Source organism: Peromyscus eremicus, chromosome 6, assembly GCF_949786415.1.
Source record: "Peromyscus eremicus chromosome 6, PerEre_H2_v1, whole genome shotgun sequence".
Classification (NCBI taxonomy): Eukaryota; Metazoa; Chordata; class Mammalia; order Rodentia; family Cricetidae; genus Peromyscus; species Peromyscus eremicus.
This window is the reverse complement of record NC_081421.1, coordinates 49,238,515-49,382,693: the sequence shown is the minus strand read 5'-3', so window position 1 is coordinate 49,382,693 and position 144,179 is coordinate 49,238,515. Positions and strand designations below refer to the sequence as shown.

At 35.5% G+C, this 144,179-nt stretch overlaps 1 protein-coding gene across 1 annotated transcript; it reads left to right on the top strand.

The window, feature by feature from the left end:
- The first annotated feature begins 913 nt into the window (after positions 1-913).
- LOC131912447 (guanine nucleotide-binding protein G(I)/G(S)/G(O) subunit gamma-10-like) lies at positions 914-1,239 on the top strand. The gene has a single exon (XM_059264733.1). It carries the CDS (start codon positions 914-916, stop codon positions 1,121-1,123), a length of 210 nt encoding a protein of 69 aa, XP_059120716.1. The 3' UTR covers positions 1,124-1,239.
- The last annotated feature ends 142,940 nt before the right edge of the window (positions 1,240-144,179 follow it).

Below are 144,179 nucleotides of genomic sequence, written 5' to 3'. Positions count from 1 at the left end.
TGAACATGCAATTCAATGGAATGGGTGCTTGTCTAGAAAGTTGTCTGTGGCAATGTTTTTAATCCCCAGCACTGCCAATTGGAAAAATTCAAAGACAGAAGACAGAAGGAAAGAAAGAAAGAAAGAAAGAAAGAAAGAAAGAAAGAAAGAAAGAAAGAAAGAAAGAAAGAGGTTAAACTGGAACATAATAAAATAAAGTAGATGGAAGTATGATAAATGTGCAAAAGTAATAATTTTGAAAATATCCACTTGGTTTTATGTTCATTTAATTTTACTTTATTTCTATTATTCCTCATCAGTAACCCAAATAGCTTTTTAACACAGAGGAAAAAGAACAGACATTTCCCACATTTTAAGAAATTCTGTAAAATAACCAACAAATATTTCTCAAAATCATTTTATGTTTTCCTTCAGCATGAAAGGTGAAAACTCTTCCGTATTTTAAGTTACTGGTGGTATAAAATTAAAGAAAAGTCACATGAAGGGGGAAGACGTCCAGAGCAGTAATCAGGGAGTTTTGTCTGGACATGACAAAGCAATGCTACCGTTGCAGGTTGCCCGTCAGTGACCGTTAATGTAAACTAAAGATGAGAGAAGAGCCATGCCTTTCAGTGTTCTGCTAAACTTCAAAACTTAGGTTCAGGTTAAAAATGAGTTTTGAGGCCGGGCGGTGGTGGCGCACGCCTTTAATCCCAGCACTCGGGAGGCAGAGCCAGGTGGATCTCTGTGAGTCGAGGCCAGCCTGGGCTACCAAGTGAGTTCCAGGACAGGCACCAAAACTACACAGAGAAACCCTGCCTCGAAAAACCAACAAAACAAAACAAAAAATGAGTTTTGAAATATTCCAGGGAAAGCTCGTAAGCTATTTAAAATAATATGAATGTAAATACAGAAGAAAATTCTCTCAGCCGCCATGTCTTCCGGGGCCAGCTTGAATGCCATGCAGCGCCTGATGGAGCAGCTCAAGCTGGAGGCCGGTGGCATGGAGAGGATCAAGGTCTCTCAGGCAGCCCCAGAGCTTCAGCAGTACTGCATGCAGAATGCCTGCAAGGACGCCCTGCTGCTTGGTGTCCCAGCTGGAAGCAACTCCTTCTGGGAGCCCCGATCCTGTGCTTCACTGTGAAGACTGGGCAGAAGGTCGCTGGGAAAGCACATGGTGATGGATGACCGAGGCCATGGCCCAAGAAAACAGTTTCAACAGCCAAATCACCTTCTCTGTTGCCTGCTCCTAGAGCCAAATTCTACAGAAATCAGTTTTTTTTAACCTCACCACCAAATTTACTAAGATGCCCCTCTTCCCTCATAGAACCTGTGTTGCTCTGCCTGGGATATAGGATGTTTTACTTACTGGGTGTTTGCCTTTTAAGAGGGAAACGTTTTATTTTCAAAAACAGTATTTGTAATTTTCCTAACATTTTTATACTCTAATAAAATTTGTTCATAAGAATTCACAATTACTAAATGAAGAGAAAATATAAAATTGGGGGACTCATTGATATCCTGAATTTTTAAAGGAGAGCGTTTTCATTTTTTAATGAGATATGGTCTTACTTGGACAGTAGACTTGGGAGATGCTCCTTAGCCAACTGAAAGGTTGATGTAGCGTTAGGTTGTCCACCCTGTGTGAGGTTGGTTAGCTCTTTCTTTAGTTCCTTTAGTTTATAATTTATAATTGTATTTGTAGCTCTTAAAAATGTGCTTATGCCTTTAAAAAATGTTTAAAATGTGACCTACATTCAGAACATTGGAATTGGTTAAAAACAAAATGTGGAAATATTACAACCTAAAAGAATTAATGTCACAAGTATTTTATTGGGGTGATGTGCCTTTGATTTAATTGGGGACACTTTTAGAAGGAGAGTTTGTGTTTATAATAACCTTTGAAGAACTTGGAAATAAAATTTTTGCCTAACGCATCAAAAAAAAAAAAAGAAAAGAAAAGAAAATTCATAGACTGATACTCCTGTGAGAGAAGAGTAAAAACGATAGAGAATGACAATCCTCTAGTTGCCTGTGACTGAACTAAACTACAGTATAGGTATGTAAAGAGCCTCAAGGGTTTACCATGAGAAAGTACCCCATTAAATTTCTGGAACACTCTGCTACTTTATTCATCCATTTTTTTTTAACCAGTCTTCTTTGGCTTCTGTCTTATTTGTCACATTTTAAATCATTCCTGTTCCTGGTCTTTACTTGTACTTCTCATGCCTGTGGTAGCTTATGTTCAGAGAGTTCTAAAACTTCCATTCTTAACTCCTTTTTGTTTTCCTTTGAACAGTTTGTTAAATAATTCTAAGTTCTCTGCTGTTTGTTTGACATTCTTTCTAGAATGTACCTACTTATAATAAGTGTGAGTTACATATCTTTCTTGCTTCTTTCTTTTTTTTTTAATTTCCATATTTTATTTGTGGCATCATCATTAGATTAGGAGAGTCACATGTATTTGAGGACAGATATGTCTGGGCTTTGTTTCCTGCTATACAGCAACCCTCAAAAAGTGCTTGCACACACTGTGTATACCACCTCTTAAAATCCAAATTGTTCTCTAGTATTTCATCCAGGCAACTTTATTCCAGTACTGTATGTAAAACTACTAAATATTTTCAAATTATTTTGAATTTTGACAGTATAAATTATGTATATATGTATAAGATTATATGTTGATGTGCCTGTGTGTGTGTGTGTGTGTGTGTGTGTGTGTGTATCTGTAAAATAATACTTAACCATTTATTTATGGAAAAATATTTCCCAGCCTATTTATGTTGTTTTGCCTAGCTTTCTCTTCATATAAAAAATTATTAAAAAAGCCTCCCAATTAAATTCTACTTGGTTGAGATACTCTTAGTTATAAATTTACAGATGTTGCTGAATAGAAAACTTTCATTTTGATTACAGAGGTTTTTTTTTTGTTAATATGTATTGTGTGATGTTTGACTTCAGTTCTTCCTTTTATTTTCCTTTGGTTGCTGCCTGTATAAGGAAAATGTGCTTTCTTTGGGGTACTGTGTCCTCACTAGACTCCAGCATTAGTCCTTGTGTTTGTGTTTATTCCTCTATATTATAATCTTTGTCTAGTGGAGGAGTGAAGATACTCATTTTCATATCATATTTCATTACTTTCTATCTGTCTGGCTCCCCATCAAAGGCAGCACAATTGCTTTTTCTGTTATAGATTTATCTGAGTGCCACTATTCTAGAATTGAGGGGTTTGATGAATGACAGATGAGACAAATATTCAGAACTGAATGAAGCCTTTCTGACATATTTAATTTGCAATGCTTTTAGACTTATGGAAGATGCAAAGATAGAACACATTTTCTTAGTAGCTACTATTCAGTTTCCATGAATATTTATATCTAACAGAACTATATCACAATCATCATATCTAAGAATTAGTACTGATACTCTTATACCTGATAACCTGGCAATCATCTAAATGACAGAGTCAGTCTTATACAGTGAAAATTTGGTAGTTATCTAGATGACAGTCTGATTTCAGTACCTAGGCCTGTTTTCTCTTTCATGATTCAGACTAGGGCTCCATTGTGCATTTAGATTTAATATCTTCATTTTCTCTTTTGCTGTGTGGTAACATTTTAGCATTTCTCTCTACATAATTTGATGATGATGGAAAAAAAAACTGTCAGCCACCTTTAAGGATCCCTTTCTATGTTCTAGAAACAAATCAACTTTTGTTGTTGTTGTTGGTTTTTGTATTTGTTTTATTTTTTTGTTTGTTTGATTGCTTTTGTTTTTGTTTTTCTTCCCCAGGATTGTGTTTTTTCTAAATATAAGCAAGATCATTTCATCTGTAACATTTTTCACTTAACAGGATTCCTCTAACAGAAAAAAAAATATTTTTTTAAAAAAATGCATGAGCATAGGCAAAAGGGTATATCAGTAATGAAAGAGTATGTGAAACATTTCTCCTTAATTTTCTTAGTAGATAATTAGATATATGGATAAAGAATGATTTTTATCTGATCAAAATTAAGCCATAAATAGTTTCATCTCAAATAACACCGATTTTAAAAGTATTTTATGGTTATATATTTATTTTCTTTGTGTATATGGGAGAGGTTAAGCTTATTTTATGGCACCCAAGTGGACATTTTATGAGATTGAAGCTCTCATTCCACTATTTGGGTTCTGAGCTTTGAACAGGCTTGTGTTGTCAAGCTGGAGACATATTTTATATAATGATCTAAATGACAGACCTGATAATAACCCTAATATGATGTTCTTTCAATGCCATTTTACCTTAAAACACTGCCAAAGGCACATCACAGACTGTATTTGTTTTCTCCTTGTCTATAGGAGTAAAAAAATAAAATGTCGTAAAATGGAAAGTCAGAAACTTCTATATAATCTCTTTAAATGAGTTCTGTAATATCATCTCTACCTACTCTTTCCACTTCTGGCACACTCTATGTAGCCTGTGTGTTAATGGAACAAAGCTATGTGTTTCTATCAGGGTACATCAAGTTCTACTGACCATCATTACTTTTAGTCACTGTCTTCGATACCACTGAGGTGTGCTGATATTTTATTTGTACTGAAATGTGATATTTTATTTGTTTGTTAATAAAGGTTTCCTGGAGATCAGAGGTCATAGCAAAGCCCTAAACAGAAGTCAGGCAGTGGTAGCCCATGTCCTTAATCTTATCACATGACAGGCAGAGTCTCTGTGGTCAAGGACACAGCCAAGCATGGTGACACATGCCTTTAATCCTAGTACCAACCATAGAGGCCTGGAGGTCTGTATAGACAGGCAGTGATGAGGAAGTGATATGCCTGGGCTTAGAGCCAATGAGGAGGCAGAACAGGAAGGCAATAAAAGCGCAGGTTAGACAGGAAGAAGCTCTCTCTGGGAAGCTACAGTGGTGAGGTAAGCTAAGGTTACTCGTGGGTATTTGCTATTTCTCTGATCTCTTTGGCTATTACCCCTGTATTTGGCTCTGTGCTTCTTTTTTTTTTTTTTTTTTTTTTTTTTTTTTTTTTTTTTTTTCCAACTGCACTTAGAATTATTTTCATTTCTTTTTTTTTTTTTAATTTTTATTTTGCAATACAATTAAGTTCTACATACAGGCACAGATTCCCTTGTTCTCCCCCCTCCCGCCCCCCTCACCTTCCCCCCAGCCCGCCCCCCATTCCAATCTCCTCCAGGGCAAAGCCTTCCCCACAGACTGAGATCAACCTGGTGGACTCAGTCCAGGTAGGTCCAGTCCCCTCCTCCCAGTCCGAGCCAAGGGACCCTGCATAGGCCCCAGGTTTCAAACAGCCGACTCATGCAATGAGCACAGGACCCGGTGCCACTGCCTGGATGCCTCCCAAACAGATCAGGCCAATCAACTGTCTCACCCACTCAGAGGGCCTGATCCAGTTGGTGACCCCTCAGCCATTGGTTCATATTTCATGTGTTTCCGTTTGTTTGGCTATTTGTCTCTGTGCTTTATCCGACCTTGGTCTCAACAATTCTCTCTCATATAAACCCTCCTCATTCTCGCTAATTGGACTCCCAGAGATCCACCTGGGGCCTAGTCATGGATCTCTGCATCCAGATCCCTCAGTAGTTGGATGAGGTTTCTAGCACGACAATTAGGGTGTTTGGCCATCCCATCACCAGAGTAGGTCAATTCGGACTGTCTCTCGACCATTGCCAGCAGTCTGTTGTGGGGGTATCTTTGTGGATTTCTGTGGGCCGCTCTAGCACTTTGTTTCTTCCTATTCTCAAGTGGTCTTCATTTACCATGGTCTCCTATTCCTTGTTCTCCCTCTCTGTTGTTGATCCAGCTGGGATCCCCCACTCACCCAAGCTCTCTTTCCCTCGACCCTCCCCCTTCACTACCCCCACTCATGTCCAGGCTGTTCATGTAGATCTCATTCCATTTCTCTGTCATTGGGCGATCCCTGTGTCTTTCTTGGGGTCCTGTTTTCCAGGTAGCCTGCCTGGTGATGTGAGTAGCAGTCCAGTCATCCTTGTTCCACATCTAGTATCCTGTTATGAGTGAGTACATACCATGTTTGTCTTTCTGAGTCTGGGTTACCTCACTCAGGATGATTTTTTCTAGGTCCATCCATTTGTCTGCAAACCTCATGATGTCTTTGTTTTTCTCTGCTGAGTAGTATTCCATTGTGTATATGTACCACATTTTGTTTATCCATTCTTCAGTTGAAGGGCATCTAGGTTGTTTCCATGTTCTGGCTATTACAAACAATGCTGATATGAACATAGCTGAATAAGTGCTCTTGTGGTGTGGTTGAGCATTCCTTGGGTATATGCCCAAGAGTGGTATAGCTGGATCTTGGGGGAGATGGATTCCCAATTTTCTAAGAAATCGCCATATTGATTTCCAAAGTGGTTGTACAAGCTTGCATTCCCACCAGCAGTGGAGGAGAGTTCCCCTAGCTCCACATCCTCTCCAGCATAAGGTGTCTTCAGTGTTTTTGATCTTAGCCATTCTGACAGGCGTAAGGTGGTATCTCAGAGTTGTTTTGATTTGCATTTCCCTGATGATTAGGAATGTTGAGCAATTCCTTAAATGTCTTTCAGCCATTTGAGTTTCCTCTGTTGAGAATTCTCTGTTTAGTTCTATAGCCCATTTCTTAATTGGACTGTTGGGCATTTTGATGTCTAATTTCTTGAGTTCCTTATATATTCTGGATATCAGTCCTCTGTCAGATGTGGGATTGGTGAAGATCTTTTCCCATTCTGTAGGCTGTCGCTTTGCTTTGTTGACCATATCCTTTGCCCTACAAAAGCTTCTCAGTTTCAAGAGGTCCCATTGATTGATTGTTTCTCTCAGTGTCTGTGCTACTGGTGTTCTATTTAGGAAGTGGTCTCCTATGCCAATGCGTTCAAGACTACTTCCTACTTTCTCTTCTGGCAGGTTCAGAGTAGCTGGATTTATGTTGAGGTCCTTGATCCACTTGGACTTAAGTTTTGTGCACGGTGATAGATATGGATCTATTTGCAGCCTTCTACATGTTGATATCCAGTTTTGCCAGCACCATTTGTTGAAGATGCTTTCTTTTTTCCATTGTGCACTTTTGGCTTCTTTGTCAAAAATTATTTGTTCATAGGTGTGCGGATTAATGTCAGGGTCTTCAATTCGATTCCATTGGTCCACATGTCAGTTTTTATGCCAGTACCAAGCTGTTTTTATTACTGTAGCTCTATAGTACAGCTTGAAGTCAGGGATCGTGATGCCTCCAGAGGTTGTTTTATTGTACAGGATTCTTTTGGCTATCCTGGGTTTTTTGTTTTTCCATATGAAGTTGAGTATTATTCTTTCCAGGGGGATCTGTCCAGTGGTGAAAGTGGGGTGTTGAGGTCTCCCACTATTAATATGTGGGGTTTTATATGTGATATAAGCTTTAGTAATGTTTCTTTTACATATGTGGGTGCCCTTGTGTTTGGGGCATAAATGTTCAGAATTGAAACTTCATCTTGGTGGATCTTTCCTGTGATGAGTATGTAATGCCCTTCTTGATCTCTTTTGATTGATTTTAGTTTGAAGTCTATTTTGCTGGATATCAGGATGGCTACACCCGCTTGTTTCTTAAGACCGTTTGATTGGAAAGTCTTTTCCCAGCCTTTTATTTTTAGGTAGTGTCTATCTTTGAATTTGAGATGTGTTTCTTGTATGCAGCAGAAAGATGGGTCCTGCTTTCTTATCCATTCTGTAAGCCTATGTCTTTTTATAGGTGAATTAAGTCCATTGATATTGAGGGATATTAATGTCCAGTGATTGTTCATTCCTATTATTTTTTGGTGGTGATGTGTGTGTACTTTTCTTCGTTGGGGTTTACTGCTGTGGCTTTATCTATTGCCTGCGTTTTCGAGGGTGTATCTGACTTCCTTAGGTTGGAATTTTCCTTCTAGTGCTTTCTGTAGGGCTGGGTTTGTGATAAATATTGTTTAAATCTGGCTTTGTCATGGAATGTCTTGTTCACTCCATCTATGGTGATTGAAAGTTTTGCTGGGTATATTAGTCTAGGCTGACATCCATGGTCTCTTAGTGTCTGCATTACATCTGTCCAGGACCTTCTGGCTTTCAAAGTCTCCATTGAGAAATCTGGTGTTATTCTGATAGGTTTGCCTTTATATGTCACTTGGCCTTTTTCCTTTGCTGCTCTTAATATTCTTTCTTTATTCTGTACATTTAATTGTTTAATTATTATTTGGCGAGGGGACTTTTTTGGGGGGTCTAGTCTGTTTGGTGTTCTATAGGCTTCCTGTATCTTCATAGGCATTTCCTTCTTTAAGTTGTGAAAGTTTTCTTCTATGATCTTGTTGAATATATTTTCTGTGCCCTTGAGTTGGTATTCTTCTCCTTCTTCTACCCCTATTATTCGTAGGTTTGGTCTTTTCATGGTGTCCCAAGTTTCTTGGACATTTTGGTTCATGACTTTGTTGGCTTTAGTGTTTTCTTTGACTGATGAATCTATTTCTTCTATTGTATCTTCAACACTAGAGATTCTCTCTTCCATCTCTTGCATTCTGTTGATTATACTTGCATCTGAAGTTCCCAATCATTTTCTCAGATTTTCTATTTCCAGCATTCCCTCTGTTTGTGTCTTCTTCATTTTTTCTATTTCCCTTTTCAGGTCTTGGACTGTTTCCTTCATTTGTTTCATTGATTTTTCTTGATTTTCTTTCAGTATTTTATTGTTCTCTTCCAGGACTTTCTTGATTTCTTCTAATTTGTTTGCCCTTTCCTCTAGTTGTTTACAGCGTTCTTCACATTTTTTTGTCTTTTCCTCTCCACGAGCCTATAGCTTCTTCATGATGACATTCATAAGGCTATTTTCTTCTGCTTCTTCCAATTTCTGATGTTCAGGTCTAGGTGTTGGAGGAGGGCTAGGGCCTGGTGATGGTGTATTGCTATTCATTTTGTTGTATGTGTTTCTGCCTTGACGTCTGCCCATCTCCTTGTGGTTCGTTCTTCGCCTAATCTGCACACTTGGTTCAGACAGAGCTGACAGATTCAGGAAGTCTCTCTCTCTTGTCCAGATGGGAGCTCTCTTGTCCAAATTGGAAGTCCGGGGCAGGATGGGAGCTCTTGTTCAGAAGGGAAGTCCGGGGGAGGATGGGTGCTCTCCTCTCTCTCTCTCTCTCTCTCTCTCTCTCTCTCTCTCTCTCTCTGTCTCTCCTCCAGATGGGAAATCCGGGGCAAGATGGGAGCTGGGGGCCAGCCTCTAAGTCTCAAGAAGAGGCTTCGGGCTCGGGCGGATGGGCGTGGGGTCAGGGCGTGGAGACTGCAGGGTCTGCCAAGGGTCTTGGAAAAGGGGATCCTTCCCGGTGGGGCTAGAAGGGAACTTGCCCAGTGACCAGAACCTGGGGTCAAGTTGGACAGGTCTTCCCGAGTGGCTGGTGCCCAGGTATGGGGTTGGGGGCAAGTTAGGGGACTCACCTGTGCTTCAGAAGGGAAGTCCGGGGCAAGATGGGAGCTGGGAGCTGGGGGCCAGCCTCTAAGTCTCAGGAAGAGGCTTGGGGCTCAGGCAGATGGGGGTGGGGGCAGGGCATGGAGACTGCAGGGTCTGCCAGGGGTCTTGGAGAAGAGGATCCTTCCCGGTGGGGCTAGAAGGGAACCTGCCCAGTGACCAGAACCTGGGGCCAAGTTGGACAGGTCTTCCCGAGTGGCTGGTGCCCAGGTATGGGGTTGGGGGCAAGTTAGGGGACTCACCTGTGCTTCAGAAGGGAAGTCCAGGGCAAGATGGGAGCTGGGAGCTGGGGGCCGGCCTCTAAGTCTCAGGAAGAGGCTTGGGGCTCAGGCAGATGGGGGTGGGGGCAGGGCATGGAGACTGCAGAGTCTGCCAGGGGTCTTGGAGAAGGGGATCCTTCCCGGTGGGGCTAGAAGGGAACCTGCCCAGTGACCAGAACCTGGGGCCAAGTTGGACAGGTCTTCCCGAGTGGCTGGTGCCCAGGTATGGGGTTGGGGGCAAGCTAGGGCACTCATCTGTGCTTCAGAAGGGAAGTCTGGGGCAAGATGGGAGCTGGGGGCCAGCCTCTAAGTCTCAGTAAGAGGCTTGGGGCTCAGGCGGATGGGCGTGGGGGCAGGGCGTGGAGACTGCAGGGTCTGCCAGAGGTCTTGGAGAAGGGGATCCTTCCCGGTGGGGCTGTGCTTCGGAAGGGAAGTCCGGGGCAAGATGGGAGCTGGGGCCGGCCTCTAAGTCTCAGGAAGAGGCTTGGGGCTCAGGCAGATGGGCGTGGGGGCAGGGCGTGGAGACTGCAGGGTCCGCCAGGGGTCTTGGAGAAGGGGATCCTTCCCAGTGGGGCTGTGCTTCAGAAGGGAAGTCCGGGGCAAGATCGGCTCTGTGCTTCTTATTTAATAACACTGTTTAGAAATTCATCTACACTGAGGTATCTAACATTTGTTCATCAAAATTAACATGCAAATTAAAAATAAAATACCACTGAATTTTAAAATGGTTTATTTTCTTGTCATATTTAAGTGGGACTTTTATAAGATTTTCATTACTTTTTTAAATCTTCATATTTTAATTAATGTCTGCCTAGTGTGGCTGATAAGTGTGTTAAATGCAATATGTTACTAGACAATTATCAACGTAATTTTTAAAGCAAAAATATCTCAAATTTTACATAAAGAATAACTTACCAATAAACTTGATTTCAAACCAGAGTTAAATAATCTTGATCCAGTGATTTAAATTATCTCTTTTCAATTTTTGGCAAAATTTGGATTATAGTGCAGAAAGGAACAGCCTGTTAAAAAACTAAGTTGCATAATTTATTATTTTATACATATCATTTGTTTTAATCTGCACAGCTCCTTATAACATTACTGTCCATCAGTATGCTAAATCCAGCATTCTAATCAGGTATATATATTGTGAAAAAGTATTAGAAATTTGACAATTCACTTTGTTATATTTATTTTATAGTGCCATATTTGAAAGGTGTGTGCTCTCATGTCTAGAACACTAAGAAAGGTTTCCACTTCACAGATGAGTAAAATAAGCTGCTAAACTTACATTTTAGTTGGAAATTGAGTTGCCAATAAAGTATTTAAAGGAAGATAGCTTCAATATTAAATTTCACTTCAGGTAGTAACCAAGTTAAATACCGCATCTAAGTAGAAGCAAGACTCTAATTACTGTCAAATCGCTACGGTCACTGGATGACACTTTTGCAATTGTATTCTCATAAGGCATGACCTCCCATTCTGTAAAGTCTTCAAAATATGAAATAAACTGGCCATATATTGATTAGTCTTTCATCGTAATGCAGTGTAACATTTCATTTGTAATTGAGATACTTATTACTCTCAAGAATAAAGTGGCAGGACAAATCCCACTGGACTGTTAAACACAAGTAACACTTCAGAAGTATTGGTTTATTGAACATTAAAATGTTCTTGTTTTATTGGTAGCACATACTTGTCTCTTTAAAAATATATGCTATTCTGGCACTGTGAAGAGCTGTAATAGGAAGTCATTAATTAAATAAAAAACTTCTGAAGAATCTACTTGTATTAAAAGTTAGCCTGTTTTTAAACCCTTTTTTTGGTGGCACTTAGATGGTCTTTGATTCAAGCCAAAGACCTTTTGAGTCTTGGTATATCAATAAATAAAAGGAAGAAAACTAATTTTCATTAGAAAGCCTGATGCTACATGCCCTCATTTTAAGCTACTCTGGGGGATGAATAAAGATAAACAGTAGAGTCCTGGAGGCTGAAGGCCACTCAGAAAATCATCTATTATCTCACATTTAAGATTTAACATTATTTCATTTACTTATGTATTTGATTTCTGGTGTGTGTGTGTATGTGTGTGTGTGTGTGTGTGTGTGTGTGTGTGTGTGTGTTTGTGCACATGCACTCTCTGGCTTGTGTGGAGATAAGAGGATAACCTGAAGTTTATTCTTCTCCAAACTTATGAATTCCAGCATCAGGCTTGGGGCAACATATTTACTTCTATCTCTACAGTCCTTATTCCCTTATTACACAGTAATTTTATTACTTTATCATATATATGTATATATATATGTGTGTTTATGTATGTACTATGTATTAAATATGTATGCATATATAGATATTGATTGATTACATGTGGATATGGTTGGGTAGGTATGGAATTAGGAAGGATTTAAGAAGATTTGGGAAACCATAATCAGAATATATTGCACTAAAAATCTATTATAAATTAAAAAGAATAAAAAAGATTATTTGAAAACAAGGAATAACAATTTGTTCCAAAATTATTATTTTGGATGTACAGAAACAAGGAATAATAATAATTTTATTTGGGAACATAATCCACATCTTATTCTTCAATTAAAATAATTCACAACAGTAATTAATAAAGATATTTTTATTTCCTAACACGGTTAAAAACTGGACAATAACTATTTGAAAAAAATTGTGCTTAAATGTTGCTAAACAAAGATTTTCTTGTATTTAAGAACAACACACAAACCATCTGGCCTAATTGAACTCTAGAGACACAAGAATCTCCCAACTGATGTACCATATCATTAGCCAGAAAAAGACTGTATTATATCATATAATTGATAACTCTTTTGTTGTTTAAAATGTGATTGAGGTTTATTTTGTAAGACAAATTATAAAAAGATGATGGATTACAAATATGTACTATCTTGTTCATCTCATCAAAATATTTCTTAATCATGAGGAGTATTTGAATATAGTAGGATAAAGCAGTGGTATTAATGTTGACAGTGTCTTAACTCTTGGAGTAGCTGAGTGAATACTCCCAGACCTCAATGAAAAACCTGATCATGTCTTCTCAGAGGGGTCCTTACCTACTACCAGGTACTCAGTCGGTCTTCTTGAGGATATTTTCCCAAGCTAGTATTTTAACAGAATTTTTTTCAATTATAGAGTAATATATAATTTTATGTCATAATTTCTAAAATAGTGTCAAATTTCACATTTCTAATTAAGCTCCTCAGTATTATTTTCAACAAAACAATTGTGATTTAATAAATAAATTGATTCATACATCACAGTAACATTTAATTTATATTACACTTTGCAATTTATATCAGCAAATGTGGATATATATTTCCCAATAAACACCCAACACTTTGACACTGATTCAACATTGTGACCACCCTAATAAATACATGATAAGATTCAGCTTCACAATATGCAGTATGTTCTTAGAAAAATGTGAATATGTCTTGACAAATGAAACAGAGAAGAATTATTTCCAAGATGATTCCCCTAAGAAGGAGTAAATGAAGGGACAGCGGAAGGGGCAAAGCACGGGAATGGAGGAGGAGAATACTCTTGTCATGGAAAACGAAGGGAAAACCACAGGCTCCTCAGGTGTTTCCTGTCTTCTAGTCTTAGGATAGCTACTACATCACTTTGGATTTTAGAGAAAGTTTGTAGCTATAATGAGAAAGCACATGAAAATATTCTTTTTTATAGTTAAATTATTTAGAACAATGTTAAAGATATGTTTAAAAGTATTCACAATTCTTTCTAATAAATGCAATACTGTATTAAGGGGTTTGTGTATTTATTCTTTTTGCCATATTATATAAATGTTTCATTGTTGAAATTAATTAGTTAATCTCACAATATTCATATTTTTTCAAATGTTTCTGTGGACGGAATTTTAAAAAAAATAAATATATTAGAACATGTTCCCCAAATCATTCATTTAGATATATGTGGGCCATTCATATGATGCACACTCATGAATTTGAACCAAAGGTTTTCTATATACCAGGCAAGTGTTCTCATCAAAAACTACGTTCCTAGTCTTCAGCTATAGCTTCAGAACTTATTGAGAAAATTTCAAAACCTGTATACAAGATGTGAGAATATTTTTCCTCAGGTTGAAGTCAAAAGTGTGGTGATAGAGAGATGACAAACACAGTGAGGAGTGGTTATTATAAGTGATAATTTAGTATTTGAGAGATAAAGTTAAACACGAACTAAAATTTGTAATTTTTACAAACTAATACCTAACAATAATGAGAACAAATTTTACCTCATTAACCCATTGAAATAACCAACAAATACCAGAACTCATGCAAATTATTTACAAGGTCAATTACAAAGGTGACTTCAGGTCATGTCTGTTACACATTTTTCTTTGCCTGTGTGACCAGTGCTGCGGAGTTATGACATAAAGAGCCAGAATTTTACAGAAGAAATAGTCAAAATTTAGAGACAATTAATTTTATTTAAAATTTTTCTTTTTCTTACATTCAAGCTAGTTGAAAGCACAACATTTATGTAAAATTATTCATAGCACACAGTAAGAAATGTATACAACTTTGATAAACTTCAAAATAAAGTTATCTTTGTGTAGGTACCTCTAGTAAATTATTCAGAAAACTTACATTAAAATATGTAAGCTCATGTTCGTTTAAATCAATGAAAGATGTAAGTGCAAGAAGTCCCACAAAAGACCACCCGTCACATATGCAATCACTAGAGTGTTTAATAAAAAATTCCAGCATGCTGGGGTCAAATCATCTGACAAAATGACAAAGGGCAACTCTAAAAGAAGCCTGAAGGCTCCTTTTAAGCAGGATTAGGAGAATTCCAGCTGGGTTTAAGCATATGTTGAAGACTTTTTTTTTTTTTTTTTTTTTTTTTTTTTTTTTTTTTTTTTTTTAGCCTATCATGACCAGACACCAGACAGCCTGAGAATTGAACTCAGGTCCTATGGAACATCAGTCAGTCCTCTTAACCACTGAGCCACATCTCTCCTCTGGTATAGACTCTTTCTGATATGGGAATCGATTATGATTCGCTAATCTGGTTACCAACTGTGGTTGCAGTGTCTGGGTCTGTTTGACTGAAAACAGCAAGAACACTTCTTGCTTGTGGCTAGGTAGGACCCTGACTGGCTTCCAGACTGGATGTACTTCTTGTGGGTCTGATTTAAGTCAGACATGAGTCAAGATAGGATGGTGGGATAAATGGGGAAGAAGTCTTAGCAAACTGGCCCCTGGTGGGGGGGGAAAAAACCAAATCAAACCAAAACAAACAAACAAAATTACTGGCTCTGTTATGATCAGTCCTAACAAAAGGGGATGCCCTCTTCAGTAAGAATATGTAATTTTTTCCATTCTGTTGCAAAAATGCATTGAAGAGCCTATTTTAGATCCATACTCATTACTCTACACAAAACTCAACTCAAAATTGGAAATAAATCCTCAACACAAAATCCAATACACTGAATTTGGTAGAAGTGAAAATGGGGAATAGCCTTGAACTCATTGGCACCCAAAAAGTTTTCTGGAACAGAACATCATTAGTGCAGGCACTAAAATCAACAATTAACAAGTGGGACCTTATTAAACTAAAGCTTCTGTATGGGAAAAGACAGCATCATTCAGAGAGGCAGCCTACAAAATGGGACTTTTAAAAAAAATACATCTGAGAGTGCTAATATCTGAAATATATAATGAACATCAAGGAAACAAATAATGCAATTAAAAATCTGGGTATAGATCTAAACAGAGAATTCTCAAAAGAGTAATCTTAAATGCCTGAGAAATACTTAAAGAAATGTTTGCCACTATTAGTCATCAGGAAAATGTAAATCAAAACTATTTTGAGATTTCATTTACACCCACCAGAATTGCTAAGATCAATAAAACAAATGACAGCTCATGCTGGTGCAGAAGCAGAGTAAGGGTAACACTCCTTTTGATTTGTCATTTTTTTTTTGTTTTTGCTGCTGATAAAGAGTAAAGACAACATGTCAAATATCATTGGCTTTAATTAGAATTGATAATGCTATAAAAATATTTAGCTTCTTAGATCAAACTCATTCCCCATCCTGAAATAGCACTCTTCAAATAAAGATGAAAGGCATTGATCAAATATACCCAAAATTACAGATCTGTGAGAGCTAGGAGTTGTCAGTTCTTCAGGAAATGTAGATGTTCACAATTAGTACCTGGCATTTCCTTTTGTTTTATTGTACATGCAGATGTTCTAGCAAAGATCTGAGCATTTAAAAAATTGTATATATATTTTTAAGAATATATAACTGTTCACATTTTATTTATACGTTTTCATGTATATCACATGCCTTAATACTTCCTTAAATATCTCACATTTTCTTACCAGGGAAACATTTTGTGATAACAGTAGAATGCTTATTAATATATTTTAAGACCCTTTGGGCTATGTGACATATATTCAGTACATGCCTCAATATTCATTGTGGAGAACAGTGCTCTTTCTTGCATCCATTTACAATTATATTAATTCATTCATGGCATTGTTTTAATTCATCACATGCATTGTTATTTAAGCCCTGAAAAAATACATATGACTAACATTATTCATACTAATCATGTTGTATTTAAGAATATATACGTATATACATACTTGCATATAAAAACATTTTTTAAAAAGAGGCCATGAATTAGAAAAAGGAAAACAAGGAGGCACTGATTATTTTATTTAGGAAGGTTTTGAATGGAGAAAGGGAAGGGAGAAATGAAGTAATTATAATCTAAAAAATAAAAGAAAAATATAAAAATGTATTTCGAAAACATTTGTCTGTGTGTACATGTTGTGTGTGTGTGTGTGTGTGAGTATGTACTAGATTTATAGTCAATTATGAGCCACCTGATGTGTGTGCTGAGCACCAAACCTGGGTCCTCTACAACATCACTCATTCTTTTTAACATTATGTAGCATATTAGTCGGATGTAAATTCATCATTTCAACTATCATTTTAATTTCATAATGCCAAATTGTAGTCTAGAAAAAACAAATTTTTCAAACATCTAGACAAAAGACTCTTCATACTAAATCTTAGCTTACTCAATTTAACATAACATTATTTTAAAGGACTTTGCATAAATGAAAATCAAACCCTAACAGAAATAGAAAAAAAAATTTGATCACCAATATACATGTGAAAACAAAACAAAATCTAACACTAGCTTGCAATCTCAGATTCAGGCAAGAGGCAGATTCCTGGGACTCACTGCAAGGCCAGGTAACTTAGCTCCAGGCCAATAAGAAATTCTGTCCCCAAAACTAGGTGAATAGCAGCTCAGCGATGAGACCTGGAAATGTCCTCTCCTCCACACTCACATAACTGCATAAACACCTTCACAGATGTGTACTTATACATGTGACCATACACACATGTAAACACAAAAAGAAATAAAACCTTATTTTAGTAATGAATAATATATGTTGCTCACCTTTGTACAAGATGCTCATTTGTAAATACACGCACTCTATGTTAAAATTTAAGTCAAATAAAATTACTTAGAATATTTTGCTTTCAAATGGGATGATTATAAAAGAGGTTCTTAAATATAAAATTTTCTGTAGTAACCCATAAAAGATAACTAACTCTAAAGAATATTCTATATTCTATAAAATTTGATGATAAAATTAGACTTATATTGAGCTTTTTTTGTTTATGAAGAAAAGTTTATTCATTTTACATACCAGTCACAGATCCCCCTTTTCCTCCTCTTCCCCCTCCAGTCTCCCCTCCCCCAAGGTACCCTCCATTCCCTCCTCCAAGAAGGTAAGTCTCCTTGGGGAGTCAGCATAGCCTGGTACATAGGCAGGTCCAAGCCCCTTCCCCTGCTGAGCTTTTAAATTTTATTGTGAACATTTTATTTACTCTTCCTCTTAGAGATATAATTTATCTATGTGTTCTTAAGTCTTAACTTACATCTTTTATCCAATATGACTTTCAAACTCAACACACAAAAAAAGACTTTCATAAGGAATATCCTGGGAATTTTTTTTCTTAAACTCCCCTTCCTGTATTTCACTTCATTGGCCTTTGTAAAAAGCAAATGTAGAGGCAACTGTTTACCATTTATCAAAATAAAATACATGTTTTTTTCTTCAGGATTCCCACATTTAGTAAAGTCTCAAAGTCTTAGTAAAGCTAATTTGGTCAGAGAAGAGCTTCATCACTTTGATTTTCCTGTAAAAGTTCCAGAAAGGTCTTGTATTTCTACTGTACCTGATGTAGGAACCTTGCTCGAGGAATGAAACTGTCAAATTCCTGAATATTCATGATAATCTCTAGAAATTTTCATTAACAGCCTCTAAAATGAGAATTGGTTTAGATTATATTAGTTTGTATCCTCACATTTACCATGTGAGCATATTATACTTTGGATAGCTTCTAGTATTTTAAATACCTTGAGAGTAAAGAATAAGTAAGTGGTGTTTTAATGTTTTTAAAAAATAGCCTAAATCAAATTGACCTTTTATTGTGTGTCTATGTTATATAGACAGAGAGAGAGAGAGAGAGAGAGAGAGAGAGAGAGAGAGAGAGAGAGAGAGAGAGAGAGAGAGAGAGAGAAAGAGAAAGAGAAAGCATAAAAATTTCCTCCAAGAGAAACTCATTTTGTTAGGAAAACCCATTATTAATATGCAGCATATTCTAAAGGCAGGTAAAATGGTCCACTCTTCAAAGAAGCTCCTTAAGACACAGGATGCTGTAAGAGGAGGTGAAACTTTCCATCATTAAGGAAGCTCGTGTAACACAGGAAGCAAGCAACATGAAGGTTTCATGCAAATCCCTGTAACCAGCCAGACACTCGAGGCCTTTTACTCTCCAAGCATAAATGATAAGTAAGGATGGCTGAAAGATACACACAGTATGAGCTACCTAGAAAATTCTCTGGAAAGTGAGGACTGTTTGGAAGAGGCTTAGAACAACTATCTACCAGAAAGGACACACTAACCAGTTGAGCATTCTTTGGCTATGCAATGCGTTTCTGTTTCCTGTCTTTCCTGCACTGTCACTCATGCTTTGGTGAGCTATTGTCAATGCAGCTGTCTTTGAGTCTTTTGTGCTCCTCAAGGTAAACCTTCAACAATTCCTCTCAATAACACCCAAAACTCATGTTTCACTTATTTGGACTTTGATTGGAATCCTTACTTGGTGTGTTATGAGTTCCATATTCATAGTGAATAGACATTCCTTCAACCCTTCAAAGGAATAGTTTTATAACAAGAGGAATGAAAGGAAGAGAAGGGAGGTAAAATAGAGAAAAGAGGTCAAAATTAAGGATTTGGTTGCATTGCAATTTTCCTTGAGGAAAATGCCATGTGAAGTTTGCCTTTAAACATTGAAAATAACTGCATTTTTGTATTATTTTATCAAGAACCGTGTTGTGCAGATTTACTTTGTTTTTTTATCTGCTCTCTCTCCTAATTATGAGGTGAAAAGATTTATGGAGGAGAAAAACTCAGAAACACTGCTAATGGATCACTTCACACTAATTACCATTGTTGAATTTCTACACTTTTTAAGAGACTCATTTAATGGGAGGCAATTAGGCAGAGTGCCAACTACATAATTTTTAATAGAAAAAAAAAACAGAAGAAACAGAAATGTATTATTTTAAGTGTACATTTTAGGAAGCCAATGTTAAAACCATATGTATCATAAGAAGTGTTTCTAAAAAGAGAAATTATTTGATTACCAAATGCTGATTATCAGTCATATTGGGCATCATTTAAAAGATCAAATAAACATGCTTAATTTAGTAACTTGAAAACAGGTGGCAGGTTATGTGTACCTAAAATTAAATAAGAAAAATGACAATGGGTTAATAATAAAATGAATATATTCAAGTAACATTTTTGGAAGTTCTTTTTAGAAGTACACTAATTAACATAATATTAAAATATCTTATTGAATATCTGTAGCATGAATCCTAAAAGGACTTATTAATAAAACAAACCTGGGGCCAGGTATTGGGGTGAATGATGGAAGATCAGAGAAGCAGAACAAGCCACAGCCACCTCACCTTGCCAGTTCCTCAGCTGATCCTCTTTCCTCAGACTGAAAGCCTTTGTGTCCTCATCCGAATGGATCTCAGCTGAACTGCTGCTCAAAAGCCTAAAAGCTTAACCAGCTCTAGTTCCTGGTTTTCATGCCTTATATACCTTTCTGCTTCCTGCCATCACTTCCTGGGATTAAAGGCTCTTGTTACCACGCCTGGCTGTTTCCAGTGTGGTCTTGAACTCACAAAGATCCAGACGGATCTCTGCCTCTGGAATGCTAGAATTAAAAGTGTGTGTGCCACCATTTTATGGACTCTACATCTAGTGGCTGTTCTGTTCTCTGACCCCAGATAAGTTTATTAGGGTGCACAATATTTTGGGGAACATAACTTCACCACAAATATCTGTTAGTAGAATAAAATGAAGCTCAAGAATTATTAAAATACACAATATTTAATAGTGAAATACAGTCAAGCCTGGGCAACAGTGTGACAGCTTGTCACCAAAACAAAACACAACAAAAAGGCTGTTTAAAGTAAAACAAAATATTAAAAGCTAACTTTAAGAATGTACACACTGTGACTTAAAACTTCATATTTTGGTAATATTCAAGGGTAAATATGTTTAAAGAAAAAATTGTCTCATTAAAAAATACATCTAAGTGTTCCACAACTCAGTTTGAAGTAGTAAACGTTCTTTAGAGAAAGTTCTTTTTTAAAATAATATTTTAATATATTCTTTGAATACATGGTGTATATGTATGTATACATACATAATAGATAATGATCAATACATGTTATATAACCTATCTATGCCATATAATATGTATAATATAATATTATATAGTGTATGTCATGTTATATACCCTATGTTTTATATCTATATGTACATATATATATAGTTAAATTTTTTTTATTCATTTTACATACCAAGCACAGATCCCCCTCTCACCCCCTCCCCACCTTCCCCTCCCTGGCCCACCCCTCATCCCCTACTCCTAAAGGGTAAATTCTTCCATGTGCGGGCCGCTAAGCCTGGTACTTTCAGTTGAGGCAGGACCAAACCCTTCCCTGCTGCATCAAGAGTGAGCAAAGTGTCCGAATATAGGTAATGGGATTCAGAAAGCCAGCTCATGCACTGAGAGAAATCCTGATCACACTGCCAGGTGCCCCTCCCCTCAAACAGACTCAGCTACACATCTCTCTCCCATATGCATATGTTATATATTATATATGTGTGTGTACACACACACACACACACACACACACACACACACACACACACACAGACCTGATTGTTCCTTTTCCAGTCCTTCCAGGATTCTTCTAACACATTTATCTCCTAACTTCACATCCTCCAATGTTTTATATTTATTTTTAATTTTAATTTAAGTTTTTAGTAGCATATGGAGTCCAATTTGTACTGTCAATATGAGCAATAGCCATGACATATCCAGAGTGCATCATTTCCCAACAGTTCCTCCATTCATTCCTCCTATCATTTTTTACATGCTTCCTCTTCCATGATGTTTCCTGTCACATAGTATGGGGAAGATGGTGAGAAAGATGTAGATATTCTGAAACAAAGAAGCATTTTGAACAGTTCTCAGATTATATTCTATTGAGTTCTAAAGAAATTATGGTTGCATTATTTTTTGCTCAGTTTGTTGCAGTAGATACATCTATTCAAGATGAAATTCTGAGTTACATTCTATTATTGTGAAAGTTTTCCCTTTATTTGAGCTACATTGTCATCTAGAATACCAATGTTTGCCATCATAAGAATTTGATTTGTCCCCATGTTCTGGTGACTTTGAGACAGAAAAGTACTCTGCAGGCTTCCAGAAAAGAAATATAAACACCAAACCAACCACAAAACCACCAATCTACAGTCTGTCCCACTTGTGAAATATCCCAGGACAATGGTGGCACAAATCTTGTGAGAGTAAATAACTGATGTCTGGTTTGAATTAAGGCCCACTCCACATGATGGACTCTGTACCCAACATTGCTCGGGTGACCAAGACCAGAGACTAGGAAACCCAGATTAATAAGGTAAAGCCAGATATTACTGGTCTAAACAAAGCAGCAATAAAGAGACTCCTAATGACATTTTATTATGCTCTTAGATAGTTTCCTTATTCAGCCATCATCAGAGAGAATTCTTCCTGCAGCAGTGAGAACAAATAAGGGACCCACAGCAATATATTACACAGAGAGAAAGAGACTTTGGAACACACAGTTCTAAGTGAGATATTTCAGCTCCCTCCCCCCAGACCTCAGAGAACCGGACAGAAGAGGAGACAGACTGATTAGGGGAATAAGAGAGGATGTAGGACTCCAGAAGAACAAGGCCTGCTAAAAGAACAGAGCAAATCTCATATGAACTTATTGAGACTAAAGCAGCATCACAGAGCCTACCCAAGTCTGCACACTATCCTCTGCATATACATATTAGATGTCATTTTAGTACTTCTATGCTTTTATGGGACTCCTGAAAATGTGAATAAGTGGGTCTCTGATTCTTGTGCTTTCTCATGAGGGTCTTTTATTTTTCTGTTGGCTTGTATTGTCCAACTTTAATGTGTTGGTTTTTGTTTTGTCTTATGATATTTCATTTTGTTATACTATGTTGTTATCTTTTAGAAGCCTCTTCTTTTTTAATGAGAGAAAGAAAGTGAGTAGACCCAGATAGGATGGGAGGTGGAGAGGAACTGGGTGGAGTAAAAGGAGGGGAAATTATATTAAGGTCATACTGTTTAAGAAAAAGAATCTATGTTTAATAAAGGGGGAAAAGTATTTGTTTTGTTCATTATAGGATATGAAGCCCACCAGAGTATGGATACTCATTTAACCATGGTTGCCTGCCCTTGATCCAGGCTTAAACTATTCTAACACACCTCAATAGGCAGTAGCAATTTCACAATGCCCATGGGCAGTATCAGCTCTTGATTTGAACTACTGCTCTATTAATATCTGTGTTAAATATCTTTTCTTTATCCAGAATATACTTAGACATATCCCTACCATAACTATTTTCCTGAAAATTCTATTTGCTAAAACATAATGAACAGCCAACAAATAAAAAATAAAGAGATATATTTTAAATAATTCTTGATAGTTATATCTATAATCTTCAGCAAGAATATTGTTTCTTTCCAAATTACTCATTATTATCACATGATGTCAATGACTCACATGATGCTAAAGTCAAGACAAAGTTTTTCTGAATTGCCTAGATATTCAGAGATGAAATAAAGACCATTTTCCACATGATTACTATCTTTCTTATTAGTGATTGATTCAGCTTTCAAAGTAAATGAACAATAATGTAACTAGTCTTAGTATTTGTTGTATTAATTTAGTGACTGATATGATCTTAATTCATAGCAATGTTTAAAATGAAGAAACTGTTCATAAATTATGTCCTAAATAGGATTTTTTTTCACAAACAGAAGATAGTTAACAAGTGTTGTCATGCTAACTAACCCTAATCTAGGATTATTATAGTAAGTAAAAGTACCAACATAGGGAAACCATGAGAGAACCAACTATCCTAGACACAGTGATGATGACCGAAGTTATACTCCATATCTTCTTGTAATTATTCTAAGTATAGTAGCTACAGACCAAAATTAGGGATAGGTAAATCACCTAATCTAGCTAACCATCAAACTTACTCTAAACTTTGAAATTCAGATGAAAGCATCCTGGTCATCTTTTATCTATCAAGAATCAAGAACTTTTGGAAGGAAAATGTGGGTGTTCATGAAAGAGATTAGATAGGTGTTGTGATTTTTTTAACCATTCAGAGAAGAAGTAAAGAATAACCTATATGAAATTATTTTTACAATAACATGTCATAAGACCTAAGTGCTAGTATTAGCTGCCATGGCATCTCACTTGGCTCTATAATGACTTACTTAAAATCTTTAATATCTAAATATATGTAAGATCTGCCAAGATGTTCTTGAAAATTCCTTGGTCTCATAGCTATTTCCATTATACTTTACAAAGAGTAGTATTTATTGTCCTCAGAATTCATATCAACTTTAAAATTTCAAGTAGAAATTTCTTTCTGGTAGTTGTAAAATTTAAGATTTTATTTTATATTCTAGTATAAATTGATTAAGACAAAACAAAACATGTCAAGTGATTGAGTTTAGGTAGTAATCATAATTAGACTTGAAGTTAGAAACACTATTGAATACTTCAAGTATGATTAGAGATCTGGATTAATATGTTTCATTATTTTATCAGTTCTTTAAAGTAATAATGGATATATATTTTTATTTTCTGGTGCAGTGTCCTGTGCAGTATACACATGCATTAAACATATGAAATTCATTATCATTTTACATGCTTGCATTTTATGTCTTGATATAGATATGTACAATATAGATATGATAGGATAAAATTGTGGATTATTAAACCTACTTTTAAAGAGCAACAACTTGTTTAAAATGTTTTACATTGCTATGGATTTTGGTTTATTGATACAAATTAAAGTTAATTTTGTTATAATGCATGTATATTTCTATTCTTGATTAAGATATTGTGTTTATGCAGCTCATTTGAAATTATAATGTATAATTAAGAAATGCACATTATTAGTCATCTATGATAATCAAACTTATGATCATGTTAGTAAAGTTTTCTAGGTATGCACAGATATATTTCCATTACATAGGTAATCTTCAAACACTTCAAAGACCTACAGAATATGGCATTTAAAATGTTTTAAGAACTTTGACTTTCTGGACATTGAGACATGTCTGCTCCTGGCAGCACCAATCTCCCTCAAAGGAGATAATGGACATTGAAGAAACTCATTATGAGTTTGCTTTCTTTGTGGCAAAAGTTAGCCACTGGACAAAAAAGTGCCCTTGCGTCGACAACTTGACAGTATGCTATATTGACTGGACATGCAGGACTCATAGTAAGTTGACCACTGACCTTTGTAAGACAATATGGTTCTTCAGGTTCCTGATTCACAGAAGACGACTGCCAGACATTCTACAGGACACATTAAAAAGTGACTGAGAGACTAGACCTATAGGCTGAAGATGGATGCTCCAACATTACAGAGGAACTTTGGGTAACTGTCTAGGTAGCCAGCTGTGTCTGTCATTCTAGATTTTTGAAAGTTGCTTACAATGCTCTTCCTGTTTACTTAAGTAACATTATATCCTTCTGAGGATGTAGTTGAAGACTAGATAGTTATAATTTTCTTGGTTATGATAAAAGATAAATTAGATATGAAACTTTAGACTCACAAATATGATAGATAGAATATTTTTTTTAATTTTGCCAAATACAAATAGGCCAGATACTATAACTATAATTCTTGCTTGATAACTGTTCTGTTATATGTATTAAAGTTAAAACCTTCCTTACTGATTAGATAGAAAAGGGGAAGTGCTGTGGAACATCATTCTGTATGCTATGAATGTGTGTTACTCTGATTGGTTGATAAATAAAATGCTGATTGGCCAGTAGCCAGGCAAGAAGTATAGGAAGATAAGCAGACAAGGAGAATTCTGGGCAGAGGAAGGCTGAATCAGGATTCACCAGCCAGACACAGAAGAAGTAAGATGACATGGCAGAACTGAGAAAAGGTACCAAGCTACATGGCTAAACATAGATAAGAATTATGGGTTAATTTAAGTGTAAGAGCTAGTCAGTAATAAGCCTGAGCTAATGGCTAAGCAGCTATAATTAATATAAGCCCCTGTGTGCTTCCTTGGGGGATGCAAGTGGGAGAGATTTGCCAGCCACAACACAGGAAAACTTCTGACTACAATGTCTGTTTTTACTTATTTTTTTATTTTCTTGGTTTTTCGAGAGAGGATTTCTCCATGTACTTTGGGTTCCTGTCCTGGATCTTGCTCTGTAGACCAGGCTGGCCTCAAACTCTGAGAGATATGCCTGGTTCTGCCTCTTGAGTGCTGGGATTAAAGGCGTGCACTACCACCTCCTGGCTTATGTCTGTTTTTAAATGCTGAATCACCTACAGCAGTATATTTCAGATTCCCCTTGATCTTCTTTAGTGTTTCAAACAAACAAGGATATGGAAGAGAAAGGAGGAAAGGGTGAAACCAACTTGAATACAAAATTGAAAATATATTTCTCCCATATGTCTTGCAAGACCTATCTCAGTTGGAGAGTGAGGCAGAAGTGAGATGAAAGTCCAAAATATTTGAGAATTTGTGTGGCAAATCCTGTGATCATTTAAGGCTGAACTCATGTATTTCTTTATGTTAATGGATAAAACAATTATTCTTTTAAATCGCCTACATTTTATGAGACACAAATTTACTTAGTGATTTTAATGTTTCAAATTTGTGTATTCCTGAATTGTTACTTAATAATTTGTTTAATTGGGCATTTCCTTACGTTATAGAAATTCTGTCTTTACTTATGAGGATTGAAAACTAAGTGTTTATTCCACTGATTAGAAGGAAAATTTGATCTGTGTATTATATATCATGTCAAAACACGAGCAATATTTACAACTGCTCAACACTAGAGAAAATTATCAGCCTATTGGAGGAAAGAAGATTTCTAAAGCTTCCTCATTAAGGTTTGTTTGCTGCATTAAAAAAATCACCTTACTTATGTAAACTCTGATACATATCTATAAAGCAATAAAATATTCTATTAAATTGGGCAATGTTTAGATAATGAGCTGGTTAAAGAGCATAAGAAGATACTTATAAATATTTCATGAATATGCACAGCTTTGACGAAGATGCCTGAAAACATGTAATATTTTTATGCAGAAGAAAATAGAGGTGGCTTCTTTTTTTTTATTTTTTGGTTTTTCGAGACAGGGTTTCTCTGTGTAGCTTTGCGCCTGTCCTGGAACTCACTTGGTAGCCCAGGCTGGCCTCGAACTCATAGAGATCTGCCTGGCTCTGCCTCCCGAGTGCTGAGATTAAAGGCGTGTGCCACCACCACCCGGCTAGAGGTGGCTTCTTAAAGTTTGGTTGTGAAAATAGATTCTGGGAATACTCTAGGAAACATGGAAAATATTGATACTCCAAGTGGAAAAATTATTACAAACTCTTTAAAAATTATCAAGATATGAGAAGAAAGATCTCATGAGATTATTATTCAAAAAGTAAGATAATGTAAGTGAACGTCTTGTCCTAATTTAGTCATCAGTATATTGGCTATACTAGTTGTTTGATTATTTATTGTGTTTTCCAATGTAAATTCAGATCAATGGTAGATGATTTCAGTAAAAAAGAGAAAATCTCAGGCCAGGTGGTGGTAGCACATGCCTTTAATCCCAGCACTCAGGAGGCAGAGGCAGGTGGATCTCTGTGAGTTTGAGGTCAGCCTGGTCTACAGAGCAAGAACCAGAAGGCACCAAAGCTACACAGAGAAACCCTGTCTCAAAGAGAGAGAGGGAGAGAGAGAGAGAGACAGAGACAGAGACAGAGACACACAGAGAGAGAGAGAGAGAGAGAGAGAGAGAGAGAGAGAGAGAGAGAGAGGGAGAGAGAGAGAATGAATCTCAACAATTTGGTATCTTGATGTAATCAGAAAATATTGTTGACCATTGCTGGAATTATCAATTAGAGATCTGTTTTAAAATTTTTAAGTTAATAAACAAGTAATGGATTTCACATGACACCTTCATCCATACAGATCACTGTAGCTGTTTTCTTATTTGTACCATCCTTCACTGCTACTACATGCACTAATCTTCTCCTGCTTATTCCTTCCTTTCCCGAAAAGTCTCCCTTTCTGATTTCATGTTACATGTAATCAATGCCCTTTCTTTCTCCATAAAATATCTTTCTCTCAAAAATATCTCATTTTTACTATCATGTTCTAAATATACATGTTTAGGATTCAATATTTTTCTATTTAAATCTATATTCCACCTATGAGATAAATGGGATACCTCTTTTCCTATATTTTCCTTTAACTTTATTATTTTCCAATTGTATCCATTTTGTGGCACATATCATTCACTTATTTTACTGTGTGAGTGAATTGAAATTTATTTTTATATGTACCACAATTTATTACCTTTTTAATTTTTTCATTTGATGACTATCAAGTCTGGTACCATCTCTTTTTAATTGTGAAAAATCACATCAATAGACACAGGTGTGCAAATACCTCTGAATGTATTGACTTGCTGGTCATGATATTAAAATTATAGCATTATTGGGGCTGGGGAGATGTCTCAGCAATTTGAAATGCTTGCTGCTCTTCCAGAATGTCTTCTGGAACTTTCTTTCCAATATTTTGTCTGTCTAGTGGTTCATAATCACCTCTAACTTTAGATCCAGGGTATGTGACAATTTCCTATGTTTTCTCCAAGCACATGTACAAACATACACATGCACACACAGACACAGATGCATACATGCATACATGCATACATACATACATACATATATACACACACACAAGCATAAATATAGCTAAACCTTAAAAGTGAAATTATAGAATTATAATGAGAATGTATTACTCTTGCTTCTCTAAGCCAATATAATTTCTAATTGAATTCTAAATACATATCCTTGTACACACAGATACCTGTAGCTATTACTCCTCTTCAAAGAAGCTTCTTTTTGCAGCAGAGACAAGTCCAGAAAGCTAAAACTGATCAAATATAAACAACAGTGACCCTGACCAGAGGATGCCCATCCCGAACTGATGCATCTACACAACAACCTCTACATCTGATGCTCAGGGATCATTGTCTAAAGGGTGATGGAAATATTTGAATAGCTAGAAGACCTGTACTTCTGCTGCAATTTAGTGACTTCTGCATAGGACAGTAAAGTCACACACATAAAATCTCAACAATGCAGTTGGTTAAACATGACCCAAAAAATGACAGAACCAAATGACATGCCAACATATATAGGATAAATCTCATAGGACACTGCCCGTAGGTGAAGAGGTATAGGGGATTGATGGTTGCTGAGAGTAGAGTAGCTCCTTCTGTCTTTTCCAAATACATACATACACACACACACACACACACACACACACACACACACACACGAACACTAAATGGAATTATCAGTTTGTATTCATTGTGTGTGTGTGTGTGTGTGTGGTATGTGTGTGAGAGAGGGGGGAAGAGGGAGAGAGAGAGAGAGAGAGAGAGAGAGAGACAGAGACAGAGACAGACAGAGACAGACAGAGACAGAGAGACAGAGAAACAGAGACACAGATAGTGAGTTAGAGAATGGAGCAAAAATATTTACAGGACTGTCAAAGTTTATATTATCCTGAAACAGATTTAAAAGAAACTGGAAAATTAATATCAAATTTATGAGAATGTTGCACTGATTGTCTTTATTACAGTATTCAATTTTAATGGTCAGTGCATAAATTACTCAGTTTCCTTCATATATCAGATTAACCTACGTTTTATTTTATTATCTTATAGAACAGTATTTTTCTCATGTACTCTCTAGATGTTAAATGAGAAAAGTTTGATGAAAGTGATTTTTCTTACTATTCATGGCAAATCTTCTCTTCATCTGGCATCTTTGGATGGGCAGAAAGTTGCTGTGTAGATTGTTCAATGATTGGCTGTGCTAGCGCTGCTTCAAGTATTTATAATATCATCATAAATAATCTGCGAAGTCTCCAACAAATAAAATAAGAGTTCTTCTAGCCAAAGACCTAAAAACTCACATTATACGTCAGTTGTATTGTTCTTTTCTGCGTTTCCTTTTGAAACCAGAATCATTTTTTTTCTTCATTTGCCTGAGATTTACCTTTCATACCTGTCAATCTTGTGTCTTCATTGTAAAACTTGTATTTACCTACCTATGTGTACTTCAATCTAATACCTTATTATAAGGAGAAATTTAACAGTGAAAAGGCCATTCGGATTTACATTGTTCACTTCATGGCTCTCTGAGTAAATATTTGTCATATACAGCCACAAACCCTGACATTGTCTGCAATTGAACTTCCTTCTATTATTTTTATAACATTCTAAATTATTCAAAAATTCACTTAATAATTATTCATTCATAGATCAACTACTTTACAACACGCTTGACCATACCACAAAACTGAAAATAATGCATTCCAAGAAAAACTGGAGAATATATCTTTTATAGAACTACCAAATAAAAAATAATTCTTTTTTTAACATTTTTTATTTAAGGTAATTTTCTATTCATTCTACATACCAACTGCAGATTCCTCCCCCATCCCTTCTCCTGCTCCTCCCAATTTTCATAATAGATTCAGTAGTCTACCTTTTGTCATTTTTATATCTTCTCCTTTTTCTTTTTACAGTAGATTCAGTCATCTACTCATTTTCTTATTATTTCTTTATCTTTTTTTCCCTCAGAGTAGAGTCAGTGGTCTACCTCATATCTATATTCTCTTCTTTCTTTTTCTTTAAAAAAAAAAAACCTCTGAATCTAATTTCCATGTTCAGCTTATTTCCTGACCATTAACAATTAACAACTTGTAACCAACCATTGTAAATAATGACAATATCCATAACTTATTAAACGACCAAAAAACACCCACCCCACATCTTGGGAATGTGGGCATTGTTTTCTTAAAATTACTTCCTCTTCCTAGGGTGAAGGCATCTTTAGGGGATTTTGAAAAAAAAATTTTGGGTTAATTGTCAAGTCCTGTATCATTTGTCCAGTCTCTGCATAATGGGAAAGTTCCGGGCTTGTCATAAGTCCTTGTTCGAGTAGTCTGTCAGGCTGGATCATCTCAGCTAGTCATCTCAAAATTGTCCTGAATAGTTTGTAGCCCAAAGTCAATCTTTCCATGGTGTTAATCTGCTTAATGGCTTTATCATGGTCCATGTGAAACCATCTTTGTGGGGTCCATCATCCTTTTGAAGATTTCTCCCATGGGGAATCAGCAAAGCCTGATATATTCATTTGAGGCAGGACCAAGCCCCTCCCTGCTGAATCAAGGCTGAGAAAGATGTCCCATCATAGGTAATGGGCCTCAGAAAGTTAGCTCCTGTACCAGGGATAGATACTGGTCTCACCCCCAGGGATCCCTCAAACAGACCAAGTCACACAACTATCGCCCTTACACAAAGGGCCTAGTCCCATCCCAAGTACTTCCACAGCTATCAATCTAAAGTTCATGAGTTCCTAGCAGCTTGGTTCAGTTGTCTTTGTAGATTTCTCTATCATGTTCTTGACTCCTCTTTCTAATATAATCCCTTTTCCCTCTCTTCGACTAGACACCCAGAGCTCGGCCTGGTGCTTGGCTGTGAATCTCTGCATATGCTTTCATCAGTTACTGGATGAAGGCTCTATAATGACAATTAGGGTGTTCACCAATCTGAATATCAGGGTAGGCCAGTTCATGTGCCCTCTGCTTTATATACACACAATGGAGTATTACTCAGCTGTATAAAACCATGACATCATGAAATTTGCAGGCAAATGGATAGAACTAGAAAATATCCCAAGTGAGATAACCCAGATTGAGAAGGACAAACATGGTATGTACTCACTCACAAGTGGATCCTTGATATAAAGCAAAGGATAACCAGAGTACAACCCACAGCTCCAGTAAAGCTAGCTAACAAGGAGGACCCAAATAGGGAAGCATGAATTGCTTTGGGAAGGGAAAATAGATGAGATCTCCATGAGTAAACTGGGGATGAGGGAAGTAATAGAGTGGAGCAGATGGGGGATAAGAACATGAGGGAATGGGATGTTCGAGCTGGGGAGGGATGGAGTGGTAGAGCAGTGGAAGAGATACCTTAATAGAAGGAGACATTATGGGGTTAGAGAGAAACCAGGTCCTAGGGAAATTCCCAGGAATCCACAAGGATGACCCAGACTAAAAAATCATTCTAAAGCTTTTGATTTTTCTGATTCTTTTCCCACCTCTTTGGGTTTATGTTTTTTTTTTTTTTTTGCAAGAATTCATGTGTTTTTTTTACTACAATCTCCCTCCATTCTTATTTAGAAATAGCTTATTCAAAGTTCACTAACATGCCAAGTGAACTGCAGACATTCAGCTGCTAAATAAACAACGCTTCTTTCTGGTTGATCCCTCTTTATCCTTATCTCCACCCGCACTGTCTTCCCTGTCCTCTCATTTGACACATCTGTTTTGTAAGTTTTACTGAGACTTTTCCTAATTTATTCTTCCCCACACAATTTATAAAGTACACACCAGTATCAATTAGTCTAGAACTGCTTGTTAACTTTTGACCTTTAAAAAGGACACATCTTCCAAATATTTTATTCAACCATGTAATTAATAAAATTTTCTTCTCAATTTCATAGCTCAATGAAATTTTGTGCATTCCAATTTAATAAATATCTTTAAATGTTCCTTGATTTGAAGACCTATTGCAAAATTTATTTTTAATTTTACACTAAAGTGTATATTTTGAAAATTATTATATCTTCCCAATTGTACTCAAAGCACATGTGCTATATTTTTCCCTTCTCTTCAGTACTGCTCCAGTTTTAGTCCAGTGTTCTCTACAGTGAAAGCTGCATATTGTTTTCCTAGAACTAAATGTTTCAATAAACAATCAAAATCATGAATAAGGAAGAATATATTATTTTTCCATCAGGGTTATATATTTGTTTGTATGAGTCCATTGTACAAGCTGAGGCTCCAAAGTTGTATACACACATGATGTATGTCATGCTTTTTGGTATAAAAGGTTGGACAAGCAAGTGCACTCTTAGAATATTTAGATTAATTATGTATAATTCATACTTACATTGGTCAGAAAACATTTTAACATCAATCATTTCATATGTGACTTAATCTACACTACTACATTTCCATGATATCTTCATCTCTGTCTCTATTAACACCAAGCAAGACATTAAAAACTTACTGTCATCTCTCTCTCTCTCTCTCCATCTGGAAGTTCTGAAGTCACTATATTAGATTTTCATTAATGCATAATAAATTATCACAAGTTCAGTTCCTGAAGGCAATCCCCATTTATTATCTCAGAGTTCTGTGGGCTAGCAGTCCTGGCTCATTCTGTCATAGTTGGCCTGTTTCACAAATCAGAAGTATCTAGGCTGAGACTAATGTGCTAGATTTGGAAAGGATTTTTATTAACTGTCTTACTTCAGTTGCTAGTAGTTGATTGCCTGATGTTCATAATTTTGGGTTCCAATTTTAATAAATTCTTGTTATCCAGGTCCACCATTCCTTAAGTCTGCCACATTTTTTATGAGCTATTGTTCTTCTACAAACTAGTACTGAGTCCTTATGCTAAACTCAGGTTCTCAGATTTTTTTTTTTTTTTCAAAAAGAACTTTACTGACTGGATAATTCCTCAGCACTTCAGAATTTGTTTGATCTGCCTTCATTTCCTAGATTTCCTGCAATTTTGGTTGAATCTCATTTGAGAATAACTGTTTAATGTCAATAATTTTTAACTGATATTCAAACCTTGAAGACCTGTAAAAGGACCTCCATCCTATGATCCTTGATTCCAGTTTCATTTGCTATCTACTTCCTATCTGATAACTTGTCCTTTCAAGAAAAAAAAACAATTATAGGCAAATGTTTCTTTATTACTTGTAATGCCTTCTTTCTTACATCACTTTTTGGATTTTATCTTCTTTTATGAAAATGCTGGCAGTTTATCTGGAAGATTTACCTCACTGAAAAGTTAGTACCCTAGCTTTATCCTCATGGCTTTTCTCTCCATAGATACCTTTTGTATATGATTTTCATTTTAGACTTGTGTTTCTCTTTGATTTTATATGGTTGCATTGTATATCAATCTCAGTCATGGAGATAATTTCAGTTGCCTGCTGTTATCCCTTCTGTCAACTGTTCATGTCCTTCTTTAGTAATTCACCTTGAGTTTGGAGAAGAATCGTAACTTACATCTAATAAAATATCTAGAAAAAGGCAAATGTATATCACTTTTTAATCTATCAGACCCTATGTAAGACTTGCCTCTTCATAATCTTCTGTGTCATGGTGTGGGATGTTCTGTATGGCAAATGTGTTGCTCTGATTGGTTAGTAAATAAAACACTGATTGGCCAGTAGTCAGGCTGGAGGAACTATAGGCGGGACAAGGAGGAGAAGAATTCTGGGAAGTGGAAGGCTGAGTCAGAGACACTGCCAGCCGCCGCCATGACAAACAGCATGTGAAGATGCCGGTAAGCCACGAGCCATGTGGCAAGGTATAGAATTATAGAAATGGATTAATTTAAGATATAAGGACAGTTAGCAAGACCTGGTATGGCCATACAGTTTGTAAATAATATAGTCTCTGTGTTTACTTGGTTGGTTCTGAGTGGCTGTGGGACTGGTGAATGAGAGAGATTTGTCCTGACTATGGGCCAGGCAGGAAAACTCTAGCTACAGTGTCACTTAACACAACCAATTGCGTTGATAAAGGCCACACAGAAATAAAACAGAAGCAACACACTGGATTTCTTGTTGGGGAATCTTTAGTAGAGGACCCTTAAAACAGTGTCCAGTCTTACAAAGCTAGGAGATGATAAATGGATGACATTAAGCTATTAATACCTACTAATAGGTCTACATCAATAACAATCTTTTCCACCCTCCAAGGGTATTTGATGACACTTCCAGGCACCAACTATGCGGTTATCTTATGTCTACTGCTTACAATAGATCCTTAGTATTTAGAATTAGCCCACTCAAATTCTCTGGTAATAATGCAAATAGCTTTTAACATAATTGATCTCAGTACCAATATTAATGTGCTTGTTTTTAATCTCTGTTTTTGGCTCTTGTTCTTAACCTATACCTAAATGTTCCTTTTGTAGCATATGATTTGATGACAGAGTGATCCTTTCCTTTAAACTTCTTGAGGTTGTGATTTCCAGAATAACTTCTTCTTTCTTTCTTTCTTTCTTTCTTTCTTTCTTTCTTTCTTTCTTTCTTTCTTTCTTTCTTTCTTTCTTTTTTTTTTTTTTTGAAGCAAGCAGATTACATAATACCACTGAAGACAACTCATGACTTCAAATTTTATTCTTTCTAGGCCACATGGGATCTTAGTTGTAACATGTGAAAATATCAGGTATCTGTGTCCTAAGGTTCATTATTATAAATTTCATCACTCTGAGTGTGAGTGTGTCATTCTTCAGCACATTGTCATTAAAAATCCTTTGCAAAGCACACAAGGAGCACAGTCCTGAGATGGATTACGTGCACTCAAATGATGTCTGTCCAAGCAAACGTAATTGTGTTGCTTTAAGGAACATTTGCCTAAGGGGTCTATGTATATATTACTTCCTGGCTATAAAGGGAAGAATTGCTCAGAGACTTTTGGAAGTTTTTATCCAGTATTTACTGTGAACTAAAAAATACCAAATAACAAAAGCTTGAAATTTAATTGAAGCTGATGGGCTTTCTTTAATTCCACCTAGTCCATGATGGAATCTGTTTAGTCAGTCACTCAGCAGCTAGTGTGAACAGGATGTTCAATTGATTGGAGCCTGTGCACAAATCGCAGGCTGAAACATTGATGGAGTTTGAGTAATAACAGGTTGCTACAACTGTTTATTTTTCCAGGATAGAAAATAAAAACCATAATGAATTGTGTAACTGTTTATTACTCTCTAATGACAAACTCTGAGCGTGTATTATAAGTACCTGAATTAAGCATAATGGCTTAAGATAGGCTATATTTTTATCTTTATTTATTTATTTTACATTTTATGTGCATAGATGTTTTGCCTTCATATATGTCAGCATATCACTTGTATGCAGTGCATGAGATCAGTCTGTCAGGTTGTTTGAACATCAGTGATACAGCAGTTGAGAAAATTAAGTTTTCCTTTGCCAGTGCTTCTCAAATAGAGATCGTTTTTAGGCTAGGTAGGGAGCTTGTGTCTGCTTTATCTCTCAGGATTGGTACCACATCCAGCTTAGAATTGTGAAGGGCTAATGTGCAGCAAGGTAATGCTGTCATGATCTCTGTGAATTCATGTGTGTCAATTCTGTTTGTTTTTCCTACAAAGCTTTGTTTCCCTGGTATCATTCATCCTCACAGATTCTTAGAGTATTTCTACCTTCTCTTCTGAAGAGTTCCCTGAGACCAAAGGGTAGGAATTCGATGGAGAAATCACACTTCAGACTATGTGTCCCAAGTTCTCTCATTCACTATAGTTTGCTTGTTGTTTTCTGCATTTGATGCCATCTAGTGTGGGAGAAAGCTTCCCTGATGATGGCTGAGTGAAACACTAATCTATGGGTGATAACATCATGTCATCAGGAGTTATTTTATTGACACATGCCTTTAGCAGAACAGTAATATTTGGTTTTTCTTTAGGTCTGCTGTGGGATGTCTTTCTGTATACTGCGAATATGTGTTACTCCCATTGGCTAATAAATAAAGCTGCATTGGCTTATGGCAGGGCAGGATGGAACCAGGTGGGAAAAATCAAAGAGAGAGAGAGAGAGAGAGAGAGAGAGAGAGAGAGTGAAAAGAGAAAGGAGAGTAAGGGGAGACGCCAAACCACTGTCCAAGGAGCAACATGTAATGGAATGCAAGTAAAGCTGTGGAATACATGGTGATACATAGATTAATAGTTATAGGTTGAGTTAAGTTATAAGAGTTAGCTAATAAGTGCCTGAGCCATAGGCTATACAGTCTGTAAATAATATAAGCCTCTGTGTGTTTACTTGGGACCAAGCAGCTGCAGGACTTTGGTGGGAGAAATTCTCTCTGACAACTGGGCCAAGCAGGACCAGAGAAACTACCAGCTACAAATGTCCTAACTAGTTTCAAGTTCTTGTCCTCCCAAAAGTGATAATGACAGGTACCATCATAGGGAGTGGGCCTTAAATTCAATCAGAGAGTGGTTGATTAATCCACAACTTTTGTGCCGTTATTGCACCAGTGTTTCTTGCCTACAGATTACCACTGTACAACAAATGTTTTGTAGATAGGTTGGCATTTACCTTTATCATCTGGTAGTGTACATAGTACTGTTCAGTACCATAAACACTCAGTAGGGGTGAAGTCCCTAAGTAGATACCAGCTTGACTTCTGTATGGTCAATAAGTTATGTAGGTTTTATCTTCAGCAATAAGGCCATACCATTAATTTGTGGAGAGCAACCGGTAATCATGGAAACAGACTGAGTTGCTTGAAAATTTCAATTAGATTTAACTCGTTCCTGGCATTAGAGGTTTCATCTGGTGGTGAGAAGGGACTAGTTAGGGTTTAGTCTTCCCCAGAGTGATTCCATTTAGATTTTTTTCATATAGATGTGTGCTTTCAGAAGTGTAGTAGGTTTCTATACTATCCCTCGAATGTCCCTTCATTTTAGTTGTCCCTTCCTATGTTTTTCCCCTCATACTCATCTTCCCTGACTCTCCCTGTTTGAATTTTGCATCCTTTTCTTAAGATGAAACAAAATGAATTTTCTAGTAAATTACAAGAAGCAGTGGAAACCTTATTCATCCATGAAATAGCTATTTGCCAGTTGATTCAATGTCTTGTTTTATACAGATCACTGTGTCTACAAGATTTTTTCCAAATTTAATATGTATGCCATACTTTTTAAATTTACTTTTATTTTTTCTTATAAGGAACAGTAATCTGTTTTAATATAACATTCTGAATTTATTACATTTATACTATTATAAATTGCTTGCTGAAACAAACTCCCAGAAGTGCCATGTATCAAAGTTAAAATGAACTTTTGTTAATGTAATATAGGAATGTAGTCAGTATAAAATTTTGCTCAGACAACTAGCTTTCAGAATATATATGACAAACAAAATGTAATTGACTTATTATCATTTATTTTTCATATTATCATTATTATTCTGCATTTTAGCCTGAGTTTATTCTGTAGTAAAAACAAAACAAAACAAAACAAAACCTTCACTTTCAGAAATAGAATTCCCTTAATAGTGGCCCTTAAAGAAAGATAAAGCTGATAACATTTCAAATTTTTCATTAGTAAATAACAAGTAATATAGGTCATATATAACCAAAACTTCACTGTAATTTCACATTGTTGAATGAGAATATATATCTATGTACATATATATATATATATATACATATACATACATACATATATATCTACATATATATCTATATATCTTTGTTAGATACCAAAAATGTTACTTAAATTATCACTATTTATATACTTGAAATTTAATTAGTTTTTCAGTATCAAGTGAATATATCAATTTTATACTTCATTAAAATATTTAGATGCATACACACTATATAGAAGTTATAATTTTTTTATTTCCTTACATGTATGATGTTCCAATAAGTAACTTACTGAATAATTTCAAGGATGACTAGAACATAAAATATTTTGAGTAAATATAGCCATAGCCTTGGTCATAAGAAACAGCCATTCTTTAAGTGGGTAGAAATGCACCATTTTACTGTAAAAGTCTTTCATTCTGGGAAGTATTTGGTTTGAGTTATTTCATCTCCACTTATATTGCTCTTTCTCTTCAGCTGGCCAGATGCTCTTGAGAGATGATTTTTAATTTTAGATAATTATGTATGATATGTTAACCTGCATCATTTTTAATATGCACATGTTAAAAATAACATGGAAGTGCAGCTGTGTAATACAGAGGAGAAATCATAGGTTGACCAAAGTTTGAGAAAACTGCAACCTATTTTAGCCGTCTCTTATGGCAAAAAAGAATACTGAGCCGACAGAGAAAGTCAACAGTTTTGAAGGATGGTTTGCACTTTAAAGATTGGGATCTTTGCTGGAGGTCTTTGTTTCTATTGGCATGTTTAATTCCTTACCTCGAGTGTGTGCTGGTACTGCTTCCCACATTTGCTCCACTGTATAATTAACTATTTACACACATATAACATGTTTTTCATCTCAACAGCTTTATACGTAAAGATATCTGAACTGCCACAACCAGGCAAAATTCCTTTTGTAGCTTTGCTTGCCCATTTCACTCAGCATGGGTCTGATCATTTTTAGGCTGCCAGTTAAGAGGGAAGATTGTGTGCCTGCTGTAAGCTTTATATCTGAGCCAATATGGATGGATGGTGTTGTAGCATACCAGTACCAAAAAGGTGTATTTTACAACCTCAGCAACTAAAACATCCTGATGCTATCCACTTTAGCTTTGAGTTACATTATTAATTCTTGAACCACAGAGTTACTTTTCTTTTTGGTTGGCTGGAAGTTAGCTTCTCACATCTGTTTCTGAAGAAGTGAACAGTCAATTGATGGAGCTTACTTTCTGTGATCTCAAGGGAGTCAGTTGAAAATGATCGTTATTCAGACTTAGTTTTTATTCTATTATGCAGAGTGGTATGGGTTTTAATTTTGTATTTTAATATATTGTGGCTACTTTATAAGGTATTTTAATAGCTGAAGCCACTAAAATTATCGAATCACATTTCCCCTTGGTTTCACTTTGGCAAAGAAGAAAAACATTTATTTCTATAAACAAAGTATTCTATTAGACACAAATGCTGAAAGAAAGGGCAAATAATGGGTCCATTTTTAATTACAAGTCAAGAATTTACCATTTCTCTCTGTGTGGGTATAAACCTTAATGGCTTAAAGAATGATATAAATATTTGCCTCATTTTTGAAAATAAGATGAAATTAAAGGACATTTTAAAAACATATAGATTACATACACACACACACACACACACACACACACACACACACACACACATACACATGCACACACACATTTTCCCAGTAGGAAATGCAAAAGTACTTTGATTTAAGCAAACATCCTAACAGAAGTTGAATTTTACAACAGAAGCAGTCTGGATGCTGCTGCTTACTGTACACGGAAATTAGAATAAGATTGTTTTACAAACTATTTTTTTTTTAGTGATTCATTTTACATGACTGGCAGAACGCAGTCCTATGAATGGACTTGTCTGGGTGTAATACTGCTGCATATGATTGACGTCCCTATTCTTCCCAAGAAGCTCTGCAGACACTCATCAGTGTCTCCTTAAAACTGAAGCTGCAGTGGCTGACGACTCAGGCAAGGAAGTGACGGTTGCAGGCAGCTGGGAAAGTTGACAGTCTCACTGACAACGCTGTGTTCTTTCCATCAGCTTCAGTCTGTGTCTCCTTAGTGTTGATACAATATGAGGTTTTGCAGTGAATTCCGAATAGAAAAAAGAATCAAGTCTAAAACTTGAGAGGTGACCAGCCCATCTATGTGCATGAAGTATGTCCAGATGAGCATATAAGAGAGGAAGCAGGGACTGGGTGGGGAGGACGTCGGGGGAGGGCAGCATGGTGGGAGAGGGCAGCACTGTGTCCCTTGTGAGTTGAGTCCCCACTGGATTGACTCTTAATAATCCTACTGCTTGTCCATTGTTCAAAAGGCAGAATGTAGTAATTTTCACCAAGTTGTAGATAGGAACAAATTTACCACTGCTTTTTGTGTCTTGGTGTGATTATTAAAAAGCAAAGAAAAAATTAATATCGATAGAAAAAAATCAACTGCAGATACAAAAGGAAGAAATTCCACCATAATCAGAGGTATTCAGATAAATGAGTTGCAAGCCCAAGGACAGAAAAGGCTCTTGGGAAAACAGAGTGCATGGATCACGATAGATGAGCACATTCTGTGCCTGGAATTACTCTGGCAAGTGTAGTCACCACCCAAAGCCTGTGTCATTTTGAGGCTTTTAAATTTGATGTCAACCCACTTCTCACATATTTCTGAGTGAAGGACCCTTCTTGAGTTTTAATGATGCTATTAAAGTAGGTGCCTAGAAAAACCGTGTCTTAAAACTTGCCAGGTGTGCTTTTCATTCAGCTGTAGTATGTGTAAGTCTGAGGGCAATTTACCTACCTCATCTGCTGTTTTGTGTTGTCTTATCCTATGAAAATCTTCACTAGCATTTCTAGTGCTAGTGGTAATAAGGAGGAGAGTATGTAAGAGAAGCAAGAGTGCTTCAAGGAGAGAGAGGATGTTGAGAGGTGGGAACTATGAGATATCCTCCTTTGTTTAGATGAGAAGTCTGCACCGGATCTTTGAGTGAAAACAAACTGTGTATCTACCTTAAGAATAACATTGCTTTTAATTTATTTTAGTGATTTTTTTATTCATGTAATGGTCAATTGTCTTTGAAAATTGCTTTTAATTTAAATTGTGGAATGTTTACTTCTCTTGAAATGTACTATGTAATGTATTTTAGAAATCTTATTTTTTTGACTGATATAATTATATTTAAATTATTTACATGGTGGCAGAGAGACTGGGAGATGACATTTGAGCAAAGCCTTTAAGGATTTAGAAGAGACACCTTGGGCTTTGAAGATGGCTCATTTAGGAAGGTGCTTATATTGTAATTATGAATATTTATTTGGAATTCCAGCACACACTTAAATTTCTGCCTCTAGGACCTAGTATGTGATCCCAGGACCTGGAAGGCAGAAACTGGGGATGTAAATGACTTAATGGTTTTCTAAATTGTCTACTACATGTCATTAAGATGCCTTGTCTATAAAACTGAAGTGGCAGGATGGTAGAGTGTGATTTCTGATGTTGAAATGTGGCTATCAAATGCACATTCAACACTGACCCTCCCATAAGAAATGCCTTGATGAATAATCATGATGCAATGCAAATTTTCAAAACTGAAAGTCTGAGTAAGTAGCTCAATGGTAGAGCTCTTGTCCAGCATCTATAGGTGCTAGGTTCAAATCCCATTACTACCAAAAAGAAAAAAAAATCACAAAATGTACAATTAGAAATCTTATTTTTAAATAAATATTTTAAAAAAAAATGAGTAGAAATGACCATAGAAGAAAGAGGGAAACTGATGTTAAACAGTGTAACATAAGAATATTTTAAATACAGGATATATGGAATAATGTAGAAATATTTAAGACATAATGACCAACTTTTGTGACAAAGCAATTAAACAGAGAACACTTAAAATGATAAAGTCCATTGCTTATCAGGCACTATGTAGGGAGGGACTGAAGACTGAGAAGTCATCTCAAAAGTTTTCTGTGGCTGATTTTGTATTACATGATTGTGTCTAATAACTAAATATCAGAATGCAGAAGACAAAAGACAGTAGTCTTAAAAGATTAGATAGTCATATGCTAAGAATGACTTCATCATTTATTTTTCTATAATCATATAGCAAGTAGGGTAAAATTGTTTAAGGAAATAACTGAATTCAACAGAATCTATAAGACAACCTGAACAGTCTGACATTTATTTATAAAGTGTTCCATGCATATTTAACAAGAATGTGCATTCTTCTAAAATATGTATGGGATATTAGCCATTCTAGGAAATATTCTGTTATCAAGCAAAACACCAAAAAGAGAAAAGAAGAGATACTACCATATGGTCCAGAAACCCAACAATTGACATTTATTTTAGAGGAAGAAAATACTGTGTTGACTTCATACATGTATATGATTTTTCCTTATGTCTGTATTTGTAAACTACCCTGGAGTGGGAACAACTGAATATGCCTCATGGAATGAATGGATAAAGCCATAAATGGATAAAGTCTCATAAAGACAGTGAAGTTCTACTCAGTAATGATTTCATTTTTATTTCTTTTATTTTTGAGATTATAATCACATCATTTCTTCCTTTCCTTTCTTTCCTTCAAACCCTCCTATATACATCTTTTAGATCTTTTCATTCAAGACCTTTTTTTTTTTAATGTGGCTTGTACGTATTTTCTCATGGCTGACCATTATATTTTGTCATAATTTCTACAGTTAAACAAATGTTAAAGGAAAAATTTAATTAACAGAAGATTATTGCAGTGACCAAGTTATAGAGGTGAATAGCAGAGTGGCTACCCTGCACAGCTTTGGGGTTTGTGAGACTTGGCAAGTATTAGTAAGGTTTATTTGAAGTATAGTAACACTTAAAATTGAGATGTGGTATTGCATAAATCAACACATCAGAAAAGATTTCATGGTTATTTGACATGCACATATTCATATACACATGATAAAGTGTTGTTGATGTGTTACCTTGTTTAATACTGACTTGTACCATTCATTTTATGTATGTAGCAATCTGTCACACACTATAACTTGAGCTATAAAATAAGTTGCTATATCCCCAGCATGATTCAAGCAGCAAATTAGGCATCTAGCAACGCACATTAATTTTAACCACTTTGTACCTGTGACATAATAATCACAAAACAATTGAGAGATTGAGAAAGAATTTAATTTTTTTAATAGTTCAGATTTCTAGTACTTTGAAGGACATGATCTCTGAAATATCGAGGGGAAACCCTGCCTTCTTTCTTCCAGCCCCAGTCAGCTGCAAGTGACCATGGCCTGTGTTTGGACAATGCTGTGGCATTCTAGGACAGCCCCTTGATGCTCTCAAATTCTATTTATTATAAATAAATGCCATGATATCTACTGGAATAAGAAATATTCAAAATATTCTAATGCTACATTTCTTAATGTGTACATTGGTAAAATATGTAAGCAATGTCAACTATGAAAATATTGTATAATAAGTAAGGCCAGTTTTTCCTTCTTCCTACTTCATAGCATGGATAGTAAAGTATTGTGAACACTAATTAGCACATATTATCATAAACTTGAAGGAAGCTTATAGTGTAGTTCATAGTGTCAACTTGAACTTTCTTTATTAGCATTAACCTTAAATTAACATTAGAATGTTAATTTGAGTGTGAAGAAATCGGCAATCTATTCAAAGTTTGGTAAAGCTGATGATATTTAATCTAAAGTTTATTTTCAATAAATTTAAAGTATGAAAGAGACAAATATAAATAAGGAGGCAGATAGACAGACAGAGAGACTTTTGTATGTGTCTCATTGCTATGGTGGATAAATGTTCCATAAGGGCTCATATGTTGCAAACTTGGATACAAGTCCCTTGTAAAAAAAAAAAAAAAGATAGTAGATGCCACAGCTTTTCTTAAGTCAGTCCTTTTGAGGGGAAGTTGAATATCTACAATGTATTTTGCGGGGCATAGCAGGACCTCATGTCTGTCTTTTTTCTCTTTGTTTCATATTTTCCTGTGATGAGCAGAGTCCTTCATCATATGGGGGAATCATGGCTGATATGTAAAATTAAATTAATTATAAAATAAAAATATTTATAAAAATGTGGAACATATACACAATGGAATACAACTCAGCGGAGAAAAACAATGACATCATGAGGTTTGCAGGCAAATGGATGGAACTAGATAATATTCTGAGTGAGGTAACCCAGACTAAGAAAGACAAACATGGTATGTACTCACTCATAAGTGGATACCAGATGTAAAACAAAGGATAATCAGACTGCAACTCGCAACTCCAGGGAGGCTACCTATTAAAGAGAACCCTAAGAAAGACACAGGGATCACTCAGTGACAGAGAAATGAATGAGATCTACATGAGCAAACTGGGGTTGAGGGGGATAATGTAGGGCAAGGGTCGGGGTAAAGAGAGCTTAGGGGAGCAGGAGGTCCCAGATGGATCAGGAAAAGAGTGGGAGAACAAGGAAAGAGATACCATGATAAATGAAGACCCCATGGGAATAGGAAGAACCAAAGTGAATTCTTATTTTAACCTTCCCTGAGGAAGAAACACCTGTAGAATCCCAAGGGAGTTATTCTCATAATCAACATAAGCATGTAGACATAAACATTGCACATATCTAAACTAATGTGCAGTCTGAAGTACCTGAGGGCTGTGGAAAGGCAGCTTTCAGGTTCGAGCCTTCATCTTTCATGGCCACCTCCAAGAAAATTACATAATGGGCTGATCAACTGGAGACATAGCCCTAAAGTCCATCCCAGAAGATTATTGGACTGCACATTTCTGTGCTCTTCATGAGGTTGTGGGAGTCTCTGCTGGGCCCCAACATAGCTGAACGTTTCCCTCTGTCTAGTTCATCAGACTTGTCATCTTTTCAAAATACACTTACCCATGATACTCTGCAGGAGTGAGTCCATTTTTTTTTTTCTGACAAGAAAGATAACTGCTCGATGATAACAGCTCCTGCTGCCATAACAGCACAACACCACCCCAAATTCCTACAGCGTTATTTTATAATTGATTAGGGAAGAGCCGCTAAGATACAGGCAGTCTCTGTAACTGTAGCGACAAGTATTTTTATCAACTTGACTCCAGCTGGGAATGGGGAACTCCAAATAAGAAATGCCTACATTAGTTTGGCCTGTAGGCAATTCTTTTGGGCTTTTTTTTTTTTTTTTAATTGTTAATGTGGAAGGGCCCAGGTCAATATGGGTGTTGCTGTTCCTGGGCACATGACCCTGGGTTGTATAAAAAATCAGGCCCTAGTGGGTTATGAGGAGCAAGCAAGTAAGCTGAGTTACTGCAGGGTATCTGGTTTGCTTTAGCTTCTAGGTATCTGCTTTGAATACCTAACTTTACTCCCCTCAAAGAGATGGATTGTAAATTGTAAGCCAAACTAATCTTCTCTCCCCAAGTTGCTAGTATCGTGGTGCTTATGACAGCAATAGGAACAATCCAGAACACGATAAAATGTCTTATGAACTCCTTGGAGGACAATCTGTGCAGCCTCAGCAGCTACTAGAGTGGTTCCATCAACAACTACTTCTTCTTCCCCTTCCTCTCCCTCCCCTTCCCTTTCCCCTCTTCCTTCCTTCCCCTCATACCACCCAGATCTGGAAGGAAAACAAGATAGCTGTGAGGGTTGATTTTGTAGAATAAATTTCCCAGTTAGTATTAATGTCTTTAAAACAACCAAACAAACAATATAAGGAGTGGGTAATTTCGTGGTTAATGATATCCATTACACAATCAATAGTTGTATAAACATATTTTAAATGAACATACACTCAAATTCTCCATTTTCCTCTGTCCTTCCATCTCTAAGTTTATGAGAAACTCCCTGTATTTTTACATTTTTACATTACAGATTAACATAGCACTCTCCAATGACTCCCTTCCTTTTTCTCTAAAATTTATTTTGGCTAAAAATATTTCATTTATAACAACTTTCTTTACAAATTCAGTGAAGGGACAAGTAGTAGCAATATGACATTAAAGAGCCCAGTATACTTTAATCAACATTTTAATCAAAGTATTTAATATAAAAATTTACCATACATAACTTAATTACCAGACTACATATCTAAATGTTTTTGTTTGTTTTCTAATGGCAAGGGAATCATAGACAAACATAAACGTGTTAAGAATTTTGTGTAAATAAACAATGTGCTTTTGTTGCTAAAGTAGATGATTTTACAAATGAACAACACTTGCTGGAATTTTCTGACTGTCCTTCTTCATATTTGCATCCCAGTTGGTGTGAATCATCATGACTTACTTAGAAGAATGTATTTGCAATGTTTTCCTCAACCTCACACAAGGTGAAATTGTCCCTTAAGTATTGGCTGCCTGTCACAGTTCATAGACAGTGGAATAACTATTCAGACTTCATGACATTTAATAGTAATGATCAGTCACATATTTTCATTAATAACTCAAAGCCAATGAACCAAAAGAATGCTACCAACCCAAGAATACATGACTGTAAACTTTAGTGTTATAACACAAAGTTTTTCCCATAATTAGGTTACATGAATTATATGCAGTTCAAAATAATTTATGACAAACCTAAATATTTTCTTTAAAGTGGCTATAAAATCTACATCTAGACATAACTGTAAAACCATAAAATTGCATATTTTAAACACACAAAAGATAATCCTACACTACACAGATACTAATACCACTACACTAAGAATAATTATTCAAAATTTTCAAATAATTGTGATGGAATTGTCTTAATTCTTATAGGTATAAAAATAGCAAAAATAATTTGGGGGTTTAAGACTATGGTTATAGTTTTTTACTATTGTTGTTGGTCCTTATAGAAAGAAAATCAAGTGATTACTACATCCAGAATTGGGTTTAAATTATGGGTTTTATTAGCACTGAATCTTTGAGCTTACACTGTTGTAATAAAACACTGTGATCAAAAAAGTAATTTAGAGAGGAAAGGGTTTATTTTGCTTACACTAATATGTAATAGTTTATCATTAATGGAAGTGATGGCAGGAATTCAATCAGAGTAGGAACCTGGAGATGGGAACTGAGGCAGATACTATGCAAGGCACTTACACTGGCTTGTTCCCTGTGGCTTGATCATCCTGCTTTCTTATAGCACCTAGGATCATCTGACCAAGGATGTCACCACTCACCTTGTGCTGGGCCTTCCTAAATTAATCAACAATTCAAAAATATACTGTAAATTTGTCTATAAGCCAATATTATGGAGGCATTTTTTTTTCAATTGAGAGTCCCTCTTCCCCAAATAACTCTAGCTTATGTAAATTGACATAAAACTATCCAAGACACACGGTAACCAGGGGTGATTCTATGGACTCATTATAGTAATCCTTTTAGGAATCATCCATATTCTTTGTAAAAAGATTGTTGAAGCAAATAAATAATGTGCACCATTTTCTCTGTTTAAAAATCTCCTGTCAAATTTTGGTCATAATTTTATTGATCCACACATTCTTGGGATGAAGAGGGTAAAGCAAGAATCTGCTAGGTGTCCCCATTATTTCCCTGTTTTTTTAAATAAAGAACAGGGATTGCATCTCTTCAAATATGTTAACTCTTCATAAAGGTCATTATCTGTTTGAATATAAACTTATCATCCTTTCTACCATATGTTTGTTTTTAAATAGGCGTATGGAACATGAGACTCACATATCCTCCACTAAAATGTCATTGGCTAAAGAATGATATTTTTAGCTTTTACAGCTACCAATAAAGACAGTCCAAAAAGAAGTTATCTAATGTAAGTCATTTTAATAACTGCCACACAAGTAGCTCCAGTCATTCTAAATATGTCAAAATACAGAGCTACAAAACATAGTTCTTTCAAATAAGCCCGTGCACTTCCTCAAAAAATTTTTAAATTCCCACATTTACAATATCAATGCAATGTATAATATCAAACAAAAATAAAATAATATACTCTTTTTCTAAAGAAGGGGAAGAAGTAATATAGAGCCATTTTACTTTTCTCCGATTGTGAAATCATGTTGACAGCCCATGGTCTGATTCTGATATTGGGGAGCATGCTAATGTGTGTTTTGAAGAATTGGTGAATTTTTTTTAAGATTATGATGCTGAATATGGGAGGTGGAGATAGCATCCAGCAGGAACTAGGGAAAGGTAGAAAGAGGGATGGATATGATTAAAATATATTTTATATATGCATGAGCTTCAAGAAGAATAAAAAAATATATAAAACAAAACAATTTAGTAATAGCTCTAAGAATATGCAATATTAAAAACAAGCTCTGCTTTTTTTTCCACTTTCTTAAGGCAGAAGTAGTACTGTAGTCTAGTCTACCCAATACACTCAAGATGTTTTCACCAGAGTCTCATCTGAAGACATTAGCTTTCTGTCGCAGCTATGCATTTATGAAGTGAAGCTTAACTGAATAAAGCAAACAGGTAGACACTTCAAGCTTCTTCTCTGCTTCCCTTTATGGTCTTCTGCCACTACTGACAGAATGAAAATACTAATACTAATGAAAATACTAATACTAATGAAAATACTAATACTAATGAAAATACTGGGATCATGAGTGCAATTGCCCTTGCTGATGCCTGGTACATGCTAAAACACAAAAACTTTATATATATATATGTATATATATATACATACATATATATATATAAAATTAGCTGAGCAATTTATTGACAACTTGCAAATCAATTGTTATTAGCAACTAGAAAACTAAAGTTCTCATTTTCAGTGAGGAGACAACAGCTTGGTTTGTAGCATTGTCATGATTGACAACTTGGAAGACAATCTGGGACCTGAAGAAAACTTTAGCTGTGTGGGAAGTGTTGGGGAAAATGCAACCATCATGTTTGTTAGCATTTATTTTCAGCTTTTACTAGAGCACTAAACATGAGAGATGAGTTCTGGTACAGGGAAATATTGACAGTTTTCAAGCAGAATATAAGACAATAACAGCCAGAAACCTGTCACCTTGCCAGGGTAGAAAAACGAGGTGCCTCTAGTCCTCAAATCTTGAAAAATAAAAAAAGATAAAAATATTTCAGTGATAAATCTCTTGCAAGCTTCTTACTAAAAGGAAGGTCACTTTGCCTCTGACAAAGAGTGAATAAAGGATCTCCTTTTCCCGGCCCCATAATTTTAGACAGCTTCCTGTTGGAGGAGAACAATCAGAGCTAAAGAATTTAGCAAAAATTAATGCTAGCTGAAAATTTATGTCTGGGGAAAAGAAACAGATTAGGTCAAAACAAAATGTTTCTGGAAACAAACAAAGCAAAAGCCTACTTTTTAGATTTACTTAATGTGTATGTATGTGTGCATGTGTGTGCTTGTGTATGCTTGTGTGTGCTTGTGTATGCTTGTGTATGCTTGTGTATGCATGTGTGTGTGTGTGTGTGCATTTGTGAATGTGTTTCTTCACGTGAATTGTTTGCCTGTGTATGTGTGTGCATGTATGTTCATACCTTCACTCAGAAATTCATGTGTGGAGCCAAGAGAGCAACTACCTTGGGTCAGTTTACAACTTTTACCAGAATGTTTCATTGGCGGCATCCATTCTCTCTAGCATTACATTCTGGCTTCTCTTCCCCATAGCCCTCCAGAGCCCTAAGGGGAGAGGATTGGTAAAGACATTCCATTTAAGACTGACTTATCCAAAATCCTTCCCTCTGCATATTCTGTTTCTGGACCTCTGTATTGTTTCCTATCTACTTCCAGAAGAAGATTCTCCGATGATGGCTGAGCAGACATTGATGGGTATAATTCAAGAGGAATCATTTTACTGCTTTATTCCTTTATCAGAACAACAGTACTTGGTTTTCTCCTAGTTCTGTGGCCTATGTAGTCTCAGGAAGAACAAAGAACAAAAACATAAACATAAAAGCACTGAGTTAATATTCTGAAATAGGGAATCCCAATAAATGCCATTGAGCATTAACTTTGTTTCCCGTTGGCAATATACTGCTAGCCATGCAGCTTACTCTTAAAAACTGTATTTTCCTCTGTCAGTGGTTATCAATTGGAGATAGTTTAGAAATGGGGGTATGCATCCATGTCTCCTTTCACCTCTAGGACTCCATGGGGTGCAGATCCAATGCAGGCCATGTGAATGCTGCTCAGTCTCTGCGAGTTCCTGATGTGTAGTTTAGCTCTTACCGTCATTCATCCCCTTTGGCTCTGACACTCTTTCTGCTTCCTGCTCTGCAGGGTTCAGTGAGGCCTGAGGGGAGGGGTTTGGTGGAGACATCCCATTTAAAGCTGAGTGTTCCAAAGTTTCTCACTCTCTGCAAAAAGTCTGGTTGTGGGTCTCTTCAATGATGATAGCTGAGCAAGGCACTATGTGAGCTTAGAAGAATGTCATTAGGAGTCATTTTACTGCTACATTTTTTAAAAATATAGAACAGTAGTATTTGGTTCCCCCCTCCATGTCCCTGGGCTATTTAGTCTCAGATAACTGGTCACTCAAGCAGTGTCCATGTCCTGGATTAGGCCTTAAGTGTCCTTGTCATGTAGTACAGTGTCTGTTGGGTATATCGCTGGATATTGAGGAAGGTCAATTCCCAATTTTCTGAGAAACTAGCATATTGATTTCCAAAGTGGCTGGTCAAGTGATTACTCCCATAAGCAATAGTGGAGTGTTCCCTTGATAAATATATTCATTAGCATTAGCTGTCACTTCTGCTTTGATCTTAGTCATTCTGATAGGCCTAAGAAGAAATCTGAGTTGTTTTGATCTCCTTCCCTGATGGCTAAAGATGTTGAACATTTCTTTAAGTGTTTCTTGGACATTTGAGATTATTCTGTTTAGAATTCTCTGTTTAGACCTGTACCTCATTTTATAACTGGATTATGTAGTTTGTTGATGTCTAGTTCCTTGAGTTCTTTATATATTTTGGAAATCAACCTTCTGTCAGATGTGAGGTAGGTGAAGATGTTTTCCCATTATGTAGGCTACTGTTTTATCTTATTCATGATATCTTTTGCCTTACAGAAAATTTTAAGTTTCATAAAGTTCCATTTATTAATTTTTTACCTTAGTTCCTATGTGAGTGGTGTTCTATTCAGGAAGTTGTCTCTCATCTCAATGCATTCAAAGCTATTCCTTATTTTCTCTTCTACTAGGTTTCATGTATCTGGATTTACATTGAGGTCTTTGATCAACTTGTACTTGAGTTATGTGCAGGGTAATACATATGGATCTATTTTAATTCTTCTCTGTTGAGAAATGTTGTTTTAAGGTGTTACTCTTGTTTATGTTGTATTTGTTTAACTCTGTAAAGCTGTTACTGTGCCTGTCTAAAATACCTGATGGTCTAATAAAGAGTTGAACAGCCAATGGTGAGGCAGGAAAAAGTGTAGGTGGGGCTGGCAGGCAGACAGAAGAAAGAGGAGAAATCTTGGAGAAAAGAAGTAGCCAGAGAAGGAGGAGGATATCAGGAGTGAGCCACCCAACTACACAGCAAGCTATGAACAAATAATGAAAGATACACAGAAATAGACAAAGGCAAAAGTTAGACAGCAAAATTTAAGGTCAAGTAAAGCTGGCTAGCAACAAATGAAGCTAAGGCCAGGCACTTATAATTAAGAATAAGCCTTCATGTGTAGTTTTTTTTGGGAGCTGGGTGGCAGGCCCTCTAAAAGAGCAAAAAACAACAACAACAACAACAAAAAAAACAAAAACAAAAACAAACCACTTCTCCATGCTGACATCCAGTTAGACTAGTACAGTTTTTTGAAGATGCTTTATTTTTCCAATCTTATAGTTCTGACTTCTTTATCAAAAATCAGATGTTCATATGTATGTGGATTTATGTCTGGCTCTTCAATTCTGTTCTATTGATCATCCTGTCCATTGATCCATTGATCATCTAGTTTTATGTCAATACCACATGGTTTGTATTACTACAGCTCTGTAGTAAAGCTTGAAATTGGTGATGGTGATACATCCAGAAGTTCTTTTATTGTATAGGATTGTTTTAGCTATCCTGGGTTTTTTGCTTTTTCCATATAAGGTTGAGTATTGTCCTTTCAAGGTCTATAAAGTATTGTGTAGGAATTTTAATGGGGATTGCATTGAATCTGTAGATTTCTTTGGGTGGTCATTTTTACTATGCTAATTCAAAGACCCATGAGCATGAGAGATATTTCCACCTTCTGATATCTTCTTCAATTTCTTTCTTCAAAGACTTGAAGTTCTTGCCATATGGTCTTTCACTTCCTTGATTAAAGTTACACCCAAGATATTTTATATTGTTTGTGACTATTGTGAAGGGTATTGCTTCCCTAATTACTTTCTCACCCATTTATCATTTGTATATAGGAGGGTTACGGCACTTTTAGAATTCATCTTGTATCCAGCCACTTTAGTGAAGGTGTTAGTCATCTGTAGAAGTTCCCTGGTAGAATTTTTCTGGTTACTTATGTATATTATCATATCCTCTGCTAATAGAAATATTTGGACTTCTTCCTTTCCAATTTGTATACCATTGATCTCCTTTAGTTGTCTTATTGCTCTAGCTAAAACTTCAAGTACTATGTTGAATACATATGGAGTGAGTGGACAGCCTTGTCTTGTCCCTGATTTTAGTGGAATTGCTTTAAGTTTCCATCCATTTAAATGGATGCTGGTTATCAGTTTGTTGTATATTGAGTTTATTATGTTTAGGTATGTCTCTTCTATTGCTGATCTCTCCAAGACTTTACCATGAAGGGGTGTTGAATTAGATTTCAATTAAAATAAATGCACAACATACCCAGATTTCTGGAACACAATGAAAGCAGCACTAACAAGAAAGTTCATAGCCCTAAACTCCTTCATAAAGAAATTAGAGTGATCTCATCCTATTAACCTAACAGCACACCTGAAATCATAAGAACAAAAGAAGCTAACACACCCAAGAGGAGTTGAAGGCAGAAAATAATCAAAATGAGGGAGGAAATCAATGAAATAGAAACAAAGAGAACAATACAGATAATCAATTAAGAGTTTAAGAAATTAAGAGTTGATTCTTTTAGAAAATCGAAAAGATAGACAAACTGCTATCTAAACTAACTAAAAGGTGGGGAAGGAATATCCAAAATAGCAAAATCAGAAATGAAAAGTGGGACATTACCAAAGACATGAGAAAATCAAATAATCATTAGATCATACTTTAAAAACCTGTACTCCACAAAATTGGAAAATCTAAAGTATATGGACAATTTTCTCACTAGATGCCACTTACCAATATTAAATTAAATCACATAAACAATTTAGATAGACCTATATCCCCCATGCAAATAGAAGTAGTCAGTAAAAGTCTCCTAACTTGAATCTTTGGGACATTTATACCATGCATCCCAATTCTGCTTACCTCTCAGTCTCTCCATATCCTTCCTTCCCTTACTCCTATAGTACCACCCTAAAAGAAAATTTAAAAAAATCAAACTAAAACAAAACAAAGGCAGACAAACAATAAACGAAAACATAAAGATAAAAAAAAAACAAAACCAACCAAACAAACAAACAAAGAAACCCTCCTCGCTTCTCCATCTTTCCCACCTCACCAACACCTGTTCATGTGTCCTGGTGACTTTGGCAGCCACAGTGTGTCATGCAGTATACTCTTTTGTCCGTTTATTTTCAAGTGTTCATTGCAATGAGTCATTGGTCTGGTTCAAGGTCTCCAGTCTGTGGTACACCATCATCACTGTATCCTCACTGGATCCAGGGACAGTAATTTAAATTTAGCAGTTTTTTTTTTTGTCTTTAGATAGATTTCAATTTACTATTTCATTTATGGTGAATTTTAAATCTTAAATTTAAACGTATGTCTAAATCATAACTTTTCTATACAATATTATAATGTATTTTTGTTGCAATGGGGAATTATCTTTCATTGTTGTTTATTCTTTTTTCTATAAATTTTATAAGAGAGATTCTACCAAAAACATTATCCTTGATGAAGTCAACTGTATTACAGTGTACTTCCTTAAAAAGAAAAATACAAAGTTTGGGCATGGAGAAATGACTCAGGGCCTAAGAGTACTGGGAAATTCTTCCAGAGGTATTGGCTTTGATTCTAGCAACCTCATAGCATCTAACAAACATCTATAAATCTAATTCTGGGGATCCAGCACACTCTCTGGCATCCGCAAGAACCAGAAACACATATATATATTTTAAATACGTATATATGTATATAGAGAAATAGAAAATATAAGTTTCATTTTAGTGTTCGACAGAAAAACCTTTTACACATATTCATATTTAAAATCTTATTGTTTTGCAGATGGTTCAAGATATCTTTGTCTATATATCTACATATCTATCTATATATCTATTAATAACTATACATATCTACATACATTAGCATATTGTGTATGTAACTTAAATTTTTACCATTTTAGGTTTATACATTCAAACTAGTCAAGATAATAATTTCAAAATATTTCAAAATAGAATTAATGTAAAATTAAATTTCTAGATCTTAATGGTTTACATTACCTTACTAAATTGGAAAATTAATTTATTTTTACTGTAATTCATTTTACAATATATAATGTCCTGGTATTTGAATATAAAGTATGATGTGATGAATTGTCACATTAAACTTTTGCATTACAATCGTTTTGGTCATTTGGTAGTGAATTCTGGTTCATAACTATCTATTAGCAATGTAAAAACTATGAATTAATGTCTTCATTTAGGAATTCAGATATCCCACATATTCTGGTCTCAGGTACCTGCTTAGTCTCTGTGCCTTCAAGAGATGAGTATCTTCAGGATATAGACCTATCTTTGGCACATCTGATTTCTTAACAAAATCATTTTATATACAGATCATTCATCCTTTGACAGAATGAGGAACAATGCATAATTTTTTTTTTATTATTAACTTATTATAAGTAGCAGAATGACATATGTGTTCTTTGTTAAAATATATTAAAGCCCTTGATATTGATGAAAGAGTTTTATCACATAAATCCATCTGGTTTTATGTGTCTTCTTAATTTATATTTAAGTTTACATTGTAAAAAATAGTTTAATAATTTCTGCTTATAAAGGATTTTTCATTTTTATCTGTATTATTCAGGCTCATGAGACATTAATACCAACTCATCAACAAATAGAAAGTAGCTAATTTTGTTTGTGAAAAATAAACTAATTTTTGTTGTGAAAAACAAAATATTATTGTCACATACATTTTTGACATGGCATGATTCGTTACATTGTTCATTGTTTAATATATAGTCCAATTCCTATTAGTTTATCTTTACTTGTAAATACGTGCTTGCCATAGCTAAGCATAAGTATCTAGCTTCATTGATTTTCTGTTACACAGTTTCTAAGCCAGTGGCCATCAATGGTTAATATTTGAGATGAGATTATCATCATAGATATCTACTTTCATTAAATTTATTTCTTCTCTTAGATGGATGAGTACACTGTGTCAAGAATTTAGTTGATTATCCAAAACTTATTCATCTAATCTTTATATGTATATATCATATAAGACTCTATTTGCTATATATTTAAATTACTAAAAGCTTCAAAGTCTATTATTTAGTCTGTCTTTGCAAAATAATGTCTCTGAAACCTGTATTTGAAGGCTGTGTCAAAAGGATAAGTTGCTGAAAATATTTGAGCATTAGCAATTGAATTCTGAAAAAATAATTTTGTTTGATTCTAGATGACATAGAATATAAGCAATTTCTGTTCTTCATTGGAATTCTAAAATCGTACATAACAATCTATCAATCAAAATCAAGTTATGACATTGTTTTTGTCTGTTTACAGCTTCATAAAAGATTAGATTAGTGATCTAAGATCACAGATTTTGACACTGACACTCAAAGACAAATAGAGGAATTTACACTTCAAGGAAATGATATCCTTCAGACACATCTGACATACAGAAACATGATAATGGAGTGTGGCAATCTGAAGTGTGGATACTGACTGTGTTAAATGCAGGGTACAGAGAGCTGTAAGTCATTGATGCTAACTGGTTTGTCAAGAAGACATACGTTGTCAGAGAAAGGTTAGAAAACAATAACCTCTGTGGTAAATGAAGACACTTCTGATATTTTAATCAATATTGTCAAGCAACTCTGTTGATAGTTCTTGATATTTATACACTAGTGAAGAAAAGAAATCTGAGTATAAATTACATTTATCCTGAATATTGCATGAGTATTATGGGCTTATCTCTTGCTATGATTTTGAAAATATTTTCAGGTTAGCAGATAATATTTCTCAGAAACCTCAGTCTAGATCATAAAACAAAAGGTGAAAGCTTCTTTATTCAGGTAAACTTCATTAAATTACACATTATCATAAGCATGAACTTGAATATACTTGTGATTCTTCAATTGATATTTCATTTCAAATTTGGTGATTCATAGGAGCATTTAAAAATATTTCCCACTGAAGAACAAGAAGCTGCTGATCTTGAGGATTTCACCACAAAGCAACTTTGATTCAATAAAGATAATATCCAAGCTTTCCAGATATTTTACAATTAATTTTTCTAATAAATTTATAAAATTATTCATCCTGAGATTACTAAAATAATTAGAAAATGTAACTGTCTATTGAAAATGTATTAATATTCTAACTATTTGCTATTTCATGCTGAGAGAAATGTATTTTCTTGTGTTTGCTTTCCATATTGGGGTGCTCTCTATCCAGAGTGGCCTCAAACTTATCATACACCTGAGGACTTCCATTGCTCTTGATGATTCCCATCTCAGCCTCCCACTGTCAGTCAAGTTTCTTCAAGAGCATCACGCATTATTTCAAACACATTTACACTAATTATATGAACTCATTTGCACATTATATTTGCAACCTGATGCAGTTCATATCTGTATCTTGGAATAGTTTTTTTAAAAAATAATCAGGTTTACCATTTTTCCTTTGATCAATCAAAAATATGAAGATGAAATGATTCATATATGTGTTTATACTTTTAAAAACTTATGTGATAATAATGCTTTCACAGTAACTCTTCCTTCTAAATAAACTGACTGAAAACATAAAGAATACATATCAGAATAAATTACTACCCTGGACTTATAAATTTAATGACATACTCAGATATGATTTAGCAAGCAAAAGCAGCGAGTTTCCTAAATGCACAGTCAGTAACATGTGCAGTAGGTTGAAATTTGCCAGTTCTTCACTTACTTAGAGTGAAGAAAGGCAAAGTAATCTTTCTTTTCCATAGAAGTAAAAGAGATAACCATATATGCACACACACAGATACATGTGAAAGACAACAGAAATTAATTTTCATGAAGGAATTAGAAAGGAACAGAAATTCTAACTGAACTAATTAAAATGCAATTGAAATTCTCAAGACAGCATAGATTTACAATTGTTGCTTTTCAATTTATGATATTAAGTTCACTTTTATATTTATTCTGATAATGTCATCTAACATCAGGTGTTTGCTTTGGTGTATTGATTTGGGGATACTTCTCCCACATTCCTCAGACGCAAACAATAAAGTGTAGGGTCTGTATTTCTGGTAAGCAACTCAATTAAAATAGATTCTCTTATTTGTTCATGTATATTTATTATTTGTGATAGAATACCGCTCATTTCTGCTAAATTGATAGTAGTTTTAGTAGTTTCCTCTTGTTTATTCTGATTTAAACTTTTAGTGAAACTAGTTTTAATTTTATACTATATTTTAGCTATCACTCATGCAATATGATTGTCCCCCTGTCTGTTAATGATCCTTTTCTTTAATTTCATCCTCTTTCCCTGATTTCTGAAATTATGTGCCTGATTTCAGATATTTCTTGCTTTGCGTTTGAATGTTTGCTTTTATTGATCTATTCCCCCTAACACTCCTGGTGCAGTGCTCCATAAGTCCTGATGATTTATGCTAATTTCAGATGTATGTGTTTTCTCATTTCCTTTATGACTTTTTGATTTCATTGCATGAAAGTGCTGCTGCTTAATTTAAACAAAATTAGGAATTATTCATTTTCATTCATTTATCTCCACTTTCAACCCATGTGATTGGCAACTATTTATATATCTTTAAAAAGGTCTTAATATGTGATGTAACATATTGTTTTTCATGGAAATTTACTTATGTGCATTTAAGAAGCATGTGTGTCTGTTTCTTTTTAGAGGGAAGACAGAGGGACCTGGGAGGAGTTGTGCTGGGGATGTCTTGGGCATGGTGCACTCTGATAAGAATATGTTGTATGAATAAATTATTTACAAAATATATTAAAGAGGTTTGTGTGTGCTACTTATGGATAATTGTCCTGCTCCTTTTATGGGGTCTGTTGACTTTCTGTTGTTTATTTTTCTTTTCTCTTGTGCATTTGGCAGCTTGTCCTAGTTATTACAGATGAAGTAGAAGAGAATGTAAATACTGTGTAGAACTTTTTAGACCTTTAATTTAGTCTTCTTCTTCTTCATTAATTTTTAATGTGTTATTGAATGTGTATACATTTATAGATTTCTTAAATCTTCTTCCTGTAGGAAATCATTCATTAATATATTTTAGCATTTTTATAAGGCTCTTCTAAGTGTTGTGGGTTTTTTTGCCTAATATTAATACTGCTAATAAGCATTATTTTTGGCATTTACACTATTTACAGAATAGTCTTTTATCTTCAACCTATTTGTGTCTTCCATTTTAAAGTGAGTCTCCTGCAAGATAAAGGCTAGTTAAACTTTTCAGTGTCCTATGCCCATAGACAAAGTTGTCAGGTTTGTCTCTGCCCAACTTTCCTCGGAAGAGATAAGAAAACCTGGTAAGAGGTGGTGGGACCTTGTTTTAATATAGTATTTTTTTAAATATAGATACTTCTAAAGAATATAAGGAGGACAGAATGTCTGACACCATCGATCCAAACTTTACACAGTCTAGAGAACAAAACTGTTCCTAACCAGCCTGAGGAATAAGCCTCAGTAACTACATTAAGCTGAACTCTAAACAAACGCCATCTTGTCATAGAAGATAAAGAAATGCTGTTTGCTCTGGGGTGAACATATACTGTAGGGCCTCTGTCAAGGTGTTGCCTGCTCACTGAGATTATCTTTCATGAGACTGAATGGAAAGGGCCTTCACATATCCAGCATTCATAAATGGGCTCTTAAGATGCTCTATGCCATGAAAGACCTGGAAGTTAATGAAACAAATAAAGTTATTACCTGAATTACTTCCAGCTTTGGAATGGATCTGGGCCACAAACTCCCCGAGACTGTGAGGGTCACTCTTATTGTGGAATTAGATACATTTAATCTTTGGCAGCCAAGATCATCACCCATCTCCTAGCAATAAACAACCCCAGTCATCATGGAATATCAGTGTTTGCAGTCTAGTCTATAGATTTTTTTTTTGTCTGTCATCAGGCAGAGACCTGTACCTCAGTGAAACAAACTTGTATTTGCAGGCTTCACCATCACCAGGTGTATTGAGGGACTCGAGGTACAATGGAAACCGTAAAGACCTTGAAACTTTGAGGCTATGCAGTGGAGCAGCTGATTTTGTGCCCAAGGCACCACCTCTACTAAGATAAGCAAAGTATCAAGGAAACCCTATGTACTAAGTTAGGCCAGGCCATAGTTATGTAGCTATGCTTTAGAACCTGGTGTTTTATTACTATGGCATTATTGAGCCGATATGTTATATATAGGATAGAGTATCTTGATCTCTCTGGTGTATGGTATAAACACAATCTCTGTCTTTGACTTATAGGCTTTCCAGCACCATCAATAGTTAGAGCAGAGGTAGTTTGTACATTTGCTTGGTGAATGAATACCTGAGGCTCAAGAAAAACTACTCTTCACTGAATCTCACATACATTTTGTGACTGTGCACATTATAATGTGGAATCTTTTAAAGGTCCTTTTTTATTGCCTATATCAACATCCAAGAAAGTGTGTGTCTCTAAAAATGGTATAAAAGAACACTTACCTACTCTGATTTTGCATTCTATTTTGTCTGAAGAAGGCTGACTAAGGTTCCCAGAGTCAGTGAAGCTGAATAAGAAAGAAAAAGAAACAAGCAGGAAAAATCCAAAATGGAAGGAGATTGAATCTGTAATCAAGTCCTTGAATAAAGAGAAGACTGCACCTGGTCATTTTCCAAGTTTAAATTCCCACTATTAAATAATAGATTCACAGAATCACTTGTAAGTAGTAAAATGGAAAAGTAGAAAACAGAGCTACAATAAACTATCACTCTGCAAATATATGTGTGCATGTATGTATATGTGTATGTATGTATGAATGTATGTATTACCACACAAACAAGCATGATCCTTTAAACCTCAGAACTTGGGAGGCAGAGGCAGCTAGGTCTTTGTGATTACAAGGCCATCCTAATCTTCATTGTGAGTTCCAGGGTAAGCTAGGCTAAGCTGTGAGATTCCATCTCAAAAAAAAAAAAAAACACAAAAAACAAAAAACAAACAAACAAACAAACAAAAACAAACGCAAACACAGAAAGTAAGAATTAGCTACAATGTGTAAATTTGCATCCAACTCTATGGGGTTATTTTTATTAATTTAATATGTTATAATTATTTTGGACAGTTTGTGTAAGTGCTCCGTGACACTTCGGGACTCAGATATGAAACTTAAAAATCAAGGGAAGAGCTATTGTGGATGGCATCACTCATGAGAGTTTAAATGTGGAAACTCTAGTGTCCACTACAGATGGATGACTACAAAAGCAAAACATGATACATATTTTAAATAAAATATTATTCAGCTTTAAAATGAAGGTTTTATTCTTTCTTGTGACAATGTGGATGAAACTAAAGGTATTATGTTAATGAAATATGCAATCATAAAACATTTAGCTTTACTTATATGTGATTCTTGGAGATCTACAAGTCATCAAGATAAAAAGATGCATGAGGGATGCCAGAGAGTGCTGTGGGATGTTCTGTATGGCAAATGTGTTGTTCTGATTGGTTGGTAAATAAAACACTGATTGGCCAGCAGTCGGGTAGGAGGAAGTATAGGTGGGACAAGAAGGAGAATAAAACTGGCAAATGGAAGGCTGAGTCAGAAACACTGCCAGCCACGACGATGACAAACAGCATGTGAAGATGCTGGTAAGCCACGAGCCATGTGGCAAAGTATAGATTTATGGAAATCGATTAATTTAAGATATAAGAACATTTAGCAAGAAGCCTGCCACTGCCACGGCCATACAGTTTGTAACCAATATAAGTCTCCATGTTTAGTTGGTCGGGTCTGAGGGGCTGTGGGACTGGCAGGTGAGAGAGATTTGTCCTGACTGTGGGCCAGGCAGGAAAACTCTAGCTACAAGAGAGTGTTAGCATTATTGTTCAATTAGTAATTAGTGTCAGTCTAAAGTGAAGAGTATAGAAAAGAGATAAGAGTGATGGTTGCACAACGTTATGAATATATACAAACCTTGGGCCTTCTATTAAGTGATTTTGATGTTATTTATATGTTACCAGCACTTGAAAACTCAAAACCATAGTTTTAAAAGCATTAAATGCTTTCATATACTTGTGTGAATATTAAACATGCCACGAGACAGGTCAAAGAAGAGACGAAACTATGTCTACCACAGGTGTGTAGAATCGGGGATGTTTGAGCCCTGACACACACATAAAGTGCCAACCTTTAGAATTTTCAGGCTAGTATGCACTTTGCCTTTCTGTTACACATGTGAGGATGTAGTCCCGGGTGCTGGAGACTCGAGCTCCCGTTTCGGTTTTGCCTTTAGCTCCATTTTCTTACTCTATTATATCAGGCTTTCTGGGACTAAGTGCTTTTCTCCATACACACACACAAAAAAAAATCTGATTGGAGTGATGATTTCTACAACAAGGTCTATACAGCAAAATCAGGGAGAAATTAATTTTTAAAATGCAAGACTCAGCTTTAATTAATCAGCGAGTGTCCAGCTTAGAGGTTTATCTGCATTAATATCCTGGAATTCAAAATATTTGAAATAAATACTATATTTCGAATCTTACATACACACACACACAAACACACACACACACACACACGCACACACCCACACACATATATATATTATATATATAATATCATCAAGTTTCTCTTCAAGTAGCAACACTTTAGGAGTTCAAGAACAAAAGAAAGCATATGCATGCAAAAGAGAGGAAAGGATTTAGAAACATAGATTCATTTTCAATTGAAGCATGATATAGAAGTTTTATGTTAATATGTACAATCTGATTGAGACTTAGTTCTTGTAAAATAAATATGCAATGTCTATTTTCAGCCAATATAAATTTAGGACTTCCAAGCTCTTAATTCCTTTATAAGTTTACTTCATTAATTTGATATAGACGTAAGTCTTACAATCTCCCTAAAGGCCAAATGCCTGCAAATTTTTGTACTGAAACTTATATGTTTTCACTCACACGCAAAAACAGGGAAAACAATATTTCTTCTCTGTAAATCACTATTCTATATCCTTTAACTTAAATGTGAATTATGAAGTCATTTATATATGAGTATCACAGCCGTATTGAATGATCAATTTTCTCCTGTGTGGATAAAAGACACATCCAAATGGCCTTTGCATCTATGTCATTAAAAGATAGCCTCTTTGGTATTTTCAAAGGTTGCTAAAGCTTGGAGAGGCTCTCATTATTAAAGCTGACACCACACACAAAGCTCCCATAAATGTGTTGAAAGTGAGATATATTTTCCTCTATTTAACATTTATGCAAGGTTTTTGAAAAGTGCACTTTTATTAAAGTCTCCTTACAACAGTCTCGTGTGCTTTGTGTGCTGGTGCTCGGCTCACTTGGAAATGGACAAATTAAGGGGCAGGGAAGCCAGGCTTGGCGCAAGGTCAAGAGGCAGCCAGGCAGCAAAGAAGCGTCGAAATTGCCACTCAGAGACCTGACATTTCAATCATGTTGTTTTCCTTCTATGAGCCACTGTAGCCATTTTTTTCCCCTCAGAGGCAACAGGTTTTTTTTAGGTAGAATCGCATATATAGCATTTATATGTAAGGTTGGTAATTTACAGATAACCATTTTCAAAAACTTGAGCAATGACAAAGTGTCATAGTATCATTTATGAGTCTGAAATTCTACGTTTGTGCTCATGATTGCTCCTTTTGTCACACACATAGCCAGTTATTATTACTTCAAAAATGTTTTACCTAGATTCTTGTTTCCTACGGGAAACTCAGAGTCTAAAAGACTCTAAGACAGTGAATGAACATGAAGTACACAAAAGCAGTATCAGAGGGAATCCAAGAGGAAAATAACTATGTTCCTTAAATGTTGGGATGGCTGATTGTCCCGGGAATTATCATAATCAAATGAGACCTTTATGATTTAGCAGTGATTTAAAAGGCTGGTCTGGCATGAAGATAAATTCTTGCTTCTCTAGTGCCAAACAAATCAGGGGTTGCCCATTAGCTCCATTGAATTACAGAGAGAGCATGAGACAGTGATGGTGCTTCTGAATGGCACATTTTCATATTGATTTGAACAAATGTATCTCCCTACTTGTGACAGTACTCCTGTGTCTGCTAAGGCAGACTAGGAAATTGTTTTCTTTCTGAGCACAAATATTTTCTTCCCCTAAATTCATGTATTAGGACTAATGTTTTCCTTTAGTCTAGTTATTTTACCTTTGTAATAGTTATATTTTACTTGACCTACTTATTACTTAACCTATTTCTGAGTGTAACAAGTGTATAAACAATTTAATATTCATAGAATTAATTTTTGGTTTAATTTTACTTCACAGATTTGTATTATTGTAATAACAGGTGATTTCTTTTTTGCGTACTTTGAACTCATTCTGATGAGTGCTAATTCTTTGCCTAAAAATTGAAATATACAGGACTTATAATACCATAATTTCTATTTTCTGTAACAAATTTCTTTTCAATGTCATATATCTAATTCTAACACTTTGTATGGACTAGCACATTAAATATTTATTACTTTGAACTCTTTCCCCACAATGAGAATGAAGTTTCATCAGTTATAAAGTTCTATCTGTTCATTCACTGTTGTAGTTTGCCTATGTGCATCTGAGCTAGATAAGAAGAGAGTGGGAAACTGTGATTGTTTGTGTTAATCAATTAATGTGTCAACACAAAATTTTGTTCTGTGTTTCTCCATACTTTAAAATAATCAAATATTGAGGGCCAAAAATGCTGCAACAAGTGCTAGCCTTATTTTCCTCTGGTGGAAGTAATAAAGCAAACAAACAAACAAACACACACACACACACATACACACACACTCAAGTGCATGCTTGTGTGTGCACAGAAATCAATAAAAGTGATGTATGTAACATTTCCTTTAGTCACTCTACTTCTCATTCACATGTTTTACCATGACCTAGGCATCAAACATTTTTTATCTGCTTAGCTCTTCCCCAAGATTTTTCTATTGCGTCTCACTCCTTTGCCAATATTTCTAAATTTATTTTCTCATGAACATCTTCAAAGTAACTGTTTTAAAGATGAGGACTTTGAACACATCATTTTTTTCTCCATATTACAGTGGTCAGTGGTACTTTTTTTTTTTTTTGGTTGTTATTGGCTTAGATCATTTTCACGTATTCCCAATTCCTCTTTGGTCCACCCTTGTTCTCTACCCACTCAACTTTGTAACCATTTTTGTAGACATATCAAGTCCAATTAGCACTGACAATATATTCTTGTGTAGTTCTCCACTGGAGTATACTCACATTATCAGAGGATGAATTCTCAAAGAAAACTGGCTCTCCTCTCAAAAGCTATTAATTGTCCATTGTTTTTCTTGGCAAGGGGTGGGAATTCATGCCCAATCTGTTATATTTCTATATTTATAAAGTATACAATTTTGCAGTTTAATATTTATTTACCTACACAGAAGTAAAATAGATATTTTGAAACATGGCCTTACATTTCTAAAATATGTTTAATCCAAATTTAAAACTCCTGTTGTTTCTAAAATACTATTGTTATTTTTCATACTTTCAGCTACTTTGAAAGATCTCAGATTTAAAGGATTCAAAAATTTGAGAAAAATGCCTTTGCTGCTTAATCTACTAGGACTGTCCCTTTACTAGAGCCCATTTCTGTCTATGCCTAGAAATTTGAATAGGTTCACATTTCCATGCTATACCACTGCAAGGTGGGATGCACAAATGCCCACAGTGAGTATTTCTACTAAGCAGGCTTAACTTAGTCTCTCACCTTTTCCATGTGTGTTCCTTCTGCATCCTCTCCTACAGGCATAGCTCCATCTTGACTGTCTACAAAGGTCCAATATATTTTCTTGAAACTGCTCTTTACAAACAAAATATTGGTTCCATATTTATGGAGAACTGCTAATATAGAAATTATTGTTTCATTATTATATCTATGTTTATATCAACTTCTTATCAATCCACATATTCCTGCTTTATGTTACAATGATGATCTACTCTTGGATGCTGTCCCATCCCCTTGCTATCTATACTAGCATACATTACACTCTAATGAATCATATGAATTCATGCGACTCTTTCAAAACTACCTTAGGCTCCTTAGGTCTGACGCTAAGAAAGTAATAAGAGACTTTTGTGTTGATGCTGGAATATCATTATTGGAAAATTCATTCGGTGTTACTTAAAGCACTAATAGGTTTAAAGCTACAAATTTCCTCCATATCAGACAGCTGCTATGAGAGGAAATGAGGTCACTCTGTCACCCATAAAATGGTCATATCTTTCTCTTAGCAAAAAGTGACTTTGTCTTATTACAGAATCACTGTTTCATTCTGACTGTTGTTATCCAGATTAAACAAAACATCTGCTTATATATCCATTCAGAAAATGTGAACCACTTTCTGATACCACCTACTCCAGGGTTACTTTCTTGAAATCCCACCCAAATATCAAATCTTCCCCTACTTTCTATGTGGAAACCTTTTTTGAGATGCCCCGTGGCACATGGTGGTACACCTTTACTGTCAAACTTAACCTTAACCTCTTCAGCTGTAGGAGTTGAAGGTTTGTCCTTGGCTGAAGGACAGTGACAGCTGCTACCTTGAATTTTATGAAGAAAAAAAGACAAAAATTCATTGCCAGGCTCACAAGGAAATCTTTGAGCACACAATGAGGTCAATTTGAATATAATCCTTCTGCCAACAAGATTAAACTATGAAATCCATTCTACAATCTCAGAGTTAAATTTGCATTCAAACATGAAGACACTCATATATGTTCCTTCCATGCCAATTTTTTTTGAAGCTTCCTCACTGCACATAAAATGATGATACTAATGTGCTACTTGGTGTCCTTGTTCAAGAAAGTAATGAATGTGAACTACAAATCATTAAATTTTTTATTAGCAAATATGGGATTAATCCATAATAGCAAATATGACCTGATCACAGATTGTATTTATAAGTACCTATACAATTCATTTTAGTTAACAATTCCTATATGTCAAGTGTCTCAAGCGAAGTGCTTTCTTACTTTAGATTGGTTGTCTTGTTGGTAATTACATAGTTTCTGGAGACAGTAAGAAATCACACATTCTGCAGATGTTGACTGTGATGTTCCATATCAGTCTATTAGGATTTGATTTAGCTGTATGGCTCAGCTATCTCATATTTCTCTTTTGTTATGAGCTTGTCCTATTGATTATGGGAGTCATAACTTATGCTATTTGCCTTTAGTTACTAATAAAACTATTTCTCTTTGTTGATCAATATTTGCCTTTTTATTTCTTTATTATTTTATGTCAATACAGATTTAATACTACTTTTGTATTAGAAAATTACAGTTATTTTGTTCAAAAAGCATATTTTCCCTAATATTTTTAATGTTCTTCACATGCTTTTATTTCAGCCTTAGATTTGACATTCCAGTGGCATTCATTTTCTGTTGTTTATGCTGAGAAGTAATTGATAAACTTACTGCTGTCCCCTTTTTAGGTTCATGTCTTTTATGGCTGTTGTTTTGAAAATGTCTGTACTCTTCTGGAATTCACCTGTATTATTAAAGTATTCCCTTGTATTTGCATTTAAAATATGTTATACATAGAAATTCAGACTTGTGGACTGATGTCTTCTTGTAGTTTTTTTTTTCTGAAAATTGCTAGTAATGTGTCTCTAGATAATGCCTCTATCTCATTTTTTTAATATCTATATTGTGATAATCATGATGGGATACACACTGAGAGGTTTTTCTCATGGCTCATCATGTTCTGCATGGCTGGGTCCTGGGAATCTGACTGGGGTGATAACGGAATGAAGAAAGGACAAACAAATGTTCATAAAAGCTGAGACTGGGTAGATCTTACTCACTTGGAGGAGAGGGACTAACTATGCAACATTGCGGGAGAACTTGTGGAAGTTTCATACTGCACAGAGAGACATTATATCAGGAGAGGCTCCATAGGAGCGCCATCTCAGTCTGCAGTCATCCAGCAGAAGGAAGCTGCAGTGGCTAACTTTTTCACGCACTGGTTGATTGTTTATAAACAGTTGTATTTTGCTGTGGGATGTCATTCTGCATGCTGTGAATGTGTGTTGCTCTTATTGGTTGATAAATAAAACACTGATTGGCCAGTAGCCAGGCAGGAAGTATAGGTGGGGGTGGGGGTGGGGTGGAGCAGATGAGGAGAATTCTGGGAAGGGGAAAGGTTGAGTTAGGAGTTACCAGCCAGACACGGAGGAAGCAAGATGATAAGGCAGAACTGAGAAAAGGTACCAAGCCATGTGGCTAAACATAGGTAAGAATTATGGGTTAATTTAAGTGTAAAAGCTAGTCAGTAATAAGTCTGAGCTAATGGCTAAGCAGCTGTAATTATTTTAAGCTTCTGAGTGATTATTTTATAAGCAGGCCACAGGACTGTGGAGGCCTGGTGGGACCAGAGAAACCTTCCTACTACAGTATTTGGATCAGCTTTGCCATGCCATCCTCACCCAGTAGAAAGACTCAGCCAGTTCCCATAGATATGAAGCATTGGCTGTTATCAATAGCACACATTCACTCACAGCTTCTACAGTTCCCTACAATGGATCAAATTGAATTCCATTGGTTGTCTCTGAATTTATTATTCTAGGTTTTTTTTTCTATGCTTTTATATTTGGAAGTTTTACTATGACATATCAATTGCCATTATATTTAAAGCACATTTAAACAAATGTTAGTGTCTGGGTCTCCATGGGTTTAGCCATTGTCCGTTATTTTTTTATAATTTTAAAATTAATTTTATTGTCACATGTTTTGCAATTTCATGGTAAATGTGTTAAAATAAAAGATGCAATAAAAGTGTACCTGTGTTGGCCGGGCGGTGGTGGCCCGTTATTTTTTTATAATTTTAAAATTAATTTTGTTGTCACATGTTTTGCAATTTCATGGTAAATGTGTTAAAATAAAAGATGCAATAAAAGTGTACCTGTGTTGGCCGGGCGGTGGTGGCACACGCCTTTAATCCCAGCACTCGGGAGGCAGAGCCAGGCGGATCTCTGTGAGTTTGAGGCCAGCCTGGGCTACCAAGTGAGTCCCAGGAAAGGCGCAAAGCTACACAGAGAAACCTTGTCTCGAAAAACCAAAAAAAAAAATAAAAAAATAAAAAAATAAAAAAAAAAAAAAGTGTACCTGTGTTGATAAATTAGAGGTTGATGCCAGGCATCATCATTTTCAGTCACTGTCCACATTATGTTGAGACAGGAATTCTCACTGTGCAATGAGTCCACAAATTTGGGTAAACTGCCACCTGGCCACCATGTTTCAGAAATTCTCCTGAATCTGCCATCACACTACAGTTGTGCTGCAACTTAGTAACAGGAGTCCAAAGACAAGTCCTTATGCTTTGTGCAATAAACACTACTGATTCATTCCATAGTCCTAAAACCTGATGTCCTTGAGGCTGCAGCTGGAGTCTTTCGATGGGTGGCCTATCTTCACTTTTCCATAGTCACTGGACTTGAAGATTTTTATGTTTTCAAATAGTTAGAGGGAGTTACCAATTTCTTTTCTTTTTGACAGCCAATATCCTGGTTACTGCTATCTCATTGTTGACATATGATCAAAATGGGTTTCTCCTACAAAAATACTAAACTGAAACCTATAATATATATTCAGAAGAACCAGTCCAGAACCATTTGTGCCTGTACTTGGCATTCTTGTCCTCCTGTTGGGTTGCTGTGTCCAACTTTGGTTTTTTTTTTTTTTTTTTTGATTTACCTTATATTTTGTTTTGTCATGTTTAGTTGTCCTAGAAGCCTATTTTTCTCTAATGAGAGACAGAAAGGAAATGGATCTGGCTGGGAGAGGTTGGAAGAGGAGTAGAGGGAAGAGAAATTATAATCAGTATATTAACTATGATCAAAGAATCTATTTTCAGTAAAAGAGACAATGGGAAAAAATAAAGGCAGGTTTCATTTTGCTCTTGCAATCATCATACACATGAAGATTAAAAAATAGAAAATGTCTTCAAGGTTGACTTATTTTGCTACAAATTCTTTTTTATTGCATGTTTTGTTTTGCAAAATTTGTGCTTTTAATTATTTTGTGGCCTTGTGTATCATGTTTATCAGGAAATATTCTGTAGAAAGAAAAGCAACAGAGAAGAGAAGAGCTTCCATGTTAGAATTTATTTCCACATGTATCTTGGACACTCAAGTCTTAGCGATCTTAAGTATATTGGTTTCTCCATGATATATTCAGTACTTGTTTCCATAATCAATTTTGACAATATCTATTGGCACTTGATCTCATTGTTTCTTCATAAGTAGGACATTAATGGTATACAATAATTATTTTATAAACTTTCTGAGCTGTGTGGACTGGAGTGCTCCTAAATGATATAGATTGAAAAGGATTGTATCACCTAAAGCAATCTAAAGATACAGTGTAATCCTTATGAAACTCCCAGTGACAGTGGACTGGCAAGATAAACACATGAGTAAAGGTTAAAATCATATGGTACACAAGCCTAGAAAACTTAATTGTTATTTCAGAATCCATCTCAAAATTATTTGTGGCCTCCAAGAATCAGTGCTATGCCTACCCATACAAGTTTATCATACATGCACACAATTTAAAGGTATTAAAAACCAGTGACAATCCTTACAGAATCAGACATTCATATGAGCACATAAACATTTCCAAATTGCCAAATAAGTCTTGTGGACAATGAACCTGATCCCAGTTGGCAGAAAAGAGTGATAGCAACAAAGTCACATAGCACAGCCACAACACAGAAATATAGAGCAGTAGAATGGAGCATGTGACCCCAAAATAAACTTACACAGCTAGAGCCACCTGTGTTTTGAGAGAACGCCCAAGATCTGACATTGGAAAAATTATATTGTCTTCAGAAAATTATGTTGAGAATTATGCTGAGTCTCTACATGCTGGAGAACCCAGCCAAAACTTTATCTCTTACACAGTACAAACATAAATTTAAAAAACACCTGAAATTCTACAATTCCTTCAGGAAAAACAGTTTAAGATTTAGGCATAGAAAGAACTTGCTGAAAAGAACTGCAATAGCTCAGGGTAAAAGAGCCAAGATACGACAGACTTGGCTACATGAAATAAAAAACAATCCTCACAGCAAAGAAAACAACTGGAGATAGTAAGCGAGCAAAGCTTCCAATTGAACATCTGGCAGAGGCTAATCCTCTAGAATATATAAATAACTCTTAGAGAGAGAGACAGAGAGAGAGAGAGAGAGAGAGAGAGAGAGAGAGAGAGAGAGAGAGGAGAAGGTCTGGAGAGACAGATCTGGGGTTAACAGAGGACCTGGGTTCAATTCCCAACGTGCACATGGCAGCTCACAACCAACTTTCCTTCCAGTTTCCAGAGGACCTAATGCCCTCTTCTATGCATAAACATGGTATGCAGGCATGCATGCTGGTAAACACCTATATATATATAAAATACAAATAAATTACTCTTTCAAAGAAAAACTCAAAAATCTAATATCCCCAAACTAAAAAATACAATTAATAAATGTTCTAATAAAATGAGTAGACAATTGCCAAAAAATGCATTACTATTGGCCAATAAACATACTGAAAATTGTTCAACATCCCTAACCATAAGGGAAATGCAAGTTAAAACCCCATTGAAACACCTTTTGCCAGTTAGTGTTGCTATCATTAAGGAAACCAATAGCAACAGATGCCGACTGGGATGCAGAATAAAGGGAACTCACATATAAATGACTGTAAGGAAGGCATATGAGTACAGTCACTATGAAAATTTTTTTGGATGTTACCCAAATAGTCTAAAGTAAATATGCTCAAAGGTAAATAATTTATCAGTGTAAGCTGAGTCACATTAAGTCAGCATACTATACAGATGCGTATACATTTGTGTTTATGGTGGTTTTCTTCACTAGCCAAGTTACGAAATCATATATATGTTAGTAGAATTCACCGGGAATAAGGTGGAGGGGAGAGAAGGGTTTGGGGGGATGAATATGACCCAAGTACATGATAGACTTGAATGAAAACATTTTTATGTAACTCATCATTTTGTGTAATGAATATATACAAAATATTTGTAAAATGACACTTTGGTATTTCTTGAAACATTTCAAAATGCACTTTCAGTGAATAAGAGTTGAAATTAGATGGATATTGAATTTGGATTTTATTGGATACATTTTATCATAGTATTTTTTTAAATTTGATATTTTCAAATATTTAGTGCATCAGATTAAAAAAAAGAAACTGACATGATAATCAATGAAGCTATCTTAAATTTATTTTGGTTGGCATGAGAAAAATATTCCAGTATTTTTAATTAAATCTCTTAAACTATTGATTGTAGTTATTGAGAATCTCCGAACTGCAAGCTTTTCTCCATCCTCATTTTCAGATGATGACTTTTGCTCAAGATTACCTCATTTTCAAGCTGATTGTTAGCATCCTTCTTGACAGCATCCTCTGAATCCTTGCCAGAATAAACTGTGTGTAGAAAATAACACCGTGTCATTTGAGGATCAGACTTGTATTTCCAATGTTCTTCCCTTGCCTGAAGTCATCATGTACAATGACAACCTGTATCAGGGTGTGGGCTTTGATACCAACAACAGAGCAACTGATTTCATTTATGACTAAATCCTAAGACAGCAGCTGTTTTCCTGTTTCTCAGAAGATGTAGAAGATCTGCTTGTCTCCTGGGGAATCATTTGGTTTCTATAGCACATGATTTGAAAACAACTCTTTATACTGACTGTGCTAGTTAGATTTTGTCAAACTGACAATCTAGAGACACCTGGGAAAAGGCAAACTCAGTTTAGGAATTGTCTCCCTCAGATTGGCATGTCTGTGAGGCACTTTCTTGATAACTGATGTGGCAGAGCCTAGTCTACTGTGGAGAGTACTGCCCAAGATAGGTTGTATAAGAAAAGTAGCTGAACACTTGAGTCTGGGAGCAAGCAAGTAAGCAGTATTCTTTCTTGGTCTCTCCTCCAGTTCCCACATGCAGATTCCTGCCATGAGAACTTGCCATGGATTCCCTCAACAATGGATTACAACTTATCAGCTAAAATAAATTCCGAGTTAGTTTAGTCAGTATTTTATCATAGCAACAAAACATAAACAAGGAGCTTTATGCATTCTAGGAGCCCATTAATAACCTGACTCTTAGAATGTGTGCAATGCTATCCTTGCTCTTATGCTACGTACACCAGTGACACAGCCATCAGAAAATTTTCTTTTCCACAAGATGTTGCCATGTTGGGTATCACTTTCACTACTTGTGCTTTTTCATTTGGCTAAAAATGCCATCTTCTTTCCTATTCCTTTAGTACCGTTGGAGGTTTTTGCTCTTTTTTTGGGGGGGGAGGGAGCACCATCCAACTCCCAAGTAAATCACGCACAGAGGCTTATTTTTTTTTCTTTTTATTAAGAGACTTTCTATTTATTTGCATATCAACCACGGATTCCCCTGTCCCCCTTCCTCCCATCCCCCAGCCTCCCCTCCCAAACCACCCCCCAATCCCACCTCCTCCAAGGCAAGGTATCCCATGGGGAGTCAGCAGAGCTTGGTACATTCAGTTGAGGCAGGTCCAATCCCCTCCTCCCTGCACCAAAGCTGAGCAAAGTGTCTCAGCATAGGCACCAGGTTCCAAAAAGCCAGTTCATGCACTAAGAATAGGTCCTGGTCTCACTGCCTGGGGGACCCCTAAACAGTTCAAGCTAAACAACTGTCTCATTTATACAGAAGGCCTAGTCCAGTTCCGTGGGGGTTCCTCAGATATTGGTTCACAGTTCATGTGTTTCCACTAGTTTGGCCAGTTGTCTCTGTACTTTTTCCAATCATGGTCTCGATATCTCTTGCTCATATAATCCCTCCTCTCTCTCGTTAATTGTACTCCTGGATCTCTGCCTAGACTTGGCTGTAGATTTCTGCATCTGCTTCTATCAGTCACTGGATGAGGATTCTATCATGACAGTTAAGGTGTTCAGCCATCCAATCACCAGAGTAGGTCAGCTCAGGCACCCTTTCGACCATTGCCAGTGGTCTATAGTGGAGTCATCTTTGTGGATTCCTGGGGACCTCTCTAGCACTCTGTTTCTTATTCTTAATTATATAGCAAGACATGAGAAAGGATAGGCAGAGTTGACAGGTAGAGAGTATAAATAGAAGAAATCTGGGGATTGGGATCTAAAGGGCTAGGAGCTGGAGAAGGAGGAAGACTCCAGGGGCCAGCTACCCAGCTACACACACAGCAAACCACAGATTAAGAATACAAATTAAGATACAGAAGTAAGAGTGAGAAAAGCCCAGAGGCAAAAGGTAGATGGGATAAGTTAAGTTAAGGAAAGCTGGTTACAAACAAAGCCAAGCTAAGGCCAGGCATTCATAATTAAGAATAAGCCTTTATTAGACCATCCATCAGGTGTTTTACAGAGACACAGTAACACATCTTCAGTGAATTAAACAAATGCAATCTAAACAAAAGTAGCACACCTTAAAATATTATTCTACTACACTTTAGCTAATATTTTACAGTTCTTATATTGACCAGACTTCGACTAATATTTGTAAGAGTATCCAATGCAGTTCTCTGTTTACATCTCCCATAGCATAATCATAACTAATTTTAAGTATTTGCTATGCTATCTTTCAATCTTTATCTTTCCTGCTACAGTGATAGCCTAAAATACCTGTCTTAATCATCTCTGTTTGCAAGAGCCAGCACTGAATAAAAACTGTACTAATGTATTAAAGCTTCAACAACTATGCAGGATCATAGTTTAAAGGCATAATGGTTAGAGTTAAAATTATTTCTCCTTATTGATATTTTTCCAATCTTATACATACTAAAAAGTATACATATATACCAATTAATTACAAAAAAAATAGTAAGAGTTGGCTGTAAGCCAGGGTTTCTTGTTGCATTGTTTTGTATGCTTTACATTTCATCTGTCTCATTTAGGAAACTCCTAAACTCAAATGACACTAAGATTCTCAAAGTTATCCAAGTGGACATAGCCAGACATTGATATTACTTTTATTTAAACACATATTGTCAGACAACAGACTGGTTTTCTGTAATACTTTGTAATCTTAATCAAGAAATGTAAGATTCATGGTACACTTAAGATGCTTATATACCACTTATTTCCACAGTAATTCAAAACAAAAGTTATCAAACTACATTTGCATCTGTTTTGAAACCTGTTACATTTTATCACTATATATGATCTCGCACCAAGTCAGGACATGCGCAACACTGACCTTGCTTCATAGCTTTGATGATGTCATTGACCATGTCCTCCTGTTTCAACAAGTCCTCCTTCAACTTGTTCCGTTCTCCTCTCCCGTAACAATTTTCTAACAACTTCTTTCAGATCAATGCTCAACCCAGAATAAAGAAGAAAGGGGCAATGACAGCCAATTTATTTCATTTATTTTTAGATAGAAGGAAAATTCACACCATCCTTATTACACTCTTAGTATGTCTAACGGACCAAAGTTGAGTTTCAGGACCAACACAGGCTGTGCATCTAAGCATATCTGTATTTCTGGGTTCAGTTCATGTCTTTATTATTTTCTATTTCAAGTGTTACCGCATAAGGGACTCTGAGACTTCTAAGTAGCACAAGTGTTCTCTAAATGTGAACCAGACTTCCTTCACAATGCCGTTGCTGATTTAAAATGAGGCTTTTAAGTTTTTTTGTTTTGTTTTGTTTTTTTTGGTTTTTTGAGGTAGGGTTTCTGTGTGTAGCTTTGCGCCTTTTCTGGAACTCACTGTAGCCCAGGCTGGCCTCGAACTCCCAAAGATCCGCCTGCCTCTGCCTCCCGAGTGCTGGGATTAAAGGCGTGCACCACCACTGCCCGGCGAAAATTCTTTTTTTATATTACTTTCTCCTTCTTCTCAGTTAGCCCACAGAGTAATTCTGACTAATATTCTCATACTTACATAGAGGTCCAAAATGGAGAGTTATTGCTGGTATCTAGAAAAGCTAACAGAACCCTTACTTATTGAATATTATATTAGTCATAGTCAGAAAACATCACCCAATATCTTTTACAGATGTCCAAACTAAATGTATATACATACTAAGTATTAGAATTTTTGTCCAGTTTCCAAGTATGGAATACTTCAGCAATCCATTATTGGGAAAGGGCTCATTGGATAAAAGGAGCAGAAACTTAGAGAGGAGCAAGAAGAATGTTAAATAGTAGATAGGAAAGGATAGCAGGTTCCAGGCTAACAAAATCATACATTGTATGTGACAGCTATTCTACTTCCATACAAATATTCACATAGAGTCATTGGTTGGTTCAATGATTAATAACTAATTTCCGACTAAAGGCACATCTCAGTGGTAAATTACATTTTTATCTTGGTCAAGGCCCTGGATTCAGTTTCTGTCACAAATGTTAACATGTGTTATGTAAAATTGTACTTGTTGAGGGCTGAGACAATAGCTCAGGTGGTAAAATGCTGACCATACTTTCACAGTGACCTGTCTCATGCCACAGAACTCACATTAGAAATCTAGATATGGCTGTGGAGATATAGCTCAATGCTTATAAGCACTTGCTGTTCATTCAGAAAGCCCAGGTTCAGTTCCCAGATAACAGCAGCTCATAACTCCAGTTCCAGGCAGGGAAAGCTGTGCCCTCTTATCACCTCCAGTCACCTGGCTGCACTGGTGCCCATACAAACATCAAGCATACGCATGTATGCATGAATATAAGATAAAATCATAAAGAGAGAAATCTTTAGAAACAATAACCAAAAGAATTCAGATGTGGTGCCATGGCCTTGTAAATAACTCTAGGGAGAGTAGGGAGAGGAAGGCAGTAAGATTCTCATGGCTTGCTGGTCTATTTTAGAAGTTTCTGGCAAACAAATACTCTGTCTGAAAAACAAACAAACAAGCAAATAAACAAATGGGGGACGATTTCTGAAGAACAACACCTGAGGTTAGCCTCTGTCATTAAGTCATACACACATGTACCCACATGCATGTGCACAAACACACACACACACACACACACACACACACACACACACACACTTATATAAATGATCTATTCACTAATGAAATGCCAATGTAAAACAACTCTAGAAAGCTTAAAAGTTCTCAAGGACACTCAACAGAGACTACACCGTTTTTCAGCTGATGTTTCTAAACAATGAAGGAGGCTGATAAGGCTAGGACAGAATAAATTGATTTCAGTTCTCCAAACCAGCTGTGTCTTATTTGGTGATGTACTGTAAATGTTTAAGCGTTCTCTCTTTTTAGCATGGACATCACTTTTTAGCAGGGAGTACAAGTACTTTCAAGTAGAATGAAAAAATAAGTCCCACATAGACAATTCATGAGAGAGCAACCGTAAGAATGTCACAGCCCAGAAACATAGTTGATGCTGATGGTTCTTTCCAGAAACCAAGTAATATTGTCAGGCATGCCTCATGATATGTTGCAGTTCTGGAAGGTGTGTGGGGCTGATAACAGGCTTGACTCACGGCACACTGTCTTTGAGAAAAGCCACACAACAGCGTTTTAGAAGCAGAAACCCATTCTTACCCCAACTGGAATCTCACCAGTATCAATTTGATACCATTGGTGCTTGCATATTTTTGCAGGACCACTACTTCTGAATCTTTTCATTTTAAAAGCAACCCTGGGAGTTGGAATTTTCTGTATTTGTTCGTTCTTGTGACTCTTCTCACAATCTAAATATCATTCTTTGATAATTTCCTTGATGAAAATATAAAATGAGTGCTATGGAACTTCCTGTAGAGAGGAGCATGCTCATTTATGATCTTGCAATTTGATCTTCTCTCTGGTCCAGCAGATCTTGTAGCTAATACTTAGGAAGTAGTACTGATTTAAGAACATCTTAAAAAACATATTGGATAGCAAAAAGGAGTCACCATCATATACAAACAACATGCTCTTATGACCAGATTTATTCCATATGTCTATAACTTCAACTGAATATGCAACAATCTGAAAAAGTAGGAACAAACACTCTTACTGAAAAAAAAAAAGAAAAATTGGAAAAAATATACATCAAATACCTTTTTCCAAGGCAGCTCCACTAGGTGAATCTAAACATTGACCAAGACTGACTGATGATTATGTTCATTAGAAACTAGTTCAATTTCACTCTTTAAATATTTGCTTATCATTTATTATTTCCTACCGATTGACCTAACCATCCCGAAGAAATTAAGTCCAATACTCCAAGCCATTGACTGGAAGGAGCTCATTAGCTGGGCTTTATTTCTCACTAGATCTTATTATTCCTTCTCCATTTATAAATACCAAAACAGCCAATTCAGATTTTTAAAAGTCTATTTAGTTTTACTGTCCAAAACAGGTGTGTGCCCATGCATTGCAAGTATTAAGTAACGGTGCGATCTTAATAATCTCCTGTAAACCTATGTATCAATCATTTCTCTATACAACAATTAGCTCATTCTGCTATTTTCTTCATTTTTAAATGTCTTGACAGATTCCGTGTCATTTAACACATTCGTACATGACACATAGTAACAGGAAAATACAAAGGTGCTTATTTAGAAGTGACATTATTAATCATGTATACATGTTTTCTTTTTCTTTTTTGAAAAGAGATTCTTCTCTCCTACAATACATCCCAATCACAGCTTCCCTCCCTCCTCTCCTCCCACTTCTCTCTATGTCTTCTCTCCTGCAGATCAACCCCTGCTCCTGTTTTCCTTTAGAAAAGAGCATGCCTCTAAGAGACAACAATACATTTTGTAGTCAGTTTTATTCTGTAATAAATTCTTTTCTTTTTCTTATTAATTATGTATTTAGTTAATTAGTTAATTAGTTAGTTAGTTAGTTATGACTATGGGTGTTTTACTTGTATGTATTTCTGCACTATGTGCATCTAGGGACCCAAAAGCCAGACAAGGGAACCAGATTCTCTGGATCTAGAGTTACACACAGTTGTGTGTCTTATGTGGGTGCTGGAAATAGACTCTTCATCCTCTGTAAAAGCTGTCAGTACTTTTAACCACTGAACCATCTCTCTAGCCCTCTGCATTGTCGTCTTAAAACTCAAGATAGAGTGACTCAGTTTCCATATGCAATTTTCCTATCAGGTGAATATGCCATTTGAATATTTTCATCAAAGTCTCTGCTTAATATGACACTTAGTTGTAAGAAGGTATTCTAGAGCTTTAGTATTCAAGAGGAACAGTTATTTAAAATTATGCAATTTGACACTAAGTGAATAGTATTGGGATAATGAGTATTGGCTTCTTCCCCAGAGAAGCATATAAAAACTTCTTGTATAAAAATATGACAAAGGACCATGGAAAATGACAAGCTCCTAGAATTTTATCACTAATGCATTCCAATTTGTGTTATACATGGTTTGAGATATTTTTAAATTTTATTTATTTTTATTCATTATTTATTCTATAAGGCCTCTTTACATCCTTAACTTCATGATATGCATTCTTGATTGCTTTGTGATTTACAGCTGTATTTTCTCCCAGGCCCAGACATTAACAGCTGACCTCAGGACCAAATCAAAACAGATTTTACACATGTATTGTATAATGTACAATATTTGAAAACCACAAATAATATTTCATATTTGAACTGCAGTGTACTATCTCACAAATATAAAGATATACCCATAACAAAAAAATCTGATCATTGTAGACTTTGTATTTTGTTTGCTTGTTTTTGGTTTTTTGAAACAAGGTTTGCTCTGTGTAACCCTGGCTGTCTTACAACTAACTCTGTCTGTAAGCTTGTCTCACATGCATAGAGATCCACCTGCCTCAGCTTCCTTAGTGCTGGGATTAAAGACATGTGCCACCACTAACCAGTTTCATAGTAGACTTTGAAACGTGAGAAATATCCTGAAGATGTTTAGGGACTGATTACTTGGAGAATTGGGTTTAAACTAGATATTAAGATTATAGACAATAAATGGTTTACTTGAGTCCAAAGTAGTATTTACTCATTGGTCATAATCATTTTAGTATAGACAGATAAAGTCAGTCTTTAGAAACAAATTTTAATCCCGATATTATAGAATCTTTAATATCTGAGAATTATTCAGTAATAATGTCATATATTTTGTAACTTTATGGTGTGCACACAGTTGATAAACTAGTGTTCAATCTTCATTTGACTTAATGATTCTTAGAGTGCTGGGGATATATTTCAAAGGTTTGTAGACACACACAAGCTCTCAGGGTCAATACACATCTCCAGTTCCAGTGAGATACTTCATAAATGTCTGGGTAAACAAAACATATGAACAGTATGCCTTCACTGTTGTATTATTTTATCGTATAACCCTAAAACTTTATTCACTTTGCTATACTGGGTTTTTGGGTGTGTCATAGGAAAAAGTAGACAAAATCCTTTTCTTAATTTTTCAACAATTCTGAAAATCAACTTCAATTAAGCTAAAAATTCATAGAAAGTTTTGTAAATAGGTTTATTTTCTCTAGTTGCCTGTCAATTGCATCAAAGTTACTTTGAAATGGAGTCCAACAATCTAATGCAAATATATTTTTAGTATTTTGATTGATTTTTTTGTTTGGTTTATTTTAGGGTGATTAATTTGCTTAATTATCCATGTAGTAGAGTTATTTTGTCAGGATTTTTGAAGATTTAGTTACCTAAATTAGGTTGTCTATATGATAAGGACAATTAAAGGGAACGGTGGAGACCTGTAAAATATATTTATATAAATTTATATTTAAAATAAAGAACCATTGTATGTAATATGCAATATGTTTCTAATGCACTATGCTATACTCTATATAAAATAATCATTTAAAAAAATATAATATATAAATTTATATTTAATATATAACTAATTTATAAAAGCCATTCTTTGGATAATTCCTAAATTTTAAGTCATTTTTATGCAAATGGGAAATAAATTACAGTACCTCAATGTAGAATACAGCATGTTGTGTATGTCTCATATATCAAGTTGATTTTATTAGTGATAAACTATAGAGATGTAGTGAATAATGAAACACTGAAAACAAACTTAACATTGTAACTTATCTATGTAAATTCATATCCCTGTAGCCAGAGCTGATTTGGACTCACAGTTCATTATCATTTTTTCTGGGATGATTTATTGTCACAACAATAACAACAATAGATATCAAGAAAGGTCAAATTTGTGGCTAGAAAATGGAATGACTACTGGGTTACAATTGCTATGAACCACAAAAGTTACTGTGACAATCAAACCATCAGAACCAGGAAATATAAGTTTTGTTTTTCCTTAATAGACACAAACCAGTTCATGTCCAGGGTACCATTGCCCCAAAAGTTACATTACACACCTATGAAACTGAAGAACCCCATGCACTGCTGTTTTTAATCCAACAAACAGAAATATGATATGACAGCGCATAGACTAGAAATGGACTCGTGATTTATCACTGAGCATTCCATGTTGACAGGTAGATTAAATAAACAACATGTCACAGATTGGAGCTGGCCACTGAGAAATGAAATCTGCTAACTGCACTTGAAATTAATGTTATCAGCAGGAGGGTTCAAGAGGACCGCAAGTTAACTAAATGACAAATGGAAAGGCTCTGCTGTTGCCGAAGCTGGAAGCCCATATATTAGGTGAAGAAGAATGCCTAGTAAATAAGAGCAAAGAAAGGAAAGTATGAGGCTTTGGTTACACTTATTCCCAACTAGACAGACAGCTTTAAATCACCAGCCACTGTCTCAGCATAAAACATCCCTAGTATTTTAAAGTCATGTGACCAAAACACCTGGAAGTTTGGTTGAAATCTGTTGCAAATATCACATAATGAAAAAATCAAATTTACGTTTTTTCACAAATCATATAAATTTTCTGAATAGTATTCAAAAGACAGGTGAAAATAATTCATTGAGGAATCCGCTATTAGCATGGGATAATTTAAGACGTACTAAAAATATTTTATCATATAATCTGTTTTAAGTTTTTTCTCTATCTGTATAATTAAGTCATTTAATGCATGGCTAAAATTTGAATAAATGCTGAATGACACTGTAGTGATTATTTGAGAATCATAAGATTTCCTCTTAAGTTTAAATACATATTTAACATGAGAAATTAAATCATATAGATTTATATTTTAAAATGATAAATGTAAGGTTAATTAATTTAAGTAAGAAAGCTAGCTGAGGAAAGTGATAGAGATGTTAACAATCTGCATATGGAAGTTAGAGTGAGCAGAGCAGCAGCAATTTTTGAGGGCTCAGTAATATCCCAAACGCTGTCTTTACCAAGTATCAGTGACAACATAATGGTACTTCTTGGACTGTTATGCTATTCTTTAACAACTTTTCTAAATCCACTGTGAAACCGTATATCAATGCTGAAAATTGTAGTCTGGATAGCACCCAAGTATGTGAAAATTCAGAACATATTCTTTCATTAAGTCAAGACACACTTAATGACAATGTAAACTATGATATCAGATAGGTAACTGAGATAGGAACTGCTCTTTTATTACATGTGTTAATAAGCAGGAAACCTACTTGGGAAAGAAGCATATGAGGAGAGTTATTTTAATTTTAAGGAAAAGAGGAAAATAAATTACTTATAATTGGAATCAGAGCTTTGATGCCAATTTCTGTATGTGTGTAAATGTCTGTTGATGTGCTTTTGTATGTATTTGTGCACATGCATGTACATGTGTACATATGTCTGTGGAGGCCAGAGATTGGTACCAATTGTTATCCTCAATTAATCTCCATGTTATTTATTTATTTATTTATTTATTTTTAATATTTATTTTGCAATACAATTCAGTTCTACATATCAGCCACGGATTCCCTTGTTCTCCCCCCTCCCGCACCCCTCCCCTTCCCCCCAGCCCGCCCCCCATTCCCATCTTCTCCAGGGCAAAGCCTTCCCTGCAGACTGAGATCAACCTGGTAGACTCAGTCCAGGTAAGTCCAGTCCCCTCCTCCCAGGCCAAGCCAAGCGACCCTGCATAGGCCCCAGGTTTCAAACAGCCGACTCATGCAATGAGCACAGGATCTGGTCCTACTGCCTGGATGCCTCCCAAACAGATCAGGCCAATCAACTGTCTCACCCACTCAGAGGGCCTGACCCAGTTGGTGACCCCTCAGCCATTGGTTCATATTTCATGTGTTTCCGTTCGTTTGGCTATTTGTCCCTGTGCTTTATCCAACCTTGGTCTCAACAATTCTCGCTCATATAAACCCTCCTCATTCTCGCTAATTGGACTCCCAGAGATCCACCCGGGACCTAGTCATGGATCTCTGCATCCAGATCCCTCAGTAGTTGGATGTGGCTAAGATAAAAAACACTGAAGACACCTTATGCTGGAGAGGATGTGGAGCTAGGGGAACTCTCCTCCACTGCTGGTGGGAATGCAAGCTTGTACAACCACTTTGGAAATCAATATGGCGCTTGCTTAGAAAACTGGGAATCCATCTCCCCCAAGATCCAGCTATACCACTCTTGGGCATATACCCAAGGAATGCTCAACCACACCACATGTTATTTATTTTTTAATATTCATTATTTTATTTTTGGGGGTCTGAGTGCTTTTCCTGATACACATATATATATATATATATATATATATATATATATATATATATATGAGAATCACATTAATGCCTGATGTATGGACATGTCAGAAGATAATGTCTGATCATTGGAACTGCATGTAAGGGTGGTTGTGAGTCATTATGTGGGTGCAGGGAACAGAAACCTGGTCATCTGCAAGAGTAAACATTTCTTAACCACTGAGCCATGTCTCCAGCCATTCCATTTTATTTTTATTTGTCACTGAACCTGGTATTCAACCACTTGCTAGGCCAGCTCATTTGTGTGTTCCAGATCTACCTGGCTCCACGTCCCTAGCACTGAAAATACATACTGACACATAAAGCTTTTACATGGATAATGAGACTCAAACTTTTGTCTTTATGGTATCTTGACAAGTAATCTACCAACTGAGCCATCTCCTCAACCTTCAGTATACGTTTTAATAAGTATAAATATATAACAATTTTGTAGATGGAAATATTCAAATAAGCAAAATTATTTAATGCACAACTAAGAGCTAAGACAACAGTGAATAGTTTTCTAAGCTTCATGACCCCAGTAACCCCAGGTTTCCAGTATCAAGCATGATTTCTCACCGGTTGAGTGGCCTTCACTCCTCTTAGACCGTTGTTGGTTACCACCAACAATTGAGCGCCATTTAATGCACCTGTATGCACAGCTTGCTATGTTAGCAATTGTTGTGGGTCAGACTTGGTGGAACTGACTAGGATTCTTCAATTACTTCCCTCCCTCGACATGTTGCTTAGTATTTTCTGGAACAGTTGAAGTTAGACTGCTGGAAAGGATTTCATGTAAGATTCAGCTTGAATTACTTGAGTCTTGTGTCCTCAGTGTGTGGTGTCTTCAACCATAGTCCATTCTCAACCACTGAGAGATAATCAAGCACTACACAAATCTATATCACTTTGGGAGTCACTTGGTCTACTCTGACCAACCACTCAAAATGAGGTTACTCTTCTAACATAATACATACTAAATATATAAGTATATAAACCAGCTTGAGACTATTATATATTCATGACTTTACTTGAATTAATAAGTACATCAAATTAAATGAGAAATCAGTAATTAAAATAAGATTAAAATATCTAAATACTATTTTTATTTTTCGAGACAGGGTTTCTCTGTGTAGCTTTGCGCCTTCCCTGGAACTCACTTGGTAGCCCAGGCTGGCCTCGAACTCATAGCGATCCACCTGGCTCTGCCTCCCGAGTGCTGGGATTAAAGGCGTGCGCCACCACCGCCCGGCTCTAAATACTATTTTAAAAGTAAAATTCGAGTTTGTTTTACCCATAGTGCACATGGTTCTAAGCTAATTAACGTTTGTTAAGAATTATTTGCACATGTTGATATATATTTAATATTTTCTCATAGATTAATATACATAATGTGAAATTTATACTATGTATGGAAGAGCAGGCCCTGCAACTCACCAGGGCAACACAATAGAGCCAACATGGTTAGGGTAGGTGTGGGTGAGCCAGCCCCGAAATTGTGACCATGGGAGAGCTGTCCCCATCTCCCATCGGGCAGACCAACCCTACAGCTGCCCAAGCCCAGATCCAGGGTTATGACTCAGCCTTCCCCAATATCCACAGTTTCTATGATCTGCTGGAGCACATGAAGGAATCCGACCCGACCCGACCTGCAGACCCAAAACTTCAGGGTCTCCACAACACAGAGCCGCAGTGGGATGTCTTAGAAGAGTCCTAGTGAGGGCCCAGCATTATTCATCCTACAGCGGAGCCCAGCACCCTTAAAATAGACCAATAACTCTTTGTAATGAGCACTTGTAAGTATAGATGTATGGACAAAGGAGTATATGGAGGGACTTATTGGGTTGCACTGCAGCTTCCATGATGAGAATTTTTTATTTTTTCCCTATTTTTTTCTTCCTTACTTCCCTTGAATTTTGTTTTATTTGGGGAGGGGGTGCAGGGGCAGAGGGCATATGAGACGGAACAGAGAATGAATGGTATCAAGATATATGATGTGAAAGAAACATAGAATAAATTTTTAAAAAAGACAAAAAAAATAATTATTGGTATATGTTGCATATGCATTTAATTTTTACTTATAAATTAATGCATATAATGAGAGATTTATAATTATACTGAATTATACACTGGATTTTAAGATAATATATACTATTGATAAGAAAGTAATAGGACATAATTCAGGAGGAGATAAATGATCCAAGAGATCACAATTTTCAGGGTTAATATCTTTTCTCTTTCATTATTCTATTGTCTAGCTTAATGAATAATCTCAGAGTGTTCTTGTGGAGCTGTATAATATGAAGAAAAATCATTTGTTTGAAGATCAAATTGAAATAAAATATCAAAATACGGATTTGATGAAATAATATGTTTTCAAATGTAATTTAATAATATAAATCTTTCTCTTTACTTCCAAATATTTCAAGTAAAAATATAATGGATTTTATATTTTAATTTCTGCCTAAGAAAATTTTAAACAGGACATATTAATTATCAGGCTATGAATAAAGCTCAATTGTAAAGCACCATTTTTGTATTCTAATGCCACCGATTCCATCCCCACTACTATAAAATTTATACATACAAACATGCATTCATCCATTCATAAACACACACACACACACACACACACACTTACAGAAATAATCTACTCTTTTGACTTAAGTTTTAATGTTGAGTAAGATAGAATGGATGATACCCAATCTCAACCCAGAATATATTTAGACCATCACAATTTACATAAATTTTAAATCTTTATAAAGCTTGTTTTTAGTAACTAAAGTCAATAAAAATATAGAAGAATTTGCTAAAGCAGAGGTTGGAATTAAGATTTAAACAATGTAAGCAAATTATGAACAATTGGAGTATCTTTCTTGAGTTCTGATGAGTTCACGGTATCTCCTACAAAACTAATGAGGCAGAAAGAGAAACAAAACACTTTGCCAACTGTCTGTAATTCAAAAATTCATTGCAATTTAGGTCCATAAAAAGTGAGAAATATAAACTTTTCATCCAACAGGATGAGTCTGGTGCTGTAAGAAGAGATAACCAGGAGTAGTATAGTTTGGAAGAATAATCCCATTTCCAGGTATTTTGATGACAGAGGCATTATACTACATGGATCTTATGAATTTATTTGTACATTGCAGCAGGGATTGCAGAGATATAATCCATTCTAGAGAAATGCCATCATCTATTAATAATAGTGCATTGTGATGAGGGGTGAGGAAACATGGGGAACTCAAGGAGTTATAGAGAACATTGGAAATCAAGTGGCTACTTGTAATGTTTACAGAACATAACATAGAAGATAAATAAAATTTCTGTTTTATTAGTAACAAAATATCACACAGAGTCTGTGATAAAGATGAAAGTTGGCTTGAAATTCTAGGATAATTTAAGTTCAGAGATCTGCTGCTGCTGATGGTTTTGATGACTGAATCTCAGGAAATCACAATAGGTTATATGACCATAAAATAGAGAGACAGAAAAATAAAAAAAAAACAAACAAAAAACCCACACAGCCCAATGGACTTTTGTAATGGCCTCACTCTCTAGACAACATATTAATCCAATGACTACAGTAATACATGCATTATTATGAGATTCTGAGCATTATATAAGGATTCAAATTGATCATACTTCTTAATATATTATAATATTTTTATAAATATCAAATTTCAATTTCAGAAAGACAAAAAATACAAACCATAGCAAATATAGTACAGACATTAGGAGAAGAAAAACATACATATAAATTAAAAATCATGTTCATGTAATTATCTATAGTAAAAACAAAATAATTACACTTGTGCATTTTTAAAATTCTATTGAATAACTGCAACCTAACTATTCTGATATTTAAGATTGATTATATTAATAGCAATAAATCACATTCACTATAAGAAATTAGCATATACTAATTACTTGGAGATTTTTAGGGAGTGGTCAGTTTTCAGTGTGTTGGGTACTTAATACACCACAATTAGAAAAGCCAGTGAGTCATTTTATAAATATATTTGAAAGCTTAAGGTATCATGTAACATAGGTATATTCTTATTAAAATGAAGTAGGTGGTACCTACCCAATAATCCCTGAAGGTTAGCCAATGATTCCATACTCATGCTGAGTTGACCAAAAGCCAACTTTATGCTTAAGATAATTTTCCATGAAGCATCTTGGCCTATGAGTAATGGCCATACTTTGCCACTGTAATGTGCTTCCAAGTATTTTCCCCTCCTCCGTATTTCTCTCTTGGGTCATAATGGGGAAAAAATAAAAGAAGGAAGTAAAATTTTATCAACATTATTTAAGTATAATGTTTTCTCTCAATTCTGTGATGCATGTTAGAATATTTCCATTTTTTACATACCTGTCAGTAAGAGACTAAGGTTGTTCAAAATAAAGTATTCTTCTATGACAACACATAAAATTTGGTCCAAACTGTGGAAGTGATTCAAAGTATTGGCTAAAAATAGCTATATTTTACAAAGTCCCCAAAATATTAGCAAAGTATGAGGAAATGTTAAAAATCATTATTGTATGATATTTTCAGATTCGTTCTGTAGTTATGAGAGCAGATGCAATATTGGCATCTTCTGTTCACAGTAAATTAGATATGCAGTTACTAGAAACAAGAAACACATTTACATTTTGTAAAAATGCTTGGCATACATTTAATTATGAGCAGAGAAATAAAATAACAATGTGCCAATACTGAAATAGTTGTCACCATGGTGACACTCAGATCCAAATGATCAAATTAGCCTTTTGCTCAGATAATAGCTACTTTCTAGTCATCAAATTGATAAAATGCAGGAATCAAGAGTCACGGAGTTCTTAAAAATAAGATGGATGCCACGTCTTTGTCTTTTTCCCTAATTGATTTTCAGTAAGTGCTATGAATTATTCTTTACCTTTTTTTTCTAGTCATATAGCAATCTATAATATCTACTTGAGACAAAATATAAAGGGTTCTTTTTACATTTCTTTGATCGTATATTACACTTCTGCTAAATCTCAAAATTAAAGTTCAGTTCAATTCAACTCAATTTATGACAAATTCCTGTTTCACTTTATTCTAGTACTGTGGTTTAGGTATTTTGTCTCATATGTACTAGGCAATTTCTCTGCAAGTGAGCTACTGAATATTTTTTTTAATTTAATTTAATTTTATTTTACAATATAATTTAATTCCACATATAACCACATATTCCCTTGTTCTCCCCCCTCCTGCCCCCCTCCCCTTCCCCCAGCCCACCCCCCATTCCCATCTCTTCCAGGGTAAAGACTCCCCTGAGGATTGAGATCAACCTGGTAGACTCAGTCCAGGCAGGCCCAGTCCCCTCCTCCCAGGCTGAGCCCAGCTTCCAGGCATAAGCCCCAGGTTTCAAACAGCCAACTCATGCACTGAGCACAGGACCCGGTCCCACTGCCTGGATGCCTCCCAAACAGATCAAGCCAATCAACTGTCTCACCTATTCAGAGGGCCTGATCCAGTTGGGGGCCCCTCAGCCATTGGTTCATAGTTCATGTGTTTCTATTCGTTTGGCTATTTGTCCCTGTGCTTTATCCAACCTTGGTCTCAACAATTCTCACTCATACAAACCCTCTTCTTTCTCACCAATTGGACTCCCGGAGCTCCACCTGGGACCTGTCCGTGGATCTCTGCATCCAGTTCCCTCAGTCATTGGATGGGGTTTCTAGCATGACAATTAGGGCGTTTGGCCATCCTATCACACCATGTCTATGAGGGAGTAGGCTCGTCCTGGACTTGAGATTTTCCCACATTCACCTCTTGGGTAACTGGCTGTTAGAGATGCTCACTCTCAGAAATGATACATGCTTCCACTTTTAATGGCACAGCCTCATCTATTTTTCTTATTTATTTATATTTTAAGATTATTTTCTACATGTGAACGTGGAGGGAATTTGAAGTAGATTTTGATCTACATTTGCCTTCTGCTAGAAGAGACAGTCTACAGGTTTCAAACATGGCTCAGTTAAACATAGACTGTCCAATAGCCACATTGCCAATAAATTTGCTCTGTAGATTTTGGGTTATATCTAAACTAACAGTATTTTATTGAGTAAAAGATACAGCTTTGAAGTAAGTTACACTGTTTTCCAGAGATAGAAAATGCAGTACTCTTCACTGCTGTGAAATAATCCCTCTGTATATTGTGAAAAGTGTTGTTCTCATTGTTAATAAAAAGCTGATTGATTGAAAGCTAGGCAGGATTTTTGTGGCAGAGAGAATTCTGGGAAGAAGAAGGGCAGAGTCTAAGGAGTTAGAAGCCACACACCAGAAAGAAGCAACATGAGAAGTTCATAGATGAGGTAAACAAGCCTCAGGGCAGCACATAGATGAACAGAAATGAGTTGATTTAAGTTGTAAGAGCTGACTAGAGACAAGTTTAAAATATCACTGGAGCATTTATAATTGATAAGTCTCTGTGTGGTTATTTGGGAGCCATGGCCAGGACACAGAAAAACTCTGCCCACACTTTGCCTTCCCGTTTATTCTTACACGTGTCAACCTGATTTTATTTTAATAAAATTCTTAGGTTTTACAATAAGAATATTTTTAAATAATTAAAATTCAAAGTAAAATTACATTAAATCATTCCATGAGGTCAATGTTCTTGGGTATGCACTAAGTGGTACTGATTACATAAAAGAGCTGAAGGTAGCAGGGTTTGGAAACTTGGTTACAATCCATTCCAAGTTGTCTCCAGTGCCACATACATAAAACATGTTTCAAAATATCAGGGAATTAAAAGTGCAAAAAGTGGAATTAATAAAATTTGAAACATATGACAGGTGTTGGGATGCCACTTTGGGGACTCATACAGGAGAATTGTAAGTTCTGTTCCAACTAAAGAAGTTGCTGAGATCCTGTGATGAGGGCTGCCCTCTAGGAATAAAACAGGCCGGCAAATTTAGGAATCTGAGACATAGTTACAAATGTATAACAGTTAACCAGGGGAACAGTAAACATGGCTTAGAGAAGATTGGCATTCATTTTAAGAACAGACCATGCAGAAATTCAGAATTGGTCACGTTCTGATGCCTTGAAGACTGGGCCAGTTGCCTAATAACAAATGCAAGGAAAGGAGAAAACTGAACAGTTACTGAAGCTTTAGAACAAGTGGATGGGAGGATGGACTTGCAGCACAGTAACAATAGCAATCTGCATGAGTTAGTTATGCGTATGGCCCATGGCTTTGAAACTCCCTTCACATATAAAGACTAGGGATGTAGCTCAATGGTAGATGACTTGCCTAACATGGCAAAGGGCTTAGGTTTGATCTCAGCATGGACATTTTTTTTAAAGAACCTGAATTTATATATAGCCACATAGACATACACCTGGATTTCAGAAAGTGTCTTCAGGCTAGAAATACAATGTTATGATTGCAAAGTTAAAGACAATAAGCCTAAGAGAGAAGACACAGTCCCTGGATGGTATTGACAAAAAAATATACATGTACGAGTGCTCCAACTTTAAAATATTGGATGTGTTAAACTTTTAGAAAAAAAATGACATAAAATTATTCACAAAGACTTTCCAAAAAAAATTTAACATCAAAATTTTACAAAATATGGAAAGTAAAATAGGACACACATTCTCAAATGGTAAAGATGTAAAATATTTACATAAATAGAAGTGCTTACCATGAAATTGCAAGGGCTTGACCATGAGGTTCTTGAGGAAATAAGTTAGGAGTCATTAAGAGGAGAGAACTTAACAGCCAAGATTTTAACTCTTTCAAATAGCTTTGATGTGAGGAGAAGAAAAGAAATTATATATGAATAATTTGAGAGAAATGTAGGTAAAAAGAATTTTCACTAAAAGATGCTCTCATTGTCATCAACACTTGAGTATAGGAAGTGACAGGACTGGTTGATGGTGAGTTTCAGGGCACAGCTCATGGCTGTAAGTATCAGACACAGCACAGAAAGAAATTCATGGTTAGCAAACGGGACATGGATCGAAAAACAGACATTCAAAAGAACTGATTATGATTTCATGAAAGGCATGATTACCAAATTGTGTTGAGAATAACAATATATTTTTTTAATTTTAGCCCTTGAGTATAACCCCAAACTTCATGTACCTAGGAAGCACTTCTACTGTACCCAGTCCTACTATTATTACTTTTTAAATTTTGATTTTGAAGTAGTTACAATATGCTGTGCAACCTGTTCTGAACTCAGTATGAAGCTCACAATGACTCTCAATTTTGTGTTCTTCCTACTTCAGCATCCCAAATAGCTAGGACTGGATTCTGTACCCACTAATTTGGGTTATTAATTTTAAACTGTCTCCATTCTGTATAATTAAATCTTTAAACACAGCTATCTTTATGCTTTTTACTTCATGAATTAGTTGTTCAAATATTAAGACTCTGAATTATCCCCTTATTTAAGTATGTATGTGTGTGCAAATGTAGTATATGTATGTATCTGTGAGTTCATACTTATACATACATGTGCATATACTTTGAAGTGGGCATATACATATGGAGACAACAGGTTAGTATAGGACATCTTCCCTTATCACTCCCCAGCTTATTGTCTGAAATTGTCTTTCAATGGACCTGTAGCTCATCAATTCTGTTTGACTGGCTTACCATGAAGCCTCAGGAATTCTGCATCTCTATCTTCTCATGGTATCAACTGCCTTTTCCAGACTTTATATGGGAGGTGTTAGAAATAGAATCCAGGACCAAACTCATGCAGTAAGAAAATTTACCAACGAACATCTTTCCAGGGCCTCGAATTTGTTTTATTATCAAGGTAACCTTTACTATACCTAAATGGACTAGAAAAATTTTTGTGTGTGGGACACTTCAGCTAGAATTTAGACTTTAAAAAGGCAAAATCTATCTTAGGCCAAGTTAATCAAGTAACTGCTTATAAGGGTCATGTTTATATTTATTTTGTCTCATTCAACATCTAGCTTGTTTTAAACTTAAACTTTGTAAGGTTCATTTAGTAATTGAGATTTGTATTGCAAGGAAACTACAGCCAAGAGATCTTGAAATATCTCTATGGCAAGATGAAGATCTAGGAGTCTATTTGGATACAGCTATCATAGGATCACTTAGTGACATGAATACACACATGGCTAGAAAACGTATGGTACAATGGGGTCAAGTGTTTAAAACAATTAAAAAAGGAGTCTCACCTTAATATCCCAATCAGCATTACTGGAGAAATCTATCTGAAGCTTTGTGGAATATTGGGAGTAAGTTAAGAAACCATATGAGTGTGCTCAAGGAAATCGACTCTTTAGTAACAAGAATTATAAGCAAGCCAGGTGTGTGCACTGCAGTGCCGGTAGGCAACCACAGTCCTCATGCATAAGCTCAAATGACCCAACCACTGTGTAAACATAGTTGTATTTTTTAATTTCTCACTTCCTATTTTTCAACATGTAAACTTATGGAAACCCTAAGTTTTCATACAAGAACTTCTACTGCATTCTAGATTTTCATTATTAACGGTTAAGTGTGGATCAATTTTTTCAAGACCTCAAATAAAATATTTACAAGTTATATTGTCAGTTACATTTTTGGTTTTGAAGGGTTAGTAAAAAAAATTGGGGTGAGAGAGAAATCTAAGATAAACCTTTCAATCCTGGACAAAATTTGGGGACAATTTGCTCTCCAGTACTTTAAAACACACTACAAACCTAGGGTCAGAAGAATAGTTAATAGTTCTTGGAAAGTCAGAGACCCAAGATACAAGAAGTATAAAATAATGTGAGGTTCCATCTCACTCCTGCACCAGAAGTGAATTCCAGGAAGATCAAAACTTAAAAAAGTTAAAAAAAAAACTGTAGATTTGTATGTACCCCCTCAAAAAACTATAAATACTTATGCCTTAAAATTAAAGAAGGTAGTGTTTTTATCAATATAACAAATAGCCAAAAAGATAAAGCTTACATTTTACATACTATTTTAAAATTTGAGTATTTTTATATGATGAGAAAGTGCATAACTAAAAATTAAGTAGTAGACATGAAAAACCACAAAGTTATGACAATATGTATCTGAAAGACATTGCATAAAAGATAAATATTCTTAAATGTAAGAATAACATGAGTCTATTATATTTTATCAATTTCATAAAACATTCAATGAATGCCTAAGAAAGCAGTCTTATTAGAGACTGTGATAATTTGTAGAGGTGTTATAAGAATGCATTCTCTGCAGCAGCATGGAGAAGCCCCAAGGAATTATAGCACACACTAGCTTATCCTTCTTAAAACCACCATGCTAAGGATTTTGAGATATTTAAGGAAATAGATATTCTTAGCTTAGGTAAATGATGGAAGAGATTGGAACAATTCAAGGAGGATGGAGTAGTAACTATCAAAATAAAATATCACCATATTTCCCCTTTTTTGTGTAAACGTAAGAAAACCTTATAACTAATATAAGAAAAAAATATATACAAGAAGTACAATAACTATATACAATACATACAGGCAATAAATACATCAACAATGTCTAGTCCATTTGCATTTGACAAATTCAAAGAAAATATTCCATTATCTATCCTGTTTTTGTGAATCCAAAGTGTTGTGTCTAATTCACCTTCTATCTAATTTGCATTACCAATCCAAAACTATCTTTTGATGTCTTTCAATTTATACAGTTTCCACATCTTTAGTGAATTTCTTTTATGAATTTGTTAACAAGAAAAACTATAACTATCTAACCTTCAACTCCCTCAGAGATCCAAAAAGGAAATAATATTTCCTATATAAACAGGAAGTGCAAACAAGCAACTTCCAAAAAATTTGAGTTATGACAGAAAGAGCTGCCTGGACAGTCACCCGAGGTTTCTCTGCAATGTTGGGGCATCATCTTTGGCCTACAGACTTAGCATATCTGACAGACTCATCTGTGAAGCAGGATTTTCTAAAGAGCCTTCCTACCTTGTCTTGGCAAGGAACGACAGTACTTTGTTTTGTGTCCTGCGTTTCTGTTTTGGACAGCATGCTGTCAGAAATCAATACAAGGACACTTTCTTGCCCAGTGGCTAACTTTTGGCACGATGAAAGTAAACTCCATGTGGAGTTTCTTCAATGTCCATCATCTTCTCTGAAGTAGATTGGTGCTACCAGAAGCAGACATGTCTCATAGTCATAAAAAGCGAGAAAAATCTGTTATTAAAACATCTTAAGTATTATATTCTGTAGATCTCTGAAGTGTTTGAAGATGACTTGTCTATTGAAAATATAGGTATGCTTTACCTTGAAAAACATACCTAATATGACTACAAGTTTCATTGTAATGACTAATTATTAACTTTCATTTCCTTTTATCTTAATTAGTTGGTAATAATAACTTTCAAGGATTAGTAAATTACATTACATTGTTAAATTAACTGTACAGGTACACTACCTTGAACAAGATTAGAAATATATGTATAGTATTTTCTAGCAAAATCAATATCAAATTTGTATCAATATACATAATTTGTATACAATATACAAAATCCAATCCAATGTAAAATATTTAAAATTAGTAGTTGCCTCCTAAAAGTAGATTCGATAATCTATCTTTTTATCTTACCATATCTATATCCTCTCTTTTTTTCTTTTCAGAGTAGATTCAATAATATACCCTTTTTTCTATCATTTCTATATCTTTTTTCCATATTAGATTCAATAATCTACTTCTTATCTATATCCTCTTTTTTCTTCTTTTTCTATTTTTTCAAACAAGAATCTTAAATCTAATATCCTTTGTTTAGACTTTTTCCTGACCATTAACAATAACAATTTGTAACCAACCATTCTAAACAATGACAATTATCCAAAAAACATTCAAAGTCCAAAATCCACTCACCACACCTCTTGGGAATGTGGGCATCATGTTCTTAACATTACTAGGAAGTAATGTCTAGGGGTGAAGTCATCTTTAGGGGATCCTGAAAAGAAAAAAATTTGGGTTAATTGTCAAGTCCTAGGAGAGGTAGCTGTGTCATTGGTTGTACAGTCTCTGCATAATGGGAAAGTGCAAGTCTTGTCCCAGGTCCTTGCTTGAGTAGTCTGTGAGGCTGGGTCATCTCAGCTAGCCATCTCAAAATTGTCCTGAGCAGATTTTACTCCAAAGCTGATCTTTGGGTGGTGTTTGTCAGCTTAGTGATATTGCCATCATCCTGATGGAATCATCGTTGTGGGGCCCTATAATTTTTTTTAGACTTCAAAGTTGCTGTTAGGTGCAGTAATGATTTCCTGCAGAAAACTGATAGAGACTCAAACACACACACACACACACAAATGTATGGGCAGTTAGATGAAGCCTTTTTTTACAGAATTAGTTAATATTCTATATGACCATTAATATCAGGACAAAAATTATATATGTGTGTGTATTATAAGTTTTGATATAAAATTCATACCTTAAGAAAAATTTCGAAAAGTAAAAATAGAACCAAAGAATTAAGAGATTAGTGGCAGTAGAATAGTCCCTTAATTTTGTTTTTCTTCTGTCTCATATCAGATGGCTCTTTTAACATGATACAGAGACTTTGAATTTTCCTTTTAACAAGCATGCTTCAATTTAGAGGAGAAAGCCACATTCCAACTCCAAAGCCAGCTTTAATTTTTAATTGAACTGGGACTACATAAAGACTATTTGTGTTATGTGTCTGTAGAGAACAGCAAAAACAAACATTTAGGAAGACTTGTGAAATTTTATTTTGTTAGATATGTAATATACCAATAGCTCAATTTACTCTTTTCCTTGGGATATTATTTCTGGATAATCTGTCCTTTTTCTTCAGATGTCTCATTTGTCCAGTGTTCTTCAGATTTCTTAGCCTTCATTCTCTTGAAAGACAAAAACAAAAACCCTTCCCCTACCCTAACTTTGGGGAAGTTCCCTTTTGGTAAGTTATATCTGACCAAATAAGAAGCAATGTTACTTGTATAAATTAGTTTAAATTGAATGGTCATGTTGATTGAACATCTCTTCTAATTAAGAGGTCTTTCTTGTTCAAATTGAACCTTTATCAATTTTGTTGGTATCTATAGCTTTTCTTCTCCTGTAGAAACAAAAGCAAAATCACATCCTGAATATAACACATATCCTGGTTTCCATTCTGAGATTAGCATATCTTTAAAATATATAGGCTGATTTAATTCTGTAATTTTTTTTCTATTATCCAATGTCTCTCTGCAGCTGTTGTTCCTTTCTCATTAGCATTGAAAAAATTCAAAATTAATAAAGCATTAAGTACTCTATTTCCTGGGATTTTTGTTACCCCTTTCTATTTATTTAGCATATCGTTTAGAGTTCTATTTGAAATTTCTATGACTGTTTGGCCTATAGGATTGTATCGTATATCTGTAATATGTTTTATATTGTAATAAGCAAAAATACTGTTTCATTTTACCAGAGACATATGCTGGAGCACTGTCAGTTTTAATTTGTACAGATATACCCATGATAGCCATAACTTCTAGCAAATGTGTGATTACAAAATCAGCCTTTTTGGAACTCTGAGCAGTTGCCCATTGAAATCCTGAATAACTATCAATGGTTTGGTGTACATATGTAAATTTTCCAAATTCTACAAAATGAAACATATCCATCTGCCAGATTTCATTCCTCTGAGTACCCTTTGGGTTACATCCTGTGGGTAGTGGAGTTTGATTGTAAAAAAAAACAAGTAGGACATTCCTTTATAATTTCCTTGGCTTGTTTCCAGGTTATGGAAAAATCCTTTCTTTAAACCCTTACTTTGACATTTTTTTTTAATGAAATTCCGAGGTTTCCAGCACATTTCCTATAGTTTATCAATCTCATCATTACCTTGTGCTAGAGGGCCTGCCAGACACATATGGGATCACATGTGAGTTATATATAAGGGATGTTTCCTTTTCCTGATTATATCTTGCAACTGAATAAAAAACAAAGTTAATTCTGACTCATCAGGGATAAATCCTGCAATTTCAATATTTAAGACCACTCTTTTAGCATACTAAGAGTCAGTAACAATGTTAAGAGAATCCAAAAAATCTGTTAATATCATCAGAATGGCAAATAATTCTGATTTTTTGACAGAATTATAAGGACTTTGAACCACTTTACTTAATTTTCTGATTTGTAACCTGCCTTTCCTTGGTTTTTGCATCTGTATAAAATGTAGGGGTTCCAGATATTGGTGTTCCCCATACAATGCTAGGCAGGATCTAATTAACTCTCTTTATAGGTTGAATTCTATCACTTTTGAGATATTTGTTGTTAATCTCTCCCAAAAAATTACTGCAAGCTTTTTCCAAGGTTCACGTTCTGCCCATAATTTGTCAATTTCATCTTTAGTTAAAGGTACTGCAATTTCTGCTGGGACTATTACTGCTAATTGATGGAGTCTCAATTTTTCTTTTAAAATCAACTCGATTTTTACTGTTTATTTGGTAGAAATATCCATTCCAATAAAATATATTCCCTCTGAATTAAAATTCCTGAAAGAGAATGCTTAGAGGGTAAAATATGAGAGGAGTGGGAAGTAGTTTTATATTGATGACTCAAATAAAGAAAAAAATCAGAAAGGATTATTTTCAATATTAAAAGAAATATGTCAAACAGAGCAAAACTTCAGCCAAGAACACTGAAGCCATTGTTCCTCTGTCATACTTTTGTTTGTCATCACATATTATAGAAATTCATTTACACAAATTTTTGTATAGTTTTTAAGCTTGTATAGTCTCAAAAAGGTGTTGTAAATTTACTTCTTTGTTAAAGTTCTCACTTTATCCTCCTTTTCCTCTTTCTGATACCTTTTATCTTATTATTATTACCTTAATGGCTTTGTAAAGTTTAATGATCTATTCAGCAGTTTTTTGAAAAATTCATGAAATGTATATAATTTTGACATTTAGTTTACATTGACATTATTTATTTAATAGTTGAAATAGAGCAAAAACATATACGGATACATAAAATTCTCAAACAACAAAAAATTTACAAAAAGAAAATGTGATTTTTCTAATGTCACTAAATAAAAATCAAATATACCAGTTCATTGGATTAAGAGTTACTTCATCATTCTGTTAGAGGCAACTGATAAATGGAAATGTTAAAGAAAACAAAAGGCCACAAAATCTAATCATATGAAGACTTGTCTGAGGAAGATGTATAGTATGAAATCACAAATTAAAGAGTATAGAGTCAAATTCCTGTTCACCAGGTGGGAGCAAGTACATTCATATGCAACTTTGGAGAAAGGGACAGAAGGATATATGTAAAATAAATTCTAGTAGTACCTAATAATACCAAAACAATGAAAATGAAAGAAAAAGCATTTTGAGATGGTTACCAAATACTTACTTTTTTTGTCTTTTTATATTATTATTATGAAATTTTCTGTTCATTGTACATACCAAACACAGATGCCCCTCTCCTCCATCTTCCCAACCACCCTCAGCCTTACCCCTCAATCCATGCCCCCATTCCCACTTCCTCCAAGGCAAGACTCCCATGGAGAGTCAGCAGAGCCTGATACATTCATTTGAGGCAGATCCAAGTCCCTCCCCTCTGCATCAAAGATGAGGCCTTACTCTTTTGGAGGAGTAAATGGAGGATTAGAGGGTAGGTGGAGGTGGAGCAGGAGGAGGGATAAGATGGGGAACTGTAGTTGGCATATAAAATGAAAACAAAAATTTAAATAAATAAAAAAATTTATAAAAGATTTCTTATGTTCAACCAAGATAACACTAATATTAACAGATAACTACAAATTTCCATTTTTATAGAACTAGTGACATTTTAGTAGTAGCCCTTGTTATGTTATATAATGGATATTATAATCCTTAGGCCTGAAAAGAATAATTTCAAAAGCTGTAGATCAGTGGATCACACATGATCTTTCAAAGTTAACACAACTGTATATATTTTCCCTCACCAAATCTAGAATCTATTGTTTAATTATAAATATGTATATTTATATATTTATAAACGTATTGTGTGTGGGGATCTCTTACTATACCTGCTATAAAATTTATCTTGTTCTAAGATTGGTTTTAAAATCCATTAGAATTACGAATACAAACTGTGATATCTTTCAGTAAATGTGACTGGGAACCAATTCTTGGTATGCTAAAGGGACAGGGTCAGGACTGTGGGTATTGAAATCCTCAGATGATCAGTCTTTGTGGTAAAACATCACAGCACAGTCTTATCCTCTATGTACATCTTTACATGCACATTTGCTGTGGAATGGTCTGTATGTCAAATGTGTTGCTGATTGGTCAATAAATAAGTCACTGATTAGCCATTGGCCAGACAGGAAGTATAGGCGGAACTAACCGAGAGGAGAATTGAGAGAACAGGAAGCTGGGTGAGAGAGAGAGACACTGCCAGACGCCACCATGACAAGCCGCATGTGAAGATCCCGGTAAGCCACAAGCCATGTGGCAAGGTATAGATTTATGGAAATGGATTAATTTAAGCTGTAAGAACAGTTAGCAAGAAGCCTGCCACGGCCATACAGTTTGTAACCAATATAAGTCTCTGTGTTTACTTGGTCGGGTCTGAGCGGCTGTGGGTTTGGTGGGTGAGAGAGATTTGTCCTGAGATGGGCCAGGCAGGAAAACTCTAGCTACACACATTGAATCATTTTTAATTCATTTAGTGTCCCACAGAAAATAATGGGAAAAATATTTGTATCTTCAGACAAATATTTTGTTACTCTTTCAAATACACTTTGATCTTCAATAGCCTAAATTTATGGATGTGAAATAAATAAATATGTAGTGCTTACCATGCTGGCTCTGTGCACTTCAGGATACCAACTCTATGAGCTTATGAATTTATTTTATTTGCTATTGTTGCTATAACAGCAATTTTATACAATAATTTGCGTGATTTCTAGGAAGTGTTGAAATACTCATGGAGGTACCTGAAGATAATGAGAAAATTTCATAAAATGAAAGGTAAATGCTTCTGTTAGAATATACCATCCTATGTAATTAGTGTAATAGCCTGAGTACAAGGTTTTAAATAGGCACAATTAACATTGGTAAATTTCTAACAGACTAATGTTCGTAAAAGCTACTCAGCTACTCCCCCTTGGTTTCTTAAAATAAATTGGAAATTATACCAAACAGATTGAGCAAATAATTTAAAATAAGCTGTTAACTATATTCAATTCTATTTTCAAATCAATAAAGCCAATTTGCCGTCACAAAATGACTGAATGGTTCTGTGGTGGTTTCGTCAGCTTCAGTTTTGAAGATAGTCTTCATGTTTTTTAATTAATAAGAAAATCTAATCAAATATACATTACATTTCACTAATGTAATATTAAAGTATTTTCAAGAATGTCTAAAATTAAAACCAAGCAGGCAACTCATAGAATTGTAATCAGTCAGGAAACAAAATTTCACTGTGATATTGAGTTTTATCAAACATTCTTCATAAATTCATAGATGAGAATTTATAATGTAGTGAAATAAGTATACTTATGACACAAGAGTAATTTTACAGTGTTTTAATATGTTAAATCCTGTAATCTGATTAAAAATCTAAAGAAAATGTGAATCAGTATTTTACTATGATTGTAGGAGTTCCTGTTATTCTGATCATTAGCATCTTTTTTTGTATAAGCTGTCAATAGAAACATCTTAGAGATTAAGTCATTCTAAATGGTTGGGTATACTGATAAGCACAGCAAATACAAAATCCCAGTCCAAGTGGATATTAAGAATATTTGTTTTTGTAAGTGGGAGCATCTTTCTCAGATTTTCCACAACAGAAGTTGTGTGTCTGGTCATCTGTTATCATGATACTCTGTTCCAACAATAAATGGCAGGTGCAGGAGGGCTGGGTAATGATGTGATAAATCAGTTCGTTTGAAGCTGGCAGACCCCCATCAGCCTTGCCTTTGTTCAATAGTGGAGAAGAGAAGGTATTTTGAAATTGATCCCATGATAATAACTAACAATAATTGAGTTAATATTGACCGTTACATGTAATGATAAACTGAAAATCAATAAAACCACCAGTAAAAAATATGAAATATTTAAAAGTTCATTTTGGTAGACATTCTTTCCAATACAATCTAAAATTTAATATATGAAATGTATGAGCCTGGATTCTCTTGAGATATGGAATCGATGCATTAGAATATATATATATATATATATATATATATATATGCACATAGTTATATATACACCATGTTTATATAATAAAAATAAATAAATCAGGAATATCTAACTTGCAGTCCCACTGATTGTATGCATTCCAGGATAGCTATAAATATGTACCAACACATTTGTTGATGACAAGATCATGTTACCATATTAAAAAGAGGCACAGGCCTTTTAGACTAAAGAATTGACTCACAAGATAGTAGATGCTATGAAGCCTCCAGCCCTGGAATTTGCAGGCCAAGTACTCAGCATCACCTATGGCATACTTCTCGTCTAAGTGTAGAGTGCCAAGAAAGTTTGTCATGGTGCAAATTTTATTCAAAGAGATCATAGGCTAATAATACCAATGTCCTTCATTCAGAGTAGGCAAGTAAAAAGACATTATTTTTCTAAATCTTTTATTTCATGCAGTCCTTCATAATTTTTGCTGAGATCATTCACATAAAGGATCTCATTTTCGTAAACTACTTACACAAATATTGTTTTCATTCAGAAGCTCTCACTGATAAGTCTTATGAATTTCTATTATTAAAAACAGTACACAATAAATAATCAAATAAATAAATCACCCTCATCAAATTGAAACATAAATATAACATCAGATACAGATGGCATGGCAGTGGTATGTCACAGTTTATTCATTGCCTAGACCTTCAGTTAGTTATCTGAACTCTCTTTTAACAGTGTGTTGTTTTGAAAATAACTACTTTTTTTAATACTCATGTCCAAAATTCTTTTCTTTGGGTTTTAAATACATTTTTATTCCTTGCAATTTTCATAAATCTATGAAATGTATCTTCATAACCTTCACCCTTTCTCCAACTTCTTCCCAACCCCTTCCCTGTGCAATTCCCACTCCCAATCTCATGTCCCTTTTTATTAACACGGTGAGCCAAATTAATGCTGCATGCCTCGTGTGTGTGTGTGTGTGTGTGTGTGTGTGTGTGTGTGTGTGTGTGTGTGTGTGTTTATGACAGAATCTCAGGTAGCCCAGGCTGCTCTAACACTTTGGAGCTAAGGATAAACTTGGGCTTTTCAATCTCTTGCTGAAGCACCTGCAGAGCATTGGGATTACTGGCATGTCCCTACCACGGTCAGTTTATGCAGCATTCATGATTAAATTCAGAACTTTGTGCATTCCAGGCAACTTCTCTTCCAAATAAATTACATTTACAAATGCTCTAATTGTGATAATTGTATGAACTGTCTTTATGGTATATACCACACAGTTTACCCCACTGAAGTATCTAACAAGTAGCTGCTCAGTCCATCAGGGAGAATGCCTTAGCAGTCCCAATGTGATGTTGAAGGGTTGGCAAATTCTTGTAATGTCACTGTTTTTCAGTCCTCTTTGGAAGACTGGAGAAGTTTGCTTCTGATGTCACTAAGAATGGCAGCTACAGCATCAGCAATGGCAGAATTAAATGGTAGGCATTGTCAGCAATAGACATAACAGCAAGAAAGCCATCAGCAAAAGCTTTGCCCTTATGCTTAGGCTGCAGTTGGAAAGTTCCAATTTAGGGTATGTCTTCCCATTTCAATTACTCTTATTAAGAAAATCTCTCACAGGTGTGTTCAGAGCTTGTTCTAATGAGGAATTCTGTATCCTGCGAAGTTGACAATAGTAACCATCACAATTACTGATCCACCTGATGGGCTTTGTTATTCCTTGTCAAATCAAATTCTATAAAACCACAGCTTCAAAACTTAGGGCTCTAAGAAAGAGATATCAAAACCCATTGTTAACTTCTTGTGCCATATTTATTTATGTACTACTTTTCATTGAGACAGAAGAACAAATAATTTTAAAGTTTAGATAATCACAAAAGGGTCTGTTATAAAAATGTGTGCATGTTTGAATTATACGCACTCCTGGCTTCTTTATTAAAAGATCTTCAGCTATTGTTCTACAGACTGCCAGCAGAGGTAAAGTGTTATGAGGCAGTATTTCCGAAAATGAATGAGATGGAACTGTTTGGGAATTTCAGAAAAGTCTAGAACAGTTGGTATTTCTTTTTGCCTGTTTTAATTAACCACAGTTCCAAGCCTTATAAACTGTTTTTTCAATGAGCCAATACAGAAAGTGGTATCAGGAGTGTAGTACGTTTAAGGCACATTGCAAGGCCTTTCAATTTATATACACATCTGTTTAATATGGGCCACTTGTGAGTAAAGCAAGTGTATTTTTGTTCTCATTTTAATTGCTAGAATTGACCATTTGGAGTAGGAAGTCACTTTTTTGATTAAACCAATTTTTCAGACATTGAAATAGATTACACTGAAGCATGCAACCTTTATGAATCTATTTTTTAATTGTCAACATTGTGCATTGCATTACTCTAGACCTTAACATAATTAAATGTCAGAAAATGTCATGTGAGTTTTTGCTGGTAATGATTTGCTAACTATTCTACAAAGGTATTTTAAAAAATCTTTAAAAATCATATTCTTTGTGTCAGGATCTACTCATTTTCAAAATATAATAAGTAAGCTGGAGGGGAGGATAATTAAATAAGCTTTTGCCCCTCCTGTATGCTTTTAATTTTCTGGTCATTTGAACATAGATGAGCAGTTCTGATATAACCAGATAGTCTCAAATGCATAGGTATGCTAGCATATCCTTAACCTCATGCACAATAAAGCCTGGAAGAGAAAATGAGTTCACTTATGTGAAATACACAGATAGCGTTTATTGCTATAGATTGATATACTGAAGAACTTCTGTATTTTAGTTTTCATAGTTTTTTTTCCCTTGAGTAACTCTTAAATCAGCCCTAAGTGTTGCTAGAATATTTAATCCTTTATTTATATGACCTCAATATTTTATATTAAAATATTTTTAACATTTACAAATATCTAAGAAAAGGAAACTTTTTAAACCTATTTTTTAACTATTTGTCTACTTTATTAGTGCTTTACTTGCATGTATATTTATGTGAGAGTGTCAGAGGCCTAGTGACAAACAGTTGTGAGCTGTCATATGGATGCTAGGAATTGAACCTGCATCTTCTGGAAGAGCAGCCAGCAATCTTAACTGCTGAGCTATCTCTCCAACCCCCAAAAGAAAACTTTAGAGTCAGAGTCTCACTGTGTAGCCCCAGCTGGCCTGGAACCTGGGGTGCAGGATCCTGTGATACTATCTATTTCTATGTAACTTTGTTCTCATCAATATTGAAATTGATTCCCTTAACAGATTTTTTTCTCATTCATGATGTCCTCCCACTATAAGAAACTTAAGAAGGAAATATCTCAGTAAAGCACTACCCACAACATTGCCTTACCATTGTTTTCAATTCTTAGATTATATGATTTCTAACTATCCCACCCCACCACATATCTTACTGAAACAACTGTCTCCAAGATCCTTAGCTATTACAGACTTCCAAATTCTAATGCAACCACTAGAAGCCAACAATTTATAAGCAGCATGGCTCCAGCTATTTGTCCTTTCCCCTACTTCCTGAGACTAATTTTCTCCTTGGGTAGCAGATCCAACAGTAAGGTTTTGTCAACAAAATGTAATAAAAGGACCACTAAGTGACCACACTATGTGTGTTGCTTATTTAAAGACATACACTACACTACACACCATCTTTGAGAAAGTTCAGTCTTCAATTAAGAAGATTCTGGGTCTCGTTTATGCAATCATTTCTAGGAGAAGCTGTTTCAAAACAGATTTCCTGTCATTCTGGCTCTTACAATCTTTACATCTCCTATTCAAAATGTTCCCTGGATAATAGATGTAAGATCTGTGCTGTATGTGCATTCATGTTTCTGTGTGTGGAGTGTGTATGTAAAAGAAAAAGAGGATATCAATTTGAGAGGGTGGAGACATGGCAGGGGTTGAAGGTAGAGTGGGGGGGGGAACTAGAGAGAGGAAAGGGAAAGGGAAAGTGATGTAATTATTTTGTTGTTGTTGTTGTTGTTGTTTAGTTCTGGTTGTCTTCTAACTCACTCTGTAGAGCACGCTGGCCTCAAATTCACAGAGATCTGCCTGCTTCTGCCTCCCAAGTGCTGGGATTAAAGGCATGTGCCACCACTGCCTGGCATTATATAGTTCTATTTAAATTAAACACACACACACACACACACACACACACACACACACACACACATATATATATATATATTTAATGTTTTTTTAATTTTATAATTTGATTTAATTTTATGTATCAGCCACAGATTCCCGTCTTTCCTCCTCCTGCACCCCCACCCCCACCACCCCACCTCCACATCCTCCCCCAGCCCACCCCCTATTCCCATCTCCTCCAGGGCAAGGACTCCCCTGGGGATTCAGCTCAACCTGGTAGATTCAGTCCAGGCAGATCCAGTCCCCTCCTCCCAGGCTGAGCCAAGTGTCCCTGTATAAGCTTCAGGCTCCAAACAGCCAGCTCATGCACTAAGGACAAGTCCTGGTCCCACTGCCTGGGGGCCTCCCAAACAGTTCAAGCTAATCAACTGTCTCACTTATCCAGAGGGCCTGATCCATTTGGGGGCTCCTCAGCTATTGGTTCACAGTTCATGTGTTTCCATTAGTTTGGCTATTTGTCCCTGTGCTTTTTCCAATCTTGGTCTCAATAATTCTCACTCATGGGCTGGAGGGATAGCTCAGCCGTTAAAGGCTAGTCTCACAACCAAAAATATAAAAACATATTTTTTAAGGAAAGTTCTAGGTCTAGGGTGGTGGAGCAGTCATTCATGTGCCTACCCTACAAGCGTGAGAACCTAAATTTGGAACCTGAGCTCAGAACCTATGGACAAAGCCAGATGTGGTAGTAGTGTGCACTTATAATCTCATCTCAGCACCAGGAGTTCAGGGACAGGTGGAATTATGAAACTCATTGGCCAGTCATTCTAGCCAGTAAGAGATCCAGTATCAAACATAGAGATAGAGAGTTATCAAGGAAAAGTACTCAGTCCTGACCACTGGACTTCACACTCATTCTTACACATACATTGCATCTGCACAGACACTAGTAAGTACACAACATGCACAGCAAATTTATTTTTCTTTTTACACAAAATTAGTAGAACACATTGTTGCTTGACACTTTAATTTCCTTCAAGGTACAAGAAATGTGTATGCATCCATTGTATACAAACAATACTCAGTATTACATCCTTAGCCCTGAAATACACAAATCTGTTTTTTCTGCCTCATATTCATGTAACAAATTTAAGGCAGCCTTCTTAATCTTTGGACATCATTTGCTTTTTGCCTATGAATATGTCAAAGATGCCAGGCTAAATGAAATTTAGTGAAAGCTAGAAAGTTGCAGTTGGGTGGCTATATTGTTATGCTGAAGTTTTATGTTAGTGGGAATCAATGGAGACTGAATTGAATCGTAATTCCCCCTCTCCATGGCCTCTGTCCCTGTCACCCATGGAAACTTTATGTTCTTAATCTCTTCAGTGACTCTGAGTTTAGAGAATAGAATAATTCCCATCTCTGTCATCTCCATTGCTGTTACTTGGTTTCCCCCTATAAGAAAATAAAATGTATCACAGAGAAAATGTAATATTTTTCCATGACCCTAAAATGCCCCAGGAAGTCTTATAACAGTAAACAATATATCCTGCTCCTTAATTACTGGGGAGTGAGGAATGCTGTGAAGATACTCTGCTGGTGATAACAGACTGATATCACATGATGTGATAGTGTGGAAGCAACTGAGTAATAAAATTTTTTTTCTGAAACTTTAGTCTGAATGTAAGTCTGATTTGTTTATTTAACTCTCTTTAAACCTGAATATATTGACCTCCTCTAGCTTAGGGAAAAAAAACATATTATGGGATTTTGAAAATTACTATGCATAGCATAAGTATGGAGGAAAATGTCTTCAGCACATTATCTGTGCCTTCCTTGCACAAAATGAATCTCAACAGTATAACACTTGGCTTAATGAAAATAAAGTAAGGACAATGTCTGGCTTATAACTGTCTGAATATTTTTGACCTGAAAAAAAAAAAACAAAACTCTTCTAACATTTTGGATTAGTCTTAAAATCACTTGTAGGAATGCATTCTGTGATTTACAGAAACCCTAGATTACCTCTCTACAGTGATTAGACGATTTAAAATTGTGTTTAAACTAGAAAACTTTGGAATTATATAGTTTTTGTGCTTCAGGTCAATTTGATTATTTAAAGTCCTGAAAGTGTGATTTCTCTTTATAACTTCACATTTCAGGGGGAAATACCTGTAACTATTGGACACTTCATTGCTGTGTCTTTTCCAAATTTATATAAAAGCTGTTAAGTTTATAGCATGTTTTTACAGAAACAAAAACAATCTAATACTTTCCAAAGAGAAACCTTTCTTTTCTTTCTGATAGTAGATCCCATTTGGAATTTTTATTTGTGTGGGTTTTTTTTTGTTAGCTACAGAAAGAAGGACATTTAAGTGACATAGACGAGACACTTCAAATTTAAATTTTTACAAGTGTTAGAACAGTTATATTTCCTTCCTACTATAAGACACTTCCTACAAATGAAGAGAATATTACCATGAAAAGGAAATGAGATAAGAACCAAAGACTATAAGATCTCTCAATCCCATTTCCAATAATCCACAAGGCTCATCTGTATCCCCAACATTTGCTGTGGTTCGGATGATTCACCATTGAGATATAGAAATGGTTATAGAAAATAACCATTTCTGCAGTACTTTGCTTTTGTCCGTTCTGGCTGGGATTTTATTTTCACAGGTGAACTAACAATGCTCTGTTTGCTAGAGTATAATAGATACGTTGCAATAACAAACAGGTCACTCTGTTTTACCACCTTGGGCCAGACCTGATTTTTTTTTCAGCATAGTTAATTTTAATGTAGTACTTCATGTTTGATACCATTACAATGTTATGGCTCTCAAACATCTGAACACACTGATTCTGCTCTCATTATAACAGCTGAAGTAATAACATAGAGAACTAACAATGGATATAAATTCCCAGACTAAAGATGACACATATCACTTATGCATAAATTCCCTGGACAAAATTTAACATACAGCCATTGAGTAGACTACAGGGGGCTTTTGGAAAAAAGAGTAAGTGGAAACATGCATTAATGGTTCTTTCACTGCCTCATCCACTGTTAGGTAAGTTTTTGACCCAAAATAAATTTCTCTTAATTGGCTCAATCTGATTTGTCTCCACACACCCAAGTGAGCAAAATTAAACATATCACATCTTTTTTCTGGATATTTTATAGGAATATAGGTACTGCTGGCCTCCAGAGAATCTCATCTTACACTGATCTATAATGACACCTGAGGAACCTGGATTTGTATTATTCCATGCTTGCATTTTCCATACAGTATTTGGTAGCTACAAAGAGATGTGTAGGGAGATAGAAATACACAGATAGATCATAGAGATTGAGTGGGGGGGGGGCAGACAGCTTGATTTGAATCATGGACTCACAATGTATCTGGACTCTTCTTAACTTCAGTCCTCATGCCTGAGTCCAAGGACAAGAACTATGCTACCATGTTCAATGCTACAAACAGATTTTAACTTTCCCATCTAGACATTATCTTAAACCAGAGTGAAAGGATCTTACCTTACTTACATGTATGTGTCTAGCATCTAGGGAGATGGCCTAAAGATGAGGTTTACATTCAATATATATAATCCCATGTGTTTTATTGACTAGTTATTCTATGAGAAGAGTGAGATCAGGAAGAATGTCATTTTTTTTTTCAGAAAAGATGTTCATTCCACAAAGAGAGCCAGTATGACAGCATACAACATTGGATTGACTGGCCATATATAGAAATGTCACAGTAACACAATTACAAAGGACCACTCTGTGAATCACCTATGAGTTCATTTCTATGTAAAAGTAGAAAATAGGTTTATGGTAGAAATAGCATGTATATGGAGTTATTTTAAATATCTTATCTCAATTAAAAATGATGCTATTAAGATTTAATTAATAAACAGAATAAGTTATGACATCATTGTATGGTTATTTTCTATCATATGTTTATTGAATGAATGAAATTTAGATTTTCATTTCAAAAACTGTGGATTCATTACTTCATTCATAATAACAAAGGGGGAAAATATACTCCTGTAAATGTTATACTTCTCATCAGAGGAACTACTATGCCTCCCACACCAGTATTGACAAAGATTATAAAGCTTGTTATTAAAATGTTAAATATTTTTTTCATTGCAGAACATGGGTCGTAAATATTGCAAAAGTTAGAGGATCAGGGAATTTGCTGTAAGAATGTGTCTCCTAGTAATGTCAGAAGCTACACCCAAGAAGTCTCATCAACATGACTGCCTATAACAACAATTAAAAGAAAGAGAAGCCATGAATATAAAAGAGAGGAAGAAGAGGTATGTGGTAATAAGTCCACAAAATGTTTTCAGGGAAATTTAATATTGTTACTATACCAAGAGATTTTTAAGAGCTGGTGGCAAAAATATTTATACATATGTATGAAATACATTCCTTTGTAAAAATTCAAAAATGTTAATTTTTTTCAATAAAAACATCATATATTGTCAAATATAATTTATTTTCATTGAATCGGAACAAATATCAGTCAGAATACATATACACTTTCACATATTTACACTATAGAAATATTTTGAATGATTTTGAGTGATATAACTCTGTTTTTAAAATATTGTTTAACATTAATTTTATTTTTTATGTGTCTGGCACTTGTATGTTACATGTGTACAGGTGTCTTCAAGGACCAGTAGAGGACATTAGATTCCCGAGCCTAGAGTTACAGGTGATTGTGAGCTAAGCAACATGCGTTCTGGGAACCTAGAATCAGGTCCTCTAGACGTGCAACAAGCATTCTACCCTGATGAGACATTTCACCAGCCCCTCAGTGCAACACTCTTAATGTTATATATCTTTAAACCTTTCATATTCTCCTTAGAGCAAAATGATTCACTTTCAAATCATTTTTATAAGTGGCATTTGGCCATTTATATGTTTGTTAAATATAAATTTTTTAAATTAGTTCACAGTCTGATAAGTGATACCATTAAAGCATGTAATTTTTTATAATCAACAATATGTATTTTTCCTTGCATTGTCTATCATAAGAGCCAAACATGAATAAATAAAAAGAGAGCACATATTGAATTTAAATATTTTTCAAGTAATATTCATAAGTAGGCAAAATGAGGAGTTAAACCAAGAAAAATGATATCTTTTTTTAACTTATAGAACAGAGAACAGGGAAAAAATATCTTTTATTCATCTGTTTCAGAGATAATATGATTAAACGATTATTACAACCCCATGGGCTATTAGGTCACATTTAAAATTAGGGACAAAGTAATGGTATTTCAGACTCCTACTGTCAGAATCCTCAGGCTTGATAATATTTACTCATTTACATTTAAGATAATCCAAAAAACCCAACCTTTGATATTCTTCCACTGTGACACAGTGGGTTGATCCTTATTTTTCACATTTGTATTAATCTATGCCCACATGACACTGGATAGCCTGCTATCACTGAAACCTGTCTGCTTAAATGAGATAAGGCACAGAGAATTGATATGCCTGCTTTCATATACAGCCTAGAAATATGGGAAAGCAATTCTTTCAATGGTTCACCAATTCCCTAACTACAAGAGATCTCAAACTTCTCTGAAGCACCATAAAATAGCATGAGATTTTTTTCTGATGTGTAATACCTGCCTACAAGAAATAGAACACACATCATATTGTTCAAATGTAGCTCTTCAAAGACTTAAATTTCCAGCTGAATTAAACTACAAAGGAAGAGAAATAACAGATGCTTTGTTCAGGAGTTGTATCTGCCTGAGAGCCAGGTTTTCATCAGCCCGCTTACCCAAAGGAATCTCCTGGTGGGAGAAAGAAAGAAACCTCTGAGCTTCACATCAGAGCAGCAAAGAGGAATCGGGTGTGTATTTACGGCTCTAATTTGTACGGTTCACTTGGTTCTCTAACATCATGCTCTTGATCAAGTCATAAATCACACTTTAATTTTAACCTTTGCGGTTCATCAATAGTTTCAATATCAAAAGTAATTCAGGACTGACACTACCAGTTTACAGGTAAGTTTAACAAGAATTTTGCAGCTTAGTGATGTATTAGGTGCCTTGTTAACTTGGGTGTAAAGATTCATGACTCTTAACCTATGTTTCCATCACAAACTCAGTGATATAAATAATGCAAGGAGCTAATCAGCTGGAGAAAAGATAGATAGCATCAATGAAAATCAGTTATTTGTACTGTTCAAGCTTTAAAAATGTGTTCTACATGAAGAAATACACTGACATAATTCATAAAGGATCTGTGCTTACTCAAAAGCCATATCAGCACTTATTTTTAAAGTTTTGTTAGTTTGGAGGTAAAGCATTGTTTGTTAAATATCAAAATGTTTTGGATACAATGCTTTATTCCAAGTCATATTATGATTTACACACAATTCCAGTGGTTTGAATTTAAACTAGATTCAAAAGTAATGGTTTTTAACATTTTCTTTTCCATACTTAAAGATTTAGGGGGTGTGGAGTTCACTAGAAAAGGTATTAATGGAATAGGCAGACAGATGGATAGCAGAATATTGGGAGATTTGAGAAGAGTTCAGAAATTAATAAGAAAAATTTCAAGAATCAACAAATTGAAATGAAAATGAATAAAAACTTAAGGATAGATTTAGGGGTGAGAGATCTGGCTCAGAGGTTTAGAGAGTTTGCTGCTTTTCCAGAGAATGTGAATTCAAGTCTGCACACCCAGACTTGATGAGTCCCTACTACCTCTAAATCATTTCTGAGGTATTTGATGCCCTCTTCTGGCTTCTGCTCACACACACACATACACACACACACACACACACACACGCACACACGCACAATAAACAAATCATTTTGAAAAAAGACATCAGTTGAAAACTATGACTACTGGAAAGATGTCTCTGGACTTTGACTAGTTCCAAGGTTATCTTAAAATATTAAACAGATATGACGTGACTTACACAATGGGAATTTTCTTTAATTCAATGTTTTAGAAGCAAGAAGTCTGAGTTCAGGTTTATTACAGTTGTAGTTTTAGGCTTTGTTGCTTTATGTTGAAAAGAAATAGAAAGACAGAAAGAGAGGAGGAACATAGAGAGAGAGAGAGAGTGATAGAGAGGGCATGCATATTTATGTGAATTTGAACATGTGTGTGGAGGTGTGGATGAAAGACCAGAGATCCGCATCAAGCATCTTTTTTTATTGCTCTCCACCTTATGTTTTGTGACAGAACTTATGGAACCTGGAGATTACAGAAGCAGCTAGACAGGCTGGCCAGAAAAGTCCACTGGATGGGCTTCCATCACCTCCCTAGCAATGGGAATATAAGTATGTGCCTGCTTTTTTTTTTTTTTTTTTTTTTTTTTTTAAGGTTTTTCGAGACAGGGTTTCTCTGTGTAGTTTTGCGCCTTTCCTGGGACTCACTTGGTAGCCCAGGCTGGCCTCGAACTCACAGAGATCTGCCTGGCTCTGCCTGGCTCTGCCTGGCTCTGCCTCCCGAGTGCTGGGATTAAAGGCGTGCGCCACCACCGCCTGGCTTGTGCCTGCTTTTTACATGGATTTGAACTCAAGTAAACTCATGCATGTTTGCCAAGCATTTGAGCTACTTGGCTATCTTCCCACCCCAGTCTGGTTGTTTTTGATGGAAAACAATAGAGAGTGAATTCCTTGCCCTTCTCCAAACTGCCTTCAGTCCTCAAACACGGTCATCCATCTAGTATTCCTTTTGTGTACTCACATCTTCTTTAATGACTACTGTTGTGTTAAAATCTCCCTTTTTATAAGGATTCCAGTCATATTAAAGTAGAGCTAACCTACGGACATACTGGGGTGTTCATTTCCACCATAAGGTTCAGAATATGAACTAAGAATTCATTTTGAGATACTGAATTTTAGAGCTCTAAAGTATTTTCTGTGGGGAAAGAACACAGCTGAACCCACAACAACCCACAAATACATCAAAGCATCACTAAAACTCATACCTTCAATGCAGAGCATTTCAAGGTTGCATCTTATCCTTGTAGAACATTGAGCAAGTGCCATAGTTTTTACTTCATTAATTAAGATCCGTATCAGAAACATGAGGTTTTATCCTTCCTTTTACCAGTTTCATTCATATGAATAAAAGAAAACACTAAATTTTATCTAAATTTAATCCAGTAAATGACATTTAATTAAGTTTGCAGACTGATTTTTATATTAACTGTTCACTTAATGAGTATGCATCTTTTGGATTTTATTTTCCTGTCTCTAATTTTCTCTTTTACGGTACTCTGACTTGGAGTCTGATGCCTGTGAGACAGGTCAACAAAGCATGTCTTTCATAGAGTTTCATGTATAAATGAACTGTCAATGTATGTCGGAGGATGCTTATTGTGCTCATGATCCATCTTTCCCTATACTGATATCACTGTCCAGTGGAATTGTACCAGCCAAGTTCCATGATATTCTAATTAGAAATTAACAAGAAGATGACATTAAAGTTGTACCTAGGATGCCCTATTTTCCTGTGACTGTGGGGACTATTTTGATTCTTAAAGTAGCTTCAAAGACCCTCCAGGAGAGTATGTGGCCAGGTACATGGAGAGCACAAATTAGAGCTAGTATCTTATCAAATTAAACAACCAAAAAGAAGACATGAAGTTGGCTGCTCCGATACAGGAATTTGGGAATAGATCCTGGAGGAGTGAAGGGGAGGAGATGGAGTAAATATGATCCAAATACAGTATCAGAAATTTTTAACAAATAAATAAAACTATTTGTTCCTACTAGAAACTTCTGGTGTCCCATACAGGAAACTATAGTAAAAGGAACTGTTTCCTTCACTCTACTATAAATGCTTCAGTGATGCAATAAGGAATCATGTAACCAATGGATTGAAGTTGGGAATCACTGCATTAAATAAATAATTCACTTGAATAACATCTACTCACAAATGAGAATGACTACCCAACCACTTCGAGAATGTTTGTAGAGGAAAATATAGAATTGAAAATACAGTGTGTAAGAGAAAGAAATACAAGTCTTCTTGTCTTCCTTCAAAAATAAGAAATGAATATTATACAAACATTTCCAAGTGGACCCCAACTTTTCACTTGTGTGAAAGGAGGAATAAACATTCATAAGTAGACCAAGTGCTATTTCAAGGAACTGCTCGAATTAGTGGCAAAGAAAGGACAGAAATCCTATCTATATTTGGAAAATCACATTAATTCATTTAAGAAAGAGAAAGGCTTCTACAATTAAAAAGAGAAAGAACTTTGAAAGAAAATGTTAGTTGAAGTTATTTTTACCTATAAAATTGCAATACTTTTGAGCAATAAACTCGAGGATCTAAAAGCACAATATTTTCTTAACTGATGGAAAGATGCTGTTGAAAAAAGTAAGTGGAATAAATCTTTGATTTCACAAGCAACTGCTTTTTGTTATTCATAAAAGTAGTTAAAGTATAAACTGAGTCAATAGACATGACTATAAGTAATGAGATTTTTGTTAAGCATTTTCAGTAAATTTCAGGAACAAAATAAAATATAAACCACAAAATTTATAAAAAATTGCTGGAAGTAATATTTTTTAAAAGTTTATGCTAACCTAAAACCCTAAACATAGCCCTAACACTGTAACCTTTATTGATCTAATATGGCCTTTAGTTTAAATTTGATAGATATATGGCTTTTAAGTGATTGAAATGTGAGGAATCCAAACTGTCATGTCACGTCATTGAAAAGAAAAGAATATTGAAATAATAATAATATGAAGCATCTTATTTACAGATGTTTATGCAAAGTACTGAAATAATTTGCCTGCAAAACAAAAGCATATTTAAAATACCATGTTTTATTTAAATATTAACATAAGAAAATATAAAGTTGTATAAATAGCTGACATGTTTCTGTAGCACAGTGATACATTAATTAAACTTTAATGAGTTATAAAGTGAAGGTTAGTATGTTACTCTACCTTAGAGTTCTCATATTTGGCAGTGTTAAAGTTAATTAGTGTGACCCTTTAATAAATGAGAGTGAAAATATAATGAAACACAAGTCATTTACCATGGTTTTGCTAAAGTATATGATTATTATAATGAACATAAGACTAATAAAAATAGTTAGTTTACAGATTTATCATTATCGTTAAAAGTTCTTGGTGCTAAAGCCTGTGGCTTAAGTTCAATCCTTGGACCAACATGGTAAACTGGAAAATAGAATTCAGCAAGGTGTCCCCTAACATACCCACACTACCACTACCCATAAATAAATAAACGATTGTTATAAAAATAGTATGACAGGAGAACATATTCTATGCATGAAAAGAAAAAAAAGTGCTATCTACTATTAATGAATTTAGAATAAAATTTTAAACCACACCAAAATATTGGAAATTTATAAATAAATTAAATCTTTTGACAGATTTTTTTCCAACTGCTCAACTATGTTTGCATTTTATCATATAAAATTTGGTAGCTGTTTATGTTTTCTTAATATTTAGTCAATAATGTAAATCATCTCTATTCCAAATTATGGACTCAATAGGGGTCCACACTGCTTAGCCAGTGAGGCTTCTCTGAGGTTAGCATTCACAGACTTAAAGCCAATTTCAAATCAAGAGGTAAAGAAGAAAATATGGCTCCCTATGGTCTTCCTCCCCACTTTGCTTGGCTTCAGCCCCAGAATTCCATTGCCTGGAAAGGATCCCAGTGGCCCCAAGGTAAGAACTATCTGTGGGCAACACAATAAATTGAACCACATTGAATAAAGTCAGCAGGCCATTAGCTTGCATATTGCCTGCAGAAATTGCAAGTTTTACTGATTTACATTTTAATTTGGATTCTCTTAGTCCCCAAACACACACAGTTTCTGTTAAGAATTTCAGCTCTGCAAAGAGGTATTTCTAAAAGCTTCAGCTAACAAGAGACAGGGTGTTTCAACATTGTGACTGGGCTGATCATTATTTATGTATTCCTCGAGGAAGAAATGATGGAGCTAATACAATGCATAACTGGAGGCTTTCATTGTACATCTGTGTGAAAAAGTTTTTAGTTAAAAAAATAATAACCTTAATTATAATCTTATACTCGATCACATCAAGTTTTAGGACATTCCATTGTGAGCATATTGCATCCTCTAAAATTGAAATAGCAATTCTCTAACAGAAATAGAAATATTGAGTGATGTGTAAGCTTTGATGATTCTCTATTTAATCTCAATCTTAGCCCTCCTTTCACTTTTTCACTCTTCAATGATAGTTTTTTTTTTCTTTATTACAAAATGAACGAAGAGAATTTATTATTTAGGAACTAGGTACAGTTTCTACCACAACTCCCAAAATGTCTAAAAAGGATGTTACACAGTAAGTTTAAGAACGGTGTGAACCCTTTCCCAAAAAGAAAGGGACAGGGGGAAGAATGAAAGAAAAAAGAGAAGAGAGAGAAAAATAAGAGAAAGAGTGAGAGGGGAAAGACGACTTTTAGAAAATTAAACAATTGTTTCTACAGGCTTATGTGCTTGTTTTTTTAAAAAAAATTTTCTTATTCATTTTACATACCTACCACAGATTCCCTTCTCAACCTTCCTCCCGCCCGCCTTGCCCCCCCCCACGCTTACCCCTCCTCTCCTCCTCCAACAGGGTAAGTTCTCCCATGGGGGGACAGCTAAGCCTAGTACATTTGGTTGAGGCAGGGCAAAGCCCTCCCTGCTGCATCAAGCGTGAACAAGGTAAACCACCATAGGTAATGGGATCCAGAAATCCAGCTCCTGCACCAGGGATAGATCCTGATCACACAGCCAGGGGCCCCTCAAACAGACCCATCTACACAACTGTCTCCCATATGCAGAGGGTCTACTCCGGTCCCATGCAGGTTCCATAGCTGTCAGTCTAAAGTTTATGAGTTCCTTGAGCTTGTTTCAGTTGTCTCTGTAGATTTCCCCATTATGATCTTGACACCCCATTCCACCCCCTCAGCCTGGTGCTTGCCTGTGGATCTCTGCATCTACTTCCATCAGTTACTGAATGAAGGCTCTATGATGACAGTTAGGGCATTCATCAATCTGATTACTGAGGTAAGCCAGTTCAGGCACCCTCACCATTATGCTAGTAGTCTAGTCTGGGGTCATCCTTGTGGGTTCCCGGGAATTTCCCAGCACCAGGTTTCTCCCCTACCCCATAATATCTCTCTCTATCAAGATATCTCTTTCATTGCTCTCCCACTCTGTTCCTCCCCCAGCTCTACCATCCAGTTCCCTCATGTTCTCATGCCCCATTCCCTAATTCCCTGATCTCAAGAAAAACAGGGTGTTGTGTGGTGTTATAACCTGGCTGAATGATTTCTCTACCCAGAAATAAAAGAATTTGATGCACACTCCCAATTTCTTTGTATACATTATGTATGAGGCTAACATAATCCCAAATATTTTTGTGTTTTTTTTAACTGAATTTGATTAGTTTTTATCTCATTTTTAATAATTTGTTAAGTAATCTCCAACAGATCAAGTTAACTAAGTGCAATTAATTTTCCTTAAAAAGCACATAGTAACTTGAGAAGTATGCTACTTTTCAGTACTAAAGTAAGTAAAATGAGAGAAGATCAAATACCTGGGTTTCTAATGATACTGAAAACATGAAGCTCATTTCTGATTTGTAGGTGTGATGGTATTCTACTTACACTTTACTGTGAAAAAAAAATATCATGACCAAGGCAAGTTATAAAATAAATACATTAATTAGAATTATGGAATCAGAGAACTCAAGTCCATGTTGGTGGAACAAAGGGTGGTGGCAGGAGCTGATGAGAGCTCACATTTTGATCTGTAAGTAAGAGGCAGAGAGAGTATCTTGGGAATGGTGTGAGTTTTTGAACCCTCAAAGTCCACTCCCTGTGCCACATGCCCTCCAAGGTTAGACCTCTGAATCCTTATCAGGCAATTCCATCAGCTGGGGACCAAGTACTCAAAATATGAGCCTTTGGAAACCATTATCACTCAAACTACCACAGATAGTATCAATCTAAACAGTGTAGCAATGTTAAGGGATGTTTGTCATAAATGGTTCTCAGTTATCAGAGCACCATTTAAGTGACTTTTAAGTTTTACTGCAAAAAAAAGGCACATATATCTAGCTTCAATAAAACATATTACTTCTTTCTTTTTAAATTATTGTTTGCTATTAGTCTTGTTCAACTTCCATGATGTTTCACAATTTATCTATCATCTATGAACACCTTTTTTTTCTCTAAAAATGAAGCAATGATGACTGAAAAGAACATTTGATGCTTAATGTAGCAATAGGTAAACAAAATGAACATATTCTCTGTCAATTTTGGCTAATCCAATATCCCTATGTATGTACTCTGTCATGGCTCCTCATTGCTGTAGTTCAATAACCTTAATATATTCATTCTTCAATGTTACTATCAGAAAACATGCAGGTGTTCAGAAGTTCAGCTCGTTAACCAAACAAGAAATATTGTCATTTCCTTGAATTTCTACAAAGGAACATTTCTCAGAGTCTGAACATATATATATAAGTTTTTTCCTTTATAAGTATAGACAATAATAATATTTATGCCACATAAAGCATCATATTTCCATAATCTAATTATATTAAACTAAAAATAATCTAACCCCTGTACATATATACTTCATGTTTCTACATTGTGAAACAGTTAACATTTTGAAAATAAACAAATAGGTTATAAATTAGAGAAATCTTTTAAAATACTAGGAAGATCTAAACAGCAGTTTTTCCTGCTTAATTCCTAGTTTTCTAAACTGTAAAATGAACTTAATTATTTTAATGGCAACAACTGTAATTTTATAACTATTTATTCTTCCCCAAGAAAATATTAGTTTTCATAGTGATATTTATAGTATATCTCAGCACTGAAAAGTTGATGAAGAGGCAAAGCCCCACCCATAACCAAGAAGCTATTTGCAGTTTATACCTGATGGGAAAGAGAAATTCAGTTTTCACTAAAGGAGTGTCAGTGAGTATATCAAAAACTCCAGGACAGGCTCATGCCCTGGAGTAGTTGGTCAACACAAATCAGATTCCTTGTTGAATTTTTTTGTTTGTTTTGTTTGTTGTGTGGGTGCATGTATGCTAGATTTTCATTTTGTTTGTTCTTTTTTCCTTTTACTTGTCTTTGTGTAGCTGGAGTTTTTCTGTGTCCCACCCAGTCTGCAGCCACTTAGACCCAACTAAACACACAGAGGCACACATTAATTAAAACTCCTTGGCCATTAGCTCAGACCTATTACTGACTAGCTCTTACACTTAAACTCAGTCCATTTCTGTTAATCTATTTGTCGCCACATTTTCCGTGGCTTTACCTGTATGCCATTATATGCTGCTCCCTGGACAGCAGGCTGGCATCTCCTGACTCAGTCTTCTTCTTCCCAGAATCTTCCTTTTCTGCTTATCCCACCTATACTTCCTGCCTGGCTACTGGCCATTCAGTGTTTTATTAAACCAGTGTACAAAAGCATTATCCCACAGCAGTTTTTGTTTGTTTTAACTTTGTTTTTTTGTTTCTTTGTTTGTTTTTGAGAGAGAGAGAAAGGTCATGAAATTGGGTGAATACGGATGTTGAAAGACCTCAATGGAGTTAGGGGAGGGAAACATTCTCAAAATAATGTATTATATCAAAAAAATAAAAATCAAAATAAAAATCACTACTTGGAGCCACGAGAATGAAGTTTAGTAGTAAAATGTTTAGCCGGCATTCTGGAAGCTTGGGAATCCATACCCAGTGCTACATATATATTAATTTACAAGAAAAATAATATGTATTTTTTGAGATTGGTTTTATTAATGAGATAACTAACACAGAGAAAAGATAATAAAATCAGAAAACTCGTTTTTGATACAAAACAAATTTAAGCTTACACAGCTTTCTCCAGAGCTACTTCAACCAAACTGCTTATTTCCCTAGATTGATCATAATGAAGAATAAAATCATGTATATAAAGTATTTAGCTAATACTTGGTATATAGACAACACTTCACATACAATATCAGTTAAGACTAATTATCACACTGAATATAATCACAATGTAAAAAAAAAAAAAAAGCAATAAAGATCGACTAAGAAAAAATCTTCTGGGCCGGGTGGTGGTGGTGCACCCCTTTAATCCCAGCACTCAGGAGGCAAAGCCAGATGAATCTCTGTGATTTTGAGGCTAGCCTGGTCTACAGAGCAAGATCCAGGACAACACCAAAGCTACACAGAGAGACCCTGTATCAAAAAAAACAAAACAAACAAAAAAAAGGAAAGAAAGGAAGGAAGAAAGGAAGGAAGGAAGGAAGGAAGGAAGGAAGGAAGGAAGGAAGGAAGAAAACGTCTGGCCAAGAGAATTGAATCTCTGGCCTGGGTGGAGGTCTAACATTACAATTGTGGGACGGGGGTCAATCTTCTGACCAAGAGACCACCCATAGGAAATTGGGTTCACCTTAAGCTATATTAAAGAGGTAGACCTACTAAGTGTTCTGTAGCATGAATCTTAAAGGGTCTTATTAATAAAAACAAACCCAGAGCCAGGTATCGGGGTGAACGCTGAAAGATCAGAGAAGCAGAACAAGCCACAGCTACCTCACCTAGCCAACTCCTCAGCTGATCCTGTTCCTCAGACTGGAAGCCTCTGAGTCCTCATACAAATAGATCTCAGCTGAACTGTTGCTAAAAGCTAAAAGCTTAAAAAGACTCTAGTTCCTAGTCCCCACGCCCTATATACCTTTCCGCTTCCTGCCATCACTTTCTGGGATTAAAGGTGTACATCAAAGGCATTTGTCACTATGCCTGGATGTTTCCAGTGTGGCTTTGTACTCACAGAGATCCAGATGGATATCTGCCTTTGGAATATTGGATTAAAGGCGTGTGCTACCACTGCCTAACGTCTATGTTTAATAAAGTGGCTTTTCTGTTCTCTGACCCTCAGATAAGTTTATTGGGGTTTACAATATATCAACCAGTGTCCCTTTAATAAGACACTTTTATTTTCCAGAATTCCTACTCTATCCCCGTATTGTAATCCCTAAAAGCCCATAAGCCATGAATTTTGGCTATGTCTGTCCCCACTTCTGACTCAGAATTCTTTTTTTATTTTCTCTCAATTTCAGATGCTGACTGAATTTACATATGGTAATTTTTGTACTCAAGATTTCCTTCTTGTTTATCACTCTCCCCCACCCCCAAAATGTGGTAGGCCTCCTGCTGGTACCTATGGGGTGCCTAGATTCCCTTCTCATCTCTCCATTCTTCTCTAAGCACCTGCAGAGATAAGTAGCTTGCCTGTGCTGAATTGAATTCTTCTTCTTCTTCTTCTTCTTCTTCTTCTTCTTCTTCTTCTTCTTCTTCTTCTTCTTCCTTCTTCTTCTTCCTCTTCTTTTTCTTCTTCCTCTTCCTCTTCCTATTCTTCTTCTTCTCCTCTTCCTCCTCTTCCTCCTTCTTCTCCTCTTCCTTCTTCCTCTTCTTTTTTAATCCTCATCAAATTGTCCTTGAGCTTCTGTTTGAGTCTGTTCTTTAATCTTTTCATTAATGAAACTAGAAACTCAGGAGTATATCTGAACTTTCCCTGAGACACCTAGAAACCACAAAGAAACTCTACCAAATTCTGTCAACAACAGTACAGCATCACAGTGAAATGAATTAAAATGACTCAAAGTTCTCATATTTATAACATAGTCATGAATGAGCATAGAATGGTATGAATAACAGAAAGTGCTTCCACTGCATTATTTTCAAACCAGCATTGATTCTGTTAAATTATATGGAGCAAGTGGGAGAACAAGGAAAGAGAACTGTCATCATGGAACCCTCATCCAGTGACTGAAAAAAGCAGATGCAATGATTCATGGCCAGGTTGCAGGCAGAGTTCCAGGAGTCCAATTAAAGAGAGAAAGGAGGGATTCTATGAGCAAGAGATATCGAGACCATGATTGGAAATAGTACAGAGACAACTAGCCAAACTAGTGGAGACACATGAACTGTGGACCAACAGCTGAGGAGCTCCCCTGGTACTGGACTAGGCCCTCTGGATAAGCGAGACAGTTGTTTAGCTTGAACTGTATAGGGGGCCCTCAGGCAGTGGGAATGGGATGCAACCCTAGTGCATGAGCCAGCTGTTTAGAGCCTAGCACCTATGGTGAGACACTTTGTGTAGCCTTGGTACAGGGAAGAGGGGCTTGGACCTACCTCAACTGAGTGTACCAAGCTCTGCTGACTCCCCGTGGGAGACATTGCCTTGGAGGAGGTGGGAATGAGGGGTGGGATGGAGGGAGGGCTGGGGGATGGGAGGAGGGAGGACAGGGGAATCTGTGATTGATATGTAAAATGAATAGAAAATCTCTTAATAAAAAAATTATATGGAGCAAAAAACCAAAAACAATAATCACATTTTATTGCAGGTAATATCTATGCTTACGTGTATGTTTAAGGACAGACATCTCTTCCCATTCCCAGTTCTAAAGTTTATTTCACTTTTTTTCCTTCTTATAACCACTTGAATTAAATTAGTCACAAAATACTTAATTAAATTTCTAAAGTCTGAGAGTGAGTTAAGTAACTGTAATATTCCCCTGCATTTTTGGGTCAATAACATCATCTTTCTATTAAAAGATTTCCTATGAAAACTAACAATGAATTATTCAATCTACCTGAAAAAAAAAAAAGAATTCTCAAAATGGCATTTAAGTTATACCACAGAAGCAAGAAATCCCTCACTTCATTAGCACATGAAAGAGAAAACACAATCAACTTCTGAGTGAAAAACCTCTAATAATGTTGAATGATTCCCAGGCTCATAATTCAGTAGAACAATGGAACTATAATTCACATTTTAGAATCCCAAATAGCCACCTGTCTGTAAATAAAAGTGTCACGTAAACCAGTGTCTCTGTTAATAAACTCTAAAATCAGAGGTGCCTTACTGTGAGCAGGGTTAGACAGCTCAGCTTTTCCACATTATATTTGAAAATCAATCCCGTTGATTTGTTCTTTTCTCAAGAATCTTAACATGTTATGTGTGAAGCTAAACTCTCAGCTTCCATATGACATTCTTCATTTGTGTATTTATAGACACAAAAGGCAGCAACTGTTGTCAAGCAGATTGATGTCTAGAGAGAATATGCCTTCTAGTCCCTCAACACTCTTCAGAGTAATAGTGGGAGATCTTCCACAAAGTCCTACATAGAATCTCTCCATTGTTTGCTTCACCAACGTTACCATTAAATCCAAAAAAAGTTTTGTTCCAAGAAAATTATTCCAAAAATTTGCACATTTTTTTTAAATTACAAGAAACAGATAATTTCTTTCTTTTATTTTTTTCTTTGGTAATTCAAGTTAATAAAATGGAGGAGTGTGGGAGCAGCAGTAGTAAACTTAGCCTTGTCGACAAGTGTAATATAGTAACATCTTTCCAACACAGCAGTAGTCCTACTGATAGCAACCCTTCTAGAAAATTTGCAGCTCTACTGAACGACTGCTAAAGAATACACCACTACTGGTAGGTTGGTGTTCTATTGCTGGGAAAACAAAATAGCAATACAATGACTCCTAGTGACAACGTACTATACTGATAGATCAGTGCTTTATTTAACCATCACCTGAGAAGCTTCCTTCTGGAGCAGATGGAGCATATAGAGACGCATGGCAATGTGTCCCACAGAGAAAGAGATCTTGGAACACTCAGCTCTAAATGGGATGTCTCCATCAAACACCTCCCTTAAGAGCTAGGAAACCCTACAGAAGAGGAGACTGACAGAGTACAGCAGCCATAGAGAATGGAGGACACCAGGAGAAGGTCCTCTAAATCAACTGAGCAGAGCTCCTATGAACCCACAGATACTGACGCAGCAAGCACAGGGCCTGCACCAGGTCCTCTTTGGATAAATTCTATCTTTCGGTTTAGTATTTTTCTGGGACTCCTAAGTGTATGAAGGAGTGGGTGGCTGATTCTTGTGCTTTCTCTTCTTTCCTTCTGTTGGTTTGCCTGGTCCAACTTCAATATGATGGGGTTTGTTTTATCTTATTATATCGTATTTTGTTATGTTCTGATGTCATCTCTTCAAAGTCTATTCCTTTCTAATGAAAGACAGAAATGAAGTGGATCCAGATAGGAAGGGAGGAGGGGAGGGAATGGGAGGAGTAGTCAGAGGGGAAATTGTAATCAGGATATACTGAGTGAGAAAGGAATCTATTTTCAATAAAAAGGGAAGAAAGAAAAGGAAGTTTGTTCTGCTCACAGTTTGGGCGAAATAATATCTCCAATGTTTGTCCCCCTAGTAAGGGTCATTCGGGTTGAGGTTTCACAGTGATAACTTCAGAAGAGAAAGGAGCATGGTAAGGGGCAAATGTCCAAAATCCATGTTCCTTTTTTATGATTATTGTGGTTTGCTATAGTAATTCTCTTATGGATAATTAAATCATTGTCTGAGAATACCTTAATAATCCTTTTCAAGGTTATGCCTGCAATGATCTCATGACCTTTCAGTCAGTCTGTTATTGTGAATCCTGTAGTACTTCTCTCTCTTCTGCCAGTAATGGTCACTGATTTATAATAAGCAAACACATTGTGGTAAAGTCACATTCTAAAAAGTTAAAGGTTCTAGTTTAGAAACATTTTAAAAGATCTTACACTACCATTTCCTATGTTGTGAAGACCATTTCTTCCAGAAGGAAGACAAACCAGATCTCCAGGATATGGACTGCAACAACTTTGAAACCTTATCTAAAAATGTTTTGTGTATCTGTGATATTCTAGAAAATGAGAGTTATTAATGCATTTTGATAATAAAATGGAAGCTTTAAAGATTCTGGGTCCTCCATGAATTGTGGAAGTGCTGCTTTCAAAAGCTTATCAGAACAGAAGAAAGATCATTTTAACGGTATAAAAATACGTATTGTTCATCTTCAGATATACCTTTCCTTACCTATTGGTCTCATGGCTTTTCAGTTTCATTCTCTGTATTCTCCCATTCAGTTACCCAACAGACTATAACTAGAGAGTTAGAATAACTCCTAATCTGTGGGTCATCATATTTAAAAAGTTTACAATTCTTCATTTAAGGAGATTCATTGTGTCATCTACCATCTTTTTTTTCAGGATGTATAAATATATATTAGTTAATTATATCATTTAATTTTGTCTTTAATAAGATGAGAGTAGCCAGAGACAATTGTAGTAAGAAATTAAAATTTTTATTGCTATTACAAATAAAATTAAATAACAGAGTATGTTAATTATTTTTTTTTTACCAGAGAAATCACTGCAGTTGAAAAGACTGTATATAAAACTCCATGACATTTTGAAAGGAAATTTACATCTTAAAGTATTCTTTATACAGTTGGTCTACAGTAAAGGGAGTGTTGTTCCTTTCTCAGCACTAGGAAAGTCATATTGAAAGAAAGAGAAGCAGAAATGCATAAAATAAAATTTCAAATGAGAATTTTGTTGAATTTTTTATCTGCATGGATGTGATTGATGTGTGTGGGGTCACATTCCTGTATGTGAATGAAGTTGTGTGACAACCTGGGACTCCTGTGTTAGTCAGAAGACAAACAGGTGTCAGTTCCCACCTTCTCTTTTCTTTGAGACAGTCTATTGCTCTCTTCCCTTGTAAGTGATAGGCCAGCTACCCATCTGGCTTCCTAGGATTTTCCTGATCTATCCTTTTACCTCCCATAAAGGTGCTGCAGCTCCGGATGTGCAAGCTCCTTTGTCCAGTTTTACCTCACTTCCTGGAGTTCAAATTCAGGTTCAAATATAGTAAGGAGTTTAATCACTGAGCTATCACCTCAGTCCTGAAATTATTAAGTCAACAGACTGATTCCTTCTTTTATAATTTAAGTATCAAGTTTGCTGTTTGTGGAAGATATGAATGATTGAAATATCAAGGATTAAAAGAAAAGAAAGAGTTCTTGAGCTCCATGAGTTCTGTGCCCAAGTACTTCCCATACTATTTGTGTATCCTTTGGAGTAGTGCAACCACTCAGTGCCTTAGGTTCTTCATTCATAATACATAGCTCCTAATAGGATCTACCTCACAGGATTAAAACGAAGACAACCCTAGTTAAATTTCATAAAAGATTTAGAAACCTAACGACACAGTGGATATATGTATTTCTAAAATTAATCTGTAGATTAAAGTTTTAAAGGTAAAATCAGATACTTTTTCTCGCTAATGTATTTCATCAGATTTTTTAATTCCTTTCATAAATTTTCTTTGTAATACAAATTAGAAAATAATAATAATGCATGTTGATTAGTCATAATATTCTTTTATTATAAATTGAGCTAACTTTTAAGGCTTGATACAGAACAGCTATAAGATCCACATTATTGAATTTTCTATGCATAATGCCCTATAATTAAATCAAAAGTCAATTAGGAGTCAGTTCCCCTCCTGTTTAATAACGATGAGAAGTGCAAGTTGACGCCACAGATGCTGAAGCTTGCTTCTTTTCTGAGTAGCCTGAAAAAGTAGATATTATTTAAATACTAAAACTAACAGGTGTATAGAGAAGCAGCAGCTGAACAATCTGTCTGTGAATTTTGCAATCTTCTTTGTTTGAAGTTTCTGCTCATTAACTAGACTCTGATTTTAAAAAGTATGACAGGTGCAAAAATCCAAACTGCTTCATTTATGCCACAGTGTGAGATGGTGAAATGAGAAGTGGCATTTAGAACAAGTCTGGTGTCATGACCAAACTTGGAGTACAATTTATGAGCCTGTGAACGGATAAGCAAACAATATTCTGCAAGCTAAATCCCTGCCTGGATAAATGTGCTCTACCACAAACGAAGCAAGCTGTGTGAAACAAGCTGGTGTATTCTAATACTTACGTAGTTTGCATGTGCCACAGAGGAAGAGGAAAGATTCAAAATGGTAAATCAAGAGATGCAGATTTTAGCAGCGATGCTTCCAAATATTTTCTCGAGATACTGTCAGCCATGCATTTGTATTTGCACTAAAAGATGGCAAGGACATAAGAAAAAATAATTTTCAACAAGTAAATGGTTAAATAGTATGCAAAAATGATCCTATTATCTTAAAAAATACATATGCACTCACCTCACATAAACAAAATCCATTCTTCAATGGGTAAAATAAATTGAAGATGAAGTTTGGTAAACTTATTAAATGTTAACATAACTGAGAAGATGAGATGACTCAATTGGTAAAGACATTTGTCAAAAAGTGACGCTTGAGCTTGAGTCCTGGGACTCATAATGTAGAAAGAAAAACAGAATCCAGCTCATTTTTCTCTTACTTCCTCCTGAGCCTGGCAGATAGGAGATACACACACACACACACACACACACACACACACACACACACACACACACACACGAGACAGACAGAGACAGAGACAGAGACAGACAGACAGACAGACAGACAGAAAGGAGGGGAGGAGAGGCACACAGAGAGAGATAGGAGCAGATTCTTTAAAGGGGAAAGATTATGAGAACTCCTGAGAATAAGAACAAAATAAAATGTATAGGCTACAAAATAAAAACAAAATATTATTCTGTTTGGGATTTTGAAGCAAACTCAATGGTAAGTATATAAATAAGCTTTAAAATTGTAGAACTGCCATAATATAACATCAGATATTCTTTGTAGACTATCAGTTAACTCTAACTTCTAAAAAATAGAATAGGTGCAATTTCCACTATTTCTCTTGCTATGTTCTGGACAAAGTAGGAAGGCCAGTCTGTCACACTGACTTTTTTGTTTTGTTTTGTTTTGTTTTTGTTTTTTTGTCAATAAGATTTTATTTTATTCATGGTTTTGCATCATACACCATCACAAACTATAACTGACTTTAATTTAACTAAGGCTAATTCTAGTTTCAAGTCTTACACTTTTCAACTTTTTAAATTTTAAATAAAATACATTTATGTTACTCTCACTTCACTTTCCTCCCTCTAACCCCTCCCATGATCTCCCATCACTCCCTTTCAAATTGAAGTCATTCTCTTTGAAAATTGTTGTTGTTGTTGTTGTTGTTGGTGGTGGTGGTGGTGGTGACATGTTGTAACATTAATCACCAAGCATTTTGAAAGTGCTATTCACTGAGCTGTGCAAACCTTTCAAATGCCTACATGTAATATTGCTTACAATGTCTCTTGTACCAAGCTCACAAGAAATGCCGTTAACTCTTAGACATTTGTGAAACACAAATTGCTAGATGCATATTATCTAAATGCTAGTTTTCACTTGTAAATTCCAGTTTTATCACAGGCAACAAGTGCTGCCAGATTTTTCTTGATATGACTGGCTTTGTTTATTTTAAAGAATATGATTATTGAATGCCAAATCCCTAATTATTCGCTTTATCTGATATTTCCTCTTTCATGTAATCCTGTTGTCTTTTTGGGGAAAAAAATTGAGTAACTAGTTTAGTGTAGACTCCTATGTACAACTTTTGATTAAAACTGCAATCATATGAAGAATATAGAAAAATGCTGATTGTATTTGTAATTCCTATTTAAAATTCTACATGCTTATTGGTGCAGGTTCAATAACATCAATTAATAAATTTTCCACTTCAAGTGCCTTCTTAACTGAAGTTTCCTTTTCTTTATGATTTTTGTGCATGACAGTGAAGAATATAATAATTAGTACTAATATGTTCATGCCCTTGCCCTTTCATACTGAGGCACCAACACTGTCACCTACTGATGTTTTTAAAACATCGTTCAAATTATCAGTCCATAGACAAATGAAGATGTGGTCTCTCAATATGATGAAAGAGCAGACTGTTAGCACTGAAGGATACATGAAAGTATAACTGAGGACCTGAGGGCACTTAGGACTGAACAACCATCTCAACCATCTCTTGTTCTAGAGGTCACTAACTGTTATTGAGGATTGTTCATTTGACTACATCTATTACCGTTAGTTCATTCCTCCACAAACTAAATTACAGAGTCATCATCAATTTTATTAGAGCTACTCTGCTACTTTCTCAGTGTCAAAACTGAGGCGCAGAGTAAACAAAACAACTACCTGGGTTTACACACCCAATGGATGGTGAATCCTGAGTGTGAACTCACACACCTGGTTTACAGGTCTGCCCCATATAGTACTATAAATTTCCTCTCAAAATATATGTTTGCCTGCTTCACAGTATTCTTTGGAAATCAGAATTCTATTTTCATCTATACTAAGTGCAGTGGTTGGAATGAGAATGGCCCTCATAGGTGTATATATTTGAATATTTGGTTCTCTTTAGCGAACACATCAGGAAGGATTAGGAGGTTTGCCTTGTTGGACTAAGTGCAGCCTTGTTGGAGAAGGTGTGTCAGTGGGGCTAGCTCTGAGGTTTCATCTTACCAATCAAATGTAAATTCTCGTTACCATGCCTACCTGCCTATTGTCACAATTTCCATCGTAACTATTATGGACTGAACACTGTAAGAATGATCTCTTCTATAAGTTGCCTTGGCCATTGTGTTTTGTCTAAGCAATAAAATTTTAATTAAGACACTAAACTGTGTAAAGCACAGCAAGAATTAAAATTTGGTGATGAATTAATTTTAATGAAGAATTGGTAGAGAGCTGCATTCATACTATCTCCATATTTTTATATGTATTTGGCATGATCATATGTAAAATATTGTGCATTCCTATAAAAGAAGAATGAAAATGTAAAACTATAGACTAGGAATTGTTTTCCTATTGGGAGGAATACTATTTTTCAGTGTAAAAATATTACTTCTACTTTTATATTTTCCAGTTACTCTATTATCAAATGATTTATAGCACTATAATCACACAATTTCTCATTTCCTCTATATCTGTGCCCTTGGCAAAGGTCTGCTTTGTACAGCCAACACATGGTAGATCATTAGTATATAAACTCATGTACTGCCAGGCAACGGTGGTGCCTGTCTTTAATCCCAGCACTCAGGAGGCAGATGCAGATAGATCTCTCAGTTCAAGGATAGCCTTGTCTTTAGAGAAAGTTCCAGGACTACATAGAGAAATCTTGTTTCAAAAAAAAAAAAGAAACAAACAAACAAAAAACCAAAACAAAACAAAACAAAAACCTCTTGCACCTCCTAGAACTTGTAGAGTAAATTAATAGATTAAATGGGACACTTGAAAGAGCAAAATTACCTGTCCTTTTATACATTTCTGTAAAACATCAAATTCTATCCTATTCAGTAAGCTCCAATAATTAAAATTTAAAATAGAGAACACCAACATGTACCAGTTAGAAAGAAGTCTTATATCGAGTTTTAACACAATACATCCTCCAGTTTTCACCTTGCAAATTACTAGAGCTTGCTTCAGTCCACTAGCACCAGAAATATTCTTGAAAGCAATCACTGTTCCTCATCATACAATGAATCACTACTGTATAATTATGTCCAAATCTTCTAAGACATGTAGGCAGCTGGTTTGAACTATTCACTCACAGATATGAGAAAATCACATTATTGCGGTGAAAATAATGAGGGATATTTGGCTTTAAATACTGCCAAGTGGTTTCGCTGTGAATATAATGTAAGATATTTACTTACATAATACAGTAAGAGTGCAAAGAATGCTCCAAATATAGTACCAAGAAGTGGAATGGGTGTGCAACGGAAAACATTATCATTAGTTCTGAGTGTGTATTGTTACTTTTGGAAGTACGTTATAAGTTTCTTTCAATTTCCCAACAGCTTCACTTCATCAATAACCCTGATACTAGCTTAAGGTAATCCATGTTCTTAACTTCTAAATAGATCAGTGTCTTGCCCAGTTGTCATCAGAGTGGTTTCCCCGGCAACAGATAGGAGTGGGTGTAGAGACCCACAGCCAGATACTACAGAGAGACAGAGACAGAGAGATTTTAAACTGGAGGTCTCAATCAGATTCCTCCTCTCAGAGTTCTAGGAAACCCACAGGAAAGGGAGAGGAAAGATCGTAGGAGTCAGAGGGGATGGAGGACATCAGGAGAACATGGCCCACAGAATCAAATAAGCGGAGCTCACATGGACTCACAGAGACTAAAATGGGGCCTGCCAGGGTCAGGGCCAGGTCCTCTGCATAGATGGCTGTTAGCATGGTGTTTTTCTGAGATTCCTAACAGTGGGAGCAGATGTCTCTGATTATTTTTGCCTGCTCTTGGGACTCTTTTCCTCCTACTAGGTTGCCTTTCCAGCCATGACATGAGGATTTTTTCCTTATCTTATTTTGTCGTGTTTGGCTGTTGTCTCTTAGAGGCCTACTGTCTTCTGAATATGAAATGGAGGGGGAATGGATGTAGAGGAAGGAGAAGTGGGGGCTAGGAGGCACGGAAGGAGGGGGAACTCTGCTTAGTACATACTGTATGGGACAAGAATCTATTTTCGATAAAAAAATTTTAAAGAAAAAATAGTGTTGTTATATGAGTTATTATAACTAAGAGAGACTGAAAGTGATTAACCATTAACCATCAATGTATACGTGCATTTGCTGTCACTACAGCTTGTTTGACTTTGCCACGACAACTTAATATCTCAAAACAGTATACATTTGATATAAAACTGAATAGTAATTCTGAGGTCCACTCACTAGAATATATACAAATAATAGAGATGTTTCAACAATCATGAAAGTAACATTAATATACTCTCAAATACGAGGAACACCAAATTGTAACATCACCCTAAGCTCACATATGTTAACTACTGAATTATCTTCAACATATCTTTTGTTAGAGAATATTAAAATAAATCACAAGTGTAAGTAATTTTGAGCATCAAATAATTTGAGCTTCATTTTGGAAAGTCACAATCTACAATTAGTTTTTAAATGCAATTATGCCAGCATTAAATATCTGTATCACAAAGTCAGTCATTTTTGATATGGACAATAATTTATCATTTAATGGAAAATGGAAAAGTAAGTAACATTGAAGCAAATATATACTTTTAAATATCATTTACCTTTATATAACAATGAAAGACAAAGATGAGTTGGAGAGATGGCTCAGTGGTTGAGATCCCTAGCCACTCTTGAATAGCATCTGACTTCAGTTCATTCAAGGGCTCAGAACAGTCTGTACTCCACTTTGAAAGTGTCCAACAAACTCTTCTGGTCCCCAGGAGTTTCTGCACAAAACTGGTGCATATACATAAGCTCAGGTCCAGACACATGCACATAAAATACATTGTAAACAACAATAGACAAGCCAGAATTGTCAGGGAAAAGATCATGAGACCTCAACCATACCCAAAGAACTACAGGCAACTAAGAGATGCTGAGAGTGGGTGGAAGAGTCTTCCCCAGGAAGAGCTCAGCAATTGGCTCTCCAATATTAAATGATTAGCTCTGAAAGTATATACATACAGGTAACATTACAAAAACTGAGAAATTCGTATTTAGAAATATGTACGTGTGTGTGTGTGTGTGTGTGTGTGTGTGTGTGTGTGTGTGTACATATATGGACGAAACAACCAATAACGACAACACAAGGCATGAATTCAAAAGAGAGCAGGAAGTGGTATATGGGAGAGTTTGGAGAGAAGAAAGGGACTGTCGTGGATTACTTTTAACCAGTAAAGCATGAGAGAGACTGTGAACGAAGTCCAATAAGAAACCAAGATGATTGAGTGAATGACTTGCTCCCCAGGGCCCCTCTGCAGTGGCATACTGGTAGTGATATAGGTAGCTTATAATGCTTTGATCATTCCTTGAGTAAAATTAAAATTGAAAAGAAAAAAAAAATAATGCTGATCTAGAACGGATTGGCAGTGTGTAAAAGGAGTATTTTCTTCCTCACAGGATTATTTATTTCCAAAAAAAAAAAAAAAAAAAAAAAAAAAGTGGAGGAAATACTGCAAGAGTAAAAAGACATACACCCCTCTCCACAGTATTTGTACTTAACTTCCAAAAACTTGGTAGAAAGACAAAGCTTTTTATCGACAGATCTGACTGTATGAGCCAACAACATAATTCTAAGAAACTGAGGCACAACACAGTTAAACTTAACCTCATAGGAATGTTTTTTGGTGAAAAAAAAAAAGGTTTCAGAAGACAGGTTTGAGATGGAAGTTAATGAACACCATTAATGTCTTTCAAATGTATCCTTGACTTTAGAGGGATGTTGATTCAGAAATGCATATAGGTATGGTAGAAAGAGGATTTTATTTGTTATCTAAAATGAAGGATTCACCTTCCAGTTATTCTTGAATCTGGCCATGTAATTTTGCATAAAATATCTCATATTCTTTATGACTAAGATGCATTTTTAACTACAGAAAAGGATAATATCAGTTATATTAATATATCATGACTAATAAAAGAAGAGAAAAATGTCATTTTCTAATTACAAATGTCAGATTTCCCAAATTGATAATAATATACTCATTAGCTAGTACTCATTTATATCTATATCTAGTTACTAAGTTAATTTAGTTGAGTCAACCCTGAATCCTTTTTCATTCTCCTTTTATTATGATTGATTTTATTTTAAGTATGTATTTGCATTCGGATATGTGCATGCGCCCACAGAATCAAAAAGGACAGTAAGATCCCCTGGAACTGAGCTACATGTGACTGTGAACTACCTAACATGGGTACTGAGAATCCAATTCAATCCTCTTCAAAAGCTCTATAGGCTCTTAAGCACAGAGCTATCTCTCTTGTCCCTATTTCACTTTTAATAAGTGATTAGTTTTGCCGGGCTTGGTGGTCGAGGGATTTGTAATCCCAGGGACTTGAAAGCCTGAAGTATGAGATAAGTCTCAAAGCTGCCTTGGCTATAGAATGAGTTTAAACTCAGCCTGCTCAATTTAGTAAGAGTCTGTCTCAAAATTTAAAGAAAAAAGCCAAAAAAGAAGGATGGAGATATGGAGATATGGAGATATAGCTCAATATCCTCCAATATTATATGTAATTATATATAATTAGATTTTAGCCTGATTAGAACTATTTTTTTTTCAAACTTAATTTTCTATTAATTTCCTAACATCATTTCTCTATTGAGCTAACATGGAATATGCAGTTTCCTGTTCACTATCTGTTCAGTACACCACAATTCCATGTCTAAACTTAATCTCATAGTTTTGTAGCAGTGAAGCGTTAAATTTAATCTTATTCTGAAAACTAAATTGAGTTTTCTTGTGTTAGTTGTTTCAAGGATAGTGAGAACTATATTAATGAGTTTGTATTATTATTAAATATATAGTTATTTACCAAAAATATATAGTTTATTTACCAAAAAAAGACAAAGCTTTAATGTTGAAATATTCACTTATGTACATAATATAATCCTAGAAAAAAATCAAACAGGAAGATGTGTCAATTGGTATCTAGGATTAACATACTTTGGAACCAATTTTCAAAAAAGATAATATCAACTAATATATTACAGAATAATATTAGAAGAGATAATCATTCTGTGCATATCACAATATTGGCATATAAGTAATTATTTCTAAGAGATATTTGAAGTGAATTGGGAAATCTTATATGTGATAACATTTCATAAAAGAAGTTAAAATGTTATTTGAAATACCTTGTGACACAATGTAGTAAGAATGCTCAAGCTAACAAAATCTAATATTCTATAACTGTTTGAAAAAATAGCCACTGATATATTTTCTAGATGATTAATAATAATAATAAAGAAAAATGCATCAAAAAGTCACATACTACAGTTAAACGTTTATTTGACTCAATGAAGCCAACTGCCTTGCTGAGTTTTAGGAAAAAATCTAGATTTGTTTGATAGATTTGTACTGTTAGAGATTAAAAGATTAAGCACTCCTCAAAATAAAAGATATTATTAAAAGTCATCAAAAACTAATTTGAGGTATATTTGTCTACAGTAGATTAAAATACACATATCTTAGCATATCAGTCTGTCATGGGTTAGTAAGAGGGAAATTAAATTAACATTTGAGCACATGCCACTAATAGAAAACATGTCATCTCTAAATAGAAATATGCAGCACTTTTTTCTTTTTGAGAAAAGATCTTACCCTGAAGTTTATAGTGGCCTTGAATTCATTGTTCAGAGCAGGTTGTCCTCAAACTTGTCATGAGGTTTCTGCTTCATAAAGTTTCTCCTGAAATTTTACTTAACTGTTTGTAACTATAACTGAAATTAGTCGAGCACATTTTCAACATTAGTTAAGACTGAAATTTAAAACCCTTTACTACATTGATAAAGTGTCAAATATATCATTTATTTCATTGAAAAATGTGCCAATTCACACATTTGCTTCCTTATTATGAGATAACAGGGGTAAAGCGTTTGTAATATTGATATTTTACCATATTTGTGAAACCCGAGACAGGTCTGTCTTGTTTTCAATTGTCATTCATAGTATTCTGCCATTAAGGAAAAACTTAGGGTATTGCTTAAGCTACAATAAGTACCATTGTTTATTATTGTCAATGAAAACAGTTTGTACATGATTCTCATGTACACCAAACTGGGGATATAAAAATAAATTTTGAGATAACTTTGCAATATAAATAAAAGCAAACAAAGAGACTGTACTACTAAAAAATTTACACACCAATTTACAGCTGACTATTATATATATATAAACCTGAAATATACAATGGGAAAAAGAAAGTATCTTTAGCAAAGGGTACTGGTCTAATTAGATGTCTATGTGTACCATTTGCTAAAGATACTTTCTTTTTCCCATTGTAAGACTCTTCGTTTGCTTTTATTTATTTAATTGTTTTTTTGAGACAGGATTTCACGGTGTAGCTTTGGCTGTCCTGCAACTCACTCTGGCCTGGAAATCAGAGATCAGCCTGCCTCTGACTCCAAAGTTGGGATTGAAGACTGGCTGAGTAGTACATTCTAAATCACTGGATTATCAAACAGCCTCCATTTTGAAATTCCTTATAGTATAAGATAGTTTTCCCTTTTTTTCTTTTTTACACACGTCATTTTTTTATTGCAAAGTTATCTCATAGACTGGAGCCTAGCATAATCGTATTCAAAGGGGCTTCATCCAGCAAGCAGTAATTGATGAGAGCAGATGCAGAGACCCATGACAAACATTAGGCAGAACTCAGGGAATTCTGTGAAAAAGGGTGAGGAAGGATTGTAGGAGCCAAAGGGCTCAAGGACACCATAAGAAAACCCGCAGAATCAACTAAGCAGGGCTCAAAGGGGCTCAGAGAGACTGAAGCGACAATCGGGGAACCTGCATAGGACTGACTTACATCCTTAGTAGGTGTTATGGTTGGGCATCTCGATGTTCTTGTAGGACTCCTAACAGCGGGAGAAGGGTCTGTTTCTGGCTCTTTTCCCTGCTTTGGGGACCCTTTCCCTCCTGCCAGGCCGCCTTGTCCAACCTTAGTCTGAGGGGATATGCCTACTCTTATTTTAATTTGATATGCTATGTTTAGGTAATATCCCTGGGTGGCCAGCCCTTTTCTGAAGGGAAAAGAGGAGTGGATCTCAGGGAGAGGAGAGGTGGTAGAGAGTCATGGAGGAGTAGATCTCAGGGAGAGGGGAGGTGGTGGAGAGAGTCGCTGGAGGAGTGGAGGGAGGGAAACTGCAGTTGTGATGTAATATATGAGAAAATAATATTTCTTACAAAAGTACTACTCACCAGGCATGGCACATGTCTTTAATCCCAGCATGCCTAAGGGGCATGTGGATCTCTGAGTTTGAGGCCAGTCTGGTCTAGAGAGTGAGTTCTGGGACAACAAGGGCTACACAGAGAAACCTGGTCTTAAAGAAAAAACAAACAAACAAACACGAAAAAAAAAAAAAAGAAAAAGAATATACTACTCTTTCTGAGAACCCTAAGCTCAGTTCCCAGAACCTGTGTCAGGTTGCCCAAAATTATCTGAAACTTTAGTTTCAGGGGGATCTGACACGTCTATTCTCCACAGGCACTACACTCACCTGTACATATCAACACATATATCCCCTCATATATGTATTATTAAAAGCAATGCAACTGAAGTCTATGGCTGCAGCAATGGCCCAGGAATTGAAAGCATTTATTGCTCTTATGCTGGGCACAGGTTTTGTCCACAGCAACTATATGACAGCCTATAACTGTCTGCTAGTTACTTCATTTCCAGACTAATATTAAAAGTTGGGGGGGAAAAGACCTACTTAATTGCTTCCACCATTTTAAACTGTTACCTGTTCATCTGAGAAAGTACAAAGAGGGTGATTCAGAAGTTATATGATGAGTCTGAAGTCATAAGGAGACTAGCACTTGATAACACTTGAAAGTCAGAAGGATCAGTCTTATCCATTCTTACAAGGAACAAAATGAAAAGCAGGGAAATACATGGTAAGATTTGTAGATAGTTAAGTATGAAATCAGGTCACCTGTAAAATAAATGCTCTTTCCCTTCAGATCTCTGTTCTAAGTTTTTTTTTTTTTTTTGTCTACTGAGAATAAAAATTACATTTAATGCAGCATTATGTAGAAGAGCACTCATGTTTACTTGCCTCCGTGTCACTGTGTCTACAGATCCTGATTTGTTTTGTCAAGCCTGGATCTTTTTCATCTTGGCAAATCTACAATAGAACGGGTTCCAATTCAAAGAAACAAAACAAGTTTTTCATGTTGATCCTGGAGCTGGAGCAGCATCAATTGTCTTACAAAGCTGTAAGAAAGGCCAATATCAATTTAAGTAATGATACAAGGCATGAGTAGTGAGAATTGAAAATAACAGTTGTCTGGAAAGATAATATGGTAGGATCTTTCAAAGTGTTCTATAGACCAGACTTTTAAGATTCAGGAATCACAATGAATTAAAGATAATAAGATCTCAGTGCCAGTATCTACCAATATGCATCTATGTTTTAACTCATCAGGATATTACAGTTTTTCATAGAAAGTGCTGCAGAATGTAAAATGATGACCTCATGTCTAGACTTAAGCTTTTAGTTTTGCTTTTGTTCAATGGGTTCTAATTTGTAGGAAAAACAATCAATGTAAACATTAAATAACAGCTCACGAGAACCTGTAAAATTTTTAAATTCTGTAGTAAAAATACAAGTTCTATAAAATTCTCATTCCACATCGAAGCTCAGGTCAGTGTTTAGTATCTGTCTTTTCTTCTATAATCCATCAAAAATTATTGATAGGGCAGAATTTTCTGATTTTCAGGAAATTTACAATTCAAATGTGTAATTTCAATCTTTAAACCTACATTATCTTAAAATTGTAATAATTTAAATCCAGAAATAACAAATCCAGAAAAAAGTATTCAACTTATTTCAACATCCAAATAGTCAAAATTTAACTAACAGAAAAATTATGTGTATTTCTCACTGTATATTTTCTCTGTGTCAGTGCATACATTTGTTTTCATTTCTGATTTAGAATATATTCTTTAATCGATGAGGCAGAAAACTAGCCAAAGCACTGTTATACTACAGTGTCATGAAACACACTCTTGTTGTAAGAAACAAATGAGAAAATACCCTCTACTTGGCTTTGCAGAGAAAAGTTGGCTTGTTTCCTACCCATAATGGAATACAATGTTTAATGTAATTCTCTTCAAGTAATAAGTGTGATTTTTTGGATGATTTGGAACTGAAAAATAGATGAGAAAGAGAGGAAATGGAAAAGATGTAACTGGTTTTTGCTCTCTTCAGTTGGGACCTCTGCATACAGTTAGGTAAAACTATTCAAGGATATAAATTATATATATTCAAAATAAGACTGTGATTTGGGCTATCAGAGAAGCAGAACTAAAACTCATTTCTATGTAGGTAGAAGATTATACTTAGATTCATTCATACTTCCTAATTAACAAAATGCAGGAAATGAGGCTTGGGAGTTCATTACAATTTCACCAAGGCATGAAAATAAAGTTTTTGCCTCAGCCACTGCCATAGATGAAGTCTGACTTGCATAGTATCAAAATATATGTTATGTATTAAACTTCTAAATCATATAGTTAATGTTAAGATTCTGTTTTGATGTTTGTTCTGTACACACAGTATGATCTGCTGTAATACTGATTTTGGTTTCTTTGTGACTGAGTTTATTAAGCATATAGCCACAAAATAGCACATAGACAGAGGCAGCACATGGAAAGTAACATCAAATTGGACATTAACAGGATCCACCATAACAACCTAAGCATCCTAATCATGTGAGCTGCTAAAGTACCATTGAGTGAAGTCCTTTCAACATCCAGCTCAGTAACTGGGGAAGCCCAGCTGAAACGTCACACAGGAGCTCCCAAGCGGGAGATTTTCAAACAGGACAGTGTTTTCTCCGTGAATTACCTACTGGCTTCTTTTTTTCTCAGCACAGGCATATTTATGCTATGATGTAAACAAAAGTAATTTTTACTGCAAACGTTTACCTCCAAGCTGCTCTCAAAAATACATTGTTTCTTGCCCTTATCTGTTGTTTTCATTTCTGGCTATTACAGAACCTGGCCCAGAACAGAGAGTTTTGGGTGACACTTAAGAAACATTACTAGTGAGACAAAAGGGCCTTCTTGCCCTCAGAGCCTGCTCTTGACAAACACAAACAGTATTAATCAATTTACAACTCTTATTTATGTTTTAGCACTTGAGAAGAAGTTTCATAATTGTTTCCTTAACTCCTGCCACAGATGCAGCTAGACTAAGAGAAATTTACTTAATTTTTACCAGTTGGAAAGCTTCTATACTATTATTCTGAAATTTTTATATTTTTTTAAAACATTGGTTTTAAGTTAAGTTTTGTGTGTGTGTGTGTGTGTGTGTGTGTGTGTGTGTGTGTGTGTGTGTGTGTGCCTGGGGGTCTGCAAGAATTCATGTGCACATGTGAAGTGAAATGCTCTTGGAAGTCAGAATCAGGCACTGGATCCACAGAAACTGAATTTATAGACCTCTGTGACCCACCATGTAAGTGCTGAGAACTAAACACGAGTCTACAGTGAGAGAACTATGTGCTTTTAACACTTATCTATCCCTCCAGCTCCTAATTTTTAATTGGTGCTAAAATGTGAGTTGTTTTTCCCAAGACCAATTTAAAGGTCATATTGCAGAGGCAGAACCCAAGAAGAAAATCAGGCAAACACTCAAAGCACTACTTTAAAAATTAATGATTAAGATATTTTGAAATCTGATGAATGGCATTAATGTGAAGGTTTAAGAAGTTTTATACACTTGGAGGAGGATAAGTACAAAGAAAATTCAACCCACATATCTAAAATTTTTCTGCCAAGAAAAACAAAAAAACAACTAAAATTGTAGAAGCTCTACAGAATTCATTCAGTCCATAAGAATGGCAATAATTATTTCATGTAATTGTATCATCAGTTTTATTACATATTATGTTTTCAATTTACCATGTGTGTAACAGCTACAACATATAACATTTATACATAACATAAGGAATTTCAAAGCCATAAACAAATACTAATCACTATTTTAATGGTGATAAATTCTGTACATTTAATATTTGTTTATGGCTCTTAATTTATTTTCATTTTGACTATGTACATTGATTTAATAATATCTCTTTAAAACATTATTTTTCACTTTAAAGAAGTATTTTATTCCTTTTACGATATTATCATCAATAAATTTATCATCATTTTCTGTTCTCTTAATAATGATATATTATGCTGGGCGGTGGTGGCGCACGCCTTTAATCCCAGCACTCGGGAAGCAGAGCCAGGAGGATCTCTGTGAGTTCGAGGCCAGCCTTGTCTACCAAGTGAGTTCCAGGAAAGGCGCAAAGCTACACAGGGAAACCCTGTCTCGAAAAAACCAAAAAAATAAAAATAAAAAATAAAAAAATAATGATATATTATGCCAGACAGTGGTGACACATGCCTTTAATTCCAGCACTCAGCAGGCAGAGCAAACTCTGTGAGTTTGAAGCCAGTCTGGTCTACAAAGAGAGTTCCAGGACATCCAGAGCTGTTACACAGAGAAACCCGTTTTGATAAATTAAAAAATAAAAAAGAATAAAATGAAAAAAATAAAAATGATATATTTTAGAACCTTTAAATAATGAATCCATGAGCATACTATGGAACACACACACACACACACACACACACACACACACACACACACACACACAATTTTTATTTTTATCCCTGGTATTAAAGCCGCCGTTATAATACTGCTAAAAATGCTATGGGCAAAATATGCAGTCCTGACTCTGGTTTATTTTAAGTAACTTCTGGAAAACTCATTTTATTATTTCTTCAGTAACATTTAAGGTATGTTTTATTTGTTATCAACTACTATGTAAAGAGCATATCCTTGAAGGTATAAGTATAATTGTAAAAATGGCACAAGAAAATCACTGGTACTGGTCAAAGCTAAGATGTATAGGTCACATCTTTATTTCTAGTTACACAGATTATATATTTATTGATTAAATCAAGCATATCTCACCTAAACTGACAACACATGAGGAATGATGGATGATGAAGAGCGCCATTAAACCTTAAGATTGTCTGAATAATGGTTAAATGAATACTAAACATTGATATTCACATTTTCAAGTTTAATGGAAATATATGTGAAAGATTTAGATACATAAAAATTACTTGTGTAAAATTTGATTTTGAACTACCCAACTAAGTTAATCTTTATTACGTATTTAAATGTATATTTAAATATATTTTAACTTGACTAAAACTGTAAGAAAAACATTTACTCTTAATTAAGGAAGGGTCTCCCTCTGTAGTCCTGGATGGCCTGGAGCTCCACATTACATGCCTATAACAGTAAATAAATTTTAGGTTTAGTAATATCAATATTCATTTAATTAGATGCTCTTTCTAAATATAGCAGAGATATAACATTTTCTTATTCTGTAAATTTGGGATTGAAAAATAAATGAAGATCGATTGCTACTTCCCAATAAAATCAAGCATACCCCACTCTGATAATATTTTTTACTTAAACAATTCTTTATTGATTTCCTAAGTTAGTTATTTATTTTTAGATTCTAGTGTTTTTCTTATTTGTTATGTCTTTGGTTTTCTAAAAGTACTATCTACTTCAATGTCTTATGATACTGAAAATTACTCTGCATCATGAATGACCATGTTTTATGCCCTCACTCTGAGGTGTCATATGTGATCCCACATTGGATATCGGTTTCTATCAAATAGTAATGTATTAATATTCCTTCAAAATAATGATGCCAAATTCTTATTCATATAGCCATTTATATTCCTTATCATTTTTTTGTTTTATTTATTTTTATTTTCTTGGATTTTTCAATGATAATTAACTACTGGTTGCTGGGATAGTAACAACTTCTTAAAGAAATACAGTGAACACAAACATATGAGACTGAAAAAATAGATACAAAGGATTATTTTAGAAAATGCCACATCTCCAGGCTAAGATTGGGTACATGAGTAGATCAATGATAGCCTAAGATTTCAGTGTGATTTCCATAGTTTAGAGATCACCCTTTACTACAAAGTAGGCAGCCCACAGTTTGGTTTTATTGGAAGATTCAGACCACTTGTTTACGATATTTCAGATTTTTTTTTGAACACTGGGTTTTCCTTTTTTTATAGTATTTTTATTTTATAATTAACTTAATTTCACATATCAGCCACAGATTTCCCTGTCCTCCCTCCTCCCACGCCTCAGCCCTCCCCCCAATCAACCCCCACTCCCAACCTCCTACAAGGCAAGGTCTCCCCTGGGGAGTCAGCCCAGCCTGGCAGACTCAACCAAGGCAGGTCCAGTCCTCTCCTCCCTTCACCCAGTTGAGCAAAGTGTCTCAGCATAGGCCCTAGGCTCCAAAAAGTCAGCCCATGCACCAAGGACAAGTCCTGGTCCCATTGCCTGGGGGCCTCCCAAACAGTTCAAGCTAATCAACCGTCTCATTTATCAGAGGGCCTGGTCCAGTTCCCTGGGGGTTCCTCTGCCATTGGTTCACAGTTCATGTGCTTCCACTAGTTTGGCTATTTGTCCCTGTGCTTCCTCCAACCATGATCTCAACATCTCTCACTCATACAATCCATCCTCTCTCTAGCCAATTGGAGACCCGGAGCTCCACCTGGGGTTCAGCCATGGATCTCTGCATCTGCTTCCATTAGACACTGGATGAGAGTTCTATCATGACAGCCAGGGTGTTTGGCCATCCCATCACCAGAGCAGGTCAGTTCAGGCACTCTCTCGACCATTGCCAGTAATCTACAGTGGAGGTAACTTTGTGGATTTCTGGGGACCTCTCTAGCACTCTGCTTCTTCCTATTCCCCTGGGGTCTTCATTCATTATGATATCTTCCTCTCCATTCTCCCACACTGCTCCTGATTCAGGTGGGACTCCCGCTCTCTTTTCCCTTCCCATTGCCCTCCATTAACCCCAAACCCCAGTTTGCTCATGTAGATCTCATCATCTATTTCCCTGTCATTGGGCGATCCCTGTGTCTTTCTTAGGGTCCTCTTTACTAGGTAGCCTCCCTGGAGTTGTGAGTTGCAGTCTGTTTATCCTTTGCTTTACATCTAGTATCCACTTATCAGTGAGTACATACCATGTTTGTCTTTCTGAGTCTGGATTACCTCATTCAGGATGATTTTTTTCTAGTTCCATCCATTTGCCTTCAAATCTCATGATGTCATTGTTTTTCTCTGCTGAGTAGTACTCCATTGTGTATATGTACCACATTTTATTTATCCATTCTTCAGTTGAAGGGCATCTAGGTTGTGTCCAGGTTCTGGCTATTACAAATAATGCTGCTACGAACATAGCTGAGCATGTACCCTTGTGGTATGATTGAGCATTCCTTGGGAATATGCCCAAGAGTGGTATAGCTGGGTCTTGGAGGAGATTGATTCCCAGTTTTCTAAGACAGCGCCATAATGAATTCCAAAGTGGTTGTACAAGCTTGCATTCCCACCAACAGTGAAGGAGAGTTACCCTTGCTCCACATTCTCTCCAACTTAAGGTGTCTTCAGTGTTTTTGATCTTAGCCATTCTGACAGGTGTAAGATGGTATCTCAGAGTCATTTTGATTTGTATTTCCCTGATGATTAAGGATGTTGAGCAATTCTTTAAATGTCTTTCAGCCATTTGAGCTTCTTCTGTTGAGAATTCTCTGTTTAGTTCTCTAGCCCATTTCTTAATTGGACTATTGGGCATTTTGATGACTAATTTCTTGAGTTCTTTATATATTCTGGATATCAGCCCTCTGTCAGATGGGGGTTGGTGAAGATCTTTTCACATTCTGTAGGCTGTCGTTTTGTCTTATTAACCATGTCCTTTGTCCTACAAAAGCTTCTCAGTTTCAGGAGGTCCCATTTATTAATTGTTTCTCTTA

Bases quoted from the DNA above. Each gene is read 5' to 3' on its own strand.
- LOC131912447 (XM_059264733.1), top strand. From the start codon at position 914: ATGTCTTCCGGGGCCAGCTTGAATGCCATGCAGCGCCTGATGGAGCAG.